This window comes from Salvelinus alpinus, chromosome 3 (assembly GCF_045679555.1).
Source record: "Salvelinus alpinus chromosome 3, SLU_Salpinus.1, whole genome shotgun sequence".
Classification (NCBI taxonomy): Eukaryota; Metazoa; Chordata; class Actinopteri; order Salmoniformes; family Salmonidae; genus Salvelinus; species Salvelinus alpinus.
Genome location: NC_092088.1, coordinates 5885407 through 6028639, shown reverse-complemented (window position 1 = coordinate 6028639; position 143233 = coordinate 5885407). Strand labels below are relative to the sequence as shown.

General features: G+C 47.4%; 2 protein-coding genes across 2 annotated transcripts in view; both read left to right on the top strand.

Annotated features, from left to right (window-relative positions):
- The window catches only part of LOC139569941 (microfibril-associated glycoprotein 4-like), an 18617-nt gene extending 7133 nt beyond the window's left edge, over positions 1–11484 (top strand). The window contains exons 4-6 of the mRNA XM_071391331.1: positions 4780–4876; positions 5033–5200; positions 7781–11484. Of these exons, the coding sequence (XP_071247432.1) occupies positions 4780–4876; positions 5033–5200; positions 7781–8031 (516 nt within the window). The 3' untranslated portion in view covers positions 8032–11484. The remainder of the gene's footprint in view (positions 1–4779; positions 4877–5032; positions 5201–7780) is intronic.
- A 65924-nt stretch (positions 11485–77408) lies between these two features.
- On the top strand, positions 77409–136479 carry ism1 (isthmin 1). The gene is made up of 7 exons (XM_071391329.1): positions 77409–78157; positions 78384–78655; positions 111670–111894; positions 120793–121126; positions 129548–129691; positions 132510–132599; positions 133882–136479. Exons 2-7 carry the CDS (start codon positions 78515–78517, stop codon positions 134397–134399), a joined length of 1452 nt encoding a protein of 483 aa, XP_071247430.1. The 5' UTR covers positions 77409–78157; positions 78384–78514; the 3' UTR covers positions 134400–136479.
- The last annotated feature ends 6754 nt before the right edge of the window (positions 136480–143233 follow it).

Here is a 143233-nt window from a genome sequence, read left to right as displayed (position 1 = left end):
AGAATTTTGTATAATAAGTTCAATCGAAGAATTCTAAGTTTTGAATCCGGCGTCGTTTCGCGTATCAGTTCATAAACCATGTGCTATGGAATCGGAAAACATCGAAAGTCTCTTCCCAACTTTTTTGCAATTGATATGGCACAGCTGTCAATTTTTTGGTCCTTAAATGAAACTTATATATGTTTTTATTTATCACAATTTTCCTTAACCAATTTTGGTCTTTAATGCAGGGCCGACAGACAAGTTCCTTACTTCCTCCTCCTTCCACTTGCCTCTTCCATTTTTGTGGTGATGCTGCAATTAGTTGGTTGTAATTTTGGGTAGAGCAGACATTTCCATATATTTGTGTTAGCTGCATGTGTGATATCACTTCACCAGTCCTATTTATGATCGAATTTAAAAAGATTATACCTTAAAAAAAAAAAATGTTGAAAAAGTATATTTATATCATTAGTATATTTGAGTTTAACCACAATATTTGTTGTATTATTTATTCTGTCTTTTCTGGTGGATTAAACTGAAATTGCAACAAACTTTCCATGGCTTGTTTTAAAAATAGCGACATTTTGGAGATGATTTCGTTTTCAAATAGCTGAAAGTGAGAGGTTGTAATCTAAATAAAGGGAAAGAGGACGTTCTTGAACATGCGGTGAGACATTCTTACTAATTTGCTAGAGAACCAGTTTTTTTTAAGGTTCTTTAAAGAATCATGCTCATGAGGTTTTAAATGGAACCTGTATGGTGCTATAAAGAACCCTTTACTGAGGTTCTATAAAAAAACACAAATAAAACGTTCTATATAGCACCAAAAAGGGTTCCGCTATGGTTACAACGTTTTGAAGGTAATATAGAACCCTATTTTATGGTTCTTTATGGAGAATGGTTCTATAAAGAACCTTTCTCAATCTCAAAGGTTCTTTGTAGAACCATACAGGTTATTTATTCTATTTAACTAGCCATATTATATTGTTGAAATTCCACAGGTGTTATTATTGTGTTATTATTGACTATTTGTATTAAGTGTGGAAGCTCTGGAGGGTTACGAGGTAATAACTTTGCTGGAACAGCCGGGGGTCCCTGAGGAGAGAATTGAGAACTAATGATTTAGTCAACGGTTCTCAAACGACACAAGACCATAATGCGAGTCTTTCACAACACACTGTCACTGGCCATAGACATATACAGTGAGCTCCAAAAGTATTGGGACACATTATTTGTTATTTTGGCTCTGTACTCCAGCACTTTGGATTGGAAATGATGCAATGACTATGAGGTTAAAGTTCAGACTGTCAGCTTTAATTTGAGTGTATTTTCATCCATATCAGGTGAACCGTTTTACATAGTACCCCCATTTCAGGGAACCAAAAGTATCGAGATACATTCACTGATATGTGTATTTAAGTAGTAAAAAGTAAAGTATTTGCTCCCATATTCCTAGTACGCAATGACTTCAACAAGCTTGTGATTTGACAAAGTTGTTGGATGTATTTGCTGTTTGTTTTGGTTGTGTTTCAGATTATTTTGTGGCCAATAGAAATGATTGGTAATTGTATTGTGTCATTTTGGAGTCACTTTTATCGTAAATAAGAATAGAATACTTTTCTAAACACTTCTACATTAATGTGGATTCTACCGTGATTACAGATAATCCGGAATAAATCTGGAATAATGATGAGTGAAAACGTAACAGACGCACAAATATCATACTTTCAATGCTAAACGTTTGACTACTGTAATACACATATAAGTGAATTTGTCCCAATACTTTTGGTCCTCTAAAATGGGGGGACTATGTACAAAAAGTGCTGTGATTTCTAAACAATTCACCCAAATATAAATACCAGTCCTGCACTTTAACCTCATAGTCATTGTATAATTTCAAATCCAAAGTGATGACAGAGCCAAAACATCAAACAATGGGTCACCATCCCAATACTTTTGGAGCTCACTGTATTAAATGTAATGGCATAACACAACACATTAGATAAAGTGGAATGACATTCTCCCTCACGTTTGCCTCAAAAAAGAGCTGTGAGCAAACCACAACCCAAAATATTCTAATTAACAGCTGCCCCACATTTTAATTATCACTAAACGAGGACGGAATCCTTATTTTCAACTGCAAAGAACCATTGAATGGCTGGCTTAACAGATAATTTGGGTCTGTATGGATCCACATAGAACCATCACCCTTCCTAAAGACCCCTTGAGGAAGCAGCATTATTCAGTACGTACCACGAAAGTAGCTCACCTTTTAGCCAGTTACATTAATACGTCAACGAAACCTTCAGAACTAACCGGTTCCTGGGCAGCCTGACTCACGGCGAACACCGTTTTATCCCGATTGAAGTGTCGGAGCAGCGAGTTGAGCACCAATGAAATCAGATTTCCTCCGTCTCGCAAAGATTGCGTCGGCATCCCCTTAATTTGAGGAAGACGACTGATTAAATCATTTTTTTTATAGTAATGTTACAATAACTATCACGTTACCCATTTAGTGATGACAGAATGCATTTGAAACTTCAAACACAGTAAAAAGTGTCTATGACTTTAATACAATGATTTTATTGATAGGAGTGAAGGGGAAAAAGGTGTTGCGTATTGATAAGCACACCAACAACAGCATTGACGATAAGTAATAAAATAAAGATGACTCTATTTCACACCGTAGCCTGTTGAATTAGCAAGATAACTTTTCTTAAATGTTTGATTTCGGCACAAATTAAAATGTGTCGCCCATGGATTGACGTTTCAACATTGTCTCAATGAAGAGTTCGGTGTTCGACTAGCAACGTGTGACATGCACACGCAGTTAACAAAACCGCTAGAGTTAGCTTCATGCGGACAAGCAATATCTATCGTCTTAGTACAGACGAAGCCTGAGCTAGAATGTGAAGCTAACTGAAGCTGGCTAGCTTTAGAAAACCCTGACTAGATCTAGCTTCAATCGTAGTATGCCCATCAGGTGACATAGCAGGATATTCAGGTCTCTGGTAACCAAGAGGTTTCCAGTCCAACTTCCAGGTGAGGTTGAGTCCCAAGTCATTTCCCAGGTGTGGTTGAGTCCCAAGTGTATTCATAGTGAAGGAGTGAAGATTTTTCTGTCATACTTATACTGTAATATTACAGTAACTTACGCATTGTCATCATTTACAAGTGTGTACTGTAATCAGAATACAGCAGCATATTGTCATTTTATATTAATTCAGATACAGAAAAAATACAGTAAGTTGTTGTATATTTACTGTGTTTTGACTGCAACTTTTAGCAAAGTTCATAAATGTATTCTTGGTAAAAAAGACTGTGGCCAATCGCTACCATTAACACACCTGGTGGTGTAGCAGGAAACTCAGGTCACTGGCAGCCAAGAGGTTATGAGTTCATGTCCCACGAGAGGATGAGTCCCAAGTCATATCCCACGAGAGGATGAGTCCCAAGTCATATCCCACGAGAGGATGAGTCCCAAGTCATATCCCACGAGAGGATGAGTCCCAAGTCATATCCCATGTGAGGATGAGTCCCAAGTCATATGCCACGAGAAGTTTAGTCTCAACTCATATCCCACGAGAGGATGAGTCCCAAGTCATATCCCACGAGAGGATGAGTCCCAAGTCATATCCCATGTGAGGATGAGTCCCAACTCATATCCCATGTGAGGTTGAGTCCCAACTCATTTCCCATGTGAGGTTGAGTTCCAACTCATATCCCATGTGAGGTTGAGTCCCAAGTCATTTCCCATGTGAGGTTGAGTCCCAAGTCATTTCCCATGTGAGGTTGAGTCCCAAGTCATTTCCCATGTGAGGTTGAGTCCCAAGTCATTTCCCATGTGAGGATGAGTCCCAAGTCATTTCCCATGTGAGGTTGAGTCCCAACTCATTTCCCATGTGATGTTGAGTCCCAAGTCATTTCCCATGTGAGGATGAGTCCCAAGTCATATCCCATGTGATGTTGAGTCCCAACTCATATCCCATGTGAGGTTGAGTCCCAAGTCATTTCCCATGTGAGGTTGAGTCCCAACTCATATCCCACGTGAGGTTGAGTCAACTCATATCCCATGTGAGGTTGAGTCCCAACTCATATCCCATGTGAGGATGAGTCACAACTCATATCCCATGTGATGTTGAGTCCCAAGTCATATCCCATGTGATGTTGAGTCCCAAGTCATATCCCATGTGATGTTGAGTCCCAACTCATATCCCATGTGAGGTTGAGTCACAACTCATATCCCATGTGAGGTTGAGTCACAACTCATATCCCATGTGATGTTGAGTCACAACTCATATCCCATGTGATGTTGAGTCCCAAGTCATATCCCATGTGATGTTGAGTCCCAAGTCATATCCCATGTGAGGTTGAGTCCCAAGTCATATCCCATGTGATGTTGAGTCCCAACTCATATCCCATGTGAGGTTGAGTCCCAACTCATATCCCATGTGAGGTTGAGTCCCAACTCATATCCCATGTGATGTTGAGTCCCAAGTCATTTCCCACATGAGGATGAGTCCCAACTCATATCCCATGTGAGGATGAGTCCCAACTCATATCCCATGTGAGGATGAGTCCCAAGTCATATCCCATGTGAGGTTGAGTCCCAAGTCATCTGAATACAGCAGCATACTGTCACTTTACAGCAATAATACCATTATTCAGCAGTAAAAATACAGTTACTTGTTTTTCTGTATTTTCACTGTGTTACCTTCTTCTTCATTCTTTACACAAAATAACTGATTTCCTATTAAAACCAGTCAATACATTAAACAATATCTCTCTCTTAATCAGGTGATTCAGAACAGACAGGATGGATCAGTGAACTTCCACAGGAAGTGGAATGAGTACAAGAGTGGGTTTGGGAGCGCAGCTGGAGAGTACTGGCTGGGTAAGAACTGATTAAATGTCTAGCCTCCAGAACATTCTCCTCTTAGAACCCGGTTTCAGAGAATGAGCTCATCCTGTTTATCCCTAATTCATGTAAGTTCATTTGTCGTTGTATTCCAACAACACGGTGTGCTTCTATGCTGGTACTATTCTCCAGGACTGGAGACGATGCATCTTCTGACTATGAAAAAGACCTATGAGCTGAGGGTGGACATGGAGGACTTTGAGGGGAAGAAGGTCTATGCTCAGTACTCCACCTTCTCTGTTGGACCAGAGGCTGAAGGGTACACACTAAAGCTGGGTTCATTCAAAGATGGAGGAGCAGGTGGGTGACAACTTATATTGTCCAAGATAAAAAATTCAAAGAAAAAGTTCCAAGAATATAGAACCAGAATATAGAACCAGAAACAAATTCTGAAGAAAAACAGTCCAATAAAATCTGTCATTAAGGATTCATAACTGAAGATTTGCCAGTGGAAGTGTTATCATTAGGTTATCTAGAGCCCTTTCCTTGTGTTGCTGGGCTGTGTTCTCTGTTCTTATCCTCGGGAGATTCTATGACATCACAGTGGTCAGACATCTCTGTTCTTATCCTCAGGAGATTCCATGACATCACAGTGGTCAGAAATATCTGTTCTTATCCTCAGGAGATTCCATGACATCACAGTGGTCAGAAATATCTGTTCTTATCCTCAGGAGATTCTATGACATCACAGTGGTCAGAAATATCTGTTCTTATCCTCAGGAGATTCTATGACATCACAGTGGTCAGACATCTCTCTTCTTATCCTCAGGAGATTCTATGACATCACAGTGGTCAGACATCTCAGTTCTTATTCTCAGGAGATTCCATGACATCACAGTGGTCAGACATCTGTGTTCTTATCCTCAGGAGATTCTATGACATCACAGTGGTCAGACATCTCTCTTCTTATCCTCAGGAGATTCTATGACATCACAGTGGTCAGACATCTCTGTTCTTATCCTCAGGAGATTCTATGACATCACAGTGGTCAGACATCTCTGTTCTTATCCTCAGGAGATTCTATGACATCACAGTGGTCAGACATCTCTCTTCTTATCCTCAGGAGATTCTATGACATCACAGTGGTCAGACATCTCTGTTTTTATCCTCAGGAGATTCTATGACATCACAGTGGTCAGACATCTCTCTTCTTATCCTCAGGAGTTTCTATGACATCACAGTGGTCAGAAATATCTGTTCTTATCCTCAGGAGATTCTATGACATCACAGTGGTCAGACATCTCTGTTCTTATCCTCAGGTGATTCTATGACATCACAGTGGTCAGAAATATCTGTTCTTATCCTCAGGAGATTCCATGACATCACAGTGGTCAGAAATATCTGTTCTTATCCTCAGGAGATTCTATGACATCACAGTGGTCAGACATCTCTCTTCTTATCCTCAGGAGATTCTATGACATCACAGTGGTCAGAAATATCTGTTCTTATCCTCAGGAGATTCTATGACTCATCACAGTGGTCAGACATCTCAGTTCTTATCCTCAGGAGATTCTATGACATCACAGTGGTCAGACATCTCTCTTCTTATCCTCAGGAGATTATATGACATCACAGTGGTCAGACATCTCAGTTCTTATCCTCAGGAGATTCCATGACATCACAGTGGTCAGACATCTCTGTTCTTATCCTCAGGAGATTCTATGACATCACAGTGGTCAGACATCTCTCTTCTTATCCTCAGGAGATTCTATGACATCACAGTGGTCAGACATCTCTGTTCTTATCCTCAGGAGATTCTATGACATCACAGTGGTCAGACATCTCTGTTCTTATCCTCAGGAGATTCTATGACATCACAGTGGTCAGACATCTCTGTTCTTATCCTCAGGAGATTCTATGACATCACAGTGGTCAGACATCTCTCTTCTTATCCTCAGGAGATTCTATGACATCACAGTGGTCAGAAATATCTGTTCTTATCCTCAGGAGATTCTATGACTCATCACAGTAGTCAGACATCTCAGTTCGTATCCTCAGGAGATTCTATGACATCACAGTGGTCAGACATCTCTGTTCTTATCCTCAGGAGATTCTATGACATCACAGTGGTCAGACATCTCTCTTCTTATCCTCAGGAGATTCTATGACATCACAGTGGTCAGAAATATCTGTTCTTATCCTCAGGAGATTCCATGACATCACAGTGGTCAGAAATATCTGTTCTTATCCTCAGGAGATTCCATGACATCACAGTGGTCAGACATTTCTCTTCTTATCCTCAGGAGATTCTATGACATCACAGTGGTCAGACATCTCTCTTCTTATCCTCAGGAGATTCCATGACATCACAGTGGTCAGAAATATCTGTTCTTATCCTCAGGAGATTCTATGACATCACAGTGGTCAGACATCTCTCTTCTTATCCTCAGGAGATTCCATGACATCACAGTGGTCAGAAATATCTGTTCTTATCCTCAGGAGATTCTATGACATCACAGTGGTCAGACATCTCTGTTCTTATCCTCAGGAGATTCTATGACATCACAGTGGTCAGACATCTCTGTTCTTATCCTCAGGAGATTCTATGACATCACAGTGGTCAGAAATAACTGTTCTTATCCTCAGGAGATTCCATGACATCACAGTGGTCAGAAATATCTGTTCTTATCCTCAGGAGATTCTATGACATCACAGTGGTCAGAAATATCTGTTCTTATCCTCAGGAGATTCCATGACATCACAGTGGTCAGAAATATCTGTTCTTATCCTCAGGAGATTCCATGACATCACAGTGGTCAGAAATATCTGTTCTTATCCTCAGGAGATTCTATGACATCACAGTGGTCAGAAATATCTGTTCTTATCCTCAGGAGATTCTATGACATCACAGTGGTCAGACATCTCTCTTCTTATCCTCAGGAGATTCCATGACTCATCACAGTGGTCAGAAATTTACAACGTTAGATAAAGACCAGGACCTTAACGACAACAACTGTGGCCAGATGTACTACGGTGGATTTTGGTACACCAACTGCCATTTTACTAATCCCAATGGGATATACGCGTGGGGGGAGTCGGCCTACGGTGTTGGCATCAACTGGAGAACATGGAAAGACTTCACATACTCCCTGAAAAGAATTACCATGAAGATCAGACCAGCCACTGGATAGAAGGGAAACACCTTAAGCATCTCTATTTCCTAACAACATTTTTAAATCCACATTTTTCATAACAATGATTGTCATAAAAAACATGTTTCCACCACTTGCACACATTACGTTTACCTGGGAGGGGTGTCTTTATTTCTAAGTGAGGTTTGTGTTTGGGTCTTCAGAGAGTATCAGTGGGTGCCGCAGTACCCAGAACGTCGTCTGATCTACTAAAAAGTGGTGCTTTGCCATAGCAACAGAAACCTGACTTCAGTAAGGGACGATGTAACTGCTACCCATCCTCTAACTCTCTCTGTTTCATACCCTAACGCACGGTCTCTCTGTTTCATACCCTAACCCACTGTCTGTTTCATACCCTAACCCACTGTCTGTTTCATACCCTAACCCACTGTCTGTCTGTTTCCTACCCTAACCCACTGTCTGTTTTCTACCCTAACCCACTGTCTGTTTCATACCCTAACCCACTGTCTGTTTCATACCCTAACCCACTGTCTGTTTTCTACCCTAACCCACTGTCTGTTTCATACCCTAACCCACTGTCTGTCTGTTTCCTACCCTAACCCACTGTCTGTCTGTTTCATACCCTAACCCACTGTCTGTCTGTTTCCTACCCTAACCCACTGTCTGTCTGTTTCATACCCTAACCCACTGTCTGTTTCCTACCCTAACCCACTGTCTGTTTCATACCCTAACCCACTGTCTGTCTGTTTCCTACCCTAACCCACTGTCTGTTTCCTACCCTAACCCACTGTCTGTCTGTTTCCTACCCTAACCCACTGTCTGTTTCCTACCCTAACCCACTGTCTGTCTGTTTCCTACCCTAACCCACTGTCTGTCTGTTTCATACCCTAACCCACTGTCTGTCTGTTTCCTACCCTAACCCACTGTCTGTTTCATACCCTAATCCACTGTCTGTTTCATACCCTAACCCACTGTCTGTTTCCTACCCTAACCCACTGTCTGTCTGTTTCCTACCCTAACCCACTGTCTCTCTGTTTCATACCCTAACCCACTGTCTGTTTCATACCCTAACCCACTGTCTGTTTTCTACCCTAACCCACTGTCTGTTTCCTACCCTAACCCACTGTCTGTTTTCTACCCTAACCCACTGTCTGTTTCATACCCTAACCCACTGTCTGTTTCCTACCCTAACCCACTGTCTGTCTGTTTCCTACCCTAACCCACTGTCTCTCTGTTTCCTACCCTAACCCACTGTCTGTCTGTTTCATACCCTATCCCACTGTCTGTTTCATACCCTAACCCACTGTCTGTTTTCTACCCTAACCCACTGTCTGTTTCATACCCTAATCCACTGTCTGTTTCCTACCCTAACCCACTGTCTGTTTCATACCCTAACCCACTGTCTGTCTGTTTCCTACCTTAACCAACTGGCTGTTTCCTACCCTAACCCACTGTCTGTCTGTTTCCTACCCTAACCCACTGTCTCTCTGTTTCATACCCTAACCCACTGTCTGTTTCATACCCTAACCCACTGTCTGTTTCCTACCCTAACCCACTGTCTGTCTGTTTCATACCCTAACCCACTGTCTGTTTCATACCCTAACCCACTGTCTGTTTCATACCCTAATCCACTGTCTGTTTCCTACCCTAACCCACTGTCTGTTTCATACCCTAACCCACTGTCTGTTTCATACCCTAACCCACTGTCTGTTTCATACCCTAACCCACTGTCTGTCTGTTTCATACCCTAACCCACTGTCTGTCTGTTTCATACCCTAACCCACTGTCTGTCTGTTTCATACCCTAACCCACTGTCTGTCTGTTCCTACCCTAACCCACTGTCTGTCTGTTTCATACCCTAACCCACTGTCTGTTTCCTACCCTAACCCACTGTCTGTCTGTTTCATACCCTAACCCACTGTCTGTTTCATACCCTAATCCACTGTCTGTTTCCTACCCTAACCCACTGTCTGTTTCCTACCCTAACCCACTGTCTGTCTGTTTCATACCCTAACCCACTGTCTGTCTGTTTCATACCCTAACCCACTGTCTGTCTGTTTCATACCCTAACCCACTGTCTGTCTGTTTCCTACCCTAACCCACTGTCTGTTTCCTACCCTAACCCACTGTCTGTTTCCTACCCTAACCCACTGTCACTGCTCATTCATGTGTTTTATACTTATATATTCTCATCCCATTCCTTTACTAGATTGTGTGTATTAGGTTTTGTTGTGGAATTGTTAGATATTACCTGTTAGATACTGCTGCACTGTCAGATCTAGAAGCATTTCGCTACACTCGCAATAACATCTGCTAACCATGTGTATGTGACCAATAACATCTGCTAACCATGTGTATGTGACCAATAACATCTGCTAACCATGTGTATGTGACCAATAACATTTGATTTGATTTGTCTGTCTCTCACCATTTAAACAGACAGTGTAATTCAACCACTATAAAAACATTTTTTTTGTGTCCGAACTGAAATCAAGGTTCACCAATTGATAAGTCCTTGAAACAATAATTTATATTTTACAGAAAAATATTAGACTTCAATGTCTTCACAACATTGATATTCAGCCTGCAACAGATGATCAATCCATTGTTTTATTATTTTAATTACAGGTTTATATTGCCAACATTTCACTTTTCTTAAATAAGTCTATTTCTTCTCAAATCAGTTAAAAATGAAAAACATTCCAGACTTTGTTTTGTTATTAGATTTTCAACATTGCGGAACCAATTGTATTTTTGTAAACTTAAGTTTACTGTTTTTATTTAGAAAATAAAGACAAATGGAATGGACTAAATTATTGGCACCCCAGAGCTAGTACTTGGTTGCCAAGGTAACTGCTGACAAACGCTTCTGGTAGCCGTCAACGAGCTTCCTGCACCTTTCTACAGTCAATTTGACTCGTCAGCTGTAACCTGCTCGAATTCTTCAATGTTTGAGGGGTGTCCTCCACCAACTGCCGTTTTCAGATCTCACCGTAGGTTCTTCGTCACTCCAGAACAGTCCAAGCTTCCTTCTTTGAGCCATTCCAGGGTTCTTGTTTGATGTGTGTTTGAGGTCGTTGTCCTCCTGGGAAGACCCCTCCAACCTTCAATGGAGACCTAGTTTTTTTGGAGACTGGGGTTGAACATTGGACCTCCATCAACCCCTGATAATCGGCAGATTGTTGTGATGGTTAAAACATGTTCAAGGCCCCCCCAGTACCAGAGGCAGCAAAACAACTCAGAGTTAGCAACCCTTCCCCCTCAACATTTTCCCAGAATTTCGGTTTGTTTTAGGTGTTTTTTTTTTGTTCAATCAGGCTTTCTTATGTCTCGTTCAGCAGTGGGGTCTTCCTATGTTTACCAACGACCAAAGAAAAATAACACCATACAATCAAACTTGGAGGAGGTTTGATTTGTAATGTTTTGAAATTGTAAACTTAAGTTTATAAAAAAAAAAAAAAAAAAAATGCTTCTGCAATGTTGAAAATCAAATTACAATGTGTGGAATATTAATTTCATTTAAAAAAAATGTAGTTTAGAAGAAATAGGGAATTACAAAAGTGCAAGTTCATGAGGAGAGGATAAGGGATGTGGTCAACAGTCAAGACACACATACATATTCACATACAGTTACATGAAAGTTATTGGTGTTTGGGGATATTTATTTGAAACCACTAACAATGGTAAGCCAAGCTTTCGGATGGACCAGACTAGTACAGTGGCCTATTCTTGATCAAAGACTTGCTACTGTTTAAACCGATCAAGGGTTGACAAGCAGATCATTGGAAATTGGAGACGTGAAAAACATTGTCACTGCAATATCAATATATTACCACTAGATGGGGCTATTACATTATTATCATTATTATTATTGCTATTGTTACTGTTATTGTTATTATTATTATTGCTATTGTTATTCTAATTATTTTAATGAATATAAGTATTTATATTGTTATTATAATTATAATAAGTATTATTATTGCTATTGTTATTATTATTATTGTTATTGTTATTATTATTAGAACTACACAGAGTTTGAACCTAATTCCTCTAACATGCTTCGTTATTTATCTTGGAACAAAACAAAACAAGCTTCAGCCAGGCGAGCCATCACAACATAACATATAGGGGTTAGTGTTAGCCCAAACCCTTCAAGCTTCAGCCAGGAGAGCCATCAAAATAGAGTTCTAGAGAGAGGTGGTGCTGTCCAAGGGTTGCCGTCAAATTCTCAATTAACCTTCAACACACTTTCCATATGGTTTATCTTCCCTTCGTTGACGAGATCTCAGCTCTATGTCGATAGTTTACCTATTCTTGTTGTGACACAGTGAGGAGAGCAAGGTTGTAGAACATTGGCCTAGAGCTCATTGATTGTTTTTACTGAAAAGCGCCACAAAGTGATGCAAAGTGCTGCAAAGTCCTACACGTCAATTAGAACTCACCTGTAAGAGATGATTCTCAATTAGGATGTAATATATATTTTGTTACTTAGCAACACATTGTCTTATACCTTAATTATGAAATGTGAAGCGTTATTCTTAACATTATCACTATTACTAGTATATATACAGTGGGGAGAACAAGTATTTGATACACTGCCGATTTTGCAGGTTTTCCTACTTACAAAGCATGTAGAGGTCTGTAATTTTTATCATAGGTACACTTCAACTGTGAGAGACGGAATCTAAAACAAAAATCCAGAAAATCACATTGTATGATTTTTAAGTAATTAATTTGCATTTTATTGCATGACATAAGTATTTGATACATCAGAAAAGCAGAACTTAATATTTGGTACAGAAACCTTTGTTTGCAATTACAGAGATCATACGTTTCCTGTAGTTCTTGACCAGGTTTGCACACACTGCAGCAGGGACTTTGGCCCACTCCTCCATACAGACCTTCTCCAGATCCTTCAGGTTTCGGGGCTGTCGCTGGGCAATACGGACTTTCAGCTCCCTCCAAAGATTTTCTATTGGGTTCAGGTCTGGAGACTGGCTAGGCCACTCCAGGACCTTGAGATGCTTCTTATGGAGCCACTCCTTAGTTGCCCTGGCTGTGTGTTTCGGGTCGTTGTCATGCTGGAAGACCCAGCCACGACCCATCTTCAATGCTCTTACTGAGGGAAGGAGGTTGTTGGCCAAGATCTCGCGATACATGGCCCCATCCATCCTCCCCTCAATACGGTGCAGTCGTCCTGTCCCCTTTACAGAAAAGCATCCCCAAAGAATGATGTTTCCACCTCCATGCTTCACGGTTGGGATGGTGATCTTGGGGTTGTACTCATCCTTCTTCTTCCTCCAAACACGGCGAGTGGAGTTTAGACCAAAAAGCTCTATTTTTGTCTCAACAGACCACATGACCTTCTCCCATTCCTCCTCTGGATCATCCAGATGGTCATTGGCAAACTTCAGACGGGCCTGGACATGCGCTGGCTTGAGCAGGGGGACCTTGCGTGCGCTGCAGGATTTTAATCCATGACGGCGTAGTGTGTTACTAATGGTTTTCTTTGAGACTGTGGTCCCAGCTCTCTTCAGGTCATTGACCAGGTCCTGCCGTGTAGTTCTGGCTGATCCCTCACCTTCCTCATGATCATTGATGCCCCACGAGGTGAGATCTTGCATGGAGCCCCAGACCGAGGGTGATTGACCATCATCTTGAACTTCTTCCATTTTCTAATAATTGCGCCAACAGTTGTTGCCTTCTCACCAAGCTGCTTGCCTATTGTCCTGTAGCCCATCCCAGCCTTGTGCAGGTCTACAATTTAACCCTGATATCCTTACACAGCTCTCTGGTCTTGGCCATTGTGGAGAGGTTGGAGTCTGTTTGATTGAGGTTGTGGACAGGTGTCTTTTATACAGGTAACGAGTTCAAACAGGTGCAGTTAATACAGGTAATGAGTGGAGAACAGGAGGGCTTCTTAAAGAAAAACTAACAGGTCTGTGAGAGCCGGAATTCTTACTGGTTGGTAGGTGATCAAATACTTATGTCATGCAATAAAATGCAAATTAATTACTTAAAAATCATACAATGTGATTTTCTGGATTTTTGTTTTAGATTCCGTCTCTCACAGTTGAAGTGTACCTATTATAAAAATTACAGACCTCTACATGCTTTGTAAGTAGGAAAACCTGCAAAATCGGCAGTGTATCAAATACTTGTTCTCCCCACTGTATATATAAAAATTGTATTTCAAATGAATTGTAGATATTGTATTTTTCACTGTGCTGTGTTGAATCAGCACGTTACAGGATGTGTTGCTGATCCAAAGGTTGAACCAATAGAAACAGCACGTTACAGGATGTGGAGCTGATCCCAAAGGTTGAACCAATAGAAACAGCACGTTACAGGATGTGGAGCTGATCTAAAGGTTGAACCAATAGAAACAGCACGTTACAGGATGTGGAGCTGATCCCAAAGGTTGAACCAATAGAAACAGCACGTTACAGGATGTGGAGCTGATCCCAAAGGTTGAACCAATAGAAACAGCACGTTACAGGATGTGTTGCTGATCCAAAGGTTGAACCAATAGAAACAGCACGTTACAGGATGTGGAGCTGATCCCAAAGGTTGAACCAATAGAAACAGCACGTTACAGGATGTGGAGCTGATCTAAAGGTTGAACCAATAGAAACAGCACGTTACAGGATGTGGAGCTGATCCCAAAGGTTGAACCAATAGAAACAGCACGTTACAGGATGTGGAGCTGATCCCAAAGGTTGAACCAATAGAAACAGCACGTTACAGGATGTGGAGCTGATCCCAAAGGTTGAACCAATAGAAACAGCACGTTACAGGATGTGGAGCTGATCCCAAAGGTTGAACCAATAGAAACAGCACGTTACAGGATGTGGAGCTGATCCCAAAGGTTGAACCAATAGAAACAGCACGTTACAGGATGTGGAGCTGATCCCAAAGGTTGAACCAATAGAAACAGCACGTTACAGGATGTGGAGCTGATCCCAAAGGTTGAACCAATAGAAACAGCACGTTACAGGATGTGGAGCTGATCCCAAAGGTTGAACCAATAGAAACAGCACGTTACAGGATGTGGAGCTGATCCCAAAGGTTGAACCAATAGAAACAGCACGTTACAGGATGTGGAGCTGATCCCAAAGGTTGAACCAATAGAAACAGCACGTTACAGGATGTGGAGCTGATCCCAAAGGTTGAACCAATAGAAACAGCACGTTACAGGATGTGGAGCTGATCCCAAAGGTTGAACCAATAGAAACAGCACGTTACAGGATGTGGAGCTGATCCCAAAGGTTGAACCAATAGAAACAGCACGTTACAGGATGTGGAGCTGATCCCAAAGGTTGAACCAATAGAAACAGCACGTTACAGGATGTGGAGCTGATCCCAAAGGTTGAACCAATAGAAACAGCACGTTACAGGATGTGGAGCTGATCCCAAAGGTTGAACCAATAGAAACAGCACGTTACAGGATGTGATGCTGATACAAAGGTTGAACCAATAGAAACAGCACGTTACAGGATGTGTTACTACAGTTGTTTTTGTGGTCCATTAGTGAGGGTGTTGGTGTATTGATTTCCCTGTGTAACAGTATAACTTTAAACCGTCCCCTCGCCCCGACGCGAACCAGGGACCCTCTGCACACATCAACAACGGTCGCCCACGAAGCATCGTTACCCATCGCTCCACAAAAGCCGCGGCCCTTGCAGAGCAAGGCGAAACCCTACATCTAGGTTTCAGAGCAAGTGACGTAAATGATTGAAATGCTACTAGCGCGTACCCGCTAACTAGCTAGCCATTTCACATCCGTTACACCTGTCCCTCTTAATAACATGTCATATAATACTACACTGTACTAGAATCTACAACTCAGTGATACTGCAGTACTTCCACAGTACTACACACAGTCAGTACAGTGTTGCCATACACTAGTATGGTACACACAGTCAGTACAGTGTTGCAGCTGCTCATCTTGAATGAATGTATACAGCATTGGATTCAAGCGTATTGAGCTGACAGGGGCTGTACTGGTGTTATTGAGCTGACAGGGGCTGTACTGGTGTTATTGAGCTGACAGGGGCTGTACTGGTGTTATTGAGCTGCAAGGGGCTGTACTGGTGTTGTTGAGCTGCAAGGGGCTGTACTGGTGTTGTTGAGCTGACATGCTGTACTGGTGTTATTGAGCTGACAGGGGCTGTACTGGTGTTATTGAGCTGACAGGCTGTACTGGTGTTATTGAGCTGACAGGCTGTACTGGTGTTATTGAGCTGACATGCTGTACTGGTGTTATTGAGCTGACAGGGGCTGTACTGGTGTTATTGAGCTGCAAGGGGCTGTACTGGTGTTGTTGAGCTGACAGGCTGTACTGGTGTTATTGAGCTGACAGGGGCTGTACTGGTGTTATTGAGCTGACAGAGGCTGTACTGGTGTTATTGAGCTGACAGGCTGTACTGGTGTTATTGAGCTGACAGGGGCTGTACTGGTGTTATTGAGCTGATAGGCTGTACTGGTGTTATTGAGCTGACAGGCTGTACTGGTGTTATTGAGCTGACAGGCTGTACTGGTGTTATTGAGCTGACAGGGGCTGTACTGGTGTTATTGAGCTGACGGGGGCTGTACTGGTGTTACTGAGCTGACAGGCTGTACTGGTGTTATTGAGCTGGTAGGCTGTACTGGTGTTATTGAGCTGACAGGGGCTGTACTGGTGTTATTGAGCTGACAGGGGCTGTACTGGTGTTATTGAGCTGACAGGCTGTACTGGTGTTATTGAGCTGACAGGGGCTGTACTGGTGTTATTGAGCTGACAGGGGCTGTACTGGTGTTATTGAGCTGACAGGCTGTACTGGTGTTATTGAGCTGATAGGCTGTACTGGTGTTATTGAGCTGACAGTCTGTACTGGTGTTATTGAGCTGACAGATGTTGTACTGGTGTTATTGAGCTGACAGATGTTGTACTGGTGTTATTGAGCTGACAGGCTGTACTGGTGTTATTGAGCTGACAGGGGCTGTACTGGTGTTATTGAGCTGATAGGCTGTACTGGTGTTATTGAGCTGACAGGCTGTACTGGTGTTATTGAGCTGACAGGGGCTGTACTGGTGTTATTGAGCTGACAGGCTGTACTGGTGTTATTGAGCTGATAGGCTGTACTGGTGTTATTGAGCTGACAGTCTGTACTGGTGTTATTGAGCTGACAGATGTTGTACTGGTGTTATTGAGCTGACAGATGTTGTACTGGTGTTATTGAGCTGACAGGCTGTACTGGTGTTATTGAGCTGACAGGCTGTACTGGTGTTATTGAGCTGACAGGGGCTGTACTGGTGTTATTGAGCTGACAGGCTGTACTGGTGTTATTGAGCTCACAGGGGTTGTACTGGTGTTATTGAGCTGACAGGCTGTACTGGTGTTATTGAGCTGACAGGCTGTACTGGTGTTATTGAGCTGACAGGCTGTACTGGTGTTATTGAGCTCACAGGGGCTGTACTGGTGTTATTGAGCTGACAAGCAGTACTGGTGTTATTGAGCTGACAGGGGACTTTGTCATTATGGACGTTTCCACAGTGATGCTGAACTAAAACACTCAATTTATGTTTCATTACATATTTCTGCTGCCAAATTCCTAAAGTGTGTGTGCATTAAATCCGCATTCAAGACCTCAACAGCTATGTGGACCGCTGTGCTCTTCTCTGTCACCTGCCTGACACACTCCCTTTACATTGGTTGTTTTGGGTCGCCGGCTGGGATCAGATCCATTGTATTGGGTGGAAGGCAAAACAGAGGATCCGCTTCGGGAAAGTTGTATTCCTGGTCGTAACGTTGGTGAGTTGACGTTGCTCTTATATCCAATAGTTCCTCCCGACTGTATGTAATAAAACCTAAGATTGCCTGGGGTACCAATGTAATAAATAACACGTAAAAAAACTAAAGACTGCATATTTTCCTAGGAACGCGAAATGAGTCGGCCATCTCTGTCGGTGCCGGAAGTAATTCTAAAAGGTTCGAGGATCCTCTGTGTAAAGGGTTTTAGAGGAACCTCTGTGTAAAGGGTTTTAGAGGATCCTCTGTGTAAAGGGTTTTAGGAGGAGGATCCTCTGTGTAAAGGGTTTTAGGAGGAGGATCCTCTGTGTAAAGAGTTTTAGTTGATCCTCTGTGTAAAGGGTTTTAGAGGATCCTCTGTGTAAAGGGTTTTAGCAGGATCCTCTGTGTAAAGGGTTTTAGAGGATCCTCTGTGTAAAGGGTTTTAGAGGATCCTGTGTGTAAAGGGTTTTAGAGGATCCTCTGTGTAAAGGGTTTTAGCAGGATCCTCTGTGTAAAGGGTTTTAGAGGATCCTCTGTGTAAAGGGTTTTAGAGGATCCTGTGTGTAAAGGGTTTTAGAGGAACCTCTGTGTAAAGGGTTTTAGGAGGAACCTCTGTGTAAAGGGTTTTAGAGGAACCTCTGTGTAAAGGGTTTTAGATGATCCTCTGTGTAAAGGGTTTTAGAGGAACCTCTGTGTAAAGGGTTTTAGAGGAACCTCTGTGTAAAGACTTTTAGAGGATCCTCTGTGTAAAGGGTTTTAGGAGGAACATCTGTGTAAAGGGTTTTAGAGGATCCTCTGTGTAAAGGGTTTTAGGAGGAACCTCTCTGTAAAGAGTTTTAGAGGATCCTCTCTGTAAAGAGTTTTAGAGGAACCTCTGTGTAATGGGTTTTAGAGGATCCTCTGTGTAAAGACTTTTAGAGGATCGTCTGTGTAAAGGGTTTTAGCAGGATCCTCTGTGTAAAGGGTTTTAGGAGGAACCTCTGTGTAAAGAGTTTTAGAGGATCCTCTGTGTAAAGGGTTTCAGAGGAACCTCTGTGTAAAGGGTTTTAGGAGGAACCTCTGTGTAAAGGGTTTTAGAGGTACCTCTGTGTAAAGGGTTTTAGGAGGATCCTCTGTGTAAAGGGTTTTAGAGGTACCTCTGTGTAATAGGTTTTAGGAGGATCCTCTGTGTAAAGGGTTTTAGAGGAACCTCTGTGTAAAGGGTTTTAGAGGATTCTCTGTGTAAAGAGTTTTAGAGGATCCTCTGTGTAAAGGGTTTTAAAGGAAACTCTGTGTAAAGGGTTTTAGAGGATACTCTGTGTAAAGAGTTTTAGAGGATCCTCTGTGTAAAGGGTTTTAGAGGAACCTCTGTGTAAAGGGTTTTAGAGGAACCTCTGTGTAAAGGGTTTTAGAGGAACCTCTGTGTAAAGGGTTTTAGGAGGATCCTCTGTGTAAATGGTTTTAGGAGGAGGATCCTCTGTGTAAAGGGTTTTAGGAGGAGGATCCTCTGTGTAAAGGGTTTTAGAGGATCCTCTGTGTAAAGGGTTTTAGAGGAACCTCTGTGTAAAGGGTTTTAGGAGGATCCTCTGTGTAAATGGTTTTAGGAGGAGGATCCTCTGTGTAAAGGGTTTTAGGAGGAGGATCCTCTGTGTAAAGGGTTTTAGCAGGATCCTCTGTGTAAAGGGTTTTAGAGGAACCTCTGTGTAAAGGGTTTTAGAGGAACCTCTGTGTAAAGAGTTTTAGAGGAACCTCTGTGTAAAGGGTTTTAGCAGGATCCTCTGTGTAAAGGGTTTTAGAGGAACCTCTGTGTAAAGGGTTTTAGAGGAACCTCTGTGTAAAGAGTTTTAGAGGATCCTCTGTGTAAAGGGTTTTAGAGGATCCTCTGTGTAAAGAGTTTTAGAGGATACTCTGTGTAAAGAGTTTTAGAGGATCCTCTGTGTAAAGAGTTTTAGAGGATACTCTGTGTAAAGAGTTTTAGAGGAACCTCTGTGTAAACGGTTTTAGAGGAAACTCTGTGTAAAGGGTTTTAGAGGAACCTCTGTGTAAAGGGTTTTAGAGGATCCTCTGTGTAAAGAGTTTTAGAGGATACTCTGTGTAAAGAGTTTTAGAGGATCCTCTGTGTAAAGGGTTTTAGAGGAACCTCTGTGTAAAGGGTTTTAAAGGAAACTCCGTGTAAAGAGTTTTAGAGGAACCTCTGTGTAAAGGGTTTTAGAGGAACCTCTGTGTAAAGGGTTTTAGAGGAACCTCTGTGTAAAGGGTTTTAGAGGAACCTCTGTGTAAAGACTTTTAGAGGATCGTCTGTGTAAAGGGTTTTAGCAGGATCCTCTGTGTAAAGGGTTTTAGGAGGAACCTCTGTGTAAAGGGTTTTAGGAGGATCCTCTGTGTAAAGGGTTTTAGGAGGAGGATTTTCTGTGTAAAGAGTTTTAGTTGATCCTCTGTGTAAAGGGTTTTAGAGGATCCTCTGTGTAAAGGGTTTTAGCAGGATCCTCTGTGTAAAGGGTTTTAGAGGATCCTCTGTGTAAAGGGTTTTAGAGGATCCTGTGTGTAAAGGGTTTTAGAGGATCCTCTGTGTAAAGGGTTTTAGCAGGATCCTCTGTGTAAAGGGTTTTAGAGGATCCTCTGTGTAAAGGGTTTTAGAGGATCCTGTGTGTAAAGGGTTTTAGAGGAACCTCTGTGTAAAGGGTTTTAGGAGGAACCTCTGTGTAAAGGGTTTTAGAGGAACCTCTGTGTAAAGGGTTTTAGATGATCCTCTGTGTAAAGGGTTTTAGAGGAACCTCTGTGTAAAGGGTTTTAGAGGAACCTCTGTGTAAAGACTTTTAGAGGATCCTCTGTGTAAAGGGTTTTAGGAGGAACCTCTGTGTAAAGGGTTTTAGAGGATCCTCTGTGTAAAGGGTTTTAGGAGGAACCTCTGTGTAAAGGGTTTTAGAGGAACCTCTATGTTAAGGGTTTTAGGAGGAACCTCTGTGTAATGGGTTTTAGAGGATCCTCTGTGTAAAGACTTTTAGAGGATCGTCTGTGTAAAGGGTTTTAGCAGGATCCTCTGTGTAAAGGGTTTTAGGAGGAACCTCTGTGTAAAGAGTTTTAGAGGATCCTCTGTGTAAAGGGTTTCAGAGGAACCTCTGTGTAAAGGGTTTTAGGAGGAACCTCTGTGTAAAGGGTTTTAGAGGTACCTCTGTGTAAAGGGTTTTAGGAGGATCCTCTGTGTAAAGGGTTTTAGAGGTACCTCTGTGTAAAGGGTTTTAGGAGGATCCTCTGTGTAAAGGGTTTTAGAGGAACCTCTGTGTAAAGGGTTTTAGAGGATCCTCTGTGTAAAGAGTTTTAGAGGATCCTCTGTGTAAAGGGTTTTAAAGGAAACTCTGTGTAAAGGGTTTTAGAGGATACTCTGTGTAAAGAGTTTTAGAGGATCCTCTGTGTAAAGGGTTTTAGAGGAACCTCTGTGTAAAGGGTTTTAGAGGAACCTCTGTGTAAAGGGTTTTAGAGGAACCTCTGTGTAAAGGGTTTTAGGAGGATCCTCTGTGTAAATGGTTTTAGGAGGAGGATCCTCTGTGTAAAGGGTTTTAGGAGGAGGAACCTCTGTGTAAAGGGTTTTAGAGGATCCTCTGTGTAAAGGGTTTTAGGAGGAGGAACCTCTGTGTAAAGGGTTTTAGAGGATCCTCTGTGTAAAGGGTTTTAGAGGAACCTCTGTGTAAAGGGTTTTAGGAGGATCCTCTGTGTAAATGGTTTTAGGAGGAGGATCCTCTGTGTAAAGGGTTTTAGGAGGAGGATCCTCTGTGTAAAGGGTTTTAGAGGATCCTCTGTGTAAAGGGTTTTAGAGGAACCTCTGTGTAAAGGGTTTTAGAGGAACCTCTGTGTAAAGAGTTTTAGAGGAACCTCTGTGTAAAGGGTTTTAGCAGGATCCTCTGTGTAAAGGGTTTTAGAGGAACCTCTGTGTAAAGGGTTTTAGAGGAACCTCTGTGTAAAGAGTTTTAGAGGATCCTCTGTGTAAAGGGTTTTAGAGGATCCTCTGTGTAAAGAGTTTTAGAGGATACTCTGTGTAAAGAGTTTTAGAGGATCCTCTGTGTAAAGAGTTTTAGAGGATACTCTGTGTAAAGAGTTTTAGAGGAACCTCTGTGTAAAGGGTTTTAGAGGAAACTCTGTGTAAAGGGTTTTAGAGGAACCTCTGTGTAATAGGTTTTAGAGGATCCTCTGTGTAAAGAGTTTTAGAGGATACTCCGTGTAAAGAGTTTTAGAGGATCCTCTGTGTAAAGAGTTTTAGAGGAACCTCTGTGTAAAGGGTTTTAAAGGAAACTCTGTGTAAAGAGTTTTAGGGGAACCTCTGTGTAAAGGGTTTTAGAGGAACCTCTGTGTAAAGGGTTTTAGAGGAACCTCTGTGTAAAGGGTTTTAGAGGAACCTCTGTGTAAAGGGTTTTAGGAGGAACCTCTGTGTAAAGGGTTTTAGGAGGATCCTCTGTGTAAAGGGTTTTAGGAGGAGGATCCTCTGTGTAAAGGGTTTTAGGAGGAGGATTTTCTGTGTAAAGAGTTTTAGTTGATCCTCTGTGTAAAGGGTTTTAGAGGATCCTCTGTGTAAAGGGTTTTAGCAGGATCCTCTGTGTAAAGGGTTTTAGAGGATCCTCTGTGTAAAGGGTTTTAGAGGATCCTGTGTGTAAAGGGTTTTAGAGGATCCTCTGTGTAAAGGGTTTTAGCAGGATCCTCTGTGTAAAGGGTTTTAGAGGATCCTCTGTGTAAAGGGTTTTAGAGGATCCTGTGTGTAAAGGGTTTTAGAGGAACCTCTGTGTAAAGGGTTTTAGGAGGAACCTCTGTGTAAAGGGTTTTAGAGGAACCTCTGTGTAAAGGGTTTTAGATGATCCTCTGTGTAAAGGGTTTTAGAGGAACCTCTGTGTAAAGGGTTTTAGAGGAACCTCTGTGTAAAGACTTTTAGAGGATCCTCTGTGTAAAGGGTTTTAGGAGGAACCTCTGTGTAAAGGGTTTTAGAGGATCCTCTGTGTAAAGGGTTTTAGGAGGAACCTCTGTGTAAAGGGTTTTAGAGGAACCTCTGTGTTAAGGGTTTTAGGAGGAACCTCTGTGTAATGGGTTTTAGAGGATCCTCTGTGTAAAGACTTTTAGAGGATCGTCTGTGTAAAGGGTTTTAGCAGGATCCTCTGTGTAAAGGGTTTTAGGAGGAACCTCTGTGTAAAGAGTTTTAGAGGATCCTCTGTGTAAAGGGTTTCAGAGGAACCTCTGTGTAAAGGGTTTTAGGAGGAACCTCTGTGTAAAGGGTTTTAGAGGTACCTCTGTGTAAAGGGTTTTAGGAGGATCCTCTGTGTAAAGGGTTTTAGAGGTACCTCTGTGTAAAGGGTTTTAGGAGGATCCTCTGTGTAAAGGGTTTTAGAGGAACCTCTGTGTAAAGGGTTTTAGAGGATCCTCTGTGTAAAGAGTTTTAGAGGATCCTCTGTGTAAAGGGTTTTAAAGGAAACTCTGTGTAAAGGGTTTTAGAGGATACTCTGTGTAAAGAGTTTTAGAGGATCCTCTGTGTAAAGGGTTTTAGAGGAACCTCTGTGTAAAGGGTTTTAGAGGAACCTCTGTGTAAAGGGTTTTAGAGGAACCTCTGTGTAAAGGGTTTTAGGAGGATCCTCTGTGTAAAGGGTTTTAGGAGGAGGATCCTCTGTGTAAAGGGTTTTAGGAGGAGGATCCTCTGTGTAAAGGGTTTTAGAGGATCCTCTGTGTAAAGGGTTTTAGAGGAACCTCTGTGTAAAGGGTTTTAGGAGGATCCTCTGTGTAAATGGTTTTAGGAGGAGGATCCTCTGTGTAAAGGGTTTTAGGAGGAGGATCCTCTGTGTAAAGGGTTTTAGAGGATCCTCTGTGTAAAGGGTTTTAGAGGAACCTCTGTGTAAAGGGTTTTAGAGGAACCTCTGTGTAAAGAGTTTTAGAGGAACCTCTGTGTAAAGGGTTTTAGCAGGATCCTCTGTGTAAAGGGTTTTAGAGGAACCTCTGTGTAAAGGGTTTTAGAGGAACCTCTGTGTAAAGAGTTTTAGAGGATCCTCTGTGTAAAGGGTTTTAGAGGATCCTCTGTGTAAAGAGTTTTAGAGGATCCTCTGTGTAAAGAGTTTTAGAGGATCCTCTGTGTAAAGAGTTTTAGAGGATACTCTGTGTAAAGAGTTTTAGAGGAACCTCTGTGTAAAGGGTTTTAGAGGAAACTCTGTGTAAAGGGTTTTAGAGGAACCTCTGTGTAAAGGGTTTTAGAGGATCCTCTGTGTAAAGAGTTTTAGAGGATACTCCGTGTAAAGAGTTTTAGAGGATCCTCTGTGTAAAGGGTTTTAGAGGAACCTCTGTGTAAAGGGTTTTAAAGGAAACTCTGTGTAAAGAGTTTTAGAGGAACCTCTGTGTAAAGGGTTTTAGAGGAACCTCTGTGTAAAGGGTTTTAGAGGAACCTCTGTGTAAAGGGTTTTAGAGGAACCTCTGTGTAAAGGGTTTTAGGAGGAACCTCTGTGTAAAGGGTTTTAGGAGGATCCTCTGTGTAAAGGGTTTTAGGAGGAGGATCCTCTGTGTAAAGAGTTTTAGTTGATCCTCTGTGTAAAGGGTTTTAGAGGATCCTCTGTGTAAAGGGTTTTAGCAGGATCCTCTGTGTAAAGGGTTTTAGAGGATCCTCTGTGTAAAGGGTTTTAGAGGATCCTGTGTGTAAAGGGTTTTAGAGGATCCTCTGTGGAAAGGGTTTTAGCAGGATCCTCTGTGTAAAGGGTTTTAGAGGATCCTCTGTGTAAAGGGTTTTAGAGGATCCTGTGTGTAAAGGGTTTTAGAGGAACCTCTGTGTAAAGGGTTTTAGGAGGAACCTCTGTGTAAAGGGTTTTAGAGGAACCTCTGTGTAAAGGGTTTTAGATGATCCTCTGTGTAAAGGGTTTTAGAGGAACCTCTGTGTAAAGGGTTTTAGAGGAACCTCTGTGTAAAGACTTTTAGAGGATCCTCTGTGTAAAGGGTTTTAGGAGGAACCTCTGTGTAAAGGGTTTTAGAGGATCCTCTGTGTAAAGGGTTTTAGGAGGAACCTCTGTGTAAAGGGTTTTAGAGGAACCTCTGTGTTAAGGGTTTTAGGAGGAACCTCTGTGTAAAGAGTTTTAGAGGATCCTCTCTGTAAAGAGTTTTAGAGGATACTCTGTGTAAAGAGTTTTAGAGGAACCTCTGTGTAAACGGTTTTAGAGGAAACTCTGTGTAAAGGGTTTTAGAGGAACCTCTGTGTAAAGGGTTTTAGAGGATCCTCTGTGTAAAGAGTTTTAGAGGATACTCTGTGTAAAGAGTTTTAGAGGATCCTCTGTGTAAAGGGTTTTAGAGGAACCTCTGTGTAAAGGGTTTTAAAGGAAACTCTGTGTAAAGAGTTTTAGAGGAACCTCTGTGTAAAGGGTTTTAGAGGAACCTCTGTGTAAAGGGTTTTAGAGGAACCTCTGTGTAAAGGGTTTTAGAGGAACCTCTGTGTAAAGACTTTTAGAGGATCATCTGTGTAAAGGGTTTTAGCAGGATCCTCTGTGTAAAGGGTTTTAGGAGGAACCTCTGTGTAAAGGGTTTTAGGAGGATCCTCTGTGTAAAGGGTTTTAGGAGGAGGATCCTCTGTGTAAAGAGTTTTAGTTGATCCTCTGTGTAAAGGGTTTTAGAGGATCCTCTGTGTAAAGGGTTTTAGCAGGATCCTCTGTGTAAAGGGTTTTAGAGGATCCTCTGTGTAAAGGGTTTTAGAGGGTCCTGTGTGTAAAGGGTTTTAGAGGATCCTCTGTGTAAAGGGTTTTAGCAGGATCCTCTGTGTAAAGGGTTTTAGAGGATCCTCTGTGTAAAGGGTTTTAGAGGATCCTGTGTGTAAAGGGTTTTAGAGGAACCTCTGTGTAAAGGGTTTTAGGAGGAACCTCTGTGTAAAGGGTTTTAGAGGAACCTCTGTGTAAAGGGTTTTAGATGATCCTCTGTGTAAAGGGTTTTAGAGGAACCTCTGTGTAAAGGGTTTTAGAGGAACCTCTGTGTAAAGACTTTTAGAGGATCCTCTGTGTAAAGGGTTTTAGGAGGAACCTCTGTGTAAAGGGTTTTAGAGGATCCTCTGTGTAAAGGGTTTTAGGAGGAACCTCTGTGTAAAGGGTTTTAGAGGAACCTCTGTGTTAAGGGTTTTAGGAGGAACCTCTGTGTAATGGGTTTTAGAGGATCCTCTGTGTAAAGACTTTTAGAGGATCGTCTGTGTAAAGGGTTTTAGCAGGATCCTCTGTGTAAAGGGTTTTAGGAGGAACCTCTGTGTAAAGAGTTTTAGAGGATCCTCTGTGTAAAGGGTTTCAGAGGAACCTCTGTGTAAAGGGTTTTAGGAGGAACCTCTGTGTAAAGGGTTTTAGAGGTACCTCTGTGTAAAGGGTTTTAGGAGGATCCTCTGTGTAAAGGGTTTTAGAGGTACCTCTGTGTAAAGGGTTTTAGGAGGATCCTCTGTGTAAAGGGTTTTAGAGGAACCTCTGTGTAAAGGGTTTTAGAGGATCCTCTGTGTAAAGAGTTTTAGAGGATCCTCTGTGTAAAGGGTTTTAAAGGAAACTCTGTGTAAAGGGTTTTAGAGGATACTCTGTGTAAAGAGTTTTAGAGGATCCTCTGTGTAAAGGGTTTTAGAGGAACCTCTGTGTAAAGGGTTTTAGAGGGACCTCTGTGTAAAGGGTTTTAGAGGAACCTCTGTGTAAAGGGTTTTAGGAGGATCCTCTGTGTAAATGGTTTTAGGAGGAGGATCCTCTGTGTAAAGGGTTTTAGGAGGAGGATCCTCTGTGTAAAGGGTTTTAGAGGATCCTCTGTGTAAAGGGTTTTAGAGGAACCTCTGTGTAAAGGGTTTTAGGAGGATCCTCTGTGTAAATGGTTTTAGGAGAAGGATCCTCTGTGTAAAGGGTTTTAGGAGGAGGATCCTCTGTGTAAAGGGTTTTAGAGGATCCTCTGTGTAAAGGGTTTTAGAGGAACCTCTGTGTAAAGGGTTTTAGAGGAACCTCTGTGTAAAGAGTTTTAGAGGAACCTCTGTGTAAAGGGTTTTAGCAGGATCCTCTGTGTAAAGGGTTTTAGAGGAACCTCTGTGTAAAGGGTTTTAGAGGAACCTCTGTGTAAAGAGTTTTAGAGGATCCTCTGTGTAAAGGGTTTTAGAGGATCCTCTGTGTAAAGAGTTTTAGAGGATACTCTGTGTAAAGAGTTTTAGAGGATCCACTGTGTAAAGAGTTTTAGAGGATACTCTGTGTAAAGAGTTTTAGAGGAACCTCTGTGTAAAGGGTTTTAGAGGAAACTCTGTGTAAAGGGTTTTAGAGGAACCTCTGTGTAAAGGGTTTTAGAGGATCCTCTGTGTAAAGAGTTTTAGAGGATACTCTGTGTAAAGAGTTTTAGAGGATCCTCTGTGTAAAGGGTTTTAGAGGAACCTCTGTGTAAAGGGTTTTAAAGGAAACTCTGTGTAAAGAGTTTTAGAGGAACCTCTGTGTAAAGGGTTTTAGAGGAACCTCTGTGTAAAGGGTTTTAGAGGAACCTCTGTGTAAAGGGTTTTAGAGGAACCTCTGTGTAAAGGGTTTTAGGAGGAACCTCTGTGTAAAGGGTTTTAGGAGGATCCTCTGTGTAAAGGGTTTTAGGAGGAGGATCCTCTGTGTAAAGAGTTTTAGTTGATCCTCTGTGTAAAGGGTTTTAGAGGATCCTCTGTGTAAAGGGTTTTAGCAGGATCCTCTGTGTAAAGGGTTTTAGAGGATCCTCTGTGTAAAGGGTTTTAGAGGATCCTGTGTGTAAAGGGTTTTAGAGGATCCTCTGTGTAAAGGGTTTTAGCAGGATCCTCTGTGTAAAGGGTTTTAGAGGATCCTCTGTGTAAAGGGTTTTAGAGGATCCTGTGTGTAAAGGGTTTTAGAGGAACCTCTGTGTAAAGGGTTTTAGGAGGAACCTCTGTGTAAAGGGTTTTAGAGGAACCTCTGTGTAAAGGGTTTTAGATGATCCTCTGTGTAAAGGGTTTTAGAGGAACCTCTGTGTAAAGGGTTTTAGAGGAACCTCTGTGTAAAGACTTTTAGAGGATCATCTGTGTAAAGGGTTTTAGGAGGAACCTCTGTGTAAAGGGTTTTAGAGAATCCTCTGTGTAAAGGGTTTTAGGAGGAACCTCTGTGTAAAGGGTTTTAGAGGAACCTCTGTGTTAAGGGTTTTAGGAGGAACCTCTGTGTAAAGAGTTTTAGAGGAACCTCTGTGTTAAGGGTTTTAGAGGAACCTCTGTGTAATGGGTTTTAGAGGATCCTCTGTGTAAAGACTTTTAGAGGATCGTCTGTGTAAAGGGTTTTAGCAGGATCCTCTGTGTAAAGGGTTTTAGGAGGAACCTCTGTGTAAAGAGTTTTAGAGGATCCTCTGTGTAAAGGGTTTCAGAGGAACCTCTGTGTAAAGGGTTTTAGGAGGAACCTCTGTGTAAAGGGTTTTAGAGGTACCTCTGTGTAAAGGGTTTTAGGAGGATCCTCTGTGTAAGGGTTTTAGAGGTACCTCTGTGTAAAGGGTTTTAGGAGGATCCTCTGTGTAAAGGGTTTTAGAGGAACCTCTGTGTAAAGGGTTTTAGAGGATCTTCTGTGTAAAGAGTTTTAGAGGATCCTCTGTGTAAAGGGTTTTAAAGGAAACTCTGTGTAAAGGGTTTTAGAGGATACTCTGTGTAAAGAGTTTTAGAGGATCCTCTGTGTAAAGGGTTTTAGAGGAACCTCTGTGTAAAGGGTTTTAGAGGAACCTCTGTGTAAAGGGTTTTAGAGGAACCTCTGTGTAAAGGGTTTTAGGAGGATCCTCTGTGTAAATGGTTTTAGGAGGAGGATCCTCTGTGTAAAGGGTTTTAGGAGGAGGATCCTCTGTGTAAAGGGTTTTAGAGGATCCTCTGTGTAAAGGGTTTTAGAGGAACCTCTGTGTAAAGGGTTTTAGAGGAACCTCTGTGTAAAGAGTTTTAGAGGAACCTCTGTGTAAAGGGTTTTAGCAGGATCCTCTGTGTAAAGGGTTTTAGAGGAACCTCTGTGTAAAGGGTTTTAGAGGAACCTCTGTGTAAAAAGTTTTAGAGGAACCTCTGTGTAAAGGGTTTTAGAGGATCCTCTGTGTAAAGAGTTTTAGAGGATACTCTGTGTAAAGAGTTTTAGAGGATCCTCTGTGTAAAGAGTTTTAGAGGATACTCTGTGTAAAGAGTTTTAGAGGAACCTCTGTGTAAAGGGTTTTAGAGGAAACTCTGTGTAAAGGGTTTTAGAGGAACCTCTGTGTAAAGGGTTTTAGAGGATCCTCTGTGTAAAGTTTTAGAGGATACTCTGTGTAAAGAGTTTTAGAGGATCCTCTGTGTAAAGGGTTTTAGAGGAACCTCTGTGTAAAGGGTTTTAAAGGAAACTCTGTGTAAAGAGTTTTAGAGGAACCTCTGTGTAAAGGGTTTTAGAGGAACCTCTGTGTAAAGGGTTTTAGAGGAACCTCTGTGTAAAGGGTTTTAGAGGAACCTCTGTGTAAAGACTTTTAGAGGATCGTCTGTATAAAGGGTTTTAGCAGGATCCTCTGTGTAAAGGGTTTTAGGAGGAACCTCTGTGTAAAGGGTTTTAGGAGGATCCTCTGTGTAAAGGGTTTTAGAGGAACCTCTGTGTAAAGGGTTTTAGAGGATCCTCTGTGTAAAGAGTTTTAGAGGATCCTCTGTGTAAAGGGTTTTAAAGGAAACTCTGTGTAAAGGGTTTTAGAGGAACCTCTGTGTAAAGGGTTTTAGAGGAACCTCTGTGTAAACGGTTTTAGAGGAACCTCTGTGTAAAGGGTTTTAGAGGAACCTCTGTGTAAAGGGTTTTAGCAGGATCCTCTGTGTAAAGGGTTTTAGAGGAACCTCTGTGTAAAGGGTTTTAGAGGATCCCATGTGTAAAGAGTTTTAGAGGATCCTCTGTGTAAAGGGTTTTAGAGGATCCTCTGTGTAAAGGGTTTTAGAGGATCCTCTGTGTAAAGGGTTTTAGGAGGATCCTCTGTGTAAAGAGTTTTAAAGGAACCTCTGTGTAAAGGGTTTTAGGAGGAGGATCCTCTGTGTAAAGGGTTTTAGGAGGAACCTCTGTGTAAAGGGTTTTAGGAGGATCCTCTGTGTAAAGGGTTTTAGGAGGAGGATCCTTTGTGTAAAGGGTTTTAGAGGATCCTCTGTGTAAAGGGTTTTAGAGGATCCTCTGTGTAAAGGGTTTTAGAGGAACCTCTGTGTAAAGGGTTTTAGAGGAACCTCTGTGTAAAGGGTTTTAGGAGGAGGATCCTCTGTGTAAAGGGTTTTAGGAGGAGGATCCTCTGTGTAAAGGGTTTTAGGAGGATCCTCTGTTTAAAGAGTTTTAGAGGATCCTCTGTGTAAAGGGTTTTAGAGGATCCTCTGTGTAAAGAGTTTTAGAGGATCCTCTGTGTAAAGGGTTTTAAAGGAAACTCTGTGTAAAGGGTTTTAGGAGGAACCTCTGTGTAAAGGGTTTTAGGAGGAGGATCCTCTGTGTAAAGGGTTTTAGGAGGAGGATCCTCTGTGTAAAGAGTTTAAGAGGAACCTCGCTTTAACGCACGCTGTATGTCGTAGTAACGTTAATTTTAAAAATCTAACACAGCGGTTGCATTAAGAACTAATGTATCTTTCATTTGCTGTCCAACCTGTATTTTTTTAGTCAAGTTTATGATTAGTTATTGATTAGATTAGGTGCCTCTCCTAAGATTTCTCCCGACATTTTGTTGGCAGCTTGGCTACTATTCTCATTGAATAACCACGATTTGTGCCGCTAAATATGCACATTTTCGAACAAACAATATATGCATTGTGTAATATGATGTTATAGGACTGTCATCTGATGAAGTTTTGAGAAGGTTAGTGAAAAATGTAATATCTTTTGCTGGTTCATTCGCTATCGCTAACGTGCATGAATCAATGTGTCACGTTCCTGACCTGTTTTGTATGTGTGTGATGGTCAGGGCGTGAGTTTTGGGTGGGCAGTCTATGTTTTCTGTTTCTATGTTGGTTTTGGGTTGCCTGGTATGGCTCTTAATTAGAGGCAGGTGTTTTGCGTTTTCCTCTAATTGAGAGTCATATTAAGGTAGGGTGTTCTCACTGTTTGTTTGTGGGTGATTGTCTTCCGTGTCAGTGTATGTGCGCACCATACGGGACTGTTTCATTGTTGTTAGGTATTTGTAGTCTGTTCCTGTTCGTGCGTTCTTCACGTTGTATGTAAGTTCGTGTCCAGGTCTGTTTACTTTGTTTTGTTGTTTTGTAAAGTATCAAGTGTTCTTCGTGTGTTTAGTTTCGTCTTGTTTATTAAAATTCATTATGTATTCACAACCCGCTGCATTTTGGTCTTTCGATCCTTCTCTCCTCTCCTCGTTTGAGGAGGAGGATTACGACACCCATTACAGAATCACCCACCAAACCCAGATCAAGCAGCGGGTTAACGGACAGCAACGACAGCAGCAGTGGGAAAAGGAGGATTGGACATGGGAAGAGATCCTGGACGGTAAAGGACCCTGGGCAGAGCCAGTGGAGTGTCTCCGCCCCAAAGCGGAGCTGGAGGCAGCGAAAGCGGAGAGGCGACGTTATGAGGAGGCAGCACGGAAGCAAGGCTGGAAGCCCGCAAGTACTACCCAAAAATTTCTTGGGGGGGTGGCTAAGAGGTAGTGGGCCGAGGGCAGGTAGGAGACCTGCGCCCACTTCCCAGGCTAACCGTGGAGAGCGGGAGTACGGGCAGACACCATGTTATGCAGTAGAGCGCACAGTGTCTCCTGTACGGGTGCATAGCCCAGTGCGGGTTATTCCACCTTCCCGCACTGGTAGGGCTAGATTGGGCATTGAGCCAAATGTCATGAGGCCGGCCCTACATATCTGGCCACCAGTACGTCTCCTTGGGCCGGCTTACATGGCACCAGCCTTACGCATGGTGTCCCCGGTTCGCCAACACAGCCCAGTGCGGGTTATTCCACCTCCCCGCACTGGACGGGCTACGGGGAGCATGCAACCAGGTAAGGTTGGGCAGGCTCAGTGCTCAAGGGAGCCAGTACGCCTACACGGTCCGGTATTTCCGGCGCTACCTCCTCGCCCCAGCCCAGTACCACCAGTGCCTACACCACGCACCAGGCTTCCAGTGCGTTTTAAGAGCCCTGTTCCTCCTCCACGCACTCTCCCTATGGTGCGTGTCTCCAGCCCAGTGCCTCCAGTTCCGGCACCACGCACTAAGCCATCTGTGCATCTCCAGAGCCCTGTACGCACTGTTCCTTCTCCCCGCACTCGCCCGGAGGTGCGTGCCCTCAGCCCGGTACCTCCAGTTCCGGTACCACGCACCAGGCCTATAGTGCGCTTCGAGAAGTCAGTGTGCCCTGTCCCTGCTCCCCGCACTAGCCTTGAAGTGGGTGCCGTCATCCCGGTACCTCCAGTTCCGGCACCACGCACCAGGCCTACTGTGCGCCTCAGCAGGGCAGAGTCGGCCGTCTGCCCAACGCCTTCTGCACTGCCTGTCTGCCCAGCTCCGTCTGAGCCATCTGTCTGCCCAGCGCCGTCTGAGCCATCTGTCTGCCCAGCGCCGTCTGAGCCATCTGTCTGCCCAGCGCCGTCTGAGCCATCTGTCTGCCCAGCGCCGTCTGAGCCATCTGTCTGCCCAGCGCCGTCTGAGCCATCTGTCTGCCCAGCGCCGTCTGAGCCATCTGTCTGCCCAGCGCCGTCTGAGCCATCTGTCTGCCCAGCGCCGTCTGAGCCATCTGTCTGCCCAGCGCCGTCTGAGCCATCTGTCTGCCCAGCGCCGTCTGAGCCATCTGTCTTCCCAGCGCCGTCTGAGCCATCTGTCTGCCCAGCGCCGTCTGAGCCATCTGTCTGCCCAGCGCCGTCTGAGCCATCCGTCTGCACAGCGCCTTCTGAGCCGTCCGTCTGCCACGAGCCATTAGAGCCGTCCGTCAGTCAGGAGCTGCCAGAGCCGCCAGCCAGTCAGGAGCTGCCAGAGCCGCCAGCCAGTCAGGAGCTGCCAGAGCCGCCAGCCAGTCAGGAGCTGCCAGAGCCGCCAGCCAGTCAGGAGCTGCCAGAGACGCCAGCCAGTCAGGAGCTGCCAGAGACGCCAGCCAGTCAGGAGCTGTCAGAGCTGCCCTTCAGTCATGAGCTGCCCTCCAGTCATGAGCTGCCCTCCAGTCATGAGCTGCCCTTCAGTCATGAGCTGCCCTTCAGTCATGAGCTGCCCTACAGTCATGAGCTGCCTTACAGTCATGAGCTGCCTTACAGTCATGAGCTGCCCTTCAGTCATGAGCTGCCCTTCAGTCATGAGCTGCCTTACAGTCATGAGCTGCCTTACAGTCATGAGCTGCCCTACAGTCATGAGCTGCCCTACAGTCATGAGCTGCCTTACAGTCATGAGCTGCCCTACAGTCATGAGCTGCCCTACAGTCATGAGCTGCCCTACAGTCATGAGCTGCCCTACAGTCATGAGCTGCCCTACAGTCATGAGCTGCCACTCAGTCCGGAGCTGCCACCCAGTCCGGACCTGCCAGAGTCCCTCAGCCCGGACCTGCCAGAGTCCCTCAGCCCGGACCTGCCAGAGTCCCTCAGCCCGGACCTGCCAGAGTCCCTCAGCCCGGACCTGCCAGAGTCCCTCAGCCCGGACCTGCCAGAGTCCCTCAGCCCGGACCTGCCAGAGTCCCTCAGCCCGGACCTGCCAGAGTCCCTCAGCCCGGACCTGCCAGAGTCCCTCAGCCCCGACCTGCCAGAGTCCCTCAGCCCGGACCTGCCAGAGTCCCTCAGCCCGGACCTGCCAGAGTCCCTCAGCCAGGACCTGCCAGAGTCCCTCAGCCAGGACCTGCCAGAGTCCCTCAGCCAGGACCTGCCAGAGTCCCTCAGCCAGGACCTGCCGCCCCTTATCCCGGTGCTGCCCCTTATCCCGGTGCTGCCCCTTATCCCGGTGCTGCCCCTTATCCCGGTGCTGCCCCTTCATTTAGGTGGGTTTAGTTGGAGGGTGGTCATTGGGAGGGGGATACAGAAGCGGGGAGTGACTATGGTGGTGTGGGGACAGCGTCCGGAGCCTGAGCCACCACCGTGGTCAGATGCCCAGCCAGACCCTCCCCTGGACTTTGTGCTGGTGCGCCCGGCGTTCGCACTTTGAGGGGGGGGTTCTGTCACATTCCTGACCTGTTTTGTATGTGTGTGATGGTCAGGGCGTGAGTTTTGGGTGGGCAGTCTATGTTTTCTGTTTCTATGTTGGTTTTGGGTTGCCTGGTATGGCTCTTAATTAGAGGCAGGTGTTTTGCGTTTTCCTCTAATTGAGAGTCATATTAAGGTAGGGTGTTCTCACTGTTTGTTTGTGGGTGATTGTCTTCCGTGTCAGTGTATGTGCGCACCATACGGGACTGTTTCATTGTTGTTAGGTATTTGTAGTCTGTTCCTGTTCGTGCATTCTTCACGTTGTATGTAAGTTCGTGTCCAGGTCTGTTTACTTTGTTTTGTTGTTTTGTAAAGTATCAAGTGTTCTTCGTGTGTTTAGTTTCGTCTTGTTTATTAAAATTCATTATGTATTCACAACCCGCTGCATTTTGGTCTTTCGATCCTTCTCTCCTCTCCTCGTTTGAGGAGGAGGATTACGACACCCGTTACACAATGCTGCTGTGTGGTTGGCTATTGTAGTAAGCTAATATAACGCTAAATTGTGTTTTCGCTGTAAAACACTTAAAAAATCAGAAATATTGGCTGGATTCACAAGATCTTTGTCTTTCATTTGCTGTACGCTGTGTATTTTTCATAAATGTTTTATGATGAGTATTTAGGTAATTCACGTTGGTCTCTGTAGTTATTCTAGCTGCTTTGGTGAGACTTTGTGATGGTGGCTGCAATGTAAAACTATGATTTATACCTGAAATATGCCAATTTTTCGAACAAAACAAATGCTATACAATAAATATGTTATCAGACTGTCATCTGATGAAGTTGTTTCTTGGTTAGTGACTATTTATATCTTTATTTGGTCGAAATTGTGATAGCTACCTATGCAGTAAAAAAATGGTGGAGAAAAAAAAGTTGGGTCTTTTGCTATCGTGGTTAGCTAATAGAAATACATATTGTGTCTTCCCTGTAAAACATTTTAAAAATCAGAAATGATGGCTGGATTCACAAGATGTGTATCTTTCATCTGGTGTCTTGGACTTGTGATTTCATGATATTTAGATGCTAGTATTTACTTGTGGCGCTATGCTAGGCTATGCTAGTCAGCTTTTTTTACTGATGAGGGTGCTCCCGGATCCGAATTTGTGTGCAACTAGAAGTTTTTAAGTGTGTGCACTGCAATTTTTTATTATCCTTTAATATTTATGCATATTACGTATTCTAATATAATATTAATAACATTAACATTTATGGTTAAATATAACAATAAAGTGGTAACAATTTTGTGATTTGCATAGGTTCTTGTGATTTGCATAGGTTCTAGAGGATCTCATGCACCTCTGTACTCTATTGGCTAATAAAGAACTAGCTGAAAGCCACGACCCTACTAAGCCACGCCTCCAGTCCAGGGTTGAAACGTCAAAGGTTCCTCCATGAACCCCTCAACCAACCGAAGACGCAAATATGAACCAATACCTAGCAGGGTTTCCTCGAATCACCGCTAATTCTCAGTGTAAAAAGGAAAAAGAGAATCCTCTTGTTGAAACACACGTTACGAAGCCAAACACAATTGTTTCACATTTTAGTCATTGAGCAGATGTTGCTATTCAGATCAACGTGCAGTACATTCATCTGAAGATAGCTAGGTGAGGCAACCGCATATCACACACACACACTCACACACACACACACACACACACACACACACACACACACACACACCCCCCCCCCCCCCCCCCCTGTCTGTATTGTTATAGATCCTGTCATTCTACAACAGGTTTGTTCTGGACGAGTTTGTTTATTCTGGACGAGGTTCTGGACGAGGTTCTGGACGAGGTTCTGGACGAGGTTCTGGACGAGGTTGTAATATGATGTTTGAAGAGAAGCCAGGAGATGTTGAGGCAGACGGGGCCTCTCTTCACCAGGAGAATATTTCACCTTGACAGGCAGAGCAGATTCAAAGGTAGAGGTTAGTAACAGAGCAGGGAACAGGGCAGGGAACAGGGAACAGAGGAGGGAACAGAGAACAGAACAGGGAACAGAACAGAGAACAGAGCAGAGAACAGAGAACAGAGCAGAGAACAGAACAGAGAACAGAGCAGAGAACAGAGCAGAGAACAGAACAGAGAACAGAACAGAGCAGAGAACAGAGCAGAGAACAGAACAGAGAACAGAACAGAGAACAGAACAGAGAACAGAACAGAGAACAGAACAGAGAACAGAACAGAGAACAGAACAGAGAACAGAGCAGAGAACAGAACAGAGAACAGAACAGAGAACAGAGAACAGAGAACAGAGAACAGAACAGAGAACAGAACAGAGAACAGAGCAGAGAACAGAGCAGAGAACAGAGCAGAGAACAGAACAGAGAACAGAACAGAGAACAGAACAGAGAACAGAACAGAGAACAGAACAGAGAACAGAGAACAGAACAGAGAACAGAACAGAGAACAGAGAACAGAGCAGAGAACAGAGCAGAGAACAGAGCAGAGAACAGAGCAGAGAACAGAGCAGAGAACAGAGCAGAGAACAGAGAACAGAACAGAGAACAGAGAACAGAGAACAGAACAGAACAGAGAACAGAGAACAGAACAGAGAACAGAGCAGAGAACAGAGCAGAGAACAGAACAGAGAACAGAGAACAGAACAGAGAACAGAGAACAGAGAACAGAGAACAGAGAACAGAACAGAGAACAGAGAACAGAGCAGAGAACAGAGCAGAGAACAGAGCAGAGAACAGAACAGAGAACAGAACAGAGAACAGAACAGAGAACAGAGCAGAGAACAGAGCAGAGAACAGAACAGAGAACAGAGCAGAGAACAGAGCAGAGAACAGGGAACAGAACAGAGCAGAGAACAGAGCAGAGAACAGAGCAGAGAACAGAACAGAGAACAGAGCAGAGAACAGAGCAGAGAACAGAACAGAGAACAGAGCAGAGAACAGAACAGAGAACAGAGCAGAGAACAGAGCAGAGAACAGGGAACAGAACAGAGCAGAGAACAGAGCAGAGAACAGAGCAGAGAACAGAACAGAGAACAGAACAGAGAACAGAGCAGAGAACAGAGCAGAGAACAGAACAGAGAACAGAACAGAGAACAGAACAGAGAACAGAGAACAGAGCAGAGAACAGAACAGAGAACAGAACAGAGAACAGAACAAAGAACAGAACAGAGAACAGAGAACAGAGAACAGAACAGAGAACAGAGCAGAGAACAGAACAGAGAACAGAACAGAGAACAGAACAGAGAACAGAGCAGAGAACAGAACAGAGAACAGAGCAGAGAACAGAGCAGAGAACAGAGAACAGAGCAGAGAACAGAGCAGAGAACAGAGCAGAGAACAGGGAACAGAACAGAGAACAGAGCAGAGAACAGAGAACAGAGCAGAGAACAGAACAGAGAACAGAGCAGAGAACAGAACAGGGAACAGGGAACAGAACAGAGAACAGAGCAGGGAACAGAACAGAGAACAGAGAACAGAGAACAGAGAACAGAGAACAGAACAGAGAACAGAACAGAGAACAGAGCAGAACAGAGAACAGAACAGAGAACAGAACAGAGAACAGAGCAGAGAACAGAACAGAGAACAGAACAGAGAACAGAACAGAGAACAGAGCAGAGAACAGAGCAGAGAACAGAACAGGGAACAGAGCAGGGAACAGAACAGAGAACAGAGCAGAGAACAGAACAGAGAACAGAGCAGAGAACAGAACAGAGAACAGAACAGAGAACAGAACAGGGAACAGAGCAGGGAACAGAACAGAGAACAGAGCAGAGAACAGAGCAGGGAACAGAACAGAGAACAGAGCAGAGAACAGAGCAGAGAACAGAACAGGGAACAGAGCAGGGAACAGAACAGAGAACAGAGCAGAGAACAGAGCAGAGAACAGAACAGAGAACAGAACAGAGAACAGAACAGAGAACAGAACAGAGAACAGAGCAGAGAACAGAACAGAGAACAGAGCAGAGAACAGAACAGAGAACAGAGCAGAGAACAGAACAGAGAACAGAACAGAGAACAGAACAGAGAACGGAACAGAGAACGGAGCAGAGAACGGAACAGAGAAAAGAGCAGAGAACAGAACAGAGAACAGAACAGAGAACAGAACAGAGAACAGAGCAGAGAACAGAACAGAGAACAGAGAACAGAGAACAGAACAGAGAACAGAACAGAGAACAGAACAGAGAACAGAGCAGAGAACAGAACAGAGAACAGAGCAGAGAACGGAACAGAGAACAGAGCAGAGAACAGAACAGAGAACAGAACAGAGAACAGAACAGAGAACAGAGCAGAGAACAGAACAGAGAACAGAACAGAGAACAGAGCAGAGAACAGAGCAGAGAACAGAGCAGAGAACAGAACAGAGAACAGAACAGAGAACAGAACAGAGAACAGAACAGAGAACAGAGCAGGGAACAGAGCAGAGAACAGAGCAGAGAATAGAACAGAGAACAGAACAGAGAACAGAACAGAGAACAGAGCAGAGAACAGAACAGAGAACAGAACAGAGAACAGAACAGAGAACAGAGCAGGGAACAGAGCAGAGAACAGAGCAGGGAACAGAGCATCCCTTTGACTGTGCAGAGAAAATGTTGCCGTTTTTAAGCTATTTTCCTGCAGTTCTACACATTTTGCCATGACTTACAGTATGCCATGTTAATATTATTCATCCAGGCTTTATCACATCCGGCCGTGACTGGAAGTCCCATAGGACGGCACACAATTGGCCCAGCGTCGTCCGGGTTTGGCCCAGGGCTGAGCCGTCATTGTAAACAAGAATTTGTTCTTAATTGACGTACCTAGTTAAATAAAGATTTAATAAAAAACTCAAACATTTAATAAAATTATATCTGAGTGAGAGTGACAAACAAAATCTTATGACGCCCCCTGGAGGTCAGGGCCCCCTGAGGTCAGGGCCCCCTGGATGTCAGGGCCCCTGGAGGTCAGGGCCCTCTGAGGTCAGGGCCCCCTGGATGTTAGGGCCCCCTGGATGTCAGGGCCCCCTGGATGTCAGGGCCCCTGGAGGTCAGGGCCCCCTGGTTGTCAGGGCCCCCTGGATGTCAGGGCCCCCTGGATGTCAGGGCCCCTGAGTTCAGGGCCCCCTGGAGGTCAGGGCCCCCTGGAGGTCAGGGCCCCCTGGATGTCAGGGCCCCTGAGGTCAGGGCCCCCTGGAGGTCAGGGCCCCCTGGATGTCAGGGCCCCCTGGATGCCCCCTAGATGTCAGGGCCCCCTGGAGGTCAGGGCCCCCTGGAGGTCAGGGCCCCCTGGATGCCCCCTGGATGTCAGGGCCCCCTAGATGTCAGGGCCCCCTGGATGTCAGGGCCCCCTGGAGGTCAGGGCCCCCTGGATGCCCCCTGGATGTCAGGGCCCCCTAGATGTCAGGGCCCCCTGGATGCCCCCTGGATGTCAGGGCCCCCTGGATGTCAGGGCCCCTGGAGGTCAGGGCCCCCTGGAGGTCAGGGCCCTCTGGAGGTCAGGGCCCCCTGGAGGTCAGGGCCCCCTGGAGGTCAGGGCCCCCTGGATGTCAGGGCCCCCTGGAGGTCAGGGCCCCCTGGATGTCAGGGGCCCCTGGAGGTCAGGGCCCCCTAGATGTCAGGGCCCCCTGGAGGTCAGGGCCCCCTGGAGGTCAGGGCCCCCTAGGCATGTGGCCTTCGTGCCCAGTCGATAATTCAACCATGATTACTACAAGTTCAGATAGCTGTCGAGACTAACTTACCAATCTAAAAGAAAATGTAGCTGACATGGGCTAATGAGTGACTGTCAAAAACAAGAGACAACCTGCTGATGTGAAACAAAATGTCGAAACTTGCACCTCTGACCTTTGTGAGCGACCAGTGTTGTCTGCACCTGGCGGTACTCTCATCACTGTTTATGTTAAATACCTGTACAGTAGGTCTGTGATAATGTCTCAGACAGCTCTCTCATCACTGGTTATGTTAAATACCTCTACAGTAGGTCTGTGATAATGTCTCAGACAGCTCTCATCACTGTTTATGTTAAATACCTGTACAGTAGGTCTGTGATAATGTCTCAGACAGCTCTCATCACTGTTTATGTTAAATACCTGTACAGTAGGTCTGTGATAATGTCTCAGACAGTTCTCTCATCACTGTTTATCTTGAAACCTGTACAGTACGTCTGTGATAATGTCTCAGACAGTTCTCTCATCACTGTTTATCTTGAAACCTGTACAGTAGGTCTGTGATAATGTCTCAGACAGCTCTCTCATCACTGTTTATGTTAAATACCTCTACAGTAGGTCTGTGATAATGTCTCAGACAGCTCTCTCATCACTGTTTATGTTAAATACCTGTACAGTAGGTCTGTGATAATGTCTCAGACAGCTCTCTCATCACTGTTTATGTTAAATACCTGTACAGTAGGTCTGTGATAATGTCTCAGACAGCTCTCTCATCACTGTTTATCTTGAAACCTGTACAGTACGTCTGTGATAATGTCTCAGACAGCTCTCATCACTGTTTATGTTAAATACCTGTACAGTAGGTCTGTGATAATGTCTCAGACAGCTCTCTCGTCAGTGTTTATGTTAAATACCTGTACAGTAGGTCTGTGATAATGTCTCAGACAGCTCTCTCATCACTGTTTATCATGAAACCTGTACAGTACGTCTGTGATAATGTCTCAGACAGCTCTCATCACTGTTTATCTTGAAACCTGTACAGTACGTCTGTGATAATGTCTCAGACAGTTCTCTCATCACTGTTTATCTTGAAACCTGTACAGTACGTCTGTGATAATGTCTCAGACAGTTCTCTCATCACTGTTTATCTTGAAACCTGTACAGTACGTCTGTGATAATGTCTCAGACAGCTCTCTCATCACTGTTTATCTTGAAACCTGTACAGTACGTCTGTGATAATGTCTCAGACAGCTCTCTCATCACTGTTTATCTTGAAACCTGTACAGTACGTCTGTGATAATGTCTCAGACAGCTCTCTCATCACTGTTTATCTTGAAACCTGTACAGTACGTCTGTGATAATGTCTCAGACAGCTCTCTCATCACTGTTTATCTTGAAACCTGTACAGTACGTCTGTGATAATGTCTCAGACAGCTCTCTCATCACTGTTTATCTTGAAACCTGTACAGTACGTCTGTGATAATGTCTCAGACAGCTCTCTCATCACTGTTTATCTTGAAACCTGTACAGTACGTCTGTGATAATGTCTCAGACAGCTCTCTCATCACTGTTTATCTTGAAACCTGTACAGTACGTCTGTGATAATGTCTCAGACAGTTCTCTCATCACTGTTTATCTTGAAACCTGTACAGTACGTCTGTGATAATGTCTCAGACAGCTCTCTCATCACTGTTTATCTTGAAACCTGTACAGTACGTCTGTGATAATGTCTCAGACAGCTCTCTCATCACTGTTTATCTTGAAACCTGTACAGTAGGTCTGTGATAATGTTGAAAGGGTTTGTTTTAATCCCCGTTATCATGTCATAGAGCAACATCATTATGAAGAACAATTCATGTAAAGGGAAAAGCAACATGGATCATCATCTAATATCTGAGGTAGAACCTGGGGTTCCAGTCAATGTTCTCTCTGAGCTGAGGATATCGGAGGTAGAACCTGGGGTTCCGGTCAATGTTCTCTCTGAGCTGAGGATATCGGAGGTAGAACCTGGGGTTCCGGTCAATGTTCTCTCTGAGCTGAGGATATCTGAGGTAGAACCTGGGGTTCCGGTCAATGTTCTCTCTGAGCTGAGGATATCTGAGGTAGAACCTGGGGTTCCGGTCAATGTTCTCTCTGAGCTGAGGATATCGGAGGTAGAACCTGGGGTTCCGGTCAATGTTCTCTCTGAGCTGAGGATATCTGAGTTAGAACCTGGGGTTCCGGTCAATGTTCTCTCTGAGCTGAGGATATCTGAGGTAGAACCTGGGGTTCCGGTCAATGTTCTCTCTGAGCTGAGGATATCTGAGGTAGAACCTGGGGTTCCGGTCAATGTTCTCTCTGAGCTGAGGATATCGGAGTTAGAACCTGGGGTTCCGGTCAATGTTCTCTCTGAGCTGAGGATATCTGAGGTAGAACCTGGGGTTCCGGTCAATGTTCTCTCTGAGCTGAGGATATCGGAGGTAGAACCTGGGGTTCCGGTCAATGTTCTCTCTGAGCTGAGGATATCTGAGGTAGAACCTGGGGTTCCGGTCAATGTTCTCTCTGAGCTGAGGATATCTGAGGTAGAACCTGGGGTTCCGGTCAATGTTCTCTCTGAGCTGAGGATATCTGAGGTAGAACCTGGGGTTCCGGTCAATGTTCTCTCTGAGCTGAGGATATCGGAGTTAGAACCTGGGGTTCCGGTCAATGTTCTCTCTGAGCTGAGGATATCGGAGGTAGAACCTGGGGTTCCGGTCAATGTTCTCTCTGAGCTGAGGATATCTGGTTTCCAGTCAATGTTCTCTCTGAGCTGAGGATATCGGAGTTAGAACCTGGGGTTCCGGTCAATGTTCTCTCTGAGCTGAGGATATCTGGTTTCCAGTCAATGTTCTCTCTGAGCTGAGGATATCGGAGTTAGAACCTGGGGTTCCGGTCAATGTTCTCTCTGAGCTGAGGATATCTGGTTTCCAGTCAATGTTCTCTCTGAGCTGAGGATATCTGAGGTAGAACCTGGGGTTCCAGTCAATGTTCTCTCTGAGCTGAGGATATCTGAGGTAGAACCTGGGGTTCCGGTCAATGTTCTCTCTGAGCTGAGGATATCTGAGGTAGAACCTGGGGTTCCGGTCAATGTTCTCTCTGAGCTGAGGATATCTGAGTTAGAACCTGGGGTTCCGGTCAATGTTCTCTCTGAGCTGAGGATATCTGAGGTAGAACCTGGGGTTCCGGTCAATGTTCTCTCTGAGCTGAGGATATCTGAGGTAGAACCTGGGGTTCCGGTCAATGTTCTCTCTGAGCTGAGGATATCTGAGGTAGAACCTGGGGTTCCGGTCAATGTTCTCTCTGAGCTGAGGATATCGGAGGTAGAACCTGGGGTTCCGGTCAATGTTCTCTCTGAGCTGAGGATATCTGAGTTAGAACCTGGGGTTCCGGTCAATGTTCTCTCTGAGCTGAGGATATCTGAGGTAGAACCTGGGGTTCCGGTCAATGTTCTCTCTGAGCTGAGGATATCTGAGGTAGAACCTGGGGTTCCGGTCAATGTTCTCTCTGAGCTGAGGATATCGGAGTTAGAACCTGGGGTTCCGGTCAATGTTCTCTCTGAGCTGAGGATATCGGAGTTAGAACCTGGGGTTCCGGTCAATGTTCTCTCTGAGCTGAGGATATCTGAGGTAGAACCTGGGGTTCCGGTCAATGTTCTCTCTGAGCTGAGGATATCGGAGTTAGAACCTGGGGTTCCGGTCAATGTTCTCTCTGAGCTGAGGATATCGGAGTTAGAACCTGGGGTTCCGGTCAATGTTCTCTCTGAGCTGAGGATATCGGAGTTAGAACCTGGGGTTCCGGTCAATGTTCTCTCTGAGCTGAGGATATCTGGTTTCCAGTCAATGTTCTCTCTGAGCTGAGGATATCGGAGTTAGAACCTGGGGTTCCGGTCAATGTTCTCTCTGAGCTGAGGATATCTGGTTTCCAGTCAATGTTCTCTCTGAGCTGAGGATATCTGAGGTAGAACCTTTTCTCCTTTAGGGAGAGTTTAGATATGAAGCAGCAGAGGAGACGGGAAGCTGTACGGAGGTACTATAGGTGAAGCAGCAGAGGAGACGGGAAGCTGTATGGAGGTACTATAGGTGAAGCAGCAAAGGAGACGGGAAGCTGTACGGAGGTACTATAGGTGAAGCAGCAGAGGAGACAGGAAGCTGTATGGAGGTACTATAGGTGAAGCAGCAGAGGAGACGGGAAGCTGTATGGAGGTACTATAGGTGAAGCAGCAGAAGAGACAGTAAGCTGTATGGAGGTACTATAGGTGAAGCAGCAGAGGAGACAGTAAGCTGTATGGAGGTCCTATAGGTGAAGCAGCAGAGGAGACAGGAAGCTGTATGGAGGTACTATAGGTGAAGCAGCAGAGGAGACAGGAAGCTGTACGGAGGTACTATAGGTGAAGCAGCAGAGGAGGCAGGAGGCTGTACGGAGGCACTATAGGTGAAGCAGCAGAGGAGACAGGAGGCTGTATGGAGGTACTATAGGTGAAGCAGCAGAGGAGACAGGAGGCTGTATGGAGGTACTATAGGTGAAGCAGCAGAGGAGACAGGAAGCTGTATGGACGTACTATAGGTGAAGCAGCAGAGAAGACAGGAAGCTGTATGGAGGTACTATAGGTGAAGCAGCAGAGGAGACAGGAGGCTGTATGGAGGTACTATAGGTGAAGCAGCAGAGGAGACAGGAAGCTGTATGGACGTACTATAGGTGAAGCAGCAGAGAAGACAGGAAGCTGTATGGAGGTACTATAGGTGAAGCAGCAGAGAAGACAGGAAGCTGTATGGACGTACTATAGGTGAAGCAGCAGAGGAGACAGGAGGCTGTATGGAGGTACTATAGGTGAAGCAGCAGAGGAGACAGGAAGCTGTATGGACGTACTATAGGTGAAGCAGCAGAGGAGACAGGAAGCTGTATGGAGGTACTACAGGTGAAGCAGCAGAGGAGACAGGAAGCTGTACGGAGGTATCATTGGCTACATGTTTGAGAAAGCATAAAGAGAGATCACAACAGATAGCTAAGTAAAGGATTTATTAAAGGTGGCTAGAGAGAGGCAGACTCTAGTGGGACAGATTTGATGAGGTGGAAACTGGCCTTTGAAACAAGTGTATAATCTCGGGCCCAACTTTCCTTCAGAGAGAAAGAACAAATGGCTAGGTCATAGATATACAATGTTTTTTTAATGGACTAGACTGTATCAAGGAAGCATGATAATGAGAATACAATACAATACAATATGCCTGGGTAGCCTACATAAAGTGATCTTTCCGCACGGTCTGATAAAGTGACCATTTGTTTTAGAGAAGTGTGCTATCGGGGAACTGAGAGGAAATCCTACCGGCTATACAACCTGACACCACGGTGGTCCGGCCCTTTGAAGAGGGCAATAAACAAACATAGTGCTTTAAAGGTGATCAGTCTCTCACACACCATTTGTCTTGCTGAGGTGCCAAGCAGCCACACCTTTCACCATGGTGTGCAGATCAGCAGGAAATAGACACACATGTAAACAGCAGAGTCAGTCAGTCTACCCACTGTAGCCTGGCAGTAACAGAGTCAGTCACCCACTGTAGCCTGGCAGTAACAGAGTCAGTCACCCACTGTAGCCTGGCAGTAACAGAGTCAGTCACCCACTGTAGCCTGGCAGTAACAGAGTCAGTCAGTCACCCACTGTAGCCTGGCAGTAACAGGGTCAGTCACCCACTGTAGCCTGGCAGTAACAGAGTCAGTCACCCACTGTAGCCTGGCAGTAACAGAGTCAGTCAGTCACCCACTGTAGCCTGGCAGTAACAGAGTCAGTCACCCACTGTAGCCTGGCAGTAACAGAGTCAGTCACCCACTGTAGCCTGGCAGTAACAGTGTGAGTCAGTCACCCACTGTAGCCTGGCGGTAACAGAGTCAGTCAGTCACCCACTGTAGCATGGCAGTAACAGGGTCAGTCAGTCACCCACTGTAGCCTGGCAAAAACAGAGTCAGTCAGTCAGTCACCCACTGTAGCCTGGCAGTAACAGGGTCAGTCAGTCACCAAATGTAACCTGGCAGTAACAGGGTCAGTCACCCACTGTAGCCTGGCAGTAACAGAGTCAGTCAGTCAGTCACCCACTGTAGCCTGGCAGTAACAGAGTCAGTCAGTCACCCACTGTAGCCTGGCAGTAACACAGTCAGTCAGTCAGTCACCCACTGTAGCAAGGCAGTAACAGAGTCAGTCAATCACCCACTGTAGCCTGGCAGTAACAGACTCAGTCAGTCACCCACTGTAGCCTGGCAGTAACAGAGTCATTCAGTCACCCACTGTAGCCTGGCAGTAACACAGTCAGTCAGTCACCCACTGTAGCCTGACAGTAACAGTGTCAGTCAGTCACCCACTGTAGCCTGGCAGAAACAGAGTCAGTCAGTCACCCACTGTAGCCTGGCAGTAACAGAGTCAGTCACCCACTGTAGCCTGGCAATAACAGAGTCAGTCAGTCACCCACTGTAGCCTGGCAGTAACAGGGTCAGTCAGTCACCCACTGTAGCCTGGCAGTAACAGAGTCAGTCAGTCACCCACTGTAGCCTGGCAGTAACAGGGTCAGTCACCCACTGTAGCCTGGCAGTAACACAGTCAGTCAGTCAGTCACCCACTGTAGCCTGGCAATAACAGAGTCAGTCAGTCACCCACTGTAGCCTGGCAGTAACAGGGTCAGTCAGTCACCCACTGTAGCCTGGCAGTAACAGGGTCAGTCAGTCACCCACTGTAGCCTGGCAGTAACAGAGTCAGTCAGTCACCCACTGTAGCCTGTCAGTAACAGGGTCAGTCAGTCACCCACTGTAGCCTGGCAGTAACAGAGTCAGTCAGTCACCCACTGTAGCCTGGCAGTAACAGAGTCAGTCAGTCACCCACTGTCGCCTGGCAGTAACAGGGTCAGTCAGTCACCCTCTGTACCCTGGCAGTAACAGGGTCAGTCAGTCACCCACTGTAGCCTGGCAGTAACAGAGTCAGTCAGTCACCCACTGTAGCCTGGCAGTAACACAGTCAGTCAGTCAGTCACCCACTGTAGCCTGGCAGTAACACAGTCAATCAGTCACCCACTGTAGCCTGGCAGTAACAGGGTCAGTCATTCACCCACTGTAGCCTGGCAGTAATAGGGTCAGTCAATCACCCACTGTAGCCTGGCAGTAACAGAGTCAGTCAGTCACCCACTGTAGCCTGGCAGTAACAGGGTCAGTCACCCACTGTAGCCTGGCAGTAACAGAGTCAGTCAGTCAGTCACCCACTGTAGCCTGGCAGTAACAGAGTCAGTCAGTCACCCACTGTAGCCTGGCAGAAACAGAGTCAGTCAGTCACCCACTGTAGCCTGTCAGTAACAGACTCAGTCAGTCACCCACTGTAGCCTGGCAGTAACAGACTAAGTCAGTCACCCACTGTAGCCTGGCAGTAACAGAGTCAGTCAGTCACCCACTGTAGCCTGGCAGTAACACAGTCAGTCAGTCAGTCACCCACTGTAGCCTGGCAGTAACAGAGTCAGTCAGTCACCCACTGTAGCCTGGCAGTAACAGGGTCAGTCAGTCACCCACTGTAGCCTGGCAGTAACAGAGTCAGTCACCCACTGTAGCCTGGCAATAACAGAGTCAGTCAGTCACCCACTGTAGCCTGGCAGTAACAGGGTCAGTCAGTCACCCACTGTAGCCTGGCAGTAACAGAGTCAGTCAGTCACCCACTGTAGCCTGGCAGTAACAGGGTCAGTCACCCACTGTAGCCTGGCAGTAACACAGTCAGTCAGTCAGTCACCCACTGTAGCCTGGCAATAACAGAGTCAGTCAGTCACCCACTGTAGCCTGGCAGTAACAGGGTCAGTCAGTCACCCACTGTAGCCTGGCAGTAACAGGGTCAGTCAGTCACCCACTGTAGCCTGGCAGTAACAGAGTCAGTCAGTCACCCACTGTAGCCTGTCAGTAACAGGGTCAGTCAGTCACCCACTGTAGCCTGGCAGTATCAGAGTCAGTCAGTCACCCACTGTAGCCTGGCAGTAACAGAGTCAGTCAGTCACCCACTGTCGCCTGGCAGTAACAGGGTCAGTCAGTCACCCTCTGTAGCCTGGCAGTAACAGGGTCAGTCAGTCACCCTCTGTAGCCTGGCAGTAACAGGGTCAGTCAGTCACCCACTGTAGCCTGGCAGTAACAGAGTCAGTCAGTCACCCACTGTAGCCTGGCAGTAACACTGTCAGTCAGTCAGTCACCCACTGTAGCCTTGCAGTAACACAGTCAATCAGTCACCCACTGTAGCCTGGCAGTAACAGGGTCAGTCATTCACCCACTGTAGCCTGGCAGTAATAGGGTCAGTCAATCACCCACTGTAGCCTGGCAGTAACAGAGTCAGTCAGTCACCCACTGTAGCCTGACAGTAACAGAGTCAGTCAGTCACCCACTGTAGCCCGGCAGTAACAGGGTCAGTCAGTCACCCACTGTAGCCTGGCAGTAACAGGGTCAGTCACCCACTGTAGCCTGGCAGTAACACAGTCAGTCAGTCAGTCACCCACTGTAGCCTGGCAATAACAGAGTCAGTCAGTCACCCACTGTAGCCTGGCAGTAACAGGGTCAGTCAGTCACCCACTGTAGCCTGGCAGTAACAGGGTCAGTCAGTCACCCACTGTAGCCTGGCAGTAACAGAGTCAGTCAGTCACCCACTGTAGCCTGTCAGTAACAGGGTCAGTCAGTCACCCACTGTAACCTGGCAGTAACACAGTCAGTCAGTCACCCACTGTAGCCTGGCAGTAACACAGTCAGTCAGTCACCCACTGTAGCCTGGCAGTAACAGGGTCAGTCAGTCACCCTCTGTAGCCTGGCAGTAACACAGTCAGTCAGTCAGTCACCCACTGTAGCCTGGCAGTAACACAGTCAGTCAGTCACCCACTGTAGCCTGGCAGTAACAGGGTCAGTCATTCACCCACTGTAGCATGGCAGTAACAGGGTCAGTCAATCACCCACTGTAGCCTGGCAGTAACAGAGTCAGTCAGTCACCCACTGTAGCCTCGCAGTAACAGGGTCAGTGACCCACTGTAGCCTGGCAGTAACAGGGTCAGTCAGTCACCCACGTAAGCCTGGCAGTAACAGAGTCAGTCACCCACGTAAGCCTGGCAGTAACACAGTCAGTCAGTCAGTCACCCACTGTAGCCTGGCAGTAACAGAGTCAGTCAATCACCCACTGTAGCCTGGCCGTAACAGAGTCAGTCAGTCACCCACTGTAGCCTGGCAGTAACAGGGTCAGTCAGTCACCCACTGTAGCCTGGCAGTAACAGAGTCATTCAGTCACCCACTGTAGCCTGGCAGTAACAGTGTCAGTCAGTCACCCACTGTAGCCTGGCAGTAACAGTGTCAGTCAGTCACCCACTGTAGCCTGGCAGTAACAGGGTCAGTCAGTCACCCACTGTAGCCTGGCAAAAACAGAGTCAGTCAGTCACTCACCCACTGTGGCCTGGCAGTAACAGGGTCAGTCAGTCACCCACTGTAGCCTGGCAGTAACAGGGTCAGTCAGTCACCCACTGTAGCCTGGCAGTAACAGAGTCAGTCAGTCAGTCACCCACTGTAGCCTGGCAGTAACAGAGTCAGTCAGTCACCCACTGTAGCCTGGCAGTAACACAGTCAGTCAGTCAGTCACCCACTGTAGCCTGGCAGTAACAGAGTCAGTCAATCACCCACTGTAGCCTGGCAGTAACAGACTCAGTCAGTCACCCACTGTAGCCTGGCAGTAACAGAGTCATTCAGTCACCCACTGTAGCCTGGCAGTAACAGAGTCAGTCAATCACCCACTGTAGCCTGACAGTAACAGTGTCAGTCAGTCACCCACTGTAGCCTGGCAGAAACAGAGTCAGTCAGTCACCCACTGTAGCCTGGCAGTAACAGAGTCAGTCACCCACTGTAGCCTGGCAATAACAGAGTCAGTCAGTCACCCACTGTAGCCTGGCAGTAACAGAGTCAGTCAGTCACCCACTGTAGCCTGGCAGTAACAGAGTCAGTCAGTCACCCACTGTAGCCTGGCAGTAACAGGGTCAGTCACCCACTGTAGCCTGGCAGTAACACAGTCAGTCAGTCAGTCACTCACTGTAGCCTGGCAATAACAGAGTCAGTCAGTCACCCACTGTAGCCTGGCAGTAACAGGGTCAGTCAGTCACCCACTGTAGCCTGGCAGTAACAGGGTCAGTCAGTCACCCACTGTAGCCTGGCAGTAACAGAGTCAGTCAGTCACCCACTGTAGCCTGTCAGTAACAGGGTCAGTCAGTCACCCACTGTAGCCTGGCAGTAACAGAGTCAGTCAGTCACCCACTGTAGCCTGGCAGTAACAGAGTCAGTCAGTCACCCACTGTCGCCTGGCAGTAACAGGGTCAGTCACCCACTGTAGCCTGGCAGTAACAGGGTCAGTCAGTCACCCACTGTAGCCTGGCAGTAACACAGTCAGTCAGTCAGTCACCCACTGTAGCCTGGCAGTAACAGAGTCAGTCAGTCACCCACTGTAGCCTGGCAGTAACAGAGTCAGTCACCCACTGTAGCCTGGCAGTAACACAGTCAGTCAGTCAGTCACCCACTGTAGCCTGGCAGTAACAGAGTCAGTCAGTCACCCACTGTAGCCTGGCAGTAACAGGGTCAGTCAGTCACCCACTGTAGCCTGGCAGTAACAGAGTCAGTCAGTCACCCACTGTAGCCTGGCAGTAACAGAGTCAGTCAGTCACCCACTGTAGCCTGGCAGTAACAGGGTCAGTCAGTCACCCACTGTAGCCTGGCAGTAACAGGGTCAGTCACCCACTGTAGCCTGGCAGTAACAGAGTCAGTCAGTCAGTCACCCACTGTAGCCTGGCAGTAACAGAGTCAGTCAGTCACCCACTGTAGCCTGGCAGTAACACAGTCAGTCAGTCAGTCACCCACTGTAGCCTGGCAGTAACAGAGTCAGTCAATCACCCACTGTAGCCTGGCAGTAACAGACTCAGTCAGTCACCCACTGTAGCCTGGCAGTAACAGAGTCATTCAGTCACCTACTGTAGCCTGGCAGTAACACAGTCAGTCAGTCACCCACTGTAGCCTGACAGTAACAGTGTCAGTCAGTCACCCACTGTAGCCTGGCAGAAACAGAGTCAGTCAGTCACCCACTGTAGCCTGGCAGTAACAGAGTCAGTCACCCACTGTAGCCTGGCAATAACAGAGTCAGTCAGTCACCCACTGTAGCCTGGCAGTAACAGAGTCAGTCAGTCACCCACTGTAGCCTGGCAGTAACAGAGTCAGTCAGTCACCCACTGTAGCCTGGCAGTAACAGGGTCAGTCACCCACTGTAGCCTGGCAGTAACACAGTCAGTCAGTCAGTCACTCACTGTAGCCTGGCAATAACAGAGTCAGTCAGTCACCCACTGTAGCCTGGCAGTAACAGGGTCAGTCAGTCACCCACTGTAGCCTGGCAGTAACAGGGTCAGTCACCCACTGTAGCTTGGCAGTAACAGTGTCAGTCAGTCACCCACTGTAGCCTGGCAGAAACACAGTCAGTCAGTCACCCACTGTAGCCTGGCAGTAACAGGGTCAGTCAGTCACCCACTGTAGCCTGGCAGTAACAGGGTCAGTCACCCACTGTAGCCTGGCAGTAACACAGTCAGTCAGTTAGTCACCCACTGTAGCCTGGCAATAACAGAGTCAGTCAGTCACCCACTGTAGCCTGGCAGTAACAGGGTCAGTCAGTCACCCACTGTAGCCTGGCAGTAACAGAGTCAGTCAGTCACCCACTGTAGCCTGGCAGTAACAGGGTCAGTCAGTCACCCACTGTAGCCTGGCAGTAACAGAGTCAGTCAGTCACCCACTGTAGCCTGTCAGTAACAGGGTCAGTCAGTCACCCACTGTAACCTGGCAGTAACACAGTCAGTCAGTCACCCACTGTAGCCTGGCAGTAACACAGTCAGTCAGTCACCCACTGTAGCCTGGCAGTAACAGGGTCAGTCAGTCACCCTCTGTAGCCTGGCAGTAACACAGTCAGTCAGTCAGTCACCCACTGTAGCCTGGCAGTAACACAGTCAGTCAGTCACCCACTGTAGCCTGGCAGTAACACAGTCAATCAGTCACCCACTGTAGCCTGGCAGTAACAGGGTCAGTCATTCACCCACTGTAGCCTGGCAGTAATAGGGTCAGTCAATCACCCACTGTAGCCTGGCAGTAACAGAGTCAGTCAGTCACCCACTGTAGCCTGGCAGTAACAGGGTCAGTCACCCACTGTAGCCTGGCAGTAACAGAGTCAGTCAGTCAGTCACCCACTGTAGCCTGGCAGTAACAGAGTCAGTCAGTCACCCACTGTAGCCTGGCAGAAACAGAGTCAGTCAGTCACCCACTGTAGCCTGTCAGTAACAGACTCAGTCAGTCACCCACTGTAGCCTGGCAGTAACAGACTAAGTCAGTCACCCACTGTAGCCTGGCAGTAACAGAGTCAGTCAGTCACCCACTGTAGCCTGGCAGTAACACAGTCAGTCAGTCAGTCACCCACTGTAGCCTGGCAGTAACAGAGTCAGTCAGTCACCCACTGTAGCCTGGCAGTAACAGGGTCAGTCAGTCACCCACTGTAGCCTGGCAGTAACAGAGTCAGTCAGTCACCCACTGTAGCCTGTCAGTAACAGAGTCAGTCAGTCACCCACTGTCGCCTGGCAGTAACAGGGTCAGTCAGTCACCCTCTGTAGCCTGGCAGTAACAGGGTCAGTCAGTCACCCTCTGTAGCCTGGCAGTAACAGGGTCAGTCAGTCACCCACTGTAGCCTGGCAGTAACAGAGTCAGTCAGTCACCCACTGTAGCCTGGCAGTAACACAGTCAGTCAGTCAGTCACCCACTGTAGCCTGGCAGTAACACAGTCAATCAGTCACCCACTGTAGCCTGGCAGTAACAGGGTCAGTCATTCACCCACTGTAGCCTGGCAGTAATAGGGTCAGTCAATCACCCACTGTAGCCTGGCAGTAACAGAGTCAGTCAGTCACCCACTGTAGCCTGGCAGTAACAGGGTCAGTCACCCACTGTAGCCTGGCAGTAACAGAGTCAGTCAGTCAGTCACCCACTGTAGCCTGGCAATAACAGAGTCAGTCAGTCACCCACTGTAGCCTGGCAGAAACAGAGTCAGTCAGTCACCCACTGTAGCCTGTCAGTAACAGACTCAGTCAGTCACCCACTGTAGCCTGGCAGTAACAGACTAAGTCAGTCACCCACTGTAGCCTGGCAGTAACAGAGTCAGTCAGTCACCCACTGTAGCCTGGCAGTAACACAGTCAGTCAGTCAGTCACCCTCTGTAGCCTGGCAGTAACACAGTCAGTCAGTCAGTCACCCACTGTAGCCTGGCAGAAACAGAGTCAGTCAGTCACCCACTGTAGCCTGGCAGTAACAGAGTCAGTCACCCACTGTAGCCTGGCAATAACAGAGTCAGTCAGTCACCCACTGTAGCCTGGCAGTAACAGGGTCAGTCAGTCACCCACTGTAGCCTGGCAGTAACAGAGTCAGTCAGTCACCCACTGTAGCCTGGCAGTAACAGGGTCAGTCACCCACTGTAGCCTGGCAGTAACACAGTCAGTCAGTCAGTCACCCACTGTAGCCTGGCAATAACAGAGTCAGTCAGTCACCCACTGTAGCCTGGCAGTAACAGGGTCAGTCAGTCACCCACTGTAGCCTGGCAGTAACAGGGTCAGTCAGTCACCCACTGTAGCCTGGCAGTAACAGAGTCAGTCAGTCACCCACTGTAGCCTGTCAGTAACAGGGTCAGTCAGTCACCCACTGTAGCCTGGCAGTATCAGAGTCAGTCAGTCACCCACTGTAGCCTGGCAGTAACAGAGTCAGTCAGTCACCCACTGTCGCCTGGCAGTAACAGGGTCAGTCAGTCACCCTCTGTAGCCTGGCAGTAACAGGGTCAGTCAGTCACCCTCTGTAGCCTGGCAGTAACAGGGTCAGTCAGTCACCCACTGTAGCCTGGCAGTAACAGAGTCAGTCAGTCACCCACTGTAGCCTGGCAGTAACACTGTCAGTCAGTCAGTCACCCACTGTAGCCTTGCAGTAACACAGTCAATCAGTCACCCACTGTAGCCTGGCAGTAACAGGGTCAGTCATTCACCCACTGTAGCCTGGCAGTAATAGGGTCAGTCAATCACCCACTGTAGCCTGGCAGTAACAGAGTCAGTCAGTCACCCACTGTAGCCTGACAGTAACAGAGTCAGTCAGTCACCCACTGTAGCCCGGCAGTAACAGGGTCAGTCAGTCACCCACTGTAGCCTGGCAGTAACAGGGTCAGTCACCCACTGTAGCCTGGCAGTAACACAGTCAGTCAGTCAGTCACCCACTGTAGCCTGGCAATAACAGAGTCAGTCAGTCACCCACTGTAGCCTGGCAGTAACAGGGTCAGTCAGTCACCCACTGTAGCCTGGCAGTAACAGGGTCAGTCAGTCACCCACTGTAGCCTGGCAGTAACAGAGTCAGTCAGTCACCCACTGTAGCCTGTCAGTAACAGGGTCAGTCAGTCACCCACTGTAACCTGGCAGTAACACAGTCAGTCAGTCACCCACTGTAGCCTGGCAGTAACACAGTCAGTCAGTCACCCACTGTAGCCTGGCAGTAACAGGGTCAGTCAGTCACCCTCTGTAGCCTGGCAGTAACACAGTCAGTCAGTCAGTCACCCACTGTAGCCTGGCAGTAACACAGTCAGTCAGTCACCCACTGTAGCCTGGCAGTAACAGGGTCAGTCATTCACCCACTGTAGCATGGCAGTAACAGGGTCAGTCAATCACCCACTGTAGCCTGGCAGTAACAGAGTCAGTCAGTCACCCACTGTAGCCTCGCAGTAACAGGGTCAGTGACCCACTGTAGCCTGGCAGTAACTGGGTCAGTCAGTCACCCACGTAAGCCTGGCAGTAACAGAGTCAGTCACCCACTGTAAGCCTGGCAGTAACACAGTCAGTCAGTCAGTCACCCACTGTAGCCTGGCAGTAACAGAGTCAGTCAATCACCCACTGTAGCCTGGCCGTAACAGAGTCAGTCAGTCACCCACTGTAGCCTGGCAGTAACAGGGTCAGTCAGTCACCCACTGTAGCCTGGCAGTAACAGAGTCATTCAGTCACCCACTGTAGCCTGGCAGTAACAGTGTCAGTCAGTCACCCACTGTAGCCTGGCAGTAACAGTGTCAGTCAGTCACCCACTGTAGCCTGGCAGTAACAGGGTCAGTCAGTCACCCACTGTAGCCTGGCAAAAACAGAGTCAGTCAGTCACTCACCCACTGTAGCCTGGCAGTAACAGGGTCAGTCAGTCACCCACTGTAGCCTGGCAGTAACAGGGTCAGTCACCCACTGTAGCCTGGCAGTAACAGAGTCAGTCAGTCAGTCACCCACTGTAGCCTGGCAGTAACAGAGTCAGTCAGTCACCCACTGTAGCCTGGCAGTAACACAGTCAGTCAGTCAGTCACCCACTGTAGCCTGGCAGTAACAGAGTCAGTCAATCACCCACTGTAGCCTGGCAGTAACAGACTCAGTCAGTCACCCACTGTAGCCTGGCAGTAACAGAGTCATTCAGTCACCCACTGTAGCCTGGCAGTAACAGAGTCAGTCAATCACCCACTGTAGCCTGACAGTAACAGTGTCAGTCAGTCACCCACTGTAGCCTGGCAGAAACAGAGTCAGTCAGTCACCCACTGTAGCCTGGCAGTAACAGAGTCAGTCACCCACTGTAGCCTGGCAATAACAGAGTCAGTCAGTCACCCACTGTAGCCTGGCAGTAACAGAGTCAGTCAGTCACCCACTGTAGCCTGGCAGTAACAGAGTCAGTCAGTCACCCACTGTAGCCTGGCAGTAACAGGGTCAGTCACCCACTGTAGCCTGGCAGTAACACAGTCAGTCAGTCAGTCACTCACTGTAGCCTGGCAATAACAGAGTCAGTCAGTCACCCACTGTAGCCTGGCAGTAACAGGGTCAGTCAGTCACCCACTGTAGCCTGGCAGTAACAGGGTCAGTCAGTCACCCACTGTAGCCTGGCAGTAACAGAGTCAGTCAGTCACCCACTGTAGCCTGTCAGTAACAGGGTCAGTCAGTCACCCACTGTAGCCTGGCAGTAACAGAGTCAGTCAGTCACCCACTGTAGCCTGGCAGTAACAGAGTCAGTCAGTCACCCACTGTCGCCTGGCAGTAACAGGGTCAGTCACCCACTGTAGCCTGGCAGTAACAGGGTCAGTCAGTCACCCACTGTAGCCTGGCAGTAACACAGTCAGTCAGTCAGTCACCCACTGTAGCCTGGCAGTAACAGAGTCAGTCAGTCACCCACTGTAGCCTGGCAGTAACAGAGTCAGTCACCCACTGTAGCCTGGCAGTAACACAGTCAGTCAGTCAGTCACCCACTGTAGCCTGGCAGTAACAGAGTCAGTCAGTCACCCACTGTAGCCTGGCAGTAACAGGGTCAGTCAGTCACCCACTGTAGCCTGGCAGTAACAGAGTCAGTCAGTCACCCACTGTAGCCTGGCAGTAACAGAGTCAGTCAGTCACCCACTGTAGCCTGGCAGTAACAGGGTCAGTCAGTCACCCACTGTAGCCTGGCAGTAACAGGGTCAGTCACCCACTGTAGCCTGGCAGTAACAGAGTCAGTCAGTCAGTCACCCACTGTAGCCTGGCAGTAACAGAGTCAGTCAGTCACCCACTGTAGCCTGGCAGTAACACAGTCAGTCAGTCAGTCACCCACTGTAGCCTGGCAGTAACAGAGTCAGTCAATCACCCACTGTAGCCTGGCAGTAACAGACTCAGTCAGTCACCCACTGTAGCCTGGCAGTAACAGAGTCATTCAGTCACCTACTGTAGCCTGGCAGTAACACAGTCAGTCAGTCACCCACTGTAGCCTGACAGTAACAGTGTCAGTCAGTCACCCACTGTAGCCTGGCAGAAACAGAGTCAGTCAGTCACCCACTGTAGCCTGGCAGTAACAGAGTCAGTCACCCACTGTAGCCTGGCAATAACAGAGTCAGTCAGTCACCCACTGTAGCCTGGCAGTAACAGAGTCAGTCAGTCACCCACTGTAGCCTGGCAGTAACAGAGTCAGTCAGTCACCCACTGTAGCCTGGCAGTAACAGGGTCAGTCACCCACTGTAGCCTGGCAGTAACACAGTCAGTCAGTCAGTCACTCACTGTAGCCTGGCAATAACAGAGTCAGTCAGTCACCCACTGTAGCCTGGCAGTAACAGGGTCAGTCAGTCACCCACTGTAGCCTGGCAGTAACAGGGTCAGTCACCCACTGTAGCTTGGCAGTAACAGTGTCAGTCAGTCACCCACTGTAGCCTGGCAGAAACACAGTCAGTCAGTCACCCACTGTAGCCTGGCAGTAACAGGGTCAGTCAGTCACCCACTGTAGCCTGGCAGTAACAGGGTCAGTCACCCACTGTAGCCTGGCAGTAACACAGTCAGTCAGTTAGTCACCCACTGTAGCCTGGCAATAACAGAGTCAGTCAGTCACCCACTGTAGCCTGGCAGTAACAGGGTCAGTCAGTCACCCACTGTAGCCTGGCAGTAACAGAGTCAGTCAGTCACCCACTGTAGCCTGGCAGTAACAGGGTCAGTCAGTCACCCACTGTAGCCTGGCAGTAACAGAGTCAGTCAGTCACCCACTGTAGCCTGTCAGTAACAGGGTCAGTCAGTCACCCACTGTAACCTGGCAGTAACACAGTCAGTCAGTCACCCACTGTAGCCTGGCAGTAACACAGTCAGTCAGTCACCCACTGTAGCCTGGCAGTAACAGGGTCAGTCAGTCACCCTCTGTAGCCTGGCAGTAACACAGTCAGTCAGTCAGTCACCCACTGTAGCCTGGCAGTAACACAGTCAGTCAGTCACCCACTGTAGCCTGGCAGTAACAGGGTCAGTCATTCACCCACTGTAGCATGGCAGTAACAGGGTCAGTCAATCACCCACTGTAGCCTGGCAGTAACAGAGTCAGTCAGTCACCCACTGTAGCCTCGCAGTAACAGGGTCAGTCACCCACTGTAGCCTGGCAGTAACAGGGTCAGTCAGTCACCCACTGTAGCCTGGCAGTAACAGAGTCAGTCACCCACTGTAGCCTGGCAGTAACACAGTCAGTCAGTCAGTCACCCACTGTAGCCTGGCAGTAACAGAGTCAGTCAATCACCCACTGTAGCCTGGCAGTAACAGGGTCAGTCAGTCACCCACTGTAGCCTGGCAGTAACAGAGTCATTCAGTCACCCACTGTAGCCTGGCAGTAACAGTGTCAGTCAGTCACCCACTGTAGCCTGGCAGTAACAGTGTCAGTCAGTCACCCACTGTAGCCTGGCAGTAACAGGGTCAGTCAGTCACCCACTGTAGCCTGGCAAAAACAGAGTCAGTCAGTCACTCACCCACTGTAGCCTGGCAGTAACAGGGTCAGTCAGTCACCCACTGTAGCCTGGCAGTAACAGGGTCAGTCACCCACCGTAGCCTGGCAGTAACAGAGTCAGTCAGTCAGTCACCCACTGTAGCCTGGCAGTAACAGAGTCAGTCAGTCACCCACTGTAGCCTGGCAGTAACACAGTCAGTCAGTCAGTCACCCACTGTAGCCTGGCAGTAACAGAGTCAGTCAATCACCCACTGTAGCCTGGCAGTAACAGACTCAGTCAGTCACCCACTGTAGCCTGGCAGTAACAGAGTCATTCAGTCACCTACTGTAGCCTGGCAGTAACACAGTCAGTCAGTCACCCACTGTAGCCTGACAGTAACAGTGTCAGTCAGTCACCCACTGTAGCCTGGCAGAAACAGAGTCAGTCAGTCACCCACTGTAGCCTGGCAGTAACAGAGTCAGTCACCCACTGTAGCCTGGCAATAACAGAGTCAGTCAGTCACCCACTGTAGCCTGGCAGTAACAGAGTCAGTCAGTCACCCACTGTAGCCTGGCAGTAACAGAGTCAGTCAGTCACCCACTGTAGCCTGGCAGTAACAGGGTCAGTCACCCACTGTAGCCTGGCAGTAACACAGTCAGTCAGTCAGTCACTCACTGTAGCCTGGCAATAACAGAGTCAGTCAGTCACCCACTGTAGCCTGGCAGTAACAGGGTCAGTCAGTCACCCACTGTAGCCTGGCAGTAACAGGGTCAGTCAGTCACCCACTGTAGCCTGGCAGTAACAGAGTCAGTCAGTCACCCACTGTAGCCTGTCAGTAACAGGGTCAGTCAGTCACCCACTGTAGCCTGGCAGTAACAGAGTCAGTCAGTCACCCACTGTAGCCTGGCAGTAACAGAGTCAGTCAGTCACCCACTGTCGCCTGGCAGTAACAGGGTCAGTCACCCACTGTAGCCTGGCAGTAACAGTGTCAGTCAGTCACCCACTGTAGCCTGGCAGAAACACAGTCAGTCAGTCACCCACTGTAGCCTGGCAGTAACAGGGTCAGTCAGTCACCCACTGTAGCCTGGCAGTAACAGGGTCAGTCAGTCACCCACTGTAGCCTGGCAGTAACAGGGTCAGTCAGTCACCCTCTGTAGCCTGGCAGTAACAGGGTCAGTCAGTCACCCACTGTAGCCTGGCAGTAACAGAGTCAGTCAATCACCCACTGTAGCCTGGCAGTAACACAGTCAATCAGTCACCCACTGTAGCCTGGCAGTAACAGGGTCAGTCATTCACCCACTGTAGCCTGGCAGTAATAGGGTCAGCCAGTCACCCACTATAGCCTGGCAGTAACAGAGTCAGTCAGTCACCCACTGTAGCCTGGCAGAAACAGAGTCAGTCAGTCACCCACTGTAGCCTGTCAGTAACAGACTCAGTCAGTCACCCTCTGTAGCCTGGCAGTAACACAGTCAGTCAGTCAGTCACCCACTGTAGCCTGGCAGTAACACAGTCAGTCAGTCACCCACTGTAGCCTGGCAGTAACAGGGTCAGTCATTCACCCACTGTAGCCTGGCAGTAACAGGGTCAGTCAATCACCCACTGTAGCCTGGCAGTAACAGAGTCAGTCAGTCACCCACTGTAGCCTGGCAGTAACACAGTCAGTCAGTCACCCACTGTAGCCTGGCAGTAACAGGGTCAGTCACCCACTGTAGCCTGGCAGTAACAGGGTCAGTCAGTCACCCACTGTAGCCTGGCAGTAACAGAGTCAGTCACCCACTGTAGCCTGGCAGTAACACAGTCAGTCAGTCAGTCACCCACTGTAGCCTGGCAGTAACAGAGTCAGTCAGTCACCCACTGTAGCCTGGCAGTAACAGGGTCAGTCACCCACTGTAGCCTGGCAGTAACAGGGTCAGTCAGTCACCCACTGTAGCCTGGCAGTAACAGAGTCAGTCACCCACTGTAGCCTGGCAGTAACACAGTCAGTCAGTCAGTCACCCACTGTAGCCTGGCAGTAACAGAGTCAGTCAGTCACCCACTGTAGCCTGGCAGTAACAGGGTCAGTCAGTCACCCACTGTAGCCTGGCAGTAACAGAGTCAGTCAGTCACCCACTGTAGCCTGGCAGTAACAGAGTCAGTCAGTCACCCACTGTAGCCTGGCAGTAACAGGGTCAGTCAGTCACCCACTGTAGCCTGGCAGTAACAGGGTCAGTCACCCACTGTAGCCTGGCAGTAACAGAGTCAGTCAGTCAGTCACCCACTGTAGCCTGGCAGTAACAGAGTCAGTCAGTCACCCACTGTAGCCTGGCAGTAACACAGTCAGTCAGTCAGTCACCCACTGTAGCCTGGCAGTAACAGAGTCAGTCAATCACCCACTGTAGCCTGGCAGTAACAGACTCAGTCAGTCACCCACTGTAGCCTGGCAGTAACAGAGTCATTCAGTCACCTACTGTAGCCTGGCAGTAACACAGTCAGTCAGTCACCCACTGTAGCCTGACAGTAACAGTGTCAGTCAGTCACCCACTGTAGCCTGGCAGAAACAGAGTCAGTCAGTCACCCACTGTAGCCTGGCAGTAACAGAGTCAGTCACCCACTGTAGCCTGGCAATAACAGAGTCAGTCAGTCACCCACTGTAGCCTGGCAGTAACAGAGTCAGTCAGTCACCCACTGTAGCCTGGCAGTAACAGAGTCAGTCAGTCACCCACTGTAGCCTGGCAGTAACAGGGTCAGTCACCCACTGTAGCCTGGCAGTAACACAGTCAGTCAGTCAGTCACTCACTGTAGCCTGGCAATAACAGAGTCAGTCAGTCACCCACTGTAGCCTGGCAGTAACAGGGTCAGTCAGTCACCCACTGTAGCCTGGCAGTAACAGGGTCAGTCAGTCACCCACTGTAGCCTGGCAGTAACAGAGTCAGTCAGTCACCCACTGTAGCCTGTCAGTAACAGGGTCAGTCAGTCACCCACTGTAGCCTGGCAGTAACAGAGTCAGTCAGTCACCCACTGTAGCCTGGCAGTAACAGAGTCAGTCAGTCACCCACTGTCGCCTGGCAGTAACAGGGTCAGTCACCCACTGTAGCTTGGCAGTAACAGTGTCAGTCAGTCACCCACTGTAGCCTGGCAGAAACACAGTCAGTCAGTCACCCACTGTAGCCTGGCAGTAACAGGGTCAGTCAGTCACCCACTGTAGCCTGGCAGTAACAGGGTCAGTCAGTCACCCACTGTAGCCTGGCAGTAACAGGGTCAGTCAGTCACCCTCTGTAGCCTGGCAGTAACAGGGTCAGTCAGTCACCCACTGTAGCCTGGCAGTAACAGAGTCAGTCAGTCACCCACTGTAGCCTGGCAGTAACACAGTCAATCAGTCACCCACTGTAGCCTGGCAGTAACAGGGTCAGTCATTCACCCACTGTAGCCTGGCAGTAATAGGGTCAGTCAATCACCCACTGTAGCCTGGCAGTAACAGAGTCAGTCAGTCACCCACTGTAGCCTGGCAGTAACAGGGTCAGTCACCCACTGTAACCTGGCAGTAACAGAGTCAGTCAGCCAGTCACCCACTGTAGCCTGGCAGTAACAGAGTCAGTCAGTCACCCACTGTAGCCTGGCAGAAACAGAGTCAGTCAGTCACCCACTGTAGCCTGTCAGTAACAGACTCAGTCAGTCACCCACTGTAGCCTGGCAGTAACAGAGTCAGTCAGTCACCCACTGTAGCCTGGCAGTAACACAGTCAGTCAGTCAGTCACCCACTGTAGCCTGGCAGTAACAGAGTCAGTCAGTCACCCACTGTAGCCTGGCAGTAACAGGGTCAGTCAGTCACCCACTGTAGCCTGGCAGTAACAGGGTCAGTCACCCACTGTAGCCTGGCAGTAACACAGTCAGTCAGTCAGTCACCCACTGTAGCCTGGCAATAACAGAGTCAGTCAGTCACCCACTGTAGCCTGGCAGTAACAGGGTCAGTCAGTCACCCACTGTAGCCTGGCAGTAACAGGGTCAGTCAGTCACCCACTGTAGCCTGGCAGTAACAGGGTCAGTCAGTCACCCACTGTAGCCTGGCAGTAACAGGGTCAGTCAGTCACCCACTGTAGCCTGGCAGTAACAGAGTCAGTCAGTCACCCACTGTAGCCTGGCAGTAACAGGGTCAGTCAGTCACCCTCTGTAGCCTGGCAGTAACACAGTCAGTCAGTCAGTCACCCACTGTAGCCTGGCAGTAACACAGTCAGTCAGTCACCCACTGTAGCCTGGCAGTAACAGGGTCAGTCATTCACCCACTGTAGCCTGGCAGTAACAGGGTCAGTCAATCACCCACTGTAGCCTGGCAGTAACAGAGTCAGTCAGTCACCCACTGTAGCCTGGCAGTAACACAGTCAGTCACCCACTGTAGCCTGGCAGTAACAGGGTCAGTCACCCACTGTAGCCTGGCAGTAACATAGTCAGTCACCCACTGTAGCCTGGCAGTAACACAGTCAGTCAGTCAGTCACCCACTGTAGCCTGGCAGTAACAGACTCAGTCAGTCACCCACTGTAGCCTGGCAGTAATAGGGTCAGTCAGTCACCCACTGTAGCCTGGCAGTAACAGACTCAGTCAGTCACCCACTGTAGCCTGGCAGTAACAGGGTCAGTCAGTCACCCACTGTAGCCTGGCAGTAACACAGTCAGTCAGTCACCCACTGTAGCCTGGCAGTAACAGGGTCAGTCAGTCACCCACTGTAGCCTGGCAGTAACAGGGTCAGTCAGTCACCCACTGTAGCCTGGCAGTAACAGAGTCAGTCAATCACCCACTGTAGCCTGGCAGTAACAGAGTCAGTCAGTCACCCACTGTAGCCTGGCAGTAACACAGTCAGTCAGTCACCCACTGTAGCCTGGCAGTAACAGGGTCAGTCACCCACTGTAGCCTGGCAGTAACAGGGTCAGTCAGTCACCCACTGTAGCCTGGCAGTAACAGAGTCAGTCACCCACTGTAGCCTGGCAGTAACACAGTCAGTCAGTCAGTCACCCACTGTAGCCTGGCAGTAACAGAGTCAGTCAGTCACCCACTGTAGCCTGGCAGTAACAGGGTCAGTCACCCACTGTAGCCTGGCAGTAACAGGGTCAGTCAGTCACCCACTGTAGCCTGGCAGTAACAGAGTCAGTCACCCACTGTAGCCTGGCAGTAACACAGTCAGTCAGTCACCCACTGTAGCCTGGCAGTAACAGAGTCAGTCAGTCACCCACTGTAGCCTGGCAGTAACAGGGTCAGTCAGTCACCCACTGTAGCCTGGCAGTAACATAGTCAGTCAGTCACCCACTGTAGCCTGGCAGTAACAGAGTCAGTCAGTCACCCACTGTAGCCTGGCAGTAACAGAGTCAGTCAGTCACCCACTGTAGCCTGGCAGTAACAGAGTCAGTCAGTCACCCACTGTAGCCTGGCAGTAACAGAGTCAGTCAGTCACCCACTGTAGCCTGGCAGTAACAGGGTCAGTCAGTCACCCACTGTAGCCTGGCAGTAACAGAGTCAGTCAGTCACCCACTGTAGCCTGGCAGTAACAGAGTCAGTCAGTCACCCACTGTAGCCTGGCAGTAATAGGGTCAGCCAGTCACCCACTATAGCCTGGCAGTAACAGAGTCAGTCAGTCACCCACTGTAGCCTGGCAGAAACAGAGTCAGTCAGTCACCCACTGTAGCCTGTCAGTAACAGACTCAGTCAGTCACCCTCTGTAGCCTGGCAGTAACACAGTCAGTCAGTCAGTCACCCACTGTAGCCTGGCAGTAACACAGTCAGTCAGTCACCCACTGTAGCCTGGCAGTAACAGGGTCAGTCATTCACCCACTGTAGCCTGGCAGTAACAGGGTCAGTCAATCACCCACTGTAGCCTGGCAGTAACAGAGTCAGTCAGTCACCCACTGTAGCCTGGCAGTAACACAGTCAGTCAGTCACCCACTGTAGCCTGGCAGTAACAGGGTCAGTCACCCACTGTAGCCTGGCAGTAACAGGGTCAGTCAGTCACCCACTGTAGCCTGGCAGTAACAGAGTCAGTCACCCACTGTAGCCTGGCAGTAACACAGTCAGTCAGTCAGTCACCCACTGTAGCCTGGCAGTAACAGAGTCAGTCAGTCACCCACTGTAGCCTGGCAGTAACAGGGTCAGTCACCCACTGTAGCCTGGCAGTAACAGGGTCAGTCAGTCACCCACTGTAGCCTGGCAGTAACAGAGTCAGTCACCCACTGTAGCCTGGCAGTAACACAGTCAGTCAGTCAGTCACCCACTGTAGCCTGGCAGTAACAGAGTCAGTCAGTCACCCACTGTAGCCTGGCAGTAACAGGGTCAGTCAGTCACCCACTGTAGCCTGGCAGTAACAGAGTCAGTCAGTCACCCACTGTAGCCTGGCAGTAACAGAGTCAGTCAGTCACCCACTGTAGCCTGGCAGTAACAGGGTCAGTCAGTCACCCACTGTAGCCTGGCAGTAACAGGGTCAGTCACCCACTGTAGCCTGGCAGTAACAGAGTCAGTCAGTCAGTCACCCACTGTAGCCTGGCAGTAACAGAGTCAGTCAGTCACCCACTGTAGCCTGGCAGTAACACAGTCAGTCAGTCAGTCACCCACTGTAGCCTGGCAGTAACAGAGTCAGTCAATCACCCACTGTAGCCTGGCAGTAACAGACTCAGTCAGTCACCCACTGTAGCCTGGCAGTAACAGAGTCATTCAGTCACCTACTGTAGCCTGGCAGTAACACAGTCAGTCAGTCACCCACTGTAGCCTGACAGTAACAGTGTCAGTCAGTCACCCACTGTAGCCTGGCAGAAACAGAGTCAGTCAGTCACCCACTGTAGCCTGGCAGTAACAGAGTCAGTCACCCACTGTAGCCTGGCAATAACAGAGTCAGTCAGTCACCCACTGTAGCCTGGCAGTAACAGAGTCAGTCAGTCACCCACTGTAGCCTGGCAGTAACAGAGTCAGTCAGTCACCCACTGTAGCCTGGCAGTAACAGGGTCAGTCACCCACTGTAGCCTGGCAGTAACACAGTCAGTCAGTCAGTCACTCACTGTAGCCTGGCAATAACAGAGTCAGTCAGTCACCCACTGTAGCCTGGCAGTAACAGGGTCAGTCAGTCACCCACTGTAGCCTGGCAGTAACAGGGTCAGTCAGTCACCCACTGTAGCCTGGCAGTAACAGAGTCAGTCAGTCACCCACTGTAGCCTGTCAGTAACAGGGTCAGTCAGTCACCCACTGTAGCCTGGCAGTAACAGAGTCAGTCAGTCACCCACTGTAGCCTGGCAGTAACAGAGTCAGTCAGTCACCCACTGTCGCCTGGCAGTAACAGGGTCAGTCACCCACTGTAGCTTGGCAGTAACAGTGTCAGTCAGTCACCCACTGTAGCCTGGCAGAAACACAGTCAGTCAGTCACCCACTGTAGCCTGGCAGTAACAGGGTCAGTCAGTCACCCACTGTAGCCTGGCAGTAACAGGGTCAGTCAGTCACCCACTGTAGCCTGGCAGTAACAGGGTCAGTCAGTCACCCTCTGTAGCCTGGCAGTAACAGGGTCAGTCAGTCACCCACTGTAGCCTGGCAGTAACAGAGTCAGTCAGTCACCCACTGTAGCCTGGCAGTAACACAGTCAATCAGTCACCCACTGTAGCCTGGCAGTAACAGGGTCAGTCATTCACCCACTGTAGCCTGGCAGTAATAGGGTCAGTCAATCACCCACTGTAGCCTGGCAGTAACAGAGTCAGTCAGTCACCCACTGTAGCCTGGCAGTAACAGGGTCAGTCACCCACTGTAACCTGGCAGTAACAGAGTCAGTCAGCCAGTCACCCACTGTAGCCTGGCAGTAACAGAGTCAGTCAGTCACCCACTGTAGCCTGGCAGAAACAGAGTCAGTCAGTCACCCACTGTAGCCTGTCAGTAACAGACTCAGTCAGTCACCCACTGTAGCCTGGCAGTAACAGAGTCAGTCAGTTACCCACTGTAGCCTGGCAGTAACACAGTCAGTCAGTCAGTCACCCACTGTAGCCTGGCAGTAACAGAGTCAGTCAGTCACCCACTGTAGCCTGGCAGTAACAGGGTCAGTCAGTCACCCACTGTAGCCTGGCAGTAACAGGGTCAGTCACCCACTGTAGCCTGGCAGTAACACAGTCAGTCAGTCAGTCACCCACTGTAGCCTGGCAATAACAGAGTCAGTCAGTCACCCACTGTAGCCTGGCAGTAACAGGGTCAGTCAGTCACCCACTGTAGCCTGGCAGTAACAGGGTCAGTCAGTCACCCACTGTAGCCTGGCAGTAACAGGGTCAGTCAGTCACCCACTGTAGCCTGGCAGTAACAGGGTCAGTCAGTCACCCACTGTAGCCTGGCAGTAACAGAGTCAGTCAGTCACCCACTGTAGCCTGGCAGTAACAGGGTCAGTCAGTCACCCTCTGTAGCCTGGCAGTAACACAGTCAGTCAGTCAGTCACCCACTGTAGCCTGGCAGTAACACAGTCAGTCAGTCACCCACTGTAGCCTGGCAGTAACAGGGTCAGTCATTCACCCACTGTAGCCTGGCAGTAACAGGGTCAGTCAATCACCCACTGTAGCCTGGCAGTAACAGAGTCAGTCAGTCACCCACTGTAGCCTGGCAGTAACACAGTCAGTCACCCACTGTAGCCTGGCAGTAACAGGGTCAGTCACCCACTGTAGCCTGGCAGTAACATAGTCAGTCACCCACTGTAGCCTGGCAGTAACACAGTCAGTCAGTCAGTCACCCACTGTAGCCTGGCAGTAACAGACTCAGTCAGTCACCCACTGTAGCCTGGCAGTAATAGGGTCAGTCAGTCACCCACTGTAGCCTGGCAGTAACAGACTCAGTCAGTCACCCACTGTAGCCTGGCAGTAACAGGGTCAGTCAGTCACCCACTGTAGCCTGGCAGTAACACAGTCAGTCAGTCACCCACTGTAGCCTGGCAGTAACAGGGTCAGTCAGTCACCCACTGTAGCCTGGCAGTAACAGGGTCAGTCAGTCACCCACTGTAGCCTGGCAGTAACAGAGTCAGTCAATCACCCACTGTAGCCTGGCAGTAACAGAGTCAGTCAGTCACCCACTGTAGCCTGGCAGTAACACAGTCAGTCAGTCACCCACTGTAGCCTGGCAGTAACAGGGTCAGTCACCCACTGTAGCCTGGCAGTAACAGGGTCAGTCAGTCACCCACTGTAGCCTGGCAGTAACAGAGTCAGTCACCCACTGTAGCCTGGCAGTAACACAGTCAGTCAGTCAGTCACCCACTGTAGCCTGGCAGTAACAGAGTCAGTCAGTCACCCACTGTAGCCTGGCAGTAACAGGGTCAGTCACCCACTGTAGCCTGGCAGTAACAGGGTCAGTCAGTCACCCACTGTAGCCTGGCAGTAACAGAGTCAGTCACCCACTGTAGCCTGGCAGTAACACAGTCAGTCAGTCACCCACTGTAGCCTGGCAGTAACAGAGTCAGTCAGTCACCCACTGTAGCCTGGCAGTAACAGGGTCAGTCAGTCACCCACTGTAGCCTGGCAGTAACATAGTCAGTCAGTCACCCACTGTAGCCTGGCAGTAACAGAGTCAGTCAGTCACCCACTGTAGCCTGGCAGTAACAGAGTCAGTCAGTCACCCACTGTAGCCTGGCAGTAACAGAGTCAGTCAGTCACCCACTGTAGCCTGGCAGTAACAGAGTCAGTCAGTCACCCACTGTAGCCTGGCAGTAACAGGGTCAGTCAGTCACCCACTGTAGCCTGGCAGTAACAGAGTCAGTCAGTCACCCACTGTAGCCTGGCAGTAACAGAGTCAGTCAGTCACCCACTGTAGCCTGGCAGTAACAGAGTCAGTCAGTCACCCACTGTAGCCTGGCAGTAACAGAGTCAGTCAGTCACCCACTGTAGCCTGGCAGTAACAGGGTCAGTCAGTCACCCACTGTAGCCTGGCAGTAACAGAGTCAGTCAGTCACCCACTGTAGCCTGGCAGTAACAGAGTCAGTCAGTCACCCACTGTAGCCTGGCAGTAACAGAGTCAGTCAGTCACCCACTGTAGCCTGGCAGTAACAGAGTCAATCAGTCACCCACTGTCGCCTGGCAGTAACAGGGTCAGTCAGTCACCCTCTGTAGCCTGGCAGTAACAGGGTCAGTCAGTCACCCTCTGTAGCCTGGCAGTAACAGGGTCAGTCAGTCACCCACTGTAGCCTGGCAGTAACAGAGTCAGTCAGTCACCCACTGTAGCCTGGCAGTAACACAGTCAGTCAGTCAGTCACCCACTGTAGCCTTGCAGTAACACAGTCAATCAGTCACCCACTGTAGCCTGGCAGTAACACGGTCAGTCATTCACCCACTGTAGCCTGGCAGTAATAGGGTCAGTCAATCACCCACTGTAGCCTGGCAGTAACAGAGTCAGTCAGTCACCCACTGTAGCCTGACAGTAACAGGGTCAGTCACCCACTGTAGCCTGGCAGTAACAGAGTCAGTCAGTCAGTCACCCACTGTAGCCTGGCAGTAACAGAGTCAGTCAGTCACCCACTGTAGCCTGGCAGAAACAGAGTCAGTCAGTCACCCACTGTAGCCTGTCAGTAACAGACTCAGTCAGTCACCCACTGTAGCCTGGCAGTAACAGACTAAGTCAGTCACCCACTGTAGCCTGGCAGTAACAGAGTCAGTCAGTCACCCACTGTAGGCTGGCAGTAACACAGTCAGTCAGTCAGTCACCCACTGTAGCCTGGCAGTAACAGAGTCAGTCAGTCACCCACTGTAGCCCGGCAGTAACAGGGTCAGTCAGTCACCCACTGTAGCCTGGCAATAACAGGGTCAGTCACCCACTGTAGCCTGGCAGTAACACAGTCAGTCAGTCAGTCACCCACTGTAGCCTGGCAATAACAGAGTCAGTCAGTCACCCACTGTAGCCTGGCAGTAACAGGGTCAGTCAGTCACCCACTGTAGCCTGGCAGTAACAGAGTCAGTCAGTCACCCACTGTAGCCTGGCAGTAACAGGGTCAGTCAGTCACCCACTGTAGCCTGGCAGTAACAGAGTCAGTCAGTCACCCACTGTAGCCTGTCAGTAACAGGGTCAGTCAGTCACCCACTGTAACCTGGCAGTAACACAGTCAGTCAGTCACCCACCCACTGTAGCCTGGCAGTAACACAGTCAGTCAGTCACCCACTGTAGCCTGGCAGTAACAGGGTCAGTCAGTCACCCTCTGTAGCCTGGCAGTAACACAGTCAGTCAGTCAGTCACCCACTGTAGCCTGGCAGTAACACAGTCAGTCAGTCACCCACTGTAGCCTGGCAGTAACAGGGTCAGTCATTCACCCACTGTAGCATGGCAGTAACAGGGTCAGTCAATCACCCACTGTAGCCTGGCAGTAACAGAGTCAGTCAGTCACCCACTGTAGCCTCGCAGTAACAGGGTCAGTCACCCACTGTAGCCTGGCAGTAACAGGGTCAGTCAGTCACCCACTGTAGCCTGGCAGTAACAGAGTCAGTCACCCACTGTAGCCTGGCAGTAACACAGTCAGTCAGTCAGTCACCCACTGTAGCCTGGCAGTAACAGAGTCAGTCAATCACCCACTGTAGCCTGGCAGTAACAGGGTCAGTCAGTCACCCACTGTAGCCTGGCAGTAACAGAGTCATTCAGTCACCCACTGTAGCCTGGCAGTAACAGTGTCAGTCAGTCACCCACTGTAGCCTGGCAGTAACAGTGTCAGTCAGTCACCCACTGTAGCCTGGCAGTAACAGGGTCAGTCAGTCACCCACTGTAGCCTGGCAAAAACAGAGTCAGTCAGTCACTCACCCACTGTAGCCTGGCAGTAACAGGGTCAGTCAGTCACCCACTGTACTCTGGCAGTAACAGGGTCAGTCACCCACCGTAGCCTGGCAGTAACAGAGTCAGTCAGTCAGTCACCCACTGTAGCCTGGCAGTAACAGAGTCAGTCAGTCACCCACTGTAGCCTGGCAGTAACACAGTCAGTCAGTCAGTCACCCACTGTAGCCTGGCAGTAACAGAGTCAGTCAATCACCCACTGTAGCCTGGCAGTAACAGACTCAGTCAGTCACCCACTGTAGCCTGGCAGTAACAGAGTCATTCAGTCACCTACTGTAGCCTGGCAGTAACACAGTCAGTCAGTCACCCACTGTAGCCTGACAGTAACAGAGTCAGTCAGTCACCCACTGTAGCCTGGCAGTAACAGGGTCAGTCACCCACTGTAGCCTGGCAGTAACACAGTCAGTCAGTCAGTCACTCACTGTAGCCTGGCAATAACAGAGTCAGTCAGTCACCCACTGTAGCCTGGCAGTAACAGGGTCAGTCAGTCACCCACTGTAGCCTGGCAGTAACAGGGTCAGTCAGTCACCCACTGTAGCCTGGCAGTAACAGAGTCAGTCAGTCACCCACTGTAGCCTGTCAGTAACAGGGTCAGTCAGTCACCCACTGTAGCCTGGCAGTAACAGAGTCAGTCAGTCACCCACTGTAGCCTGGCAGTAACAGAGTCAGTCAGTCACCCACTGTCGCCTGGCAGTAACAGGGTCAGTCACCCACTGTAGCCTGGCAGTAACAGTGTCAGTCAGTCACCCACTGTAGCCTGGCAGAAACACAGTCAGTCAGTCACCCACTGTAGCCTGGCAGTAACAGGGTCAGTCAGTCACCCACTGTAGCCTGGCAGTAACAGGGTCAGTCAGTCACCCACTTTAGCCTGGCAGTAACAGGGGTCAGTCAGTCACCCGCTGTAGCCTGGCAGTAACAGGGTCAGTCAGTCACCCACTGTAGCCTGGCAGTAACAGAGTCAGTCAGTCACCCACTGTAGCCTGGCAGTAACACAGTCAATCAGTCACCCACTGTAGCCTGGCAGTAACAGGGTCAGTCATTCACCCACTGTAGCCTGGCAGTAATAGGGTCAGCCAGTCACCCACTATAGCCTGGCAGTAACAGAGTCAGTCAGTCACCCACTGTAGCCTGGCAGAAACAGAGTCAGTCAGTCACCCACTGTAGCCTGTCAGTAACAGACTCAGTCAGTCACCCACTGTAGCCTGGCAGTAACAGAGTCAGTCAGTCACCCACTGTAGCCTGGCAGTAACACAGTCAGTCAGTCAGTCACCCACTGTAGCCTGGCAGTAACAGAGTCAGTCAGTCACCCACTGTAGCCTGGCAGTAACAGGGTCAGTCAGTCACCCACTGTAGCCTGGCAGTAACAGGGTCAGTCACCCACTGTAGCCTGGCAGTAACACAGTCAGTCAGTCAGTCACCCACTGTAGCCTGGCAATAACAGAGTCAGTCAGTCACCCACTGTAGCCTGGCAGTAACAGGGTCAGTCAGTCACCCACTGTAGCCTGGCAGTAACAGGGTCAGTCAGTCACCCACTGTAGCCTGGCAGTAACAGGGTCAGTCAGTCACCCACTGTAGCCTGGCAGTAACAGGGTCAGTCAGTCACCCACTGTAGCCTGGCAGTAACAGAGTCAGTCAGTCACCCACTGTAGCCTGGCAGTAACAGGGTCAGTCAGTCACCCTCTGTAGCCTGGCAGTAACACAGTCAGTCAGTCAGTCACCCACTGTAGCCTGGCAGTAACACAGTCAGTCAGTCACCCACTGTAGCCTGGCAGTAACAGGGTCAGTCATTCACCCACTGTAGCCTGGCAGTAACAGGGTCAGTCAATCACCCACTGTAGCCTGGCAGTAACAGAGTCAGTCAGTCACCCACTGTAGCCTGGCAGTAACACAGTCAGTCAGTCACCCACTGTAGCCTGGCAGTAACAGGGTCAGTCACCCACTGTAGCCTGGCAGTAACATAGTCAGTCACCCACTGTAGCCTGGCAGTAACACAGTCAGTCAGTCAGTCACCCACTGTAGCCTGGCAGTAACAGACTCAGTCAGTCACCCACTGTAGCCTGGCAGTAATAGGGTCAGTCAGTCACCCACTGTAGCCTGGCAGTAACAGACTCAGTCAGTCACCCACTGTAGCCTGGCAGTAACAGGGTCAGTCAGTCACCCACTGTAGCCTGGCAGTAACACAGTCAGTCAGTCACCCACTGTAGCCTGGCAGTAACAGGGTCAGTCAGTCACCCACTGTAGCCTGGCAGTAACAGGGTCAGTCAGTCACCCACTGTAGCCTGGCAGTAACAGAGTCAGTCACCCACTGTAGCCTGGCAGTAACACAGTCAGTCAGTCAGTCACCCACTGTAGCCTGGCAATAACAGAGTCAGTCAGTCACCCACTGTAGCCTGGCAGTAACAGGGTCAGTCAGTCACCCACTGTAGCCTGGCAGTAACAGGGTCAGTCAGTCACCCACTGTAGCCTGGCAGTAACAGGGTCAGTCAGTCACCCACTGTAGCCTGGCAGTAACAGGGTCAGTCAGTCACCCACTGTAGCCTGGCAGTAACAGAGTCAGTCAGTCACCCACTGTAGCCTGGCAGTAACAGGGTCAGTCAGTCACCCTCTGTAGCCTGGCAGTAACACAGTCAGTCAGTCAGTCACCCACTGTAGCCTGGCAGTAACACAGTCAGTCAGTCACCCACTGTAGCCTGGCAGTAACAGGGTCAGTCATTCACCCACTGTAGCCTGGCAGTAACAGGGTCAGTCAATCACCCACTGTAGCCTGGCAGTAACAGAGTCAGTCAGTCACCCACTGTAGCCTGGCAGTAACACAGTCAGTCAGTCACCCACTGTAGCCTGGCAGTAACAGGGTCAGTCACCCACTGTAGCCTGGCAGTAACATAGTCAGTCACCCACTGTAGCCTGGCAGTAACACAGTCAGTCAGTCAGTCACCCACTGTAGCCTGGCAGTAACAGACTCAGTCAGTCACCCACTGTAGCCTGGCAGTAATAGGGTCAGTCAGTCACCCACTGTAGCCTGGCAGTAACAGACTCAGTCAGTCACCCACTGTAGCCTGGCAGTAACAGGGTCAGTCAGTCACCCACTGTAGCCTGGCAGTAACACAGTCAGTCAGTCACCCACTGTAGCCTGGCAGTAACAGGGTCAGTCAGTCACCCACTGTAGCCTGGCAGTAACAGGGTCAGTCAGTCACCCACTGTAGCCTGGCAGTAACAGAGTCAGTCAATCACCCACTGTAGCCTGGCAGTAACAGAGTCAGTCAGTCACCCACTGTAGCCTGGCAGTAACACAGTCAGTCAGTCACCCACTGTAGCCTGGCAGTAACAGGGTCAGTCACCCACTGTAGCCTGGCAGTAACAGGGTCAGTCAGTCACCCACTGTAGCCTGGCAGTAACAGAGTCAGTCACCCACTGTAGCCTGGCAGTAACACAGTCAGTCAGTCAGTCACCCACTGTAGCCTGGCAGTAACAGAGTCAGTCAGTCACCCACTGTAGCCTGGCAGTAACAGGGTCAGTCACCCACTGTAGCCTGGCAGTAACAGGGTCAGTCAGTCACCCACTGTAGCCTGGCAGTAACAGAGTCAGTCACCCACTGTAGCCTGGCAGTAACACAGTCAGTCAGTCAGTCACCCACTGTAGCCTGGCAGTAACAGAGTCAGTCAGTCACCCACTGTAGCCTGGCAGTAACAGGGTCAGTCAGTCACCCACTGTAGCCTGGCAGTAACAGGGTCAGTCAGTCACCCTCTGTAGCCTGGCAGTAACAGGGTCAGTCAGTCACCCACTGTAGCCTGGCAGTAACAGAGTCAGTCAGTCACCCACTGTAGCCTGGCAGTAACACGGTCAATCAGTCACCCACTGTAGCCTGGCAGTAACAGGGTCAGTCATTCACCCACTGTAGCCTGGCAGTAATAGGGTCAGCCAGTCACCCACTATAGCCTGGCAGTAACAGAGTCAGTCAGTCACCCACTGTAGCCTGGCAGAAACAGAGTCAGTCAGTCACCCACTGTAGCCTGGCAGAAACACAGTCAGTCAGTCACCCACTGTAGCCTGGCAGTAACAGGGTCAGTCAGTCACCCACTGTAGCCTGGCAGTAACAGGGTCAGTCAGTCACCCACTGTAGCCTGGCAGTAACAGGGTCAGTCAGTCACCCTCTGTAGCCTGGCAGTAACAGGGTCAGTCAGTCACCCACTGTAGCCTGGCAGTAACAGAGTCAGTCAGTCACCCACTGTAGCCTGGCAGTAACACAGTCAATCAGTCACCCACTGTAGCCTGGCAGTAACAGGGTCAGTCATTCACCCACTGTAGCCTGGCAGTAATAGGGTCAGCCAGTCACCCACTATAGCCTGGCAGTAACAGAGTCAGTCAGTCACCCACTGTAGCCTGGCAGAAACAGAGTCAGTCAGTCACCCACTGTAGCCTGTCAGTAACAGACTCAGTCAGTCACCCACTGTAGCCTGGCAGTAACAGAGTCAGTCAGTCACCCACTGTAGCCTGGCAGTAACACAGTCAGTCAGTCAGTCACCCACTGTAGCCTGGCAGTAACAGAGTCAGTCAGTCACCCACTGTAGCCTGGCAGTAACAGGGTCAGTCAGTCACCCACTGTAGCCTGGCAGTAACAGAGTCAGTCAGTCACCCACTGTAGCCTGGCAGTAACAGGGTCAGTCAGTCACCCACTGTAGCCTGGCAGTAACAGGGTCAGTCACCCACTGTAGCCTGGCAGTAACACAGTCAGTCAGTCAGTCACCCACTGTAGCCTGGCAATAACAGAGTCAGTCAGTCACCCACTGTAGCCTGGCAGTAACAGGGTCAGTCAGTCACCCACTGTAGCCTGGCAGTAACAGGGTCAGTCAGTCACCCACTGTAGCCTGGCAGTAACAGGGTCAGTCAGTCACCCACTGTAGCCTGGCAGTAACAGGGTCAGTCAGTCACCCACTGTAGCCTGGCAGTAACAGAGTCAGTCAGTCACCCACTGTAGCCTGGCAGTAACAGGGTCAGTCAGTCACCCTCTGTAGCCTGGCAGTAACACAGTCAGTCAGTCAGTCACCCACTGTAGCCTGGCAGTAACACAGTCAGTCAGTCACCCACTGTAGCCTGGCAGTAACAGGGTCAGTCATTCACCCACTGTAGCCTGGCAGTAACAGGGTCAGTCAATCACCCACTGTAGCCTGGCAGTAACAGAGTCAGTCAGTCACCCACTGTAGCCTGGCAGTAACACAGTCAGTCAGTCACCCACTGTAGCCTGGCAGTAACAGGGTCAGTCACCCACTGTAGCCTGGCAGTAACATAGTCAGTCACCCACTGTAGCCTGGCAGTAACACAGATCAGTCAGTCACCCACTGTAGCCTGGCAGTAACAGACTCAGTCAGTCACCCACTGTAGCCTGGCAGTAATAGGGTCAGTCAGTCACCCACTGTAGCCTGGCAGTAACAGACTCAGTCAGTCACCCACTGTAGCCTGGCAGTAACAGGGTCAGTCAGTCACCCACTGTAGCCTGGCAGTAACACAGTCAGTCAGTCACCCACTGTAGCCTGGCAGTAACAGGGTCAGTCAGTCACCCACTGTAGCCTGGCAGTAACAGGGTCAGTCAGTCACCCACTGTAGCCTGGCAGTAACAGAGTCAGTCACCCACTGTAGCCTGGCAGTAACACAGTCAGTCAGTCAGTCACCCACTGTAGCCTGGCAATAACAGAGTCAGTCAGTCACCCACTGTAGCCTGGCAGTAACAGGGTCAGTCAGTCACCCACTGTAGCCTGGCAGTAACAGGGTCAGTCAGTCACCCACTGTAGCCTGGCAGTAACAGGGTCAGTCAGTCACCCACTGTAGCCTGGCAGTAACAGGGTCAGTCAGTCACCCACTGTAGCCTGGCAGTAACAGAGTCAGTCAGTCACCCACTGTAGCCTGGCAGTAACAGGGTCAGTCAGTCACCCTCTGTAGCCTGGCAGTAACACAGTCAGTCAGTCAGTCACCCACTGTAGCCTGGCAGTAACACAGTCAGTCAGTCACCCACTGTAGCCTGGCAGTAACAGGGTCAGTCATTCACCCACTGTAGCCTGGCAGTAACAGGGTCAGTCAATCACCCACTGTAGCCTGGCAGTAACAGAGTCAGTCAGTCACCCACTGTAGCCTGGCAGTAACACAGTCAGTCAGTCACCCACTGTAGCCTGGCAGTAACAGGGTCAGTCACCCACTGTAGCCTGGCAGTAACATAGTCAGTCACCCACTGTAGCCTGGCAGTAACACAGTCAGTCAGTCAGTCACCCACTGTAGCCTGGCAGTAACAGACTCAGTCAGTCACCCACTGTAGCCTGGCAGTAATAGGGTCAGTCAGTCACCCACTGTAGCCTGGCAGTAACAGACTCAGTCAGTCACCCACTGTAGCCTGGCAGTAACAGGGTCAGTCAGTCACCCACTGTAGCCTGGCAGTAACACAGTCAGTCAGTCACCCACTGTAGCCTGGCAGTAACAGGGTCAGTCAGTCACCCACTGTAGCCTGGCAGTAACAGGGTCAGTCAGTCACCCACTGTAGCCTGGCAGTAACAGAGTCAGTCAATCACCCACTGTAGCCTGGCAGTAACAGAGTCAGTCAGTCACCCACTGTAGCCTGGCAGTAACACAGTCAGTCAGTCACCCACTGTAGCCTGGCAGTAACAGGGTCAGTCACCCACTGTAGCCTGGCAGTAACAGGGTCAGTCAGTCACCCACTGTAGCCTGGCAGTAACAGAGTCAGTCACCCACTGTAGCCTGGCAGTAACACAGTCAGTCAGTCAGTCACCCACTGTAGCCTGGCAGTAACAGAGTCAGTCAGTCACCCACTGTAGCCTGGCAGTAACAGGGTCAGTCACCCACTGTAGCCTGGCAGTAACAGGGTCAGTCAGTCACCCACTGTAGCCTGGCAGTAACAGAGTCAGTCACCCACTGTAGCCTGGCAGTAACACAGTCAGTCAGTCAGTCACCCACTGTAGCCTGGCAGTAACAGAGTCAGTCAGTCACCCACTGTAGCCTGGCAGTAACAGAGTCAGTCAGTCACCCACTGTAGCCTGGCAGTAACAGAGTCAGTCAGTCACCCACTGTAGCCTGGCAGTAACAGAGTCAGTCAGTCACCCACTGTAGCCTGGCAGTAACAGAGTCAGTCAGTCACCCACTGTAGCCTGGCAGTAACAGGGTCAGTCAGTCACCCACTGTAGCCTGGCAGTAACAGAGTCAGTCAGTCACCCACTGTAGCCTGGCAGTAACAGAGTCAGTCAGTCACCCACTGTAGCCTGGCAGTAACAGAGTCAGTCAGTCACCCACTGTAGCCTGGCAGTAACAGAGTCAGTCAGTCACCCACTGTAGCCTGGCAGTAACAGGGTCAGTCAGTCACCCACTGTAGCCTGGCAGTAACAGAGTCAGTCAGTCACCCACTGTAGCCTGGCAGTAACAGAGTCAGTCAGTCACCCACTGTAGCCTGGCAGTAACAGAGTCAGTCAGTCACCCACTGTAGCCTGGCAGTAACAGAGTCAATCAGTCACCCACTGTAGCCTGGCAGTAACATAGTCAGTCACCCACTGTAGCCTGGCAGTAACACAGTCAGTCAGTCACCCACTGTAGCCTAGAAGTCTGGCGACACAATTCATTTTGCTATTGTAGTCTAATATCTTCAATGTATCGTATATCATTTGTAATATCTTCACTTTTAAAGTCAATATGTTCAGTTCATGCAATAACATCGAGCACATGTGCAGATGCCGGGCTACAGAGCGTCCAGTGGGTTGACTGTGGCTTGCCTGTTATTCGCGCCATGGTGAGTTGCATTGCCACCGTCCCTCCCGTGTCACCGGCGCTGAAAGGATAGAAGGGGTTAAATTAAGAAACGAGGGGGGGGGGGGGGGGGGCTTGACAGCAAACCAGAAGAGGGGGCGTATAAAAACACTTTCGCCTACAGGAAAGTGCTGTGAGAGAAAAACAGCGTGTATATAGTGTGGACAGACTGTCGTTTGGTTTACACTTTTTTGGACATGGTGAGAGTTGAGGGACGCACTTGACGCTTGGATCGGAAAGCTACTGGTTTTATACTGCGGAGAAAAGCCAACAGCATGTCTGGATCTGCGACTGGATGGATAATGGTTGTGCTTGAAAGGGAGAACTCATCAAACTAGTCGTTTTTTTTCTCGGGAGATCCACTTTTTTTGGGGGGGGTGTGATGGTGTGCCAAAGGTGTACCACACCAACGCGTTAATCGCCTGTGCGAATTCAATATGACCTTTTTGGATAGATGATAGCCCAGATAATGGGCGGGAGGGAGAATGTGTCCAACATATCAAAACCAAGGAGTCCTGCGTACCACAGATGAGAGAGAAGAGAGCAAGACGGTTTGATTGTAAGGCGAGGAAAAGGTTTAATTCTGGTTTAAAAAAAGGTGGAGAACGTGGCGCCGGAAACACCGGGCTGGAACGGAGCAGCAAGTCTCTTGATAGAAGACTCTACCTGGAGGGCAACACGCGTTAGACTACATGTTTTTAACATAGGATACACGTTGGGCGCAACAAATTATTTCATTACTTTACCCATGGGCAGTTTTACACCGTCGCCCTGACAGCATTTGGAAAAATAATTTTGGAGACCCACGCCGACATAGAAGTAGCACATCATCCACGGGGATACCAAAGGAAACCTGAACCTCGCTGTATGGACCTTTAACTTTGATCGTTTTTACACATTGAATCCGAACCCACTTTTTGTTCCACTTGAAGACCGCTCTCCACCGACGCTGATCTGATGTTAATGAACCTAACATAACCACGTGGTCCCAAACTTGACATTTTGACCGATTTGTTTTCTTGATTCCTCTATTCTCCTCTCCCCCCCCCCCCCCCCACCCTTTCCCCTTAAAATTGTAATTCTGAATCCAGAAGTGGCTCCGAAGTGGTGTTGCGGCTCCTCGCCCGCAGCGGATCCGGAGCTGGGAGTGTCTGCAGCGGGAGGAGCTGGCGGAGGACCCCCTGCCACACCGCAGGGACCAAAAACCGGTCAGGTGAAAAGGATGGTTCGACTGGCGGCAGAACTCTTGTTGCTTTTAGGACTTCTACTTCTTACCTTACACATCACCGTGTTACGGAGCAGCCCGCTGCACCAAGGGAATTTTACTTTGAGCCAGGATCAGCAGGATACGGTGCTCGCAGAGGTGAGTGCTATTTATTAATCGGTTCCATTCTATCAGAACCGGTAGTATATGTTGATGGGGCTCTTTAGGTTATTGCGTTTGGGGTTAGGGCTTAAAATGGGGAATACACCTCTAACTTCTATTCTGCAGGAGTTGATAGACCTCAGCGTCAGTTGACAGGGGCTCTTTGACTACACCGTAAAGGGGTAATGATTACACTGTAAAGGAGTAATGACTACACTGTAAAGGAGTAATGATTACACTGTAAAGGAGTAATGACTACACTGTAAAGGGGTAATGACTACATTGTAAAGGGGTAATGACCACACTGTAAATGGGTAATGACTACACTGTAAAGGGGTCATGACTACACTGTAAAGGGGTAATGATTACACTGTAAAGGGGGAATGACTACACTGTAAAGGGGTCATGACTACACTGTAAAGGAGTAATGATTACACTGTAAAGGAGTAATGACTACACTGTAAAGGAGTAATGACTACACTGTAAAGGAGTAATGACTACACTGTAAAGGGGTAATGATTACACTGTAAAGGGGTAATGACTACATTGTAAAGGAGTAATGACTACACTGTAAAGGGCTCATGACTACACTGTAAAGGGGTAATGACTACACTGTAAAGGGGTCATGACTACACTGTAAAGGGGTCATGACTACACCGTAAAGGGGTAATGATTACACTGTAAAGGGGTAATGACTACACTGTAAAGGGGTAATGACTACACTGTAAAGGGGTCATGACTACACTGTAAAGGGGTAATGATTACACTGTAAAGGAGTAATGACTACACTGTAAAGGGGTAATGACTACATTGTAAAGGAGTAATGACTACACTGTAAAGGGGTCATGACTACACTGTAAAGGGGTAATGATTACACTGTAAAGGGGTAATGATTACACTGTAAAGGGGTAATGGCCACACTGTAAAGGGGTCATGACTACATTGTAAAGGAGTAATGACTACACTGTAAAGGAGTAATGACTACACCGTAAAGGGGTAATGATTACACTGTAAAGGAGTAATGACTACACTGTAAAGGGGTAATGACTACATTGTAAAGGAGTAATGACTACACTGTAAAGGGGTCATGACTACACCGTAAAGGGGTAATGACTACACTGTAAAGGGGTAATGATTACACTGTAAAGGGGTAATGGCCACACTGTAAAGGGGTCATGACTACACCGTAAATGGGTAATGACTACATTGTAAAGGGGTAATGACTACACTGTAAAGGAGTAATGACTACATTGTAAAGGGGTAATGATTACACTGTAAAGGGGTAATGACCACACTGTAAAGGGGTCATGACTACACCGTAAAGGGGTAATGACTACACTGTAAAGGGGTAATGACTACATTGTAAAGGGGTAATGACCACACTGTAAAGGGGTAATGACTACATTGTAAAGGAGTAATGACTACACTGTAAAGGGGTCATGACTACACCGTAAATGGGTAATGACTACATTGTAAAGGGGTAATGACTACACTGTAAAGGAGTAATGACTACATTGTAAAGGGGTAATGATTACACTGTAAAGGGGTAATGACCACACTGTAAAGGGGTCATGACTACACTGTAAAGGAGTAATGACTACATTGTAAAGGAGTAATGACTACATTGTAAAGGGGTAATGACCACACTGTAAAGGGGTCATGACTACACCGTAAAGGAGTAATGATTACACTGTAAAGGTGTTACCATGAATCTGACAGCAATTTATAGGCAAGTAACATTCTGCATTTAATATTACAGTACAACAACTGTAATATATATATACGGTATCAAAGAAAGTAATGTGTAACGACACACAGTAAAATACTGTAAAGTTGACTGTATTATTACTGTAAAAAAAAAAATACAAGTAAATGCTACTGTAATTGGTATTAATGGATGAATGAAATTCATTGAGGGGAGGGGTTTGTATTTCACAGTTTTTGCTGTAATTACAAATTATTGGTGCTAGCTAAGTAAAGTGTTTACACATTACAGCGTATTAATGAATATTTAGTGTTTTTATATCACTTGCACTTCTACAGGCCTTAACAACGTCTTCCAAACGGGTAGCGACTACAGGGCAAAACAGACCACAAGGACATGACAAAATGCTCAACCATTTCAGGTTTAAGACATGCTGCCACTCTAATCTGTCCCCTGTACATTTGTAAATTGATTGGGCACTTTAACCACATAGAAGTTAAGGCCAGGCATCACAGGCTGAAATTACATTTATCCATTTATATATCCACTTTGAGATGTGTTTGGTGTTTTGGACTATTAATGTTAGTATTATCAAAAAAGTAAACATATAAATGTCAAAAAACGTGATGAAAATGTATTTTTTTCTTTCGTTTATCATGCTACAATCATACAGATGCTCATGAATTTTAACCCCACTTTAAAATGAACATACATCAAACATTTCACATCGTTTTTAAAGCCCATTTCACAAAGAATGTTTACAAACTCACTGTATTTAGTAACTTATTTGAACAGATGATGATTGGGTTTAGATAGGCGTTTGGTAGTCTAAATTCAGTGTACCGTTGGTCCAGCGTCCTCCGGGTTTGGCCCGGGGTAATCCGTCATTGTAAATAAGAATTTGTTCTTAACTGACTTTCCTAGTTAAATAAAGATTAATTAAATAAATGAATCTAAATATTATAATTCAGTTAAAACTGTGAAAGAAAACCCTCAATGTAGCCTATAAATATAAATATATAATATATACAGTATATAGATAGATATATAAATATAAATTGCACAAGAATGATACATTTATGAATTTTTTAAGGCATCGTTTTCTCTTCATTCAACCCACTGTGGGTTATGAGTCAACTCACACATCGCTATTAATAAAAAAAAAATTAAACTGCATAGAACCATTTAAAGGGATACTTCGTGATTTTGGCAGTGCCTTCAGAAAGGATTCATACCCCTTGACTTATTACACATTTTGTTGTGTTATACCCTGGAATCTAAATATAGTACATATGTTTTTGTTGTTTCACCCATTTATACACAATAGCCCATTATGACAAAGTGAAAACATGTTTTTAGATATTTTTAGCAAATGTATTTATAATTAAACACAGAAATATCTCATTTACACAAGTATTCACACCCCTGAGTCAATACTTTGTAGAAGCACCTTTGGCAGCGATTACAGCTGTGAGTCTGTCTGGGTAAGGCTCTAAGAGCTTTACACACCTGGATTGTGCAACATTTGCCAATTATTATTTTCGAAATTCTTAAAGTTCTGCCAAGTTGGTTGTTGATCATCGCTAGACAACCATTTTCAGCTCTTGCCAAGTAGATTTAAGTCAAAACTGTAACTCTGCCACTCAGAAACATTCACTGTCTTCTTCTGTTGGAGCCCTTCAATTATATCCCTTCAGTTAGAGCCCTTCAGTTAGAGCCCTTCAGTTAGAGCCCTTCAGTTGGAGCCCTTCAGTTGGAGCCCTTCAGTTAGAGCCCTTCAGTTGGAGCCCTTCAGTTAGAGCCCTTCAGTTAGAGCCCTTCAGTTAGAGCCCTTCAGTTGGAGACCTTCAGTTAGAGACCTTCAGTTAGAGCCCTTCAGTTGGAGCCCTTCAATTATATCCCTTCAGTTAGAGCCCTTCAGTTAGAGCCCTTCAGTTAGAGCCCTTCAGTTGGAGCCCTTCAGTTGGAGCCCTTCAGTTGGAGCCCTTCAGTTGGAGCCCTTCAGTTGGAGCCCTTCAGTTAGAGCCCTTCAGTTGGAGCCCTTCAGTTGGAGCCCTTCAATTATATCCCTTCAGTTAGAGCCCTTCAGTTAGAGCCCTTCAGTTAGAGCCCTTCAGTTGGAGCCCTTCAGTTGGAGCCCTTCAGTTGGAGCCCTTCAGTTGGAGCCCTTCAGTTAGAGCCCTTCAGTTAGAGCCCTTCAGTTAGAGCCCTTCAGTTGGAGACCTTCAGTTAGAGACCTTCAGTTAGAGCCCTTCAGTTGGAGCCCTTCAATTATATCCCTTCAGTTAGAGCCCTTCAGTTAGAGCCCTTCAGTTAGAGCCCTTCAGTTGGAGCCCTTCAGTTGGAGCCCTTCAGTTAGAGCCCTTCAGTTGGAGCCCTTCAGTTAGAGCCCTTCAGTTAGAGCCCTTCAGTTAGAGCCCTTCAGTTGGAGACCTTCAGTTAGAGACCTTCAGTTGGAGCCCTTCAGTTAGAGCCCTTCAGTTGGAGACCTTCAGTTAGAGCCCTTCAGTTGGAGACCTTCAGTTGGAGCCCTTCAGTTGGAGCCCTTCAGTTGGAGCCCTTCAGTTAGAGCCCTTCAGTTGGAGCCCTTCAGTTAGAGCCCCTCAGTTAGAGCCCTTCAGTTAGAGCCCTTCAATTGGAGCCCTTCAGTTAGAGCCCTTCAGTTAGAGCCCTTCAGTTGGAGACCTTCAGTTAGAGACCTTCAGTTAGAGCCCTTCAGTTGGAGCCCTTCAATTATATCCCTTCAGTTAGAGCCCTTCAGTTAGAGCCCTTCAGTTAGAGCCCTTCAGTTGGAGCCCTTCAGTTGGAGCCCTTCAGTTAGAGCCCTTCAGTTAGAGCCCTTCAGTTGGAGCCCTTCAGTTGGAGCCCTTCAGTTAGAGCCCTTCAGTTGGAGCCCTTCAGTTGGAGCCCTTCAGTTGGAGCCCTTCAGTTGGAGCCCTTCAGTTAGAGCCCTTCAGTTGGAGCCCTTCAGTTAGAGCCCTTCAGTTAGAGCCCTTCAGTTAGAGCCCTTCAGTTGGAGACCTTCAGTTAGAGACCTTCAGTTAGAGCCCTTCAGTTGGAGCCCTTCAATTATATCCCTTCAGTTAGAGCCCTTCAGTTAGAGCCCTTCAGTTAGAGCCCTTCAGTTGGAGCCCTTCAGTTGGAGCCCTTCAGTTAGAGCCCTTCAGTTGGAGCCCTTCAGTTGGAGCCCTTCAGTTAGAGCCCTTCAGTTGGAGCCCTTCAGTTGGAGCCCTTCAATTATATCCCTTCAGTTAGAGCCCTTCAGTTAGAGCCCTTCAGTTAGAGCCCTTCAGTTGGAGCCCTTCAGTTGGAGCCCTTCAGTTAGAGCCCTTCAGTTGGAGCCCTTCAGTTAGAGCCCTTCAGTTAGAGCCCTTCAGTTAGAGCCCTTCAGTTGGAGACCTTCAGTTAGAGACCTTCAGTTAGAGCCCTTCAGTTGGAGCCCTTCAATTATATCCCTTCAGTTAGAGCCCTTCAGTTAGAGCCCTTCAGTTAGAGCCCTTCAGTTGGAGCCCTTCAGTTGGAGCCCTTCAGTTAGAGCCCTTCAGTTGGAGCCCTTCAGTTAGAGCCCTTCAGTTAGAGCCCTTCAGTTAGAGCCCTTCAGTTGGAGACCTTCAGTTAGAGACCTTCAGTTGGAGCCCTTCAGTTAGAGCCCTTCAGTTGGAGACCTTCAGTTAGAGCCCTTCAGTTGGAGACCTTCAGTTGGAGCCCTTCAGTTGGAGCCCTTCAGTTGGAGCCCTTCAGTTAGAGCCCTTCAGTTGGAGCCCTTCAGTTAGAGCCCCTCAGTTAGAGCCCTTCAGTTAGAGCCCTTCAATTGGAGCCCTTCAGTTAGAGCCCTTCAGTTAGAGCCCTTCAGTTGGAGACCTTCAGTTAGAGACCTTCAGTTAGAGCCCTTCAGTTGGAGCCCTTCAATTATATCCCTTCAGTTAGAGCCCTTCAGTTAGAGCCCTTCAGTTAGAGCCCTTCAGTTGGAGCCCTTCAGTTGGAGCCCTTCAGTTAGAGCCCTTCAGTTGGAGCCCTTCAGTTAGAGCCCTTCAGTTAGAGCCCTTCAGTTAGAGCCCTTCAGTTGGAGACCTTCAGTTAGAGACCTTCAGTTGGAGCCCTTCAGTTAGAGCCCTTCAGTTGGAGACCTTCAGTTAGAGCCCTTCAGTTGGAGACCTTCAGTTGGAGCCCTTCAGTTGGAGCCCTTCAGTTAGAGCCCTTCAGTTGGAGCCCTTCAGTTAGAGCCCCTCAGTTAGAGCCCTTCAGTTAGAGCCCTTCAATTGGAGCCCTTCAGTTAGAGCCCTTCAGTTAGAGCTCTTCAGTTAGAGCCCTTCAGTTGGAGCCCTTCAGTTGGAGCCCTTCAGTTAGAGCCCTTCAGTTGGAGCCCTTCAGTTAGAGCCTTTCAGTTGGAGACCTTCAGTTGGAGCCCTTCAGTTAGAGCCCTTCAGTTGGAGCCCTTCAGTTGGAGCCCTTCAATTATATCCCTTCAGTTAGAGCCCTTCAGTTAGAGCCCTTCAGTTAGAGCCCTTCAGTTGGAGCCCTTCAGTTGGAGCCCTTCAGTTAGAGCCCTTCAGTTGGAGCCCTTCAGTTAGAGCCCCTCAGTTAGAGCCCTTCAGTTAGAGCCCTTCAATTGGAGCCCTTCAGTTGGAGCCCTTCAGTTGGAGCCCTTCAGTTAGAGCCCTTCAGTTGGAGCCCTTCAGTTGGAGACCTTCAGTTGGAGCCCTTCAGTTAGAGCCCTTCAGTTGGAGCCCTTCAGTTAGAGCCCTTCAGTTGGAGCCCTTCAGTTGGAGACCTTCAGTTGGAGCCCTTCAGTTAGAGCCCTTCAGTTAGAGCTCTTCAGTTAGAGCCCTTCAGTTGGAGCCCTTCAGTTGGAGCCCTTCAGTTGGAGCCCTTCAGTTAGAGCCCTTCAGTTGGAGCCCTTCAGTTAGAGACCTTCAGTTGGAGCCCTTCAGTTGGAGCCCTTCAGTTAGAGCCCTTCAGTTAGAGCCCTTCAGTTGGAGCCCTTCAGTTGGAGCCCTTCAGTTGGAGCCCTTCAGTTAGAGCCCTTCAGTTGGAGACCTTCAGTTGGAGCCCTTCAGTTAGAGACCTTCAGTTAGAGCCCTTCAGTTGGAGACCTTCAGTTGGAGCCCTTCAGTTGGAGCCCTTCAGTTAGAGCCCTTCAGTTGGAGCCCTTCAGTTGGAGCCGTTCAGTTAGAACTCTTCAGTTGGAGCCCTTCAGTTGGAGCCCTTCAATTGGAGCTCTTCAGTTAGAGCCCTTCAGTTGGAGCCCTTCAGTTGGAGCCCTTCAGTTAGAGCCCTTCAGTTAGAGCCCTTCAGTTGGAGCCCTTCAGTTGGAGCCCTTCAGTTAGAGCCCTTCAGTTGGAGCCCTTCAGTTGGAGCCCTTCAGTTGGAGCCCTTCAGTTAGAGACCTTCAGTTGGAGACCTTCAGTTGGAGCCCTTCAGTTGGAGCCCTTCAGTTAGAGCCCTTCAGTTGGAGCCCTTCAGTTGGAGCCGTTCAGTTAGAACTCTTCAGTTGGAGCCCTTCAGTTAGAGCCCTTCAATTGGAGCCCTTCAATTGGAGCCCTTCAGTTAGAGCCCTTCAGTTATATCCCTTCAGTTGGAGCCCTTCAGTTAGAGCCCTTCAGTTAGAGCCCTTCAGTTAGAGCCCTTCAGTTGGAGACCTTCAGTTAGAGACCTTCAGTTGGAGCCCTTCAGTTAGAGCCCTTCAGTTGGAGACCTTCAGTTAGAGCCCTTCAGTTGGAGACCTTCAGTTGGAGCCCTTCAGTTGGAGCCCTTCAGTTGGAGCCCTTCAGTTAGAGCCCTTCAGTTGGAGCCCTTCAGTTAGAGCCCCTCAGTTAGAGCCCTTCAGTTAGAGCCCTTCAATTGGAGCCCTTCAGTTAGAGCCCTTCAGTTAGAGCCCTTCAGTTGGAGACCTTCAGTTAGAGACCTTCAGTTAGAGCCCTTCAGTTGGAGCCCTTCAATTATATCCCTTCAGTTAGAGCCCTTCAGTTAGAGCCCTTCAGTTAGAGCCCTTCAGTTGGAGCCCTTCAGTTGGAGCCCTTCAGTTAGAGCCCTTCAGTTGGAGCCCTTCAGTTAGAGCCCTTCAGTTAGAGCCCTTCAGTTAGAGCCCTTCAGTTGGAGACCTTCAGTTAGAGACCTTCAGTTGGAGCCCTTCAGTTAGAGCCCTTCAGTTGGAGACCTTCAGTTAGAGCCCTTCAGTTGGAGACCTTCAGTTGGAGCCCTTCAGTTGGAGCCCTTCAGTTGGAGCCCTTCAGTTAGAGCCCTTCAGTTGGAGCCCTTCAGTTAGAGCCCCTCAGTTAGAGCCCTTCAGTTAGAGCCCTTCAATTGGAGCCCTTCAGTTAGAGCCCTTCAGTTAGAGCTCTTCAGTTAGAGCCCTTCAGTTGGAGCCCTTCAGTTGGAGCCCTTCAGTTAGAGCCCTTCAGTTGGAGCCCTTCAGTTAGAGCCGTTCAGTTGGAGACCTTCAGTTGGAGCCCTTCAGTTAGAGCCCTTCAGTTGGAGCCCTTCAGTTGGAGCCCTTCAATTATATCCCTTCAGTTAGAGCCCTTCAGTTAGAGCCCTTCAGTTAGAGCCCTTCAGTTGGAGCCCTTCAGTTGGAGCCCTTCAGTTAGAGCCCTTCAGTTGGAGCCCTTCAGTTAGAGCCCCTCAGTTAGAGCCCTTCAGTTAGAGCCCTTCAATTGGAGCCCTTCAGTTGGAGCCCTTCAGTTGGAGCCCTTCAGTTAGAGCCCTTCAGTTGGAGCCCTTCAGTTGGAGACCTTCAGTTGGAGCCCTTCAGTTAGAGCCCTTCAGTTGGAGCCCTTCAGTTAGAGCCCTTCAGTTGGAGCCCTTCAGTTGGAGACCTTCAGTTGGAGCCCTTCAGTTAGAGCCCTTCAGTTAGAGCTCTTCAGTTAGAGCCCTTCAGTTGGAGCCCTTCAGTTGGAGCCCTTCAGTTGGAGCCCTTCAGTTAGAGCCCTTCAGTTGGAGCCCTTCAGTTAGAGACCTTCAGTTGGAGCCCTTCAGTTGGAGCCCTTCAGTTAGAGCCCTTCAGTTAGAGCCCTTCAGTTGGAGCCCTTCAGTTGGAGCCCTTCAGTTGGAGCCCTTCAGTTAGAGCCCTTCAGTTGGAGACCTTCAGTTGGAGCCCTTCAGTTAGAGACCTTCAGTTAGAGCCCTTCAGTTGGAGACCTTCAGTTGGAGCCCTTCAGTTGGAGCCCTTCAGTTAGAGCCCTTCAGTTGGAGCCCTTCAGTTGGAGCCGTTCAGTTAGAACTCTTCAGTTGGAGCCCTTCAGTTAGAGCCCTTCAATTGGAGCTCTTCAGTTAGAGCCCTTCAGTTGGAGCCCTTCAGTTGGAGCCCTTCAGTTAGAGCCCTTCAGTTAGAGCCCTTCAGTTAGAGCCCTTCAGTTGGAGCCCTTCAGTTGGAGCCCTTCAGTTAGAGCCCTTCAGTTGGAGCCCTTCAGTTGGAGCCCTTCAGTTGGAGCCCTTCAGTTAGAGACCTTCAGTTGGAGACCTTCAGTTGGAGCCCTTCAGTTGGAGCCCTTCAGTTAGAGCCCTTCAGTTGGAGCCCTTCAGTTGGAGCCGTTCAGTTAGAACTCTTCAGTTGGAGCCCTTCAGTTAGAGCCCTTCAATTGGAGCCCTTCAATTGGAGCCCTTCAGTTAGAGCCCTTCAGTTATATCCCTTCAGTTGGAGCCCTTCAGTTGGAGCCCTTCAGTTGGAGCCCTTCAGTTAGAGCCGTTCTGTTAGAGCCCTTCAGTTAGAGCCCTTCAGTTGGAGCCCTTCAGTTGGAGCCCTTCAGTTGGAGCCCTTCAGTTAGAGCCCCTCAGTTAGAGCCCTTCAGTTAGAGCCCTTCAATTGGAGCCCTTCAGTTGGAGCCCTTCAGTTGGAGCCCTTCAGTTGGAGCCCTTCAGTTGGAGCCCTTCAGTTAGAGCCCTTCAGTTGGAGCCCTTCAGTTGGAGACCTTCAGTTGGAGCCCTTCAGTTGGAGCCCTTCAGTTGGAGCCCTTCAGTTAGAGCCCTTCAGTTGGAGCCCTTCAGTTGGAGACCTTCAGTTGGAGCCCTTCAGTTATAGCCCTTCAGTTAGAGCTCTTCAGTTAGAGCCCTTCAGTTGGAGCCCTTCAGTTGGAGCCCTTCAGTTGGAGCCCTTCAGTTGGAGCCCTTCAGTTGGAGCCCTTCAGTTAGAGACCTTCAGTTGGAGCCCTTCAGTTGGAGCCCTTCAGTTAGAGCCCTTCAGTTAGAGCCCTTCAGTTAGAGCCCTTCAGTTGGAGCCCTTCAGTTGGAGCCCTTCAGTTGGAGCCCTTCAGTTGGAGCCCTTCAGTTAGAGCCCTTCAGTTGGAGCCCTTCAGTTAGAGCCCTTCAGTTAGAGCCCTTCAGTTAGAGCCCTTCAGTTGGAGACCTTCAGTTAGAGACCTTCAGTTAGAGCCCTTCAGTTGGAGCCCTTCAATTATATCCCTTCAGTTAGAGCCCTTCAGTTAGAGCCCTTCAGTTAGAGCCCTTCAGTTGGAGCCCTTCAGTTGGAGCCCTTCAGTTAGAGCCCTTCAGTTGGAGCCCTTCAGTTGGAGCCCTTCAGTTAGAGCCCTTCAGTTAGAGCCCTTCAGTTGGAGACCTTCAGTTAGAGACCTTCAGTTGGAGCCCTTCAGTTAGAGCCCTTCAGTTGGAGACCTTCAGTTAGAGCCCTTCAGTTGGAGACCTTCAGTTGGAGCCCTTCAGTTGGAGCCCTTCAGTTGGAGCCCTTCAGTTAGAGCCCTTCAGTTGGAGCCCTTCAGTTAGAGCCCCTCAGTTAGAGCCCTTCAGTTAGAGCCCTTCAATTGGAGCCCTTCAGTTAGAGCCCTTCAGTTAGAGCTCTTCAGTTAGAGCCCTTCAGTTGGAGCCCTTCAGTTGGAGCCCTTCAGTTAGAGCCCTTCAGTTGGAGCCCTTCAGTTAGAGCCGTTCAGTTGGAGACCTTCAGTTGGAGCCCTTCAGTTAGAGCCCTTCAGTTGGAGCCCTTCAGTTAGAGCCCTTCAGTTGGAGCCCTTCAGTTGGAGCCCTTCAGTTGGAGCCCTTCAGTTGGAGCCCTTCAGTTAGAGCCCTTCAGTTAGAGCCCTTCAGTTAGAGCCCTTCAGTTAGAGACCTTCAGTTGGAGCCCTTCAGTTAGAGCCCTTCAGTTGGAGACCTTCAGTTAGAGCCCTTCAGTTGGAGCCCTTCAGTTGGAGCCCTTCAGTTGGAGCCCTTCAGTTGGAGCCCTTCAGTTGGAGCCCTTCAGTTAGAGCCCTTCAGTTGGAGCCCTTCAGTTGGAGCCGTTCAGTTAGAACTCTTCAGTTGGAGCCCTTCAGTTAGAGCCCTTCAATTGGAGCCCTTCAATTGGAGCCCTTCAGTTAGAGCCCTTCAGTTATATCCCTTCAGTTGGAGCCCTTCAGTTGGAGCCCTTCAGTTGGAGCCCTTCAGTTAGAGCCGTTCTGTTAGAGCCCTTCAGTTAGAGCCCTTCAGTTGGAGCCCTTCAGTTGGAGCCCTTCAGTTGGAGCCCTTCAGTTAGAGCCCTTCAGTTGGAGCCCTTCAGTTAGAGCCCCTCAGTTAGAGCCCTTCAGTTAGAGCCCTTCAATTGGAGCCCTTCAGTTGGAGCCCTTCAGTTGGAGCCCTTCAGTTAGAGCCCTTCAGTTGGAGCCCTTCAGTTGGAGACCTTCAGTTGGAGCCCTTCAGTTAGAGCCCTTCAGTTGGAGCCCTTCAGTTAGAGCCCTTCAGTTGGAGCCCTTCAGTTGGAGACCTTCAGTTGGAGCCCTTCAGTTAGAGCCCTTCAGTTAGAGCTCTTCAGTTAGAGCCCTTCAGTTGGAGCCCTTCAGTTGGAGCCCTTCAGTTGGAGCCCTTCAGTTAGAGCCCTTCAGTTGGAGCCCTTCAGTTAGAGACCTTCAGTTGGAGCCCTTCAGTTGGAGCCCTTCAGTTAGAGCCCTTCAGTTAGAGCCCTTCAGTTGGAGCCCTTCAGTTGGAGCCCTTCAGTTGGAGCCCTTCAGTTAGAGCCCTTCAGTTGGAGACCTTCAGTTGGAGCCCTTCAGTTAGAGACCTTCAGTTAGAGCCCTTCAGTTGGAGACCTTCAGTTGGAGCCCTTCAGTTGGAGCCCTTCAGTTAGAGCCCTTCAGTTGGAGCCCTTCAGTTGGAGCCGTTCAGTTAGAACTCTTCAGTTGGAGCCCTTCAGTTAGAGCCCTTCAATTGGAGCTCTTCAATTGGAGCCCTTCAGTTGGAGCCCTTCAGTTGGAGCCCTTCAGTTGGAGCCCTTCAGTTAGAGCCCTTCAGTTAGAGCCCTTCAGTTAGAGCCCTTCAGTTGGAGCCCTTCAGTTGGAGCCCTTCAGTTAGAGCCCTTCAGTTGGAGCCCTTCAGTTGGAGCCCTTCAGTTAGAGACCTTCAGTTAGAGCCCTTCAGTTGGAGACCTTCAGTTGGAGCCCTTCAGTTGGAGCCCTTCAGTTAGAGCCCTTCAGTTGGAGCCCTTCAGTTGGAGCCGTTCAGTTAGAACTCTTCAGTTGGAGCCCTTCAGTTAGAGCCCTTCAATTGGAGCCCTTCAATTGGAGCCCTTCAGTTAGAGCCCTTCAGTTATATCCCTTCAGTTGGAGCCCTTCAGTTGGAGCCCTTCAGTTAGAGCCGTTCTGTTAGAGCCCTTCAGTTAGAGCCCTTCAGTTGGAGCCCTTCAGTTGGAGCCCTTCAGTTGGAGCCCTTCAGTTGGAGCCCTTCAGTTGGAGCCCTTCAGTTAGAGCCCCTCAGTTAGAGCCCTTCAGTTAGAGCCCTTCAATTGGAGCCCTTCAGTTGGAGCCCTTCAGTTGGAGCCCTTCAGTTGGAGCCCTTCAGTTAGAGCCCTTCAGTTGGAGCCCTTCAGTTGGAGACCTTCAGTTGGAGCCCTTCAGTTGGAGCCCTTCAGTTGGAGCCCTTCAGTTAGAGCCCTTCAGTTGGAGCCCTTCAGTTGGAGACCTTCAGTTGGAGCCCTTCAGTTATAGCCCTTCAGTTAGAGCTCTTCAGTTAGAGCCCTTCAGTTGGAGCCCTTCAGTTGGAGCCCTTCAGTTGGAGCCCTTCAGTTGGAGCCCTTCAGTTGGAGCCCTTCAGTTAGAGACCTTCAGTTGGAGCCCTTCAGTTGGAGCCCTTCAGTTAGAGCCCTTCAGTTAGAGCCCTTCAGTTAGAGCCCTTCAGTTGGAGCCCTTCAGTTGGAGCCCTTCAGTTGGAGCCCTTCAGTTGGAGCCCTTCAGTTAGAGCCCTTCAGTTAGAGCCCTTCAGTTGGAGACCTTCAGTTAGAGCCCTTCAGTTGGAGACCTTCAGTTGGAGCCCTTCAGTTGGAGCCCTTCAGTTGGAGCCCTTCAGTTAGAGCCCTTCAGTTGGAGCCCTTCAGTTAGAGCCCCTCAGTTAGAGCCCTTCAGTTAGAGCCCTTCAATTGGAGCCCTTCAGTTAGAGCCCTTCAGTTAGAGCTCTTCAGTTAGAGCCCTTCAGTTGGAGCCCTTCAGTTGGAGCCCTTCAGTTAGAGCCCTTCAGTTGGAGCCCTTCAGTTAGAGCCGTTCAGTTGGAGACCTTCAGTTGGAGCCCTTCAGTTAGAGCCCTTCAGTTGGAGCCCTTCAGTTAGAGCCCTTCAGTTGGAGCCCTTCAGTTGGAGCCCTTCAGTTGGAGCCCTTCAGTTAGAGCCCTTCAGTTAGAGCTCTTCAGTTAGAGCCCTTCAGTTAGAGACCTTCAGTTGGAGCCCTTCAGTTAGAGCCCTTCAGTTGGAGACCTTCAGTTAGAGCCCTTCAGTTGGAGCCCTTCAGTTGGAGCCCTTCAGTTGGAGCCCTTCAGTTGGAGCCCTTCAGTTAGAGCCCTTCAGTTGGAGCCCTTCAGTTGGAGCCGTTCAGTTAGAACTCTTCAGTTGGAGCCCTTCAGTTAGAGCCCTTCAATTGGAGCCCTTCAATTGGAGCCCTTCAGTTAGAGCCCTTCAGTTATATCCCTTCAGTTATATCCCTTCAGTTAGAGCCCTTCAGTTGGAGCCCTTCAGTTGGAGCCGTTCAGTTAGAACTCTTCAGTTAGAGCTCTTCAGTTAGAGCCCTTCAGTTGGAGCCCTTCAGTTGGAGCCCTTCAGTTGGAGCCCTTCAGTTAGAGCCCTTCAGTTGGAGCCCTTCAGTTAGAGACCTTCAGTTGGAGCCCTTCAGTTGGAGCCCTTCAGTTAGAGCCCTTCAGTTAGAGCCCTTCAGTTGGAGCCCTTCAGTTGGAGCCCTTCAGTTGGAGCCCTTCAGTTAGAGCCCTTCAGTTGGAGACCTTCAGTTGGAGCCCTTCAGTTAGAGACCTTCAGTTAGAGCCCTTCAGTTGGAGACCTTCAGTTGGAGCCCTTCAGTTGGAGCCCTTCAGTTAGAGCCCTTCAGTTGGAGCCCTTCAGTTGGAGCCGTTCAGTTAGAACTCTTCAGTTGGAGCCCTTCAGTTAGAGCCCTTCAATTGGAGCCCTTCAATTGGAGCCCTTCAGTTAGAGCCCTTCAGTTGGAGCCCTTCAGTTGGAGCCCTTCAGTTAGAGCCCTTCAGTTAGAGCCCTTCAGTTAGAGCCCTTCAGTTGGAGCCCTTCAGTTGGAGCCCTTCAGTTAGAGCCCTTCAGTTGGAGCCCTTCAGTTGGAGCCCTTCAGTTAGAGACCTTCAGTTAGAGCCCTTCAGTTGGAGACCTTCAGTTGGAGCCCTTCAGTTGGAGCCCTTCAGTTGGAGCCGTTCAGTTAGAACTCTTCAGTTGGAGCCCTTCAGTTAGAGCCCTTCAATTGGAGCCCTTCAATTGGAGCCCTTCAGTTAGAGCCCTTCAGTTATATCCCTTCAGTTGGAGCCCTTCAGTTGGAGCCCTTCAGTTGGAGCCCTTCAGTTAGAGCCGTTCTGTTAGAGCCCTTCAGTTAGAGCCCTTCAGTTGGAGCCCTTCAGTTGGAGCCCTTCAGTTGGAGCCCTTCAGTTAGAGCCCCTCAGTTAGAGCCCTTCAGTTTGAGCCCTTCAATTGGAGCCCTTCAGTTAGAGCCCTTCAATTGGAGCCCTTCAGTTGGAGCCCTTCAGTTGGAGCCCTTCAGTTGGAGCCCTTCAGTTGGAGCCCTTCAGTTGGAGACCTTCAGTTGGAGCCCTTCAGTTGGAGCCCTTCAGTTGGAGCCCTTCAGTTAGAGCCCTTCAGTTGGAGCCCTTCAGTTGGAGCCCTTCAGTTGGAGCCCTTCAGTTAGAGACCTTCAGTTGGAGCCCTTCAGTTGGAGCCCTTCAGTTAGAGCCCTTCAGTTAGAGCCCTTCAGTTGGAGCCCTTCAGTTGGAGCCCTTCAGTTGGAGCCCTTCAGTTAGAGCCCTTCAGTTAGAGCCCTTCAGTTAGAGCCCTTCAGTTAGAGCCCTTCAGTTAGAGACCTTCAGTTGGAGCCCTTCAGTTAGAGCCCTTCAGTTGGAGCCCTTCAGTTGGAGCCCTTCAGTTGGAGCCCTTCAGTTAGAGCCCTTCAGTTAGAGCCCTTCAGTTACAGCCCTTCAGTTAGAGACCTTCAGTTGGAGCCCTTCAGTTAGAGCCCTTCAGTTGGAGACCTTCAGTTAGAGCCCTTCAGTTGGAGCCCTTCAGTTGGAGCCCTTCAGTTGGAGCCCTTCAGTTGGAGCCCTTCAGTTAGAGCCCTTCAGTTGGAGCCCTTCAGTTGGAGCCGTTCAGTTAGAACTCTTCAGTTGTAGCCCTTCAGTTAGAGCCCTTCAATTGGAGCCCTTCAATTGGAGCCCTTCAGTTAGAGCCCTTCAGTTATATCCCTTCAGTTATATCCCTTCAGTTGGAGCCCTTCAGTTGGAGCCCTTCAGTTAGAGCCATTCTGTTAGAGCCCTTCAGTTAGAGCCCTTCAGTTGGAGCCCTTCAGTTGGAGCCCTTCAGTTGGAGCCCTTCAGTTAGAGCCCTTCAGTTGGAGCCCTTCAGTTAGAGCCCCTCAGTTAGAGCCCTTCAGTTAGAGCCCTTCAATTGGAGCCCTTCAGTTGGAGCCCTTCAGTTGGAGCCCTTCAGTTAGAGCCCTTCAGTTGGAGCCCTTCAGTTGGAGCCCTTCAGTTGGAGCCCTTCAGTTAGAGCCCTTCAGTTGGAGCCCTTCAGTTAGAGCCCTTCAGTTGGAGCCCTTCAGTTGGAGACCTTCAGTTGGAGCCCTTCAGTTAGAGCCCTTCAGTTAGAGCTCTTCAGTTAGAGCCCTTCAGTTGGAGCCCTTCAGTTGGAGCCCTTCAGTTGGAGCCCTTCAGTTAGAGCCCTTCAGTTGGAGCCCTTCAGTTAGAGACCTTCAGTTGGAGCCCTTCAGTTGGAGCCCTTCAGTTAGAGCCCTTCAGTTAGAGCCCTTCAGTTGGAGCCCTTCAGTTGGAGCCCTTCAGTTGGAGCCCTTCAGTTAGAGCCCTTCAGTTGGAGACCTTCAGTTGGAGCCCTTCAGTTAGAGACCTTCAGTTAGAGCCCTTCAGTTGGAGACCTTCAGTTGGAGCCCTTCAGTTGGAGCCCTTCAGTTAGAGCCCTTCAGTTGGAGCCCTTCAGTTGGAGCCGTTCAGTTAGAACTCTTCAGTTGGAGCCCTTCAGTTAGAGCCCTTCAATTGGAGCCCTTCAATTGGAGCCCTTCAGTTAGAGCCCTTCAGTTGGAGCCCTTCAGTTGGAGCCCTTCAGTTAGAGCCCTTCAGTTAGAGCCCTTCAGTTAGAGCCCTTCAGTTGGAGCCCTTCAGTTGGAGCCCTTCAGTTAGAGCCCTTCAGTTGGAGCCCTTCAGTTGGAGCCCTTCAGTTAGAGACCTTCAGTTAGAGCCCTTCAGTTGGAGACCTTCAGTTGGAGCCCTTCAGTTGGAGCCCTTCAGTTAGAGCCCTTCAGTTGGAGCCCTTCAGTTGGAGCCGTTCAGTTAGAACTCTTCAGTTGGAGCCCTTCAGTTAGAGCCCTTCAATTGGAGCCCTTCAATTGGAGCCCTTCAGTTAGAGCCCTTCAGTTATATCCCTTCAGTTGGAGCCCTTCAGTTGGAGCCCTTCAGTTGGAGCCCTTCAGTTAGAGCCGTTCTGTTAGAGCCCTTCAGTTAGAGCCCTTCAGTTGGAGCCCTTCAGTTGGAGACCTTCAGTTGGAGCCCTTCAGTTAGAGCCCTTCAGTTGGAGCCCTTCAGTTGGAGCCCTTCAGTTAGAGCCCTTCAGTTGGAGCCCTTCAGTTAGAGCCCTTCAGTTGGAGCCCTTCAGTTGGAGCCCTTCAGTTAGAGCCCTTCAGTTGGAGCCCTTCAGTTAGAGCCCTTCAGTTAGAGCGCTCTCTCTCCCACACTGTTGTTGCTTGAATTTTAATCCACCGTTGCACTGCAGCCAAAAGAAAACATATTTTTTGTCTCCCCCTTTTTACTCATATTTTCTCCCCTCTGATGACTGAAAATGTGTCTGTTTGTTCAGGCAGACCCTTGCATCCACCTGTTATGTTGGTGAGGTTTTAACCAGGTCAGTATCGTTAATACCCTGGTATTTATTTGAACCTTTATTCAACCAGGGGCCTGTTGCACAAAACTAGGATAAGGGATTAAGCCAGGATATCTTGGTGATCCTGGCTCAATTGATCCGTAATCCGGTTGCACTAAAGATGGATAGGGGGCAGGAGGATATGTTATGGTATAAATTACCATGGAGATTTATTCTGTGGAGCTAGCCTGCTCCAGACCAGGCTAAATTCCAGGATCTATTTAATCTCATCCCTAATGTCAGTCAGCAGTCACCACAAATGGAAACCAATAGTTATTTCACTGCTCACTATACATTGTTATCACATATAACTAGACCCACTGTTATTATTTAAACGTTTGTGATCATTAATTTCAATGATTTTGGATAAAAAATGATTTTTAGATGATGTTGCTATCATTAGATAATTTACAGTTTCCCATAGACTATAAGGCTATATATAAAATGATAGAATATTAGGGCCACAGAGGGGAAAAAAACACAAGTCATAATATTGTAACCAGTTGTTTTAAAGGAGGACAGTTGTTAAAATGACAGATGTGGGGCATTTCGTGAAATTGTACTTCAGTATGGTTTCATAAACAAAGACATGCTGATGTGCCAGAATATTAAGTATCACATTGTCATAAGTATCAAAACTGTAAAAACAATATGTAGCTTTTCTGCAGAAAGAACCAGCCTCATAAATTTATGACTTTATCCTTTTTCTTCAGTGTGGCCCTAGTACTCTGTCATATAAACAAATACACATTCCATATGAATATAAAAACACAATGTGTAACATTATGTTCCTTTATTGAATAAGGACAAAACAAAGCAGGTAAACCATCAGCTCCTTTCGAAACTGAAGTCACAGTGACTCTACAAGATGGAAAGCACAGAATCCAAGCATATTATACAAAATGATACATACACATTCAAAGGTCTGTATATAACACACCCTGCATGTCTGCACACTAAAATAAATGCAGGACAAATCCATACACATCAACTGAACAGACAAATGAATGGATGCAGTAGCCTCCCTGCAGCCTTGTATTACACACAGTATACCGCACAAACATCATAAGAGGCCAAATTCGTCAAAAAACGAACCCAAAAAAACCCAAATTCCTCTGCCACCGCAGGACATATTTAACCAAAATTTAAAGCACACATACTAACTAAAACAATTCAACACATATTGGTCCCTCAGCAGCCGACCACTGTCGTCATCAGGGAAGATTGCCGGATTGTCCCAGTCCATGGCTGGTGGCACTCTGGGGGCCCTCTCCTTCCTCAGGCAGGCCACATTGTGGAGGACAGCACAAGCCACAGTAATATCACATGCCCTAACAGGGCTGACCCTTAATTTGTGAAGGCAGTGAAAGCGTGCCTTCAGGAGGCCAAAGGTCATTTCAACTCTGGCCCTGGTCCTGGCATGGGCATGGTTGTAGGCCTGCTGTGCTTCCTGGGGGTCTGTGAAAGGTGTCAGGAGAAAAGGCTGGCAGCCATACCCCTGTCTCCCAGCAACACACCAGAGAATTCACCTGTCAACACAAAATCTCATCATTACTACCTCATAAACACAGTGATATTCTTGACACAGCCATGATGGTTATAAATAGGGGTTGTGTGGCTTACCTTGTGATAGGCACTGATAGATTTCAGAGGCCCGAAAGATTCTGGAGTCATGGACTGAGCCAGGCCATTTTGCCACAACATTGCTGATCACACAGTCAGCATTGCAGACCATCTGAAATCATAAGATGAGGAATATTACACCAATCAATGCACATCACTGGCAATGCAGAGTGTTCGTCAATGGACAATATCAAAAAGTTATGTTCACCTGAACATTAATGCTGTGAAAGGATTTCCTATTCACAAAATCGGCCTCATGGGCACCTGAGGGGGCTTTTATCCTTATGTGTGTGCAGTCCACTGCACCAATGACATTGGGGAAACCTGTCACACAAAGTAATGAGTATCCTACTATGTGTTAACAGTTGTCCTGTAATTTGTAGATCCTCTTACCTGCAATCCTATAGAACTCCTCTTTGATGTCACAGAGTCTTCTGTGGCCAGGGAAGGAGATGAAGACATCTGCTAATGCTTTGATAGCCAGACACACACTCCTTATTGTGCGGCAAATTGTGGCCTTGTTCAGCTGTTCTGCATCCCCCACTGAGTACAGGAAGGCTCCACTAGCAAAAAAGCGCAAGGCCACACAAACCATTTGCTCCACACTCAGTGCATGGCTCCGTGCAGTGCGGTGCTTAATCCTGGGACCCAGTAGTCTGCATAGATACCTGATGCCATCTGCAGAAAACCTGTATCTTTCATATAGATGGTCATCAGGGAAGGCCAGTGGGTCCAACCGGTCCCTGAAGACCCTTTCTCGCCTGAAGGCTCTCCTCAGCACAAGTGCTTCTTCATCCACCACATCTCGCACGAATGGGCATGCCATTGTCAGAGCAGAAAGGAACACACAATTTTGGGCCTTCATATAGGCTAGTGGCCACACCTGGTGCTGGGGGGGTGGGCAAAAGAGGGCGATGCCTTATAACGATGACTTGGTTGTACTGATTGCTGGGAAAATAAAAAAAACCTTAGAAAGATGCCACCGTCCTGTGTGCTCACAATAAGAGCTCATATGTCATGGCTCACTTGACTTTACGAGAATATACCTAATTTTTATTTTGAGCTGTGTCATCTTCTTGGAGCTGGGGGAGGAAAGAAAAATAATGATTAATACATTTGTGTTACAGTTAGCATACAGTGTACATTGAAGGCATATCTCACCTCCCTCTCAAGTTTTTTTATTTCAAGGTCCAGTTTCCTAATTGTCCTCTTTTTTATTTCGGACTCCAGTGCAAGATTTTCCATCTTTTTCTTCTTGTACTGAATGTCTATGTCTGCCAGTTCTATTTGGCGCCGGAGGTGGTTGCCATACAACTTTCTGATAGCTTGTGAGCTCTGTGAACACAATACAATTAGCGCAGCTGGAATTTGGCAGGATGTGGTGTCCTTTTATTAATACGCACTATGTTGCCAGGCTGGTTTTCCCACTGTATAGCATCTGGGTCCTGTAAAAGAAATTAGATTTTTTGATTTTGATGAGGACTCCTCACCATTGTAGAGTAAATAGTACTTTCACAGTCTTAACATGATACCTCATGCCTTCTGGAATCCAGAGAGATGGTCTCCTCCTCATCATCGTCTCCATCATGTGCTGTTGCTGCTGCACTGGGGCCTTCACCCTATCACATTTAATCGGATTCATATTGAAGCTAGTAGACAAGACATGCCAGGCCTACAGTATGCCTTTGATGGAGTACTCACTGGATCAGCATCGTCTGGTGCTTGTGCTGGTGGCTCTAACAGGAACACAGTGCTGCCAGACACTGCAAGGCAATAGGTAAACCAAAGTCAGACAGTCCAAATTGATTCAATATGAATGTGGTTGTATCCCATGTAGAGATGGAAGGACATACCTTGAATGAAGCGGGTGGCATCTTGGGAGGAACCTATGCTCGTCTCTTTCCCCCCAGGGATCCCCTCTAAGACGGGCCTGCCTTTATTTAGCTCCAAGGCCATGTCCTCTGCTGGGGTAAGGTCAGCCTTTGGTGACCCACCACCCGTGCCTTGTCTGTGGGTATTCTTTTTCACTGCTAAAACAGTACAGACAATGTGTGAGCAGGCACCTTCTGGGTACAATATATGCTTGTGCTTTGTTAAATATTAGTCAGGGACCATACCATTCTGCAGAATGTTCTTGTATTTGATTTTGACCTGCTGCCATGTCCGTTTTGGCCCGTTCATGTTTAATCTACACACACACACACACACACACACACACACACACACATTTAATGGAGTCACACTGCAAAAAATTACTTGGTATTTTTGTCTTGTTTTCAGTAAAAATATCAAAAAATGTATCATAGCTTTATACAGTGTGATGGAGTTACTTTACACAATTTCACTCATATCTGCAGTGCATTTCAATTAAAAATTTAACCGTTTCATAATTACAGTACAACTGCATTTTTGGAGATGTGAATTAAATATTTGAATTGTAATTGTGATGTTTCAGCGGAGCGGTGAGTGTGTAATTGTGCACTACTTACGCATTCAGGCGGTCTGCAATACTTTGCCACGCTTTTTCTCTTTGCTTTATCACTGTGGCGGTGTTGCCTTTCTTCTTAATTATATCTTTTACCTCCTCGTATGCCTCCATGAGGATTTGTGCTTCCGACGGGGAAAAGTACGCGGCTCTAGTTGCCATGGTAAATCAGTTAATCTGTGATCTGTGGCGGGGTCTATTTGAGTGAGCCGTGAGCGCGCACCTATCCAGGATTGGTTTCACCTGGCTTAATGAATCCGTGTCTGCTCATCCTGGCTTGGTCTTTGTGCAACCAATTAAGCCTGGACGCACATGTTTTGGCTTCATTGAGCTCAGCTGAGTCATTTATCCCGGATGTCTTAATTCTACTTTTGTGCAACAGGCCCCAGGCAGGTCAGTTAAGAACAAATTATTATTTACAATGACGGCATTGGAACAGTGGGTTAACTGCCTTGTTCAGGGGCAGAACAACAGATTTTTACCTTGTCAGCTCAGGGATTCGATCTAGCAACCTTTTGGTTACTGGCCCAACACTCTAACCACTAGGCTACCTGCTGCCGGTAGGACTCACCACCACCAGAATCGCTTGAACTGATATCCCCCTGTTCTAGAATTACATCCATTCTAATTCTAAAATCAGTCATTCTAATTCTGTGGTTTTAGCAGAACATCTAAAAGAGCCACAGTAGAGGACAGGACAGGACAGAGGATTTAACTCTTCAGTAGAGGACAGGACAGGACCGAGGGTTTAACTCTTCAGTAGAGGACAGGACAGGACCGAGGGTTTAACTCTTCAGTAGAGGACAGGACAGAGGGTTTAACTCTTCAGTAGAGGACAGGACAGAGGGTTTAACTCTTCAGTAGAGGACAGGACAGGACAGAGGGTTTAACTCTTCAGTAGAGGACAGGACAGGACAGAGGGTTTAACTCTTCAGTAGAGGACAGGACAGAGGGTTTAACTCTTCAGTAGAGGACAGGACAGGACAGAGGGTTTAACTCTTCAGTAGAGGACAGGACAGGACAGAGGGTTTAACTCTTCAGTAGAGGACAAGACAGGACAGAGGGTTTAACTCTTCAGTAGAGGACAGGACAGGACCGAGGGTTTAACTCTTCAGTAGAGGACAGGACAGGACCGAGGGTTTAACTCTTCAGTAGAGGACAGGACAGAGGGTTTAACTCTTCAGTAGAGGACAGGACAGGACAGAGGGTTTAACTCTTCAGTAGAGGACAGGACAGGACAGAGGGTTTAACTCTTCAGTAGAGGACAGGACAGGACCGAGGGTTTAACTCTTCAGTAGAGAACAGGACAGGACAGAGGGTTTAACTCTTCAGTAGAGGACAGGACAGGACCGAGGGTTTAACTCTTCAGTAGAGAACAGGACAGGACAGAGGGTTTAACTCTTCAGTAGAGGACAGGACAGGACCGAGGGTTTAACTCTTCAGTAGAGGACAGGACAGGACCGAGGGTTTAACTCCTCAGTAGAGGACAGGACAGAGGGTTTAACTCTTCAGTAGAGGACAGGACAGGACAGAGGGTTTAACTCTTCAGTAGAGAACAGGACAGGACAGAGGGTTTAACTCTTCAGTAGAGGACAGGACAGGACCGAGGGTTTAACTCTTCAGTAGAGGACAGGACAGGACCGAGGGTTTAACTCTTCAGTAGAGGACAGGACAGAGGGTTTAACTCTTCAGTAGAGGACAGGACAGGACAGAGGGTTTAACTCTTCAGTAGAGGACAGGACAGGACCGAGGGTTTAACTCTTCAGTAGAGGACAGGACAGGACCGAGGGTTTAACTCTTCAGTAGAGGACAGGACCGAGGGTTTAACTCTTCAGTAGAGGACAGGACAGGACAGAGGGTTTAACTCTTCAGTAGAGGACAGGACAGGACCGAGGGTTTAACTCTTCAGTAGAGGACAGGACAGGACAGAGGGTTTAACTCTTCAGTAGAGGACAGGACAGGACAGAGGGTTTAACTCTTCAGTAGAGGACAGGACAGGACAGAGGGTTTAACTCTTCAGTAGAGGACAGGACAGGACAGAGGGTTTAACTCTTCAGTAGAGGACAGGACAGGACAGAGGGTTTAACTCTTCAGTAGAGGACAGGACAGGACAGAGGGTTTAACTCTTCAGTAGAGAACAGGACAGGACAGAGGGTTTAACTCTTCAGTAGAGGACAGGACAGGACCGAGGGTTAGACATCTGTAGCAGCCAATGGAATAGGATGCTATTTGGGATGCAGGCCAGAATCCAACCTCCGGGTTAAGAGGGGTCTAGATTCAACAGGGCGGTTCTGAGGGATGCTGTTACATTAAGCAGCCTCCCCCCTCCTCTCTCCCTCCCTCCCTCCCTCAGCTCTGTTTGATGTATTTATAGCATGCCACTGAAATACCCTTGTCACTCACTGCCCTGCTACACAACAAGCATGATAAATGGGGATTCGTGCCAGACATGGGTTTAATGCTACTTGAAATCATTTCAAATACTTTAGCTGTGCTTTATTGACCTGACCTGTTGCAATGGATTCAATAGTCCCCAAAACCCCACCCACCTGGCACTTCAAAGGATTTCAAATCATGTTTGAATCCAGGACTGATTTATGCCTGGTGGTTGGTGGGTTAGGGGCGAGCTAAGAACTGTGTTCTTTCTAAAGGGACACCTTCGGTGTGAAAATAAGTGAGAAGTAAGTGGAAAGAATTAATGGTGTAAAATATGGAGATGAACAGAACATCACACGTGGCACATCAGGGAACGCTGTGTTTTTGTTTTTACTGAGACGTGGCTTACAGACAATAAACTCGACCCTGCTATTCAACCACATGGCTTCTCCATATTCCGAATAGATCGAACGGTGGCTTCTGGTAAGAGTCGGGGGGGGGGGGGGGTATTTTTCTCCATAGATGAATCCTGGTGTATCGAATTTGAAAACATTGCGAGCTCCTGTTCACCCGACCCGGAGTTTCTGATGCTAAAATGCCAACCCCACTACATGCCGAGGGAATTCACATGTGTTATTATCACAGCTGTGTACATACCGCCACAAGCAAACACCAAGGCAGCACTCAGCGAACTGTAAAAGCTCATTATCCAGCAAGAATCCTCTCACCCAGAAGCAGTCTTTATTGTCACGGGTGACTTTAACCAAGCCTGTCTAAAACAATATTTCCCAAAATATCACCAACATGTATCCTCCCCCACAGGAGGATCCAGTGTGCTTTACCATGTACACACAAACATCCATGATGCAAAGCCATACCCCACCCCCAATTCGGCCAATTAGATCACGTCTCTCTGTTCCTACACCCCGCCTACAAGCAGCAACTCTAGAGGGAGCCACCAACACAGAGAATAGTGAGGCGCTGGACAGAGTAGGCAGACTCAATGCTGCAGGACTGTTTAGAGAATAGTGATTAGAATATGTTCAAAGATTCATCCACCCAGGACTCATCCATCAGCATTGAGGAAAATACATAGTCAGTCACAGGCTTCATTAGGAAATGTGTTGATGATGTTGTACCCACAATAGCAATCCGGACTTATCCCAACCAAAAACCCTGGATGAACGGAGATATCCATACATTGCTGAGAGCCCGTACTGCAGCATTCAATGTCAACAGAACAAACTCTGATGACTTGGTGGCACGCAAAGCATACAAACTTGGTGGCGCGCAAAGCATACAAGGCAAGCAAGTACGAGCTCTGCAAAACCATTAAGGATGCAAAAAGACAATACAGACTCAAACTTCAATTGATGTTCGACAACTCAGGCTCGCAGCACGTGGCAAGGACTACAGACTATCACAGACTACAAACGCAAATCCAGCTGTGCGTTACGCTAATCCAGCTGTGCATTGCGCACAGAAGCCTCCCTCCCAGATGAGCTTAACACATTCTATGCTTGCTTCAAGGCAGACAATACCAAGTCATCCAGGTGGACTCTCGTTGTTCCGGACGACGCGGTGCTTTCACTGTCCGAGGCTGATCCAATTTTCCTACGGAAGATGCCATTTCCATCACTATTCACACACCTCTCCCTCAACGTCGGCAAAACAAAGGAGTTGATTGTTGATTGTTGACTTCGGGAAGCAGAGGAGGGAACATGCCCCGATCCACATCAACGGGACTGCAGTAAGAGAGAGTCAGCAGTATTAAGTTCCTTGGCGTCCACATCACAGAGGACTTGACATGGACCAACAACACCACCACTCTGGTCAAGAGGGAACAACAGCGCCTCTACTTCCTAAGGCCAGGGTTGGCTGGGAGCTAAACAGGATATGGTAAGGGATCATACTTCCTAAGGCGGTAAAGAAATTCTGCATGCCGCCCCGGGTCCTATCCAAATATTGGACTATAATTGTGCCTTCCTGTATTATACTTATGCTAAAATGTTTATTCTATTCTAATGCCATTTACTTCCTGTTCATATTCTTATCTTTTATTGTTTCTTATTGTCGTCGCATTGTCGAGAAGGAATCTGCAGGTAAGCATTTAGTTGGACGATGTGTACCATGTGTACCGTACATACGACTAATACAACTTGACACTTGGAGGAGCTAGGCTTTGATGTACCCACAGTCCGTGAATGTTCTGCTGCTCATCACGTTTATAATAGATTAAAACAACCTGCGGTAAATACATCAACAAATCAAATAGATTCAGGAATAGTAGTCTTGTCTTTGTGATTTGATTGGCTAGCTGCAGCATATTCTGCAGAGCCGCAGGAATAGGAAATATCCCAGGAATTTACAGAGTGTGTGTCGCACTGCAGAATGTTGGAACAGACCTGGAATAGTGTATGACTGTTCCAACACTACGCACAAGAGCAAGAGTGGAGAACGGAAGCCAAGGGAAGCCATTCCAAGAGAGAAGAGGGCCACTTGGGCCAGTTAAAGAACAAATATCACCCCAAATATCACCCCCAAATACCACCCCTAAATATCACCCACAAATATCACCCCCAGATATCACCCCTAAATATCACCCCAAAATACCACCCCTAAATATCACCCCCAGATATCACCCCTAAATATCACCCCAAAATACCACCCCCTAAATATCACCCCCAAATATCACCCCAAAATAACACCCCCAGATATCACCCCCAAATACCACCCCTAAATACCACCCCTAAATATCACCCCCAGATATCACCCCTAAATATCACCCCAAAATACCACCCCTAAAGATCACCCCTAAATACCACCCCTAAATATCACCCCCACATACCACCCCTAAATATCACCCCCAGATATCACCCCAAATATCACCCCTAAAGATGGTCATAGAGGTTGGGCCATGAACAGACCTGGGACACGGCTAGTGTCAAACTGGGTCAGCTGGTTTGGACCGGTTGAATCCCCAAATATCAGCCCTAACCTGGCTAGAGATGACACCTAACACCGTGCAACATTGATGTATGAATTCTACTAAACATAAAGGGCCAGTTTCCCGGACTCAGATTAAGCCTAGTCCTGGAATAAGAGGCACTTTTAATGTAGGATCTCCAATTAACATGTTTTTTTTTTAGTTTAGAAGCTTAATCTGAGTCTGGAAAACTGGCCCACTATTTAAAATACTCTAGAAGATAGATATTCATGATTTTTTAAAAAGATTTCTCATAGAAAATGAGTCAGCCACCACTCTGCCGAACAGTGAGTTTAACATTGCACCAGTCCGCATAAAACTTTGCTGCATAGTGAACCTGAGTTCTGTTGTTAGAATATAATGGGTTTTGTGAAAGACTTGCTCTGCTCTGGCAGTGATGTACAGATCTGGTTGACTGGTCTACCACTGAAGACGATGATGTCATCTCCCCCCGCCCGCCTTGTCCAGGGGGTTATTTTCATGGGAAGGTGTCATATTTAAAGAGCCCATTCACCGAGACACAAATGGACAGGATGGGGCTGTGTGCACCTGTAGAGAACGCCTGTGGAACGGAGAATAGACCCTTTTTAGACCCAGCCGCTGGCGCACAGGAAGTGTGGTGACAGGAGAACAATATCCTCACCAACCGACTCACAGGAAGATGAGCCTTCCACCGAGGAACAATAACACATTAACAGCTTATTTAGGCAAATACAAGCTATTCACGTTGTATGAGTTGACATTGGAATCGGGGTATGCATTTATTCCCAGTTGATCTCCACACCGTAATAGTCAAGCGATTTACAATCTGCAAATGAAGATGTTCTCCTTTTATTAAAGAGGCACTATGCAGAAATGCCTCTCCATTTCCTGGTTGCTAAAATTTTAATCTAATAGTTTGCCTAATTTCAGTTCATGTGACAAAACAAGTAACTATAGTGTAGAGAATCATTGTACCATCTAAACCGCTGTGAAATATACTGTACTTTCCATAAACACAAATATTGTATTTTCAACTGTTTGAAGCTGATGTACAAAACTGAAAAGTACAAGATTCAAAAACAAAATGTATGAACGGGAAGCATAGAAATAGCACACATAGAACAGATCTACCTCTTCTCAGACTGGCTGTCAATGAGAATGACAGATCTATAACACACATTTCTATGTGCATTTGGGTCAGGTTGTCCAAAAAGTTACATATTGTAGCTTTTAAATTGATTAAAGTCAAATATTTTCTAACAAAATATACAGTTTTCCAAGTTTGAGAGATGAGACAGAAAGGAATTACGAAGGGGGCTGGCTGGTTGAGCAGCAGCATCTGGGCCCAGTGTACCCTGCCTTCATTTCCTGTCCCTCTCCCCGGGGGGGGGGGGGGGGGGGGGACTGCTCCCTGAGTGTTTACCCATTGAAAACATCCTCCTTCTCCTCTTCCTCCTCATCCCCTTTTCTCGTCCCCGTCTTCTCCTCTTCTCTTCCTCCTCATCTACTCATCTTCTCTGCCTCCTCTTCCTCATCTCCTGGCAAAGTGAAAAAAAGGAGGAAGCAGGAAAAAGGGGGTAAAAATAGGACTGCTGTGTGTGTGGAGTTTCAGTCATGGGTTTTCAGGGTGTGAGGAGAGGGGAGGGTAACAGAAATCCTAGGAGGCCCCAGATTACCTGATACATAGTTTTGATCTTCAAATAAAAACACTTCCTTGGTGGTGAGGAAAGGAGGGGAAGACCTAGCATGAAGAATGGGTCTGTAAGGCTTGTAAACACTGGACTTAGGTCTACACAGGGATAACTGGATCGGCCCATAGATAGGCTGCATCATCGTTCCCCACAAAGTCATTTGAAGGTATATATCTGTAGGATACCTTTTCCTGTTTCTCTAGATATCTGTAGGATACCTTTTCCTGTTTCTCCAGATATCTGTAGGATACCTTTTCCTGTTTCTCCAGATATCTGTAGGATACCTTTTTCTGTTTCTCTAGATATCTGTAGGATACTGTTTCCTGTTTCTCCAGATATCTGTAGGAGACGTTTTCCTGTTTCTCCAGATATCTGTAGGATACCTTTTCCTGTTTCTCTAGATATCTGTAGGATACCTTTTCCTGTTTCTCTAGATATCTGTAGGAGACTGTTTCCTGTTTCTCCAGATATCTGTAGGAGACGTTTTCCTGTTTCTCCAGATATCTGTAGGATACCTTTTCCTGTTTCTCTAGATATCTGTAGGATACCTTTTCCTGTTTCTCCAGATATCTGTAGGATACCTTTTCCTGTTTCTCCAGATATCTGTAGGATACCTTTTTCTGTTTCTCTAGATATCTGTAGGAGACTGTTTCCTGTTTCTCCAGATATCTGTAGGAGACGTTTTCCTGTTTCTCCAGATATCTGTAGGATACCTTTTCCTGTTTCTCTAGATATCTGTAGGATACCTTTTCCTGTTTCTCCAGATATCTGTAGGATACCTTTTCCTGTTTCTCCAGATATCTGTAGGAGACTGTTTCCTGTTTCTCTAGATATCTGTAGGAGACGTTTTCCTGTTTCTTTAGATATCTGTAGGATACCTTTTCCTGTTTCTCTAGATATCTGTAGGATACCTTTTCCTGTTTCTCTAGATATCTGTAGGATACCTTTTCCTGTTTCTCTAGATATCTGTAGGAGACTGTTTCCTGTTTCTCTAGATATCTGTAGGAGACTGTTTCCTGTTTCTCTAGATATCTGTAGGATACCTTTTCCTGTTTCTCCAGATATCTGTAGGATACCTTTTCCTGTTTCTCCAGATATCTGTAGGATACCTTTTCCTGTTTCTCCAGATATCTGTAGGAGACGTTTTCCTGTTTCTCTAGATATCTGTAGGATACCTTTTCCTGTTTCTCTAGATATCTGTAGGATACCTTTTCCTGTTTCTCCAGATATCTGTTGGAGACTTTCTCCTGTTTCTCCAGATATCTGTAGGATGAAATGAGTGTGCCTGTCCAGAAGAGCCCTTCTTTACTCTCTCAGGAGTTCAATTACAAACAGGGACTTCTGAGGGCCAGGAAGAGAAGGTTATCACATGGCCATCTGATCTTAGACCACCCTGAAACAACCACAGAGGTTCCTGTGATGTTCATATGGAGGGTTGGACAGTGGCTGGGGCCAGGGCTGTGTGTGTCTGTGTGTCCTGCAGTGCTGAAATGATCCCTTACCATATCCTGTTTAGCTCCCAGCCAATCCTGGTCTTAAAGGCTCTTTGCGGTGGCAGATTTACGTCGTTCTTCTCATTTTCTAAATGTTTCAATAGCCGCATTTCCATCTTTTGCATTTTAATGACTTTGTTTGTGCGATTTGGTGATCAAAACGATGACATTCTGTGTTTTGATTGAGATAGAGGAGCTTTGGGTAGAGTTCATGTCCTTCCTTTGATTATAGGGAGGGTCTGTTTTTTTTTTTTCTCCCTTCACTTGTCTTGTCTGAAAGCCCTTTATTAAACTACACGGAGAAATAGCACCCGTGTAATAATGTGTAGCACGACAAGTGATACACAGAGATCATCCTGCATGGGTAAGGTTGCCCAGTATGTCTAGTGAAAGTGTCACTGTGAGGACCAGAGTTTGATGCCCTTCTCTCGTTCTATGCCTATGTCCAGGCTGCTGAATTACCCGCATGTAGTCGGCGTTTGTAATGCACCCAGAGTGCTGAGCAACTTCCTTTAGGGCCCCTACAGAGCCCATATTGTCCCAGAGTGCTGAGCAACTTCCTTTAGGGCCCCTACAGAGCCCATATTGTCCCAGAGTGCTGAGCAACTTCCTTTAGGGCCCCTACAGAGCCCATATTGTCCCAGAGTGCTGAGCAACTTCCTTTAGGGCCCCTACAGAGCCCATATTGTCCCAGAGTTCTGAGCAACTTCCTTTATGGCAAAATTGTTGCAATGTTTGCTCATGTCTGGTGTGGTACCAGGATGTAATGTTATGTCTGGTGTGGTACCAGGATATAATGTTATGTCTGGTGGGGTACCAGGATATAATGTTATGTCTGGTGGGGTACCAGGATATAATGTTATGTCTGGTTTGGTACCAGGATGTAATGTTATGTCTGGTGTGGTACCAGGATATAATGTTATGTCTGGTGGGGTACCAGGATATAATGTTATGTCTGGTGGGGTACCAGGATATAATGTTATGTCTGGTTTGGTACCAGGATATAATGTTATGTCTGGTTTGGTACCAGGATATAATGTTATGTCTGGTGTGGTACCAGGATATAATGTTATGTCTGGTTTGGTACCAGGATGTAATGTTATGTCTGGTGTGGTACCAGGATATAATGTTATGTCTGGTGGGGTACCAGGATATAATGTTATGTCTGGTGTGGTACCAGGATATAATGTTATGTCTGGTGGGGTACCAGGATATAATGTTATGTCTGGTGGGGTACCAGGATATAATGTTATGTCTGGTTTGGTACCAGGATATAATGTTATGTCTGGTGGGGTACCAGGATATAATGTTATGTCTGGTGGGGTACCAGGATATAATGTTATGTCTGGTTTGGTACCAGGATATAATGTTATGTCTGGTTTGGTACCAGGATATAATGTTATGTCTGGTGTGGTACCAGGATATAATGTTATGTCTGGTGGGGTACCAGGATATAATGTTATGTCTGGTGTGGTACCAGGATATAATGTTATGTCTGGTGGGGTACCAGGATGTAATGTTATGTCTGGTGTGGTACCAGGTTTGGACTGGGACAGCTGGTTTGGACTGGGACAGCTGGTTTGGACTGGTTGAACCCTCTGCTCTCTAGTGTGAGACTGGGTCAGCTGGTTTGGACTGGGACAGCTGGTTTGGACTGGGACAGCTGGTTTGGACCGGTTGAACCCTCTGCCCTCTAGTATAAGTCTGGGACAGCTGGTTTGGACTGGGACAGCTGGTTTAGACTGGTTCGAACCCTGCTGCCCTGCTAGTGTGAGACTGGGTCAGCTGGTTTGGACTGGGACAGCTGGTTTGGACTGGGACAGCTGGTTTGGACCGGTTGAACCCTCTGCCCTCTAGTATAAGTCTGGGACAGCTGGTTTGGACTGGGACAGCTGGTTTAGACTGGTTGAACCCTCTGCCCTCTAGTGTGAGACTGGGTCAGCTGGTTTGGACTGGGACAGCTGGTTTGGACTGGGACAGCTGGTTTGGACCAGTTGAACCCTCTGCTCTCTAGTGTGAGACTGGGTCAGCTGGTTTGGACTGGGTCAGCTGGTTTGGACTGGTTGAACCCTCTGCCCTCTAGTGTGAGACTGGGTCAGCTGGTTTGGACTGGGACAGCTGGTTTGGACTGGTTGAACCCTCTGCTCTCTAGTGTGAGACTGGGTCAGCTGGTTTGGACTGGGACAGCTGGTTTGGACTGGTTGAACCATCTGCTCGCTAGTGTGAGACTGGGACAGCTGGTTTGGACTGGTTGAACCCTCTGCCCTCTAGTGTGAGTCTGGGACAGCTGGTTTGGACTGGGACAGCTGGTTTGGACTGGTTGAACCCTCTGCTCTCTAGTGTGAGACTGGGACAGCTGGTTTGGACTGGGACAGCTGGTTTGGACTAGGACAGCTGGTTTGGACTGGTTGAACCCTCTGCTTTCTAGTGTGAGACTGGGACAGCTGGTTTGGACTGGGACAGCTGGTTTGGACTGGTTGAACCCTCTGCTTTCTACTGTGAGACTGGGTCAGCTGGTTTGGACTGGGTCAGCTGGTTTGGACTGGGACAGCTGGTTTGGACTGGTTGAACCCTCTGCTTTCTAGTGTGAGACTGGGACAGCTGGTTTGGACTGGGACAGCTGGTTTGGACTGGTTGAACCCTCTGCCCTCTAGTGTAAGTCTGGGTCAGGTGGTTTGGACTGGGACAGCTGGTTTGGACTGTTCAGGGGAACAGTGGGTTAACTGCCTTGTTCAGAGTGCAGAATTACAGATTTTTAACTTGTCAGCTCGGGATTCGATCTAGCAACCTTTCGGTTACAAGTCCAACGCTCTAACCACTAGGCTACCTGCCACCCACACACACTGTATATAGATGTTTCTACTGTATTATTGACTGTATGTTTTGTTTATTCCATGTGTAACTCTGTTGTTGTTTGTATCGCACTGCTTTTGGTTTATCTTGGCCAGGTCGCAGTTGTAAATGAGAACAAACTAAAGAAATAGTTCAGGTACACTTGATTTGTCTGATTTCAGGTAATTCACGTAGTTGAACTGAACTTTGTCCAGATGACTTGTAGTTGACTGGCTGTGACTTGTGTGTTTTTTCTTCGTAGCATGATAAGCATTTTCAGATAGTATATGTATATATCGTAGATTAGATCCTTCTCTGTTTTGGGTCACTCAGCATGAAGGAAATATACATCCATTTGATCAAGTAATCTAAAGGAATATCTCTCTCCCTCTCTCTCTCTTCCTCTCTCTCTCCCCCCTCTTTCTCTCTCTCTCCCCTGTCTCCCTCTCTCTCTCCCTCTTGTTCCCTCTCTCTCTCTCTCTCCCCCTCTCCCTCCCCGTCTTCTAGAATAATGTCAGAGAAGAGAGCAGTTCATCAGCCCACCAGGGCCCAGGGGAGCGGAGAGGACCAGAGCACCGGTCAGCCCAGCGGCCTGCTGCCCTCCCTTGGGCCCAGAGTCAGGCAACCGGAGGCAGCCTGCAGAGAGACGGGCCTGGGGCCTTCCTCCTGGACCTCCACAACTTCCCTGACCTCTCCAAGGCTGATATAAACAGACAGAACCCCAACATACAGGTAACACTAAGACACAGGTGTGTGTGTGTGTGTGTGTGTGTGTGTGTGTGTGTGTGTGTGTGTGTGTGTGTGTGTGTGTGTGTGTGTGTGTGTGTGTGTGTGTGTGTGTGTGTGTGTGTGTGTGTGTGTGTGTGTGTGTGTGTGTGTGTGTGTGTGTGTGTGTGTGTGTGTGTGTGTGTGTGTGTGTGTGTGTGTGTGTGTGTGTGTGTGTGTGTGTGTGTGTGTGTGTGTGTGTGTGTGTGTGTGTGTGTGTGTGTGTGTGTGTGTGTGTGTGTGTGTGTGTGTGTGTGTGTGTGTGTGTGTGTGTGTGTGTGTGTGTGTGTGTGTGTGTGTGTGTGTGTGTGTGTGTGTGTGTGTGTGTGTGTGTGTGTGTGTGTGTGTGTGTGTGTGTGTGTGTGTGTGTGTGTGTGTGTGTGTGTGTGTGTGTGTGTGTGTGTGTGTGTGTGTGTGTGTGTGTGTGTGTGTGTGTGTGTGTGTGTGTGTGTGTGTGTGTGTGTGTGTGTGTGTGTGTGTGTGTGTGTGTGTGTGTGTGTGTGTGTGTGTGTGTGTGTGTGTGTGTGTGTGTGTGTGTGTGTGTGTGTGTGTGTGTGTGTGTGTGTGTGTGTGTGTGTGTGTGTGAGACCACATGGCTGCCCAAGCACACAGAGCAGGAAGAGCAAACAGGAAGAGGCAGAATACCCTGGTGCACATCACTACCCTCTCTCTCTCTCTCTCTCTCTCTCTCTCTCTCTCTCTCTCTCTCTCTCTCTCTCTCTCTCTCTCTCTCTCTCTCTCTCTCTCTCTCTCTCTCTCTCTCTCTCTCTCTCTCTCTCTCTCTCTCTCTCTCTCTCTCTCTCTCTCTCTCTCTCTCTCTCTCTCTCTCCCTCTCTCCCTCTCTCCCTCTCTCCCTCCCTCCCTCCCTCCCTCCCTCCCTCTGTAGCTCTCCCTCTGTATCTCTCTCGTTCTCTCTCTCTCTCTCCCACTCTCTCTCTTATTCACTACTCTCTCTGTCTTTTCCTTCTCCCCACCTCTCTCTCTCTCTCTCTTCTCTCCCCCATCCATTGTCCTCCCTTCCTCTTCTTAAAGGGTAGGTAGCATATATACGTAACCATATGGATTTGCATTTGTATAAAAAAATATGTATATATTTCTTCCATAAAACCGGAATGCCGAAGTGGGATGTAATATGGAGATACCAGCCTATTGCCTCAGGTGTATCCTTCAACTGTTCAACTTCAAATTAATAGTGCTGAGGTGTATCCTTCCACTGTTCAACTTCAAATTAATAGTGCTGAGGTGTATCCTTCAACTGTTCAACTTCAAATTAATAGTGCTGAGGTGTATCCTTCCACTGTTCAACTTCAAATTAATAGTGCTGAGGTGTATCCTTCCACTGTTCAACTTCAAATTAATAGTGCTGAGGTGTATCCTTCAACTGTTCAACTTCAAATTAATAGTGCTGAGGTGTATCCTTCCACTGTTCAACTTCAAATTAATAGTGCTGAGGTGTATCCTTCCACTGTTCAACTTCAAATTAATTGCTGAGCAATTAGTGCTTTTTGAAGTCGGTTCTGTTTCGATTCGATTGTTAAAAAGTAACCACTGTTTTCAAATTAGTTTTTTCAATATATATATATTTTTTTTAGACATTAAATTGCACTATGAATAAAACAATGAATAAAAGTCCCATGATGGTAGTGACTCTCCATTAGTGCTGATCACTTATTAACCATAATTTATTCACGTTACTTTAATAACATATTTCAGCTGTTTATTACATTTGTTTCAGGCCTTTTTGAAGACTTTATTATTTAATTCCAAGTCATCATCTCATCTCTATAGAGCTGCTGTCTGACAACAATCACTACTTTACTAGTTCTTCAAAGTAAATAAGGCATCACTTAATGACGGCTCAATACCAACTATTAAAATCACTAAGATCAGGTATTTTCAGGATAGAGATACCTCGCAAAGCAACAGCTGCTCTCTACATCCCCCTCACAATCGAGCATTTTTGTCTCTTCTGTAGCGGGCGTAAAAAGAAACACAGACCGGACATGTAGATGAGGATTGGATTATGGTCATTGTAGTTAATTACCCCGTTTAATGAGCTGAACTATGTAGAATAGTGGCCTGTTGGAAACTACAACTCCCTGCTATATCGCAAAGTTCGGGTTAGATCTGATTTATGTCTAGAGAAACTGTGCATTGCAGAAAACAACCCCCCAAAAAATGGAATTCAAATCATTGAACCAACGTCTGTCAATTAGTTGTTTAAAAAACAAAAAAATGACAGAAATTAGTTGTTTAAAATGACAGACAAAATGACAGACATTTCTGTTAATTGCTCAGCACTACAAATGAAACCAAATTGTTTGCACTCATGACTACTGGTTTCAATAAAAAAATTCAACCAACTCACAAACAAATACTTTATGAATGTATTGTTACAACTAGCCTGCTAACGTTAGTCCAGCTAAAGTTGGTTATTTTAGCCTGCTAGCTAGCTAATCATCTTACTAGCCTAGTTAGTAACGCTTTATCTATGCTTTATCTTGGCCAGGTCGCAGTTGTAAATGAGAACTTGTTCTCAACTAGCCTATCTGGTTAAATAAAGGTCAAATAAAATAAATAAATAAATAAATAAAAATGAGTCAACCACCACGGTATCATGACACAAGAGACCCAACTGCAGACAGAGGAGGCAGATGGTTGGAGTCTTAGATGTTTAATAAATCCAAAGGGACAAGAGAATGGTCGTGGACAGGCAAAAGGTCATAACCAGTTCAGAGTCCAGGAGGTACAGAGTGGCAGACAGGCTCGAGGTCAAGGTAGGCAGAATGGTAAGGCAGGCGGGTACAGAGTCCAGAACAGGCAAGGGTCAAAACTGGGAGGACTAGGAAAAAGTAGAAATAGCAAAAGCAGGAGAACAAGAAAAAACGCTGGTTGACTTGGAACATACAAGACGAACTGGCACAGAGAGACAGGAAACACAGGGATAAATACACTGGTACAGAGAGACAGGAAACACAGGGATAAATACACTGGTACAGAGAGACAGGAAACACAGGGATAAATACACTGGGACAGAGAGACAGGAAACACAGGGATAAATACACTGGGACAGAGAGACAGGAAACACAGGGATAATACACTGGTACAGAGAGACAGGAAACAGGGATAAATACACTGGTACAGAGAGACAGGAAACACAGGGATAAATACACTGGGACAGAGAGACAGGAAACACAGGGATTAACACACTGGTACAGAGAGACAGGAAACACAGGGATAAATACACTGGTACAGAGAGACATGAAACACAGGGATAAATACACTGGGACAGAGAGACAGGAAACACAGGGATAAATACACTGGTACAGAGAGACAGGAAACACAGGGATAAATACACTGGGACAGAGAGACAGGAAACACAGGGATAAATACACTGGTACAGAGAGACAGGAAACACAGGGATAAATACACTGGTACAGAGAGACAGGAAACACAGGGATAAATACACTGGGACAGAGAGACAGGAAACACAGGGATAAATACACTGGGACAGAGAGACAGGAAACACAGGGATAATACACTGGTACAGAGAGACAGGAAACAGGGATAAATACACTGGTACAGAGAGACAGGAAACACAGGGATAAATACACTGGGACAGAGAGACAGGAAACACAGGGATAAATACACTGGGACAGAGAGACAGGAAACACAGGGATTAACACACTGGTACAGAGAGACAGGAAACACAGGGATAAATACACTGGTACAGAGAGACATGAAACACAGGGATAAATACACTGGGACAGAGAGACAGGAAACACAGGGATAAATACACTGGTACAGAGAGACAGGAAACACAGGGATAAATACACTGGTACAGAGAGACAGGAAACACAGGGATAAATACACTGGTACAGAGAGACAGGAAACACAGGGATAAATACACTGGTACAGGGGGACAGGAAACACAGGGATAAATACAATGGGACAGAGAGACAGGAAACACAGGGATAAATACACTGGGACAGAGAGACAGGAAACACAGGGATAATACACTGGTACAGAGAGACAGGAAACAGGGATAAATACACTGGTACAGAGAGACAGGAAACACAGGGATAAATACACTGGGACAGAGAGACAGGAAACACAGGGATAAACACACTGGTACAGAGAGACAGGAAACACAGGGATAAATACACTGGTACAGAGAGACATGAAACACAGGGATAAATACACTGGGACAGAGAGACAGGAAACACAGGGATAAATACACTGGGACAGAGAGACAGGAAACACAGGGATAAATACACTGGTACAGAGAGACAGGAAACACAGGGATAAATACACTGGTACAGAGAGACAGGAAACACAGGGATAAATACACTGGTACAGAGAGACAGGAAACACAGGGATAAATACACTGGCACAGAGAGACAGGAAACACAGGGATAAATACACTGGTACAGGGAGACAGGAAACACAGGGATAAATACACTGGGACAGAGAGACAGGAAACACAGGGATAAATACACTGGGACAGAGAGACAGGAAACACAGGGATAAATACACTGGTACAGAGAGACAGGAAACACAGGGATAAATACACTGGGACAGAGAGACAGGAAACACAGGGATAAATACACTGGGACAGAGAGACAGGAAACACAGGGATAATACACTGGTACAGAGAGACAGGAAACAGGGATAAATACACTGGGACAGAGAGACAGGAAACACAGGGATAAATACACTGGGACAGAGAGACAGGAAACACAGGGATTAACACACTGGTACAGAGAGACAGGAAACACAGGGATAAATACACTGGTACAGAGAGACATGAAACACAGGGATAAATACACTGGGACAGAGAGACAGGAAACACAGGGATAAATACACTGGTACAGAGAGACAGGAAACACAGGGATAAATACACTGGTACAGAGAGACAGGAAACACAGGGATAAATACACTGGTACAGAGAGACAGGAAACACAGGGATAAATACACTGGTACAGGGGGACAGGAAACACAGGGATAAATACAATGGGACAGAGAGACAGGAAACACAGGGATAAATACACTGGTACAGAGAGACAGGAAACACAGGGATAAATACACTGGGACAGAGAGACAGGAAACACAGGGATAAATACACTGGTACAGAGAGACAGGAAACACAGGGATAAATACACTGGGGCAGAGAGACAGGAAACACAGGGATAAATACACTGGGACAGAGAGACAGGAAACACAGGGATAAATACACTGGTACAGAGAGACAGGAAACACAGGGATAACTACACTGGTACAGAGAGACAGGAAACACAGGGATAAATACACTGGGACAGAGAGACAGGAAACACAGGGATAAACACACTGGTACAGAAGGACAGGAAACACAGGGATAAATACACTGGTACAGAGAGACATGAAACACAGAGATAAATACACTGGGACAGAGAGACAGGAAACACAGGGATAAATACACTGGTACAGAGAGACAGGAAGCACAGGGATAAATACACTGGCACAGAGAGACAGGAAACACAGGGATAAATACACTGGTACAGAGAGACAGGAAACACAGGGATAAATACACTGGCACAGAGAGACAGGAAGCACAGGGATAAATACATTGGTACAGAGAGACAGGAAACACAGGGATAAATACACTGGCACAGAGAGACAGGAAACACAGGGATAAATACACTGGCACAGAGAGACAGGAAACACAGGGATAAATACACTGGTACAGAGAGACAGGAAACACAGGGATAAATACACTGGTACAGAGAGACAGGAAACACAGGGATAAATACACTGGGGGAAAATAAGCGACACCTTGAGGGGCTGGAGACAATAACGAGGACAGGTGAAACAGATCAGGGCGTGACACACGGTCGACATGGCTAAGTAGTACGCCAGAAAACAACACCAACTGGTCTAACACAGCAGATGTAAAGCCAGCTGATATAGAGTAAAGAGAGCAGAGTCGTGGCGATTGACGGCTAAGTTAGCTAGCGAAGAAGAGCCTAGGAGAGAGGCCTTCACAGGGAGAGGCCATTTCACCGGCCGAGGGAGAGTCAGCTAATCCAATAGCGATATAGTGTGATACATCTAAAGTACTTAGATTCCAGAGGCGCATTAGGCACAGGAGACGAGGAGACAGGGAGTACAGTGTATAGGAGGAGACGAGGAGTACAGGAGACAGGGAGTACAGGGTATAGGAGGAGACGAGGAGACAGGGAGTACAGGGTATAGGAGGAGACGAGGAGTACAGGAGACAGGGAGTACAGGGTATAGGAGGAGACGAGGAGACAGGGAGTACAGGGTATAGGAGGAGACGAGGAGTACAGGAGACAGGGAGTACAGGGTATAGGAGGAGACGAGGAGACAGGGAGTACAGGGTATAGGAGGAGACGAGGAGACAGGGAGTACAGGGTATAGGAGGAGACGAGGAGTACAGGAGACAGGGAGTACAGGGTATAGGAGGAGACGAGGAGACAGGGAGTACAGGGTATAGGAGGAGACGAGGAGGACAGGAGACAGGGAGTACAGGGTATAGGAGGAGACGAGGAGACAGGGAGTACAGGGTATAGGAGGAGACGAGGAGACAGGGAGTACAGGGTATAGGAGGAGACGAGGAGACAGGGAGACAGGGAGTACAGGGTATAGGAGGAGACGAGGAGACAGGGAGTACAGGGTATAGGAGGAGACGAGGAGACAGGGAGTACAGGGTATAGGAGGAGACGAGGAGTACAGGAGACAGGGAGTACAGGGTATAGGAGGAGACGAGGAGACAGGGAGTACAGGGTATAGGAGGAGACGAGGAGTACAGGAGACAGGGAGTACAGGGTATAGGAGGAGACGAGGAGACAGGGAGACAGGGAGTACAGGGTATAGGAGGAGACGAGGAGACAGGGAGTACAGGGTATAGGAGGAGACGAGGAGACAGGGAGTACAGGGTATAGGAGGAGACGAGGAGACAGGGAGTACAGGGTATAGGAGGAGACGAGGAGACAGGGAGTACAGTGTATAGGAGGAGACGAGGAGTACAGGAGACAGGGAGTACAGGGTATAGGAGGAGACGAGGAGACAGGGAGTACAGGGTATAGGAGGAGACGAGGAGACAGGGAGACAGGGAGTACAGGGTATAGGAGGAGACGAGGGAGACAGGGAGACAGGGAGTACAGGGTATAGGAGGAGACGAGGAGACAGGGAGTACAGGGTATAGGAGGAGACGAGGAGACAGGGAGTACAGGGTATAGGAGGAGACGAGGAGACAGGGAGTACAGGGTATAGGAGGAGACGAGGAGACAGGGAGTACAGGGTATAGGAGGAGACGAGGAGACAGGGAGTACAGGGTATAGGAGGAGACGAGGAGAAGAGGAGACGAGGAGAAGAGGAGGAGACAGGGAGTACAGGGTATAGGAGGAGACGAGGAGACAGGGAGTACAGGGTATAGGAGGAGACGAGGAGAAGAGTCATCAATAAGACAGAGGGAGTACAGGGTATAGGAGGAGACGAGGAGACAGGGAGTACAGGGTATAGGTATCTCAAGATGCAGAAAGAGAGGGAGCATGTCTGGGAAGAGGGAGCGATTGAACCAATGAGTGAGGGGTCTGTGAGATGAGGAGGAGAGTATGGGGGGACCTCTTTGATCCTAAGATTCATGTTCTGGAGAAGGTAGAGCAGACCCTTCATGTTCTGGAGAAGGTAGAGCAGACCCTTCATGTTCTGGAGAAGGCTGAGAAGACCCTTCATGTTCTGGAGAAGGCTGAGAAGACCCTTCATGTTCTGGAGAAGGCTGAGAAGACCCTTCATGTTCTGGAGAAGGCTGAGAAGACCCTTCATGTTCTGGAGAAGGTAGAGCAGACCCTTCATGTTCTGGAGAAGGCTGAGAAGACCCTTCATGTTCTGGAGAAGGTAGAGCAGACCCTTCATGTTCTGGAGAAGGCTGAGAAGACCCTTCATGTTCTGGAGAAGGCTGAGAAGACCCTTCATGTTCTGGAGAAGGCTGAGAAGACCCTTCATGTTCTGGAGAAGGCTGAGAAGACCCTTCATGTTCTGGAGAAGGCTGAGAAGACCCTTCATGTTCTGGAGAAGGCTGAGAAGACCCTTCATGTTCTGGAGAAGGTAGAGCAGACCCTTCATGTTCTGGAGAAGGCTGAGAAGACCCTTCATGTTCTGGAGAAGGCTGAGAAGACCCTTCATGTTCTGGAGAAGGCTGAGAAGACCCTTCATGTTCTGGAGAAGGTAGAGCAGACCCTTCATGTTCTGGAGAAGGCTGAGAAGACCCTTCATGTTCTGGAGAAGGCTGAGAAGACCCTTCATGTTCTGGAGAAGGTAGAGCAGACCCTTCATGTTCTGGAGAAGGCTGAGAAGACCCTTCATGTTCTGGAGAAGGCTGAGAAGACCCTTCATGTTCTGGAGAAGGCTGAGAAGACCCTTCATGTTCTGGAGAAGGCTGAGAAGACCCTTCATGTTCTGGAGAAGGCTGAGAAGACCCTTCATGTTCTGGAGAAGGCTGAGAAGACCCTTTACACTCACTATTTAGGTGGAGAGGATTGAGGTGGGTGAGGGGGTAGTTGGGGATTAGTATTGGGGTGGAGGTTTGCCCCTCTCTTCTGGGAGGCACAGGAGGTAGGAAGGGAAGGAGGGGGAGGGAGTCAGGAACACATCACATTTGACTGCTGCTACCCAGACGGACTCAGTGGGACTGCTCAGAGGTGATCAGAGCAACTGGTATTTTGTGTCAGAAATGTCTAGAATGTACTATTAGAAGGAAACAATGCAGACATTCATGAAGTACAACTCAAATACATAACGGACAGTTGTTTCTCCAGACAGACTCTGACCTTTGACCCTGCTCCTCTCTCTCTCTCTCTCCTCCAGGTGACCATAGAGGTGGTGGACGGTCTTGAGGCAGCAGAGCCTGAGAAAGGCCTGAAGAAAGAGAACAAACCAGGATGGGCTGCTCCTAACTGGAGGAACTGGTGGCAAACCTCCTCCACCTCCTCCTCGGTCTCGACCCCCCGCAGGCCCGAGGAGCAGGCTAGGGAGCAGCAGCCGCCCTACAGGGGGGAAGGAGTAGGACGAGGGGGAGGGAAAGGAGGAGTTGGTAACACAGAGGATAGTAACTTCCTAAAGCCACTTGGGGACTGGGAGAGGAGAGGAGGCGCAGGAGGAGGAGGAGGAGGAGGCACCAGCAAGGCTCAGACTGAATATGGTGAGTGTGTGTGTGTGTGTGTGTGTGTGTGTGTGTGTGTGTGTGTGTGTGTGTGTGTGTGTGTGTGTGTGTGTGTGTGTGTGTGTGTGTGTGTGTGTGTGTGTGGGGGACTGACTGAAGAAGGGAGAGAGGACGTGTGTGTGTTTGTTTGTGAAGGGATGTGTATATGTGTGTGTGTGTCTCTGTGTGTGTGTGTGTGTGTGTGTGTGTGTGTGTGTGTGTGTGTGTGTGTGTGTGTGTGTGTGTGTGTGTGTTGGGGGGGTGGGGGGGACTGACTGAAGAAGGGAGAGAGGACGTGTGTGTGTGTTTGTTTGTGTGTTTGTTTGTGAAGGGATGTGTGTGTGTGTGTGTGTGTGTGTGTGTGTGTGTGTGTGTGTGTGTGTGTGTGTGTGTGTGTGTGTGTGTGTGTGTGTGTGTGTGTGTTTGTTTGTTTGTTTGTGAAGGGATGTGTATATGTGTGTGTGTGCGTGTATGTTCCAAGCGTGCGAGTGTGTTTGACAGTGTGATGAGAGTCACTCATTGAGAATATGTAGCCTGATGGGACCTAGCTAAATAGACAGTCTAGAGGTCTGGTTCTGATGGGACCTAGCTAAATAGACAGTCTGGAGATCTGGTTCTGATGGGACCTAGCTAAATAGACAGTCTGGAGGACTGGTTCTGATGGGACCTAGCTAAATAGACAGTCTAGAGGTCTGGTTCTAATGGTACCTAGCTAAATAGACAGTCTGGAGGTCTGGTTCTGATGGGACCTAGCTAAATAGACAGTCTAGAGGTCTGATGGGACCTAGCTAAATAGACAGTCTAGAGGTCTGGTTCTGATGGGACCTAGCTAAATAGACAGTCTGGAGATCTGGTTCTGATGGGACCTAGCTAAATAGACAGTCTGGAGGTCTGGTTCTGATGGGACCTAGCTAAATAGACAGTCTGGAGGACTGGTTCTGATGGGACCTAGCTAAATAGACAGTCTAGACGTCTGGTTCTGATGGGACCTAGCTAAATAGACAGTCTGGAGGACTGGTTCTGATGGGACCTAGCTAAATAGACAGTCTAGAGTACTGGTTCTGATGGGAACTAGCTAAATAGACAGTCTGGAGGACTGGTTCTGATGGGACCTAGCTAAATAGACCATCTAGAGGACTGGTTCTGATGGGACCTAGCTAAATAGACAGTCTGGAGGACTGGTTCTGATGGGACCTAGCTAAATAGACAGTCTGGAGGACTGGTTCTGATGGGACCTAGCTAAATAGACAGTCTGGAGGTCTGGTTCTGATGGGACCTAGCTAAATAGACAGTCTGGAGGTCTGGTTCTGACGGGACCTAGCTATATAGACAGTCTAGAGGTCTGGTTCTGATGGGACCTAGCTAAATAGACAGTCTGGGGGTCTGGTTCTGATGGGACCTAGCTAAATAGACAGTCTGGAGATCTGGTTCTGATGGGACCTAGCTAAATAGACAGTCTAGAGGTCTGGTTGTGATGGGACCTAGCTAAATAGACAGTCTGGAGGTCTGGTTCTGATGGGACCTAGCTACATAGACAGTCTGGAGGTCTGGTTCTGATGGGACCTAGCTAAATAGACAGTCTGGAGGTCTGGTTCTGATGGGACCTAGCTAAATAGACAGTATGTAGTTAGCAGTTAGCTGGCACCATAATAACTACAGTGTAGTTAGCAGATAGCTGGCACCATAATAACTACAGTGTAGTTAGCAGACAGCTGACACCATAATAACTACAGTGTAGTTAGCAGATAGCTGACACCATAATAACTACAGTGTAGTTAGCAGATAGCTGGCACCATAATAACTACAGTGTAGTTAGCAGATAGCTGACACCATAATAACTACAGTGTAGTTAGCAGATAGCTGGCACCATAATAACTACAGTGTAGTTAGCAGATAGCTGACACCATAATAACTACAGTGTAGTTAGCAGATAGCTGACACCATAATAACTACAGTGTAGTTAGCAGATAGCTGACACCATAATAACTACAGTGTAGTTAGCAAATAGCTGACACCATAATAACTACAGTGTAGTTAGCAGATAGCTGACACCATAATAACTACAGTGTAGTTAGCTGACACCATAATAACTACAGTGTAGTTAGCAGATAGCTGGCACCATAATAACTACAGTGTAGTTAGCAGATAGCTGACACCATAATAACTACAGTGTAGTTAGCAGACAGCTGACACCATAATAACTACAGTGTAGTTAGCAGAGAGCTGGCACCATAATAACTACAGTGTAGTTAGCTGACACCATAATAACTACAGTGTAGTTAGCAGATAGCTGGCACCATAATAACTACAGTGTAGTTAGCTGATAGCTGACACCATAATAACTACAGTGTAGTTAGCAGGAAGCTGGCACCATAATAACTACAGTGTAGTTAGCAGATAGCTGACACCATAATAACTACAGTGTAGTTAGCAGATAGCTGGCACCATAATAACTACAGTGTAGTTAGCAGATAGCTGGCACCATAATAACTACAGTGTAGTTAGCTGGCACCATAATAACTACAGTGTAGTTAGCAGATAGCTGACACCATAATAACTACAGTGTAGTTAGCATATATCTGGCAACATAATAACTACAGTGTAGTTAGCAGATAGCTGACACCATAATAACTACAGTGTAGTTAGCAGATAGCTGACACCATAATAACTACAGTGTAGTTAGCAGATACCATAATAACTACAGTGTAGTTAGCTGAGAGCTGGCACCATAATAACTACAGTGTAGTTAGCAGATAGCTGGCACCATAATAACTACAGTGTAGTTAGCTGACACCATAATAACTACAGTGTTGTTAGCAGATAGCTGACACCATAATAACTACAGTGTAGTTAGCAGATAGCTGGCACCATAATAACTACAGTGTAATTGGCAGATAGCTGACACCACAATAACTACAGTGTAGTTAGCTGACACCATAATAACTACAGTGTAGTTAGCTGACAGCTGACACCATAATAACTACAGTGTAGTTAGCAGATAGCTGGCACCATAATAACTACAGTGTAATTGGCAGATAGCTGACACCACAATAACTACAGTGTAGTTAGCAGATAGCTGACACCATAATAACTCCAGTGTAGTTAGCTGACAGCTGACACCATAATAACTCCACTGCACTGCTTCCAGTCCTCTCAGGCCAGACTGGGTTGTGATTGAAGCTGTTAACATTCTTTAGTTCCATGAGCTGGATTTGTCTGTGGAGCTGAGCTGTGTGGTTGTGTGTGGTTGTGTGTGTGTGTGTGTGTGTGTGTGTGTGTGTGTGTGTGTGTGTGTGTGTGTGTGTGTGTGCGTACGCACAGTTTAAACGCCCCTGGAACATCAACGTCCCCTGACAGGAACCGGGTCGACACCAGGGCTGTGTCCCAGATGACACCTTGTTCCCTAGTGTTTAGCAACAGACCATTGCTGTTAGCGCAGCCACACAAACACTCATAACATTCTCACAACAAGGCCCGCTAGGGAGATAAATCTGCTGTAGAATTCGCCCTCCTCGTGAAGCCGTACATCTTCGCCGTGTCTCAGCCTGTCCACCGACTCAAACATAACAACAGTTACACAGGAATGTGGGTGTTATGGAGAGACAAGAAATATAATTTATCCATCTGTTACATTCATGTTCAAACTGAAATCCAAAGTTTAATCACTAGTGTCCTGTCCAGGGGGTGTCCTGGTACATCAAGCTGTCTCAATACAGAAACAGGAGATAGACTAGTGTCCTGTCCAGGGGGTGTACTGTACATCAAGCTGTCTCACTACAGAAACAGGAGATAGACTAGTGTCCTGTCCAGGGGGTGTCCTGGTACATCAAGCTGTCTCAATACAGAAACAGGAGATAGACTAGTGTCCTGTCCAGGGGGTGTACTGTACATCAAGCTGTCTCACTACAGAAACAGGAGATAGACTAGTGTCCTGTCCAGGGGGTGTCCTGGTACATCAAGCTGTCTCAATACAGAAACAGGAGATAGACTAGTGTCCTGTCCAGGGGGTGTACTGTACATCAAGCTGTCTCACTACAGAAACAGGAGATAGACTAGTGTCCTGTCCAGGGGGTGTCCTGGTACATCAAGCTGTCTCAATACAGAAACAGGAGATAGACTAGTGTCCTGTCCAGGGGGTGTACTGTACATCAAGCTGTCTCACTACAGAAACAGGAGATAGACTAGTGTCCTGTCCAGGGGGTGTCCTGGTACATCAAGCTGTCTCAATACAGAAACAGGAGATAGACTAGTGTCCTGTACATCAAGCTGTCTCACTATAGAAACAGGAGATATACCAGTGTCCTGTCCATGGGGTGTACTGGTACATCAAGCTGTCTTTCTACAGAAACAGGAGATAGACTAGTGTCCTGTCCAGGGGGTGTCCTGTACATCAAGCTGTCTCTCTACAGAAACAGGAGATAGACTAGTGTCCTGTCCATGGGGTGTACTGGTACATCAAGCTGTCTCTCTACAGAAACAGGAGATAGACTAGTGTCCTGTCCAGGGGGTGTCCTGTACATCAAGCTGTCTCTCTACAGAAACAGGAGATAGACTAGTGTCCTGTCCAGGGGGTGCCCTGTACATCAAGCTGTCTCACTACAGAAACAGGAGATAGACTAGTGTCCTGTCCAGGGGGTGTCCTGTACATCAAGCTGTCTCACTACAGAAACAGGAGATAGACTAGTGTCCTGTCCAGGGGGTGTACTGTACATCAAGCTGTCTCTCTACAGAAACAGGAGATAGACTAGTGTCCTGTCCAGGGGGTGCCCTGTACATCAAGCTGTCTCACTACAGAAACAGGAGATAGACTAGTGTCCTGTCCAGGGGGTGTCCTGTACATCAAGCTGTCTCACTACAGAAACAGGAGATAGACTAGTGTCCTGTCCAGGGGGTGTCCTGTACATCAAGCTGTCTCTCTACAGAAACAGGAGATAGACTAGTGTCCTGTCCAGGGGGTGTACTGTACATTAAGCTGTCTCTCTACAGAAACAGGAGATAGACTAGTGTCCTGTCCAGGGGGTGCCCTGTACATCAAGCTGTCTCACTACAGAAACAGGAGATAGACTAGTGTCCTGTCCATGGGGTGTACTGTACATCAAGCTGTCTCACTACAGAAACAGGAGATAGACTAGTGTCCTGTCCATGGGGTGTCCTGTACATCAAGCTGTCTCACTACAGAAACAGGAGATAGACTAGTGTCCTGTCCAGGGGGTGTACTGTACATCAAGCTGTCTCACTACAGAAACAGGAGATAGACTAGTGTCCTGTCCATGGGGTGTCCTGTACATCAAGATGTATCACTACAGAAACAGGAGATAGACTAGTGTCCTGTCCATGGGGTGTACTGAGGAGATAGACTAGTGTCCTGTCCATGGGGTGTCCTGTACATCAAGATGTATCACTACAGAAACAGAAGATAGTCTGTGATCTCACAGCTGCCCTTACAACAACAAAAACACGTGAAATAACTGTTTTCACATGTTTAGCTTAAATTTCACCTGTAATGTATTTACATTTGGAGTCCACATGTTAACAGCACCTTTTCACATGTGTGGAAAATAACATGTTTTCACCTCACATGTGAATTGAAATGTGCGGTTTCATGTTAAAAACTTTCACGTTGAGAATCTATTATGCACTTTCACGTAAAAAAAAATTCACATGTGGAAATCATATTTGCAGTTCACATGTAAGAAAACTCTACAGCCCGGGCAGAGGAAATGTTTCCATGTATGATTATTAAGCCGATCCCTTTAATGATAATTGGAAATAACGAGGATTTCTTGCCATTTCAGCATCCACCTCCAGAAGAACACTAGACTGAAGCAGCCCCAGCCCAGATTCATTTCAATGTGTCTTATGCTAAAACAAAACTATTTGATTCGATGTTTTACACCCTCATTTTAAATTATTACAGTGTGTTAACCTCCCTGGTTAGGAGTAGAGCTTTCCTGGAAAATGTTAGTTTTTTTTGCCAAAAGCTTAATGGTGTGTTTTGTAAACACTGAAAACACTCTCTGCCCTGTGTGTGTGTGTGAGTGTGTACGCTTGTCTGAGAGTCAAAGTCAAGGGGAACTATTATCCCCCCCCCTCTAATACCCCACACCCCATCCATGACCCCCGCCCCCCAACATGACCTCCACACCACATCCTTGACCCCCACCCCCCCATCATGACCCCCACACCCTATCCATTATCCATGACCCCCACACCCCCCTCCATGAACCCCGCCCCCAACATGACTCCCACCCTGTCAAATGGCGGGTGTAGCTGGTGCATGGAAGTCAGGCGCAGGAGAGCGGAGATGAGCGGACAAAGACCTTTACTGAGGCAATCACAACACAGAACGCAACCGCGTCACAAACACAAATGCCCAAACAGCAAGTGAGGCAGCACAAAGTACAAAACCCAAGTACAAAGTATCGGCTGCCACAAAGCACGGGTATAAAACAAAACCCGGCGCAAACCAGCTGGAAGCGTGCCAACCTTGACAATAAACAATACCCCACACAGACATGGAGGGCTAAATACACATGTTAATTAGTAGGAGATGTAAACCAGGTGTGCAGGAAGACAAGACAAAACAAATGGAAAATGAAAAGTGGATCGGCGATGGCTAGAAGACCGGTGACGTCGACCGCCGAACGCCACCCAAACAAGGAGAGGGACCGACCTCGGCGGAAGTCATGACACACACCCCATCCATGACCCCTCCCACACCCCATCCATGACCCCTCCCACACCCCATCCATGACCCCTCCCACACCCCATCCATGACCCATCCCACACCCCATCCATGACCCCTCCCACAACCCATCCATGACCCCTCCCACACCCCATCCATGACCCCTCCCACACCCCATCCATGACCCATCCCACACCCCATCCATGACCCCTCCCACAACCCATCCATGACCCCTCCCACACCCCATCCATGACCCCTCCCACACCCCATCCATAACCCCTCCCACACCCCATCCATGACCCCTCCCACACACCATCCATGACACCTCACACTCCCTCCATGACCCCCGACACTCCCTCCATGAGCCCCCACACGCCATCATGACCTCCCACATCCCATCCATGACCCCCAACCCCCCTCCTTGGCCCCCCTCCATGACCCCACCCCCTCCATGACCCCCACCCCCCCATGACCCCCACCCCCCCTCCATGACCCCACCCCCTCCATCATCTCTGTTGTCCATTATACATTCACAGACCTATTGAAAAGCATTGGCTGAACAGTGAATTTTCAGACACAAAATCTCAATTTTGCCTTATGCTGACAGTCTCTCTCTTTAAAAAAAACTACTTGTACATATTACCTCAATCAATCACCCCAACTACCTCGTACCCCAGGACACTGACTCACTACTACCTCATACCCCAGGACACTGACTCATTAATACCTGGTACCCCAGGACACTGACTCATTACTACCTGGTACCCCAGGACACTGACTCATTACTACCTGGTACCCCAGTACACTGACTCATTACTACCTCGTACCCCAGTACACTGACTCATTACTACCTCGTACCCCAGGACACTGACTCACTACTACCTCGTACCCCAGGACACTGACTCATTAATACCTGGTACCCCAGGACACTGACTCATTACTACCTGGTACCCCAGGACACTGACTCATTACTACCTGGTACCCCAGTACACTGACTCATTACTACCTCGTACCCCAGGACACTGACTCACTACTACCTCGTACCCCAGTACACTGACTCATTACTACCTCGTACCCCAGGACACTGACTCATTACTACCTGGTACCCCAGTACACTGACTCATTACTACCTGGTACCCCAGGACACTGACTCACTACTACCTCGTACCCCAGGACACTGACTCACTACTACCTCGTACCCCAGGACACTGACTCATTGCTACCTGGTACCCCAGGACACTGACTCATTACTACCTGGTACCCCAGGACACTGACTCACTACTACCTGGTACCCCAGGACACTGACTCACTACATTTACATTACATTTAAGTCATTTAGCAGACGCTCTTATCCAGAGCGACTTACAAATTACTACTACATGGTACCCCAGGACACTGACTCGGTACTACCTGGTACCCCAGGACACTGACTCGGTACCGGTACTACTTCTATATAGCCTCTTTATTGTTATTTATTGTGGTACTATTTTCTTTTCTTTTTATCTATTTGTTCATTTTCATACGTTTTAATTGCATTGTTGGGAAACGGCTCGTTTCATTCCACTGTAAAGTCGACACTTATTGTTGTTGTTGATCTCTCTCACTCTTCCCCCCCCTCTCTCTCGCGCTCCTCTCTCTCTCCCCCCCCCCTCTCTCTCTCGCTCCTCTCTCTCTTCCCCCCTCTCTCTCTCTTCCCCCTCTCTCTCTCTTCCCCTCTCTCTCGCGCTCCCCTCCAGACTATATAGACGGAGAGGGTGACTGGAGTAACTGGTCTCCGTGCAGTGTGACCTGTAGGAACGGGAACCAGAAGAGGACCAGGTCATGTGGTTACGCCTGCACCGCCACTGAGTCACGCACCTGTGACATGCCATCCTGCCCAGGTGAGTAGAGTGTGACAGGTTGTGTGGTCTAAACCCCCAGATTAAGGCAGCTTCCTGACCTGTCCAGGTGAGGAGAGTCTGACAGGTTGTGTGGTCTGAACCCCTGATTAAGGCAGCTTCCTGACCTGTCCAGGTGAGGAGAGTGTGACAGGTTGTGTGGTCTGAACCCCTGATTAAGGCAGCTTCCTGACCTGTCCAGGTGAGGAGAGTGTGACAGGTTGTGTGGTCTGAACCCCTGATTAAGGCAGCTTCCTGACCTGTCCAGGTGAGGAGAGTGTGACAGGTTGTGTGGTCTGAACCCCTGATTAAGGCAGCTTCCTGACCCTTCCAGGTGAGGAGAGTGTGACAGGTTGTGTGGTCTAAACCCCCAGATTAAGGCAGCTTGCTGACCTGTCCAGGTGAGGAGAGTCTGACAGGTTGTGTGGTCTGAACCCCTGATTAAGGCAGCTTCCTGACCCTTCCAGGTGAGGAGAGTGTGACAGGTTCTGTGGTCTGAACCCCTGATTAAGGCAGCTTGCTGACCTGCCCAGGTAGGTCAGGAGGGTGTGACAGGTTGTGTGGTCTAAACCCCCAGATTAAGGCAGCTTGCTGACCTGTCCAGGTGAGGAGAGTGTGACAGGTTGTGTGGTCTGAACCTATTTTTCTTTATTTGTGTCAGTGGATCCAGGTCATATGTTTAAATTATGTTTAAATGGTCACTGTTGTATTTACAGGTTTTTATTTCTTTTACCGGTGATAAATACCTGTCGATTTTTAAAGGAATGATAAATACCTGTCGATTTTTAAAGGAATGATAAATACCTGTCGATTTTTAAAGGAATGATAAATACCTGTCGATTTTTAAAGGAATGATAAATACCTGTCGATTTTTAAAGGAATGATAAATACCTGTTGATTTTTAAAGGAATGATAAATACCTGTCGATTTTTAAAGGAATGATAAATACCTGTCGATCTTTAACCTGTTATGGCTGCAGCCCGACACCGGTACACCTATGAAAACATCCAGCTCAAGTGCAGGGTGCGAAATTCAAAATCTATTTTTTTTAAATATTTAACTTTCACACATTAACAAGTCCAATACAGCATTTGAATCCAGCCAACATGTCCGATTTTTTAAATGTTTTACAGAGAAAACACCACATATATTTATGTTAGCTCACCACCAAATAAAAAAGAGGACAGACATTTTTCACAGCACAAGTAGGATGCAAGTAGCATGCACAAGCCAACCTAACTAACCTAGAACCAACCTAAATAACCTAGAAAAAACTACCTCAGATGACAGTCCTATAACATGTTACACAATAAATCTATGTTTTGTTCAAAAAATTTGCATATTTTAGCTATAAATCAGTTTTACATTACTGCTACCATCATAGCTACAGTCAGAAATCGCACGGGAGTAGCCAGAGAAAATACAGACACCAACGTCAACTACTAATTACACATCATAAAACATTTCAGAAGAATATATGGTGGATAGCTAATGAAAGACAAAGATCTTGTGAATACAGCCAATATTTCCGATTTTTGAAGTGTTTTACAGCGAAAACACAATATATCGTTATATTAGCTTACTACAATAGCTAGCACACAGCAGCATTGATTCTAGTCAAACGGTAGCGATAGCACAGTTCGACAGATATATGAAAAAGCATCCCAAATTGGGTCCTTATCTTTGTTGATCTTCCATCAGAATGTTCTCCAAGGGGTCCTTTGTTCAGAACCGTCTTTATTTGGATCCAGAACGAACGATTTCCCTCTTGAATTAGCAAGCACACTGGCCGTGCGGCGCTAACCTCTCCTTCTTGACAAAATTCTTGCGTCGCATCACGTCTAAAGTCCAGAATAAATTTCAATAATATAATTAAACTATATTGAAAAAACATACTTTAGGATGATATTGTGACATGTATCAAATAAAATCGAAGCCGGAGATCATATTCACCTTTAACGAGGGTTTTCCAGGAGCCGAGTCCAAGTCCAACTTCGCGCCCAGAAAAAAAAATAAAGTGCGCAACTCTCACTCCAAGAGGTTGTGTTCAATCCCAGGACGAGATAATCAAGTCATTTCTGCTCTCACTTCCGCATGACACCCAGGGGAAGGCGTATGACGTGTTTCTACAGTCCTAAGTGACATGCCCTTTTATAGACAAGCTCTTGAAGAGAGACATCGCTTTTGGAAATCTCACTTCCGGATAGGAAATGGGCTGTAAAAAGAGTTCTGTTCCACTTAGAGAAATAATTCAAACGGTTTTAGAAACTAGAGACTGTTTTCTATCCAATAGTAATAATAATATGCATATTGTACGAGCAGAAATTGAGTAAGAGGCCGTTTGAAAATGGGCACATATTTCAGCCATAACAAGTTAAAGGAATGATAAATACGTGTAGATTTTTAAAGGAATGATAAATACCTGTATATTTTTAAAGGAATGATAAATACCTGTCGATTTTTAAAGGAATGATAAATACCTGTCGATTTTTAAAGGAATGATAAATACCTGTCGATTTTTAAAGGAATGATAAATACCTGTCGATTTTTAAAGGAATGATAAATACCTGTCGATTTTTAAAGGAATGATAAATACCTGTCGATTTTTAAAGGAATGATAAATACCTGTCGATTTTTAAAGGAATGATAAATACCTGTAGATTTTTTTTAACATCACTTCAGTATTATAAGAGGTTAGAGTGACACAGGAAGCAGGAAGTACACAGTGTGTGAAACAGGAAGCAGGAAGTACACGGTGTGTTTACTGTCCTTACATCTGTCTTCCTGTTGCATCATTAACTGACCGTGTGTCTGTCTACAGGTATTGAAGATGCGTTCAGGACAGCCGCCACTGAGGTCAGTCTGCTGGCTGGAACAGATGAGTTCAACGCTACAGAGCTCTTTGGTGTCGGTAAGACTCTTCTCTCAGTAGTCTTTTTAAGTCATTTTTCCCTCATGTATCTAAACATCAGGTTTCCTCCACTGTCAAACGCAACAGCGATTCTATTCAGCATTAATGTCCAGGTCAGGGTTACTTTCTGAATTGACCTCAAACACTGGCCCAGTCCTCCCAGACAGCCCATTGATTTGAGAGGGAATATCTGTTCTTGTCATTATATTTCTATGGCCCAGTTCTCCCAGACAGCCCATTGATTTGTGAGGATATGTCAGTTCTAGTCCATATATTTCTATGGCCCAGTCCTCCAGCGCAGCCCATTGATTTGCGAGGATATGTCAGTTCTAGTCATTATATTTCTATGGCCCAGTCCTCCAGCGCAGCCCATTGATTTGTGAGGATATGTTAGTTCTAGTCATTATATTTCTATGGCCTAGTCCTTCCTGGGCCCACTCATCATTCTTTCTCATTGTGCATCAGGACAGGAAGAGAGCCAAGCACATCACAGCATTCTGTAATGTTCTGCTCTCTCTGTCTGTTCCAATATCCTCAGTTAGCCAGGAGAAAAGAACCCATCAAATAAATAGCTAGGCTTCTGCATCCTCCCATTCCCATCTTGTCTATGAGAGAGAGAGAGAGAGAGAGAGAGAGAGAGAGAGAGAGAGAGAGAGAGAGAGAGAGAGAGAGAGAGAGAGAGAGAGAGAGAGAGAGAGAGAGAGAGAGAGAGAGAGAGAGAGACAGAGAGAGAGAGAGAGAGAGAGAGAGAGAGAGAGAGAGAGAGAGAGAGAGAGAGAGAGAGAGAGAGAGAGAGAGAGAGAGAGAGAGAGAGAGAGAGAGAGAGAGAGAGAGAGAGAGACAGAGAGAGACAGAGAGAGACAGAGACAGAGACAGAGAGAGAGAGAGAGAGAGAGAGAGAGAGAGAGAGAGAGAGAGAGAGACAGAGAGAGAGAGAGACAGAGAGAGACAGAGAGAGACAGAGACAGAGAGAGAGAGAGAGAGAGAGAGAGAGACAGAGAGAGAGAGAGAGAGAGAGAGAGAGAGAGAGAGACAGAGAGAGAGAGAGAGAGAGAGAGAGAGAGAGAGAGAGAGACAGAGACAGAGAGAGAGAGAAGGGGGGTGAGATATAAAGAGAGAAAGAGAGGGAGTGCAGGGGTGACTAACTAACTCTGTCTCTTCTAGACACAGACAGCTGTAGGGAGAGATCCAGACTAACTAACTCTGTCTCTAATCTCTTCTAGACACAGACAGCTGTAGGGAGAGATCCAGACTAACTAACTCTGTCTCTAATCTCTTCTAGACACAGACAGCTGTGAACGCTGGATGAACTGTAAGTCTGAGTTCCTGAAGAAATACATGACCAAAGTCTCCAACGACCTCCCCGGCTGCCCCTGCTCCTACCCCACCGAGGTGGCCTACAGCACGGCCGACGTCCCCGACCCCGCCACGCGCCGGGACTTCCGCTGGAAAGACGCCAGCGGCCCCAAGGAGAAACTAGAGATCTACAAACCCACGGCCCGATACTGCATCCGCTCTATGTTAACTCTCGAGTCCACTACTCTGGCCGCACAGCACTGCTGCTACAATGACAACATGAAGCTCGTCACCCGAGGTAAAGGAGCAGGAACGCTCAACCTCATCAGCAATGAGTTCTCTGCTGACCTCCACTACAAGGTAGACATCCTGCCCTGGATCATCTGTAAAGGGGACTGGAGTCGCTATAACCAGGTCAGGCCTCCTAACAACGGGCAGAAGTGTCCAGACAACCCGCTGGACGAGGATTACCTCAAACAGGTGGAGGACGCTCGAGAGTTTTAGACCTGGAGAGATGAACATGTGAAGAAAAAATAAATAAATAAAGGAAAACGATCTTGAGAAATGTTTATGAATCTGGTACTTCAGTTGGTGCTTCAAACCATCCGTGAGTGTTTTTAGACTTTGGAACTAGGTGCCCATATAAACAGGACTGTCTGTTGATCAGCCAACGTGATAAAGAGACAACTTATCTCTCACTTGGACACAAGGAACTGTTCTTCACCATAATCACAGTCTATAAGTCATGTTAGGTCTTCATTTCTTTTGACATATGCCTCAAATCAAATGATATTCAAAGTAAAATTGTATGATGGATTTTGACAATATTTTTTTCTGATAATAATTCTATAAATGTTTGGTTTAAAAGGGATAGCTTGGTGTAGCTTCATAAAAAGGGAAAATTACTTTTCATGTTTTAGATTTGTTTGTAAGTTTTTTAGTTTGTTTATGATTGGCCAAAAGGAGAGCCCAGGGATTGGCCAAAAGGAGAGCCCAGGGATTGGCCAAAAGGAGAGCCCAGGGATTGGCCAAAAGGAGAGCCCAGGGATTCTTAATTGGCGGAATGATCAGATCCGAATCTCCATGTTTTGAGTCACACCCCCCTGACCTATCAGAAGAGAGAGAGAGAGACATCCCTAACCTATCAGAAGAGAGAGAGAGAGAGAGAGAGAGAGAGACATCCCTGACCTATCAGAAGAGAGAGAGAGAGACATCCCTGACCTATCAGAAGAGAGAGAGAGACATCCCTGACCTATCAGAAGAGAGAGAGACAGAGAGAGACATCCCTGACCTATCAGAAGAGAGAGAGAGACATCCCTGACCTATCAGAAGAGAGAGAGACAGAGAGAGACATCCCTGACCTATGACCTATCAGAAGAGAGAGAGAGACATCCCTGACCTATCAGAAGAGAGAGAGAGAGACATCCCTGACCTATCAGAAGAGAGAGAGAGAGACATCCCTGACCTATCAGAAGAGAGAGAGACAGAGAGAGACATCCCTGACCTATCAGAAGAGAGAGACAGAGAGAGACATCCCTGACCTATCAGAAGAGAGAGAGAGACATCCCTGACCTATCAGAAGAGAGAGAGAGACATCCCTGACCTATCAGAAGAGAGAGAGAGAGACATCCCTGACCTATCAGAAGAGAGAGAGAGAGACATCCCTGACCTATCAGAAGAGAGAGAGACATCCCTGACCTATCAGAAGAGAGAGAGACAGAGAGAGACATCCCTGACCTATCAGAAGAGAGAGAGAGAGACATCCCTGACCTATCAGAAGAGAGAGAGAGACATCCCTGACCTATCAGAAGAGACAGAGAGAGACATCCCTGACCTATCAGAAGAGAGAGAGAGAGACATCCCTGACCTATCAGAAGAGAGAGAGAGAGACATCCCTGACCTATCAGAAGAGAGAGAGACAGAGAGAGACATCCCTGACCTATCAGAAGAGACAGAGAGAGACATCCCTGACCTATCAGAATCAGAGAGTGTATTTGTGCTGTGTATATCACAGTTGTAACTGAGTGTAGAGGAGTCTTGTAACGTCCAGAAGCTACAGAGCGATTGGTTAGCATTCTGCCCATATTGGTAGCTGTAATATTCAGCTTCTCATGTTATGCTTATAAGCTTGTTTATTTAGCATGCTGTTTTTCTTCTTCTTTACCAATCTCCCCTCTTCCGTATTGACTCCTCCCTCCAGACCATTATCTCCGGTATAAAAAAACCTGCGTTATTTTTGTAGAGTATTTATTAAGCTGTAGCTTTATGTCCCAAATGTTGGGTGTCCATGATCGTTGTCGCTGATTGGTTGATTGGTTTCTGACTAGATGCTAACTTGAGATGGGACCCACACTCAAACTAAATCGTCACGATTGGCTTAAATCATTCGTCGATTGATATTGATCAGAGATTTGAGCCGGAAACTTTGACTGAGCCTCTCATCTCAAGATAGGATTCGGCCCAATAGAAAACAAGAATAGGAAATGTGTGAATACAGCTGTACGGGAAAAAAATTTGTGATATAAATGTTTAAATAAAAAATGTTTAAATAAAAAACATGAAGTATCATGTCAGAGAAAATGTACTTCCTATATTTAATTTTCTTTAATTTTAATTTAATTTTCTTTTATCTGTCAATTTATAATGACGATGTGTTCATAATGTGAAGCTGAATACCCAGATTATACAGTCAGTGGAAAGGGGAATAAATAAACAGAACCTCAGATTATTATCGAATAGGATATTATCAAGTGTGTTTTAGGAATTAGGATGACTTGTTACTAGGATGACTTGTTACTGGGATGACTTGTTACTGGGATGACTTGTTACTGGGATGACTTGTTACTGGGATGACTTGTTACTGGGATGACTTGTTACTGGGATGACTTGTTACTGGGATGACTTGTTACTGGGATGACTTGTTACTGGGATGACTTGTTACTGGGATGACTTGTTACTGGGATGACTTGTTACTGGGATGACTTGTTACTGGGATGACTTGTTACTGGGATGACTTGTTACTGGGATGACTTGTTACTGGGATGACTTGTTACTGGGATGACTTGTTACTGGGATGACTTGTTACTGGGATGACTTGTTACTGGGATGACTTGTTACTGGGATGACTTGTTACTGGGATGACTTGTTACTGGGATGACTTGTTACTGGGATGACTTGTTACTGGGATGACTTGTTACTGGGATGACTTGTTATTGGGATGACTTGTTATTGGGATGAATTGTTATTGGGATGACTTGTTATTGGGATGAATTGTTATTGGGATGACTTGTTACTGGGATGACTTGTTACTGGGATGACTTGTTATTAGGATGACTTGTTATTAGGATGACTTGTTATTAGGATGACTTGTTATTAGGATGACTTGTCTTGTTATTAGGATGACTTGTCTTGTTATTAGGATGACTTGTGATTAGGATGACTTGTTATTGGGATGACTTGTTATTGGGATGACTTGTTATTAGGAGGACTTGTTATTAGGAGGACTTGTTATTAGGAGGACTTGTTATTAGGAGGACTTGTTACTAGGATGACTTGTTACTAGGATGACTTGTTACTGGGATGACTTGTTACTGGGATGACTTGTTACTGGGATGACTTGTTACTGGGATGACTTGTTACTGGGATGACTTGTTACTAGGATGACTTGTCTTGTTATTGGGATGACTTGTGATTAGGATTACTTGTTATTAGGATGACTTGTTACTAGGATGACTTGTTATTGGGAGGACTTGTTACTAGGATGACTTGTTACTAGGAGGACTTGTTACTAGGAGGACTTGTTATTATGATGACTTGTTACTAGGAGGACTTGTTATTAGGATGACTTGTCTTGTTATTAGGATGACTTGTCTTGTTATTGGGATGACTTGTTATTAGGATGAATTGTCTTGTTATTGGGATGACTTGTGATTAGGATGACTTGTTATTAGGATGACTTGTTATTAGGATGACTTGTTACTAGGATGACTTGTTATTGGGAGGACTTGTTACTAGGATGACTTGTTACTAGGAGGACTTGTTATTAGGATGACTTGTTATTAGGATGACTTGTGACTTGTTATTAGGATGACTTGTTATTAGGATGACTTGTTATTAGGATGACTTGTTATTAGGATGACTTGTGACTTGTTATTAGGATGACTTGTTATTAGGATGACTTGTAATTAGGATGACTTGTGACTTGTTATTAGGATGACTTGTTACTAGGAGGACTTGTTACTAGGAGGACTTGTTACTAGGAGGACTAATTACTAGGAGGACTTGTTATTAGGATGACTTGTTATTAGGATGACTTGTTATTAGGATGACTTATTATTAGGATGACTTGTTATTATGATGACTTGTTACTAGGAGGACTTGTTACTAGAAGGACTTGTCATTAGGAGGACTTGTTATTAGGATGACTTGTCTTGTTATTAGGATGACTTGTTATTAGGATGACTTGTTATTAGGATGACTTGTTATTAGGATGACTTGTTATTAGGATGACTTGTTATTAGGATGACTTGTTATTAGGATGACTTGTTATTAGGATGACTTGTTATAAGGATGACTTGTCTTGTTATTGGGATGACTTGTTATTAGGAGGACTTGTTACTAGGAGGACTTGTTACTAGGATGACTTGTTACTAGAAGGACTTGTTACTAGGAGGACTTGTTATTAGCTTTCCTTCGCTGCTGAACTCTATCGGGGGGAAAACGTATTCTAACAGCTTAAGGCAGCCCACAACATGGATCACATTCTTTGTCTTTGGCATGTATCCTGTCATTCCTCTGAGTCATTCCTCGGAGTATGAACACTGCACACATTCACACACACACATTCACACACACACACACATCTCAGGGAATGGTCAGAGGGCCCTACCTGCTCCAAGCGTGCATGTACACGTGTCTGTCTGTGTGTGTGTGTGTGTGTGTGTGTGTGTGTGTGTGTGTGTGTGTGTGTGTGTGTGTGTGTGTGTGTGTGTGTGTGTGTGTGTGTGTGTACATACCCTGAGTGTTACAGTCATTGTGACGCAGAGAAATCCATTCATGCTGGCCTCATTCCTCAGAGCCTGTAGTGTTGAGTGTCTTCACTCCTCAGAGCCTGTAGTGTTGAGTGTCTTCATTCCTCAGAGCCTGTAGTGTTGAGTGTCCTCATTCCTCAGAGCCTGTAGTGTTGAGTGTCCTCATTCCTCAGAGCCTGTAGTGTTGAGTGTCCTCATTCCTCAGAGCCTGTAGTGTTGAGTGTGTTCATTCCTCAGAGCCTGTAGTGTTGAGTGTCTTCATTCCTCAGAGCCTGTAGTGTTGAGTGTCTTCATTCCTCAGAGCCTGTAGTGTTGAGTGTCTTCATTCCTCAGAGCCTGTAGTGTTGAGTGTCTTCATACCTCAGAGCCTGTAGTGTTGAGTGTCCTCATTCCTCAGAGCCTGTAGTGTTGAGTGTCCTCATTCCTCAGAGCCTGTAGTGTTGAGTGTCTTCATACCTCAGAGCCTGTAGTGTTGAGTGTCCTCATTCCTCAGAGCCTGTAGTGTTGAGTGTCCTCATTCCTCAGAGCCTGTAGTGTTGAGTGTCTTCATTCCTCAGAGCCTGTAGTGTTGAGTGTCTTCATTCCTCAGAGCCTGTAGTCTATACAGGAATATACAGGCGAGACCACCTCCTAATTTAGACTGCAACTATATAACAATTGTCTTTATGGTTGAATTATGCATTTTTTATGTTGAGTAATGTTATTTTGAAAATACTGCATACTGTTTGTTTGTTTGCGTGTGAGAGAGAATGAGAAAGTGTGTGTGTGTGTGTGTGCGTGCGTGAATGAGAGGGTGTATGAAATGCATTTGTGAGCTTGCTCATGTTTGTGAGAGAGAATTGTAATGAGTTGAATTAGAACAAGCATTTAGGTTTAGGGTTGACGTTCTGCACAACAATGTTCCTATACTATTGCATTTGTAATCATAGTATCAGGGTCATATCTCAATCAAACATCATTGAAAAGCGGTTATTCACATCGATAAGATGCACGATCAAGTGTTAAAACATTTTAATTAAAAATAATTAAAAAGAGTTGTTGCAGATCTTTAGAATGTCTCGAAGCGATAGCAGGATGTTTGTTTGGTCTATAGCAAAGTGATAGCAGGATGTATGGCCTATAGCAAAGTGATAGGAGGATGTTTAGCCTATAGCAAAGTGATAGTATGATGTTTGTTTGGCCTATAGCAAAGTGATAGCAGGATGTTTGTTTGGTCTATAGCAAAGTGATAGCAGGATGTTTGTTTGGTCTATAGCAAAGTGATAGCATGATGTTTGGTCTATAGCAAAGTGATAGCATGATGTTTGTTTGGCCTATAGCAAAGTGATAGTATGATGTTTGGCCTATAGCAAAGTGATAGGAGGATGTTTAGCCTATAGCAAAGTGATAGTATGATGTTTGGTCTATAGCAAAGTGATAGTATGATGTTTGGCCTATAACAAAGTGATAGTATGATGTTTGTTTGGCCTATAGCAAAGTGATAGTATGATGTTTGGCCTATAGCAAAGTGATAGTATGATGTTTGGCCTATAGCAAAGTGATAGTATGATGGTTGGCCTATAGCAAAGTGATAGGAGGATGCTTGGCCTATAGCAAAGTGATAGGAGGATGTTTGGCCTGTAGCAAAGTGATAGGAGGATGTTTAGCCTATAGCAAAGTGATAGTATGATGTTTGGTCTATAGCAAAGTGATAGGAGGATGTTTGGCCTATAGCAAAGTGATAGCATGATGTTTGGCCTATAGCAAAGTGATAGTATGATGTTTGGCCTATAGCAAAGTGATAGGAGGATGTTTAGCCTATAGCAAAGTGATAGTATGATGTTTGGTCTATAGCAAAGTGATAGCATGATGCTTGTTTGGCCTATAGCAAAGTGATAGCATGGTGTTTGTATGGCCTATAGCAAAGTGATAGCATGGTGTTTGTTTGGCCTACAGCAAAGTGATAGCATGATGTTTGTTTGGCCTATAGCAAAGTGATAGCATGATGCTTGTTTGGCCTATAGCAAAGTGATAGCATGGTGTTTGTATGGCCTATAGCAAAGTGATAGTATGATGTTTGTTTGGTCTGTAGCAAAGTGATAGCATGATGTTTGTTTGGCCTATAGCAAAGTGATAGCATGATGTTTGTTTGGCCTATAGCAAAGTGATAGCATGATGTTTGTTTGGTCTATAGCAAAGTGATAGGAGGATGTTTAGCCTATAGCAAAGTGATAGTATGATGTTTGGTCTATAGCAAAGTGATAGCATGATGTTTGTTTGGCCTATAGCAAAGTGATAGGAGGATGTTTAGCCTATAGCAAAGTGATAGTATGATGTTTGGTCTATAGCAAAGTGATAGCATGATGTTTGGCCTATAGCAAAGTGATAGTATGATGTTTGGCCTATAGCAAAGTGATAGTATGATGTTTGGTCTATAGCAAAGTGATAGCATGGTGTTTGATTGGCCTACAGCAAAGTGATAGCATGATGTTTGTTTGGTCTATAGCAAAGTGATAGCATGATTGTTTGGTCTACAGCAAAGTGATAGCATGATTGTTTGGTCTACAGCAAAGTGATAGCATGATTGTTTGGTCTACAGCAAAGTGATAGCATGATTGTTTGGTCTACAGCAAAGTGATAGCATGATTGTTTGGTCTACAGCAAAGTGATAGCATGATTGTCTGGTCTACAGCAAAGTGATAGCATGATTGTTTGGTCTATAGCAAAGTGATAGCAGGGTGTTTGTTTGGTCTATAGCAAAGTGATAGCATGATTGTTTGGTCTACAGCAAAGCGTTCAGACATCTTTAAGATTGTTGTTGTCTTGTATCTGTTCAAGCAGCTACAGATTACAGTTATTGTTGCGGTTGGGGGGGGGGGGCACCAGCGATCATTATCTAATCACACTGTCTGTCTGCTATACAGACATCAAGGTACTCCTTTTTACTTCAAACCATCAAGCCCTAAGTGGCGACATGCACACACGCGCACACACACACACACACACACACACACACACACACACACACACACACACACACACACACACACACACACACACACACACACACACACACACACACACACACACACACACACACACACACACACACAAACACAAACACAAACACTTGGCCCCACCTCCTTCCTAGATAGGCTCCATGTGTCTGCTGGCATTAAACATTTTTTTCAATCCCTTTATCACATTTTTCAGTATGTTTTCAAAACTCAAAGTACAAAACTCTTAACTGATAATACTTGAAGGGCTTCATTCCAAAAAACACGATATTTTAATTTTCAGAATTTTTTAAAACAAAATCTTGTAAAAGAGATAGAGTTAAACTCAGCAGAAAAAAGAAACGTCCTCTCACTGTCAACTGCGTTTATTTTCAGCAAACTTAATATGTGTAAATATTTGTATGAACAAAACAAGATTCAACAACTGAGACAAAAACTGAACAAGTTCCACAGGCATGTGACTAACAGAAATTGAATAATGTGTCCCTGAACAAAGGGGGGGGTCAAAAGTAACAGCTAGTATCTGGTGTGGCCACCAGCTGCATTAATTACTGCAGTGCATCACCTCCTCATGGACTGCACCAGATTTGCCAGTTCTTGCTGTGAGATGTTACCCCACTCTTCCACCAAGGAACCTGCAAGTTCCCGGACATTTCTGGGGGGAATGGCCCTCACCCTCCGATCCAACAGGTCCCAGACGTGCTCAATGGGATTGAGATCTGGGATCTTCGCTGGCCATGGCAGAACACTGACATTCGTGTCTTGCAGGAAATCACACACAGAACGAGCAGTATGGCTGCTGGCATTGTCATGCTGGAGGGTCATGTCAGGATGAGCCTGCAGGAAGGGTACCACATGAGGGAGGAGGATGTCTTCCCTGTAACGCACAGCGTTGATGATGCTGTGACACACTGCCCCAGACCATGACGGACCCTCCACCTTCAAATCAATCCCGCTCCAGAGTACAGGCCTCGGTGTAACGCTCATTCCTTCGACGATAAACGCAAATCCGACCATCACCCCTGGTGAAACAAAACCGCGACTCGTCAGTGAAGAGCACTTTTTGCCAGTCCTGTCTGGTCCAGCGACAGTGGGTTTGTGCCCATAGGCAACGTTATTGCCGGTGATGTCTGGTGAGGATCTGTCTTACAACAGGCCTACAAGCCCTCAGTCCAGCCTCTCTCAGCCTATTGCGGACAGTCTGAGCACTGATGGAGGGATTGTGCGTTCCTGGGTATAACTCGGGCAGTTGTTGCCATCCTGTACCTGTCCCGCAGGTGTGATGTTCGGATGTACCGATCCTGTGCAGGTG

What these genes read in the sequence shown, in the direction of transcription:
- ism1 (XM_071391329.1), top strand. Translation starts at nt 78,515, where the DNA reads ATGGTTCGACTGGCGGCAGAACTCTTGTTGCTTTTAGGACTTCTACTT. An exon ending in CAAGGCTCAGACTGAATATG is followed by an intron (nt 121,127 to 129,547) that starts GTGAGTGTGTGT and finishes GCTCCCCTCCAG; the next exon opens with ACTATATAGACGGAGAGGGT. An exon ending in TGACATGCCATCCTGCCCAG is followed by an intron (nt 129,692 to 132,509) that starts GTGAGTAGAGTG and finishes GTCTGTCTACAG; the next exon opens with GTATTGAAGATGCGTTCAGG.